Genomic DNA, 144,179 nt, shown 5'->3' with positions numbered 1-144,179 from the left:
AGGATAAACCCACTAATATCCCAACACTCGTATTAACTTACAGTAATCAATTTTCTATAATAGAAAAAGTGGTATCTAAATGTATCCCAATCCTGTATGAAGACCCACAATTATATAAAATATTAGGAGGAGGACACAGGGTGGTATCCAAGAGACCTGCGTCTTTGGCTACCGTTTTGTCTCCGTCATTTTTCAGTTCAAACCCAGTGAGAAAATCACGGACATGCTGGTTGCGGTATACAGGCTTCACACGATGTGGCAGCTCACCATGCAGAGCTTGCAATTATGTTACTCCAAAAAAACAATTCCAAGATTCAGATGGAACTAATAAATATCATATTAAAACCTATATTAATTGCAACACATCAGGAATTATATATATTATCGAATGTGAGGAATGCCGGTTAATATATGTTGGTTGTTCAACCAGAAAATTTAAAGTGAGGTTGCTTGAACATATCAACTATATATTAAATCCTGCATATGTCAACATCTCAAGTGCGGCAAAGCACTTTATCATGGCACACAACAGAAGTTTATCTTCATTTACAGCTTATGCCATTGAAAGAGTGTTTTTGCCCACAAGAGGAGGAGACTTCAAAAGGCTTGTATACCAGAGAGAAGCTTTCTGGATTCTTAAACTGAATTCCAGATCCCCTGCAGGATTAAATCAGAGAAAAGAACTCATGTATATTTACTAATAGCATTAAATCATACCATGTTGCAACTTTGAAGAAAATATAGCCTAATTGAACTGTGATGTATTGTAGCCAGCAGATATAGAGGAGTATTCAGACAGAGCGGTTTTTCATGCTGGGATCCCTCAGTGTATTTATACTGAGTCATGCATTCATTTATTCATTATCATTATTTTTTTATATCCCTGACCTGTCTTTGTCTGTATTTTTCCTCTCTATCTGCTGGACCTTACACTATGGAATGTCTGTTTATAATGGCTTATTCCGGATTTTAACTTTGAATGTGTTTTTGTGCACTTAAATTTCTGTGAACACTTCTAATTAGAACACCTGGGATGACCAGCACCGCCCTGCTAGTTTAATAGGGGAGGGATTTGTTAAGTTCAAGTCTATATATATATACTGTGTTGGAAATTTATTGTGGAGGTCATGATTAAGAACCATCTGGTTCGAAACATGTAGACCGCATTGGGGCTTGTATTTTGAAGGTTCTGTTACCGCTTACATTTTTGGATTGTGGAATAAACACCGTCAAGCAAAGATACGAGGTGCTGGATTTTCTTTTACTTCAAGTTTGTCAAAACGGGGTTTTATCCCTTCCGTGCACCTTTCAAACTGCAGATTCAGGTGAGCTGGACTTTTACCATTCTGTATAAGAAGATTGCAACCTGAAACTAAGCTGCAGCACGGTGGCTAAGACCATACAGCGGTTTAGCAAGACAGGTTTAACTCAGAATAGGCCTCACCATGGTCGAGCAAAAAAAGTTGAGTGCACGTGCTCAGCGTCATATCCAGAGGTTGTCTTTTCAAAATAAATATATGAGTGCTGCCAGCATTGCTGCAGAGGTTAAAGGAGGGGGGGGTGGGGGTGTCAGCCTGTCAGTGCTCAGACCATATACCGCACACTACATCAAATTGGTCTGCATGGCTGTCGTCCCAGAAGGAAGCCTCTTCTAAAGATGATGCACAAGAAAGCCTGCAAACAGTTTGCTGAAGACAAGCAGACTATGCACATGTATTACTGGAACCATGTCCTGTAGTCTGATGAGACCAAGATAAACTTATTTGGTTCAGAAGGTGTCACGCATGTGTGGCGGCAACCAGGTGAGGCCTCCTGCACACGACCGTTGTGTGCACCCGTGGCCGTTGTGCCGTTTTCCGTTTTTTTTTTTCGCGGACCCATTGACTTTCAATGGGTACGTGGAAAAATCGGAAAATGCACCGTTTTGCAGCCGCATCCGTGATCCGTGTTTCCTGGCCGTGAAAAAAATATGACCTGTCCTATTTTTTTCACGGCCAACGGTTCACGGACCCATTCAAGTCAATGGGTCCGTGAAAGAACACGGATGCACACAAGATTGGCATCCGTGTCCGTGATCCGTGGCCGTAGGTTAGTTTTTATACAGACGGATCCGAAGATCCGTCTGCATAAAAGCTTTTTCAAAGCTGAGTTTTCACTTCGTGAAAACTCAGAACCGACAGTATATTCTAACACAGAAGCGTTCCCATGGTGATGGGGACGCTTCTAGTTAGAATACACTACAAACTGTGTACAAGACTGCCCCCTGCTGCCTGGCAGCACCCGATCTCTTACAGGGGGCCGTGATCAGCACAATTAACCCCTTCAGGTGCGGCACCTGAAGGGGTTAATTGTGCTGATCACGGCCCCCTGTAAGAGATCAGGGCTGCCAGGCAGCAGGGGGCAGACCCTCCCCCCCCTCCCTAGTTTGAATATCATTGGTGGCCAGTGCGGCCCCCTCCCTCTATTGTAATAATAGGTTGGTGGCCAGTGCGGCCCCCCCCCTCCCTCTATTGTAATAATTCGTTGGTGGCACAGTGTGCGCCCCCCCCCTCCCTCCCTCTATTGTAATAATTTGTTGGTGGCACAGTGTACGCCCCCCATCGGCCCCCCTCCCTCTATAGCACTAACAACATTGGTGGCCAGTGTGCGGCCTCCCATCTCCCCCCCCCCCCATCATTGGTGGCAGCGGAGTTCCGATCGGAGTCCCAGTTTAATCGCTGGGGCTCCGATCGGTAACCATGGCAACCATGGCAACCAGGACGCTACTACAGTCCTGGTTGCCATGGTTACTTAGCAATAGTACAATAGTAGAAGATTCATACTTACCGGCTGCTGCGATGTTCTTGTCCAGCCGGGAGCTCCACCTACTGGTAAGTGTCATTGCTGTCACTTACCAGTAGGAGGAGCTCCCGGCCGGACACAGAGATCGCAGCTCCCAGGTAAGTATGAATCTTTTACTATTGTACTATTGCTAGTAACCCGCTGCCACCAATGATCGGGGGGGGGGGGGGGGGGGTAGATGGGAGGCCGCACACTGGCCACCAATGTTGTTAATGCTATAGAGGGAGGGGGGGCCAATGGGGGGCGCACACTGTGCCACCAACGATTACAATAGAGGGAGGAAGGGGGGGGCGCACACTGTGCCACCAACAAATTATTACAATAGAGGGAGGAAGGGGGGGGCGGGGGGGGCACACTGTGCCACCAACGAATTATTACAATAGAGGGAGGAAGGGGGGGGCCGCACTGGCCACTAATGATATTCAAACTGGGGAGGGGGGGGGTCTTCCCCCTGCTGCCTGGCAGCCCTGATCTCTTACAGGGGGATATGATAGTGCAATTAACCCCTTCAGGTGCGGCACCTGAAGGGTTAATTGTGCTGATCACAGCCCCCTGTAAGAGATCGGATGCTTCTAGGCAGCAGGGGGCAGTCATGTACACAGTTTGTAGTATATTCTAACTAGAAGCGTCCCCATCACCATGGGAACGCCTCTGTGTTAGAATATACTGTCGGAAATGAGGTTTCACGATCTAACTCATATCCGACAGTATATTCTAACATAGAGGCGTTCTCATGGTGATGGGGACGCTTCAAGTTAAAATATACCATCGGATTGGAGAAAACTCCGATCCGATGGTATAAAAGGGACTCCAGACTTTACATTGAAAGTCAATGGGGACGGATCCGTTTGAAATGGCACCATATTGTGTCAACGTCAAACGGATCCGTCCCCATTGACTTGCATTGCAATTCAGGACGGATCCGTTTGGCTCCGCACGGCCAGGCGGACGCCAAAACGACTTTTTTTTCATGTCCGTGGATCCTCCAAAATTCAAGGAAGACCCACGGACGAAAAAACGGTCACGGATCACGGAAAAACGGGACCCATTTTTGCGGACCGCAAAAAAATACGTTCGTGTGCAGGAGGCCTAAGGAGTACAAAGACAAGTGTGTCTTGCCTACAGTCAAGCATGGTGATAGGAGTGTCATGGTTTGGGACTGTATGGGTGCTGCCTGCTGTGGGGAGCTACAGTTCTTTGAGGGAACCATGAATGGTAACATGTACTGTGGCATACTGAAGCAGAGCATGATCCCCTCCCTTCAGAAACTAGGCTGCAGGGCAGTATTCCAACATGATAATGACTAGAGATGAGTGAATTTTTCAAAAATTCGGCCGGTTCACCAAATTTTTCCAAAAAATTTGCTTCGATACGAATTTATTAGTTGTGAATTACATTTAAAAAATCTGCTATTTCCAGGCTGCAGAGAGCCTTTATAGGGGTGAAGAACACTGTGCCTTGCAGTAACACGCATAGGGAGTGAAATAATACTGTGAGTCGGTATGACATGCAAATGACAGGGGTCGCTCTTAGAATCACTGCACACTTTACTTATTTGGGCAGTCTTGGGGCCAAAACTGACCAAATAACTCAAATATCAACTCAGCCTTACAGGTAGATGTTAGCGTCAAGAAGAAGCGCACTCCTTTTACACCCTCGTCAGCTGATTTCACATAGATGTCTACAGAACCTGTTCTATTAAACGCTTATACAAGTAGAGACCCCTGACAGAGTGGAGAGGGTGTCAGCAGTAAGTTTGTGTTGACGTCACTGATTAATTTGCCCTTCCTCTGATTCGTCAGAACAATAATCCAGAAAAAACGGATCCTGTCTGTGGAGCATACGCCTTCACTCGGTCAGCACTCGGTCAGCATTTGCTCAATAATCGATCAGTATTGCTAATTCCAAAAAAAACAGGAGTGTGTCTAAAACAGAGATGACACGTGAATTGAATATTTGCATGTCTTCTATGTTTTCTACCCACTCCTGCTTTTGGCTATCAAATCATAAGCAAATTCTGATAAGAAAATACAGGGCTTGAAGCTGCTACACAGACAGGATCCGTTGTGGATCAAATTTTTCCTTGCTTCTGACAGATCAAAAGAAAGGTCAAATAAATGAAGATGTCAGCTAGGCCGAAAGCCAAAAGAGTGGACAGTCATGAAGTGGGGAGGGTGGGAACAGCATGAGAAGTCCACAGAGTGGACCTATGACATAATGGTGAGGTGGAAACAGCATGAGGAGACTACAGAGCGGCCCAATGACAGGGTCTGGAGGTGGAAGCAGTATGAGGAGGCCACCGAGTGGCACAATGACAGAGTCTGTAGGTGGCAGCAGCAGCATTAATAGAAGGCCACCGAGTGGCACAATGACCGAGTCTGCAGGTGGCAGCAGCATGAGTAGGCCACAGAGTGGCACAATGACAGAGTGTCGATCGACCAAGATACTTCTGGGGGAACCTGCCTGGCATGAACAGGCCTCAAGTACCTACAGACAATGAGAAGACAAAGCGTCAAGATAGCTTTGAGCCTGGAAGAGTCGCCTGGAAGATTTTACTGCATATAACTGCAGCGCTGACCTCTGAATAAAATTAGTTTTTTGACCGAAATACGTCAATAAAGATTTTACCACATATAACTGCAGCGCTGAACGCTGAATAAAATTTGTTTTTCGACCGAAATACATCACAAAAGATTTTACTGCATATTACTGCAGCGCTGAACGCTGAATAAAATTAGTTTTTCGACCGAAATAGGTCAATAAAGATTTTACCACATATTACTACAGCGCTTAACTCTGAATAAAATTTGTTTTTCCACCGAAATACGTCACAAAAGATTTTACCACATATTACTGCAGCGCTGAACGCTGAATAAAATTTGTTTTTCCACCAAAATACGTCAGTAACGATTTTACCACATATTACTGCAGCGCTGAACGCTGAATAAAATTAGTTTTTCCACCGAAATATGTCAAAAGATTTTACCACATATAACAGAGCACGGAGATGGGGAGGGTCTTCAGATTCCCCCCGCACTATACGGATGTTTTAGTTTCAATAGTGTTGAGCGCGAATATTCGAATATCGAATTTTTTTCGCGAATATTTCGAATATAGTGATATAAATTCGATATTTCGAATATTCTTTTTTTTTTTTTTTTTTATTGTTATATTTTTTTCTTTCCCACTTCCCTAAAGTTGTTCTTACCTGTCCTTTGGATTCCTGGCTTCCTGGCTGCTCCAGTCAGTGCCCGTTGCCGCTTCTGCTGACTTCCGTGCTCATGGAGCGTCCCCATCACCATGGGAACGTTTCCATATACTAGAATGTACTGTCGGATTTGAGAATTACGCGAAAAATCGCAATTCGATTATTTCAAGTTATAATAATCGAATTTCGATTTTAACTTAGCACTGCTATATTTAATTCTAGCCTAATATGGAATATAGCAGTGCTAAGTTAAAATCGAAATTCGATTATTATAACTTGAATTTTTTTTTTTTTTTATTGTTATATTTTTTTCTTTCCCACTTCCCTAAAGTTGTTCTTACCTATCCTTTCGATTCCTGGCTTCCTGGCTGCTCCAGTCAGTGCCCGTTGCCGCTTCTGCCGACTTCCGTGCTCATGGAGCGTCCCCATCACCATGGGAACGTTTCCATATACTAGAATGTACTGTCGGATTTGAGAATTACGTGAAAAATCGCAATTCGATTATTTCAAGTTATAATAATCGAATTTCGATTTTAACTTAGCACTGCTATATTCCATATTAGGCTAGAATTAAATATAGCAGTGAAAAGTTAAAATCGAAATTCGATTATTATAACTTGAATTAATCGCATTGCTATTTCAATAGGAGAGTAGCCTTTAAGTTAAAATCGCAATACGCGATTATTTAAATCGCAAATTAATCGCGATAACAAGAATAATGACGAATATTCGATTTCAACGAATATAAAACGAATATTCTATCGAATATTCGCGAATTTCGTCGAAATCGAATATGGCACCTGCCGCTCATCACTAAGTTTCAATAGTTTTTTATTTTTATCAGCACCACAAAACAAAAGATAGAGGAGCAACTAAGCGTGGACGCAGCCACATGAGACATACGAATATATATGAATAGAATCAGCAAATTGTGGTCGCAGCCACTAATTGAGTGATAACGTAAGCCAATGGTATATCAAACAGAATGGACACAGTAATAGTACATGTCGACCATAATGCAATTGTAGCACCAAGGCGTCTGCGCAGATGCTGTCTATCCGTCGCAGTTGCGAGGCGGATTCAAACATATAAGTCGGAAAAACAAAAACACAAAGAAAATAAAAGTAAACAATGCAGTCACTAATTTGGTGACCGGTAAACGATTCAAATAGTAACCAGGATCTATGGTAGACCACAGAACAAAATAGGGTACATTGACACCTAAGAGGAAAGAGGAGAAGCAGAGAAAAGGAAAGGGGAAGAAACAGGGGAAGGGGGCAAGGGGGTATTCCAGTTGCATCTCCGTTGCTTTATAAGTCATCCAGAGATCATCCCTCAGGGGGAGTAGAAAGTGCTATGGGTCCACCCACTCCAAGCCGCCTGTCTCAATTTAGTGGGAATAATTGATGAGGGTAAGGAGTGTTCATACCTGCAAGTCTGATTGACCTCTTGTATGACTTCGGAAACCGAAGGAGGGGCCAGGTTTTTCCAGTGTCTGGTAATGACCAGTTTGGCGCTAAGCAAAATATGGCCAGTAATGTGTCTATGCGGAAGAGGGATCTCGTTGATACCAATGAACATCAAGGCTAACTCTGGGGAGGGGTCCATTCTATGATCTGTTAGAGTGGAGACAAGTTAGAAGACTTTCTTCCAGTATTCGTTAAGGATAGGACAGGACCAGAGGATATGAAGCAAGGATCCGCCACCTCCACAACTCCTCCAACAATATGGCGACGTAGAAGGGTAGATTATATGAAGCCTCTGGGGGGTAAAGTACCAGTGGAGGATAGTTTTTAGACCTGCTTCATAATGAGTGACACATTTAAAATTTGATACGATAAATCCTATGGCAGCAATCCAAGATTCATCAGTAAAGGTCTTGTTAAGTTCCCTTTCCCATCTATGAATGGGAGGGGACTTAAAGTGTTTCTGTCACCCCACTAAAGTGATTTTTTTTTTTTGGGCTAGTTAAATTAGTTATATAGCGATATATTAAAATATAATAGTGTTCCTTACTTTGATCCAGCAGTTTAGTCAAAAAACGAAGTTTTATCATATGCAAATCCGGTCTCTACCAGCAAGTAGGGCGTCTGCTTGCTGGTAGCTGCTGCAGAAATCCGCCCCCTCCTCTTGTTGATTGACAGGGCCAGCCGGGATCTCCTCCTCCGGCCAGCCCTGTCGGCATTTCAAAAATCGCGCGCCCGTGTTGAATCTGCGCAGGCGCTCTGAGATGAGGAGGCTCGTCTCCTCTGAACTCCCTCAGTGCGCCTGCGCCGATGACGTCTTCTATTTCGATGATGTCATCGGCGCAGGCGCACTGAGGGAGCTCTGAGGAGACGAGCCTCCTCATCTCAGAGCGCCTGCGCAGATTCAACACGGGCGCGCGATTTTTGAAATGCCGACAGGGCTGGCCGGAGGAGGAGATCCCTGCTGGCCCTGTCAATCAACAAGAGGAGGGGGCGGATTTCTGCAGCAGCTACCAGCAAGTAGACGCCCTACTTGCTGGTAGAGACCGAATTTGCATCTGATAAAACTTCGTTTTTTGACTAAACTGCTGGATCAAAGTAAGGAACACTATTATATTTTAATATATCGCTATATAACTAATTTAACTAGCCCAAAAAAAAAAATCACTTTAGTGGGGTGACAGAAACCCTTTAATGAAAGTAGCTTTATCCCCCAGTAAATCATACAAGTGTCTCGTGGAATGTCTCTTGAAAAGGGAGGGGAATTGAAATAGTCGCAAGACAGATGAGTTGACCTGGGGAGGAGATTGTAGGGTCTTTGAAAGGAAGTGACGGAGTCTTAAATATGTATAGAATTCAGAGTGAGGTAAAGTAAAGGTACTTTGAATAGTGGCAAAGGGGAGAAGGGAGTGGTCTGCCATCATTTGTGAAATAGTGACAATCCCTCTATCTCGCCATGACGCTAGGTTAATGTCGGGTATGGACAATTCGATAGCACGTGTGGAAGCGATTTTAACCACCTCCGGACCGCCTAACGCAGGATCGCGTTCCGGAGGTGGCAGCGCTGCGCACAGTCACGCATATACGCGTCATCTCACGAGACGCGAGACTTCCTGTGAACGCGCGCACACAGGCGCGCGCGCTCACAGGAACGGAAGGTAAGAGAGTTGATCCCCAGCCTGCCAGCGGCGATCGTTCGCTGGCAGGCTGGAGATGTGTTTTTTTTAACCCCTAACAGGTATATTAGACGCTGTTTTGATAACAGCGTCTAATATACCTGCTACCTGGTCCTCTGGTGGTCCCCTTTGTTTGGATCGACCACCAGAGGACACAGGTAGCTCAGTAAAGTAGCACCAAGCACCACTACACTACACTACACCCCCCCCCCCCGTCACTTATTAACCCCTTATTAGCCCCTGATCACCCCTAATCACCCCTGATCACCCCATATAGACTCCCTGATCACCCCCTGGCATTGATTACCCCCCCCTGTCATTGATCAACCCCCTGTAAAGCTCCATTCAGACGTCCGCATGATTTTTACGGATCCACTGATAGATGGATCGGATCCGCAAAACGCATCCGGACGTCTGAATGAAGCCTTACAGGGGCGTGATCAATGACTGTGGTGATCACCCCATATAGACTCCCTGATCACCCCCCTGTCATTGATTACCCCCCTGTCATTGATTACCCCCCTGTAAAGCTCCATTCAGATGTCCGCATGATTTTTACGGATGCACTGATACATGGATCGGATCCGCAAAACGCATCCGGTCGTCTGAATGAAGCCTTACAGGGGCATGATCAATGACTGTGGTGATCACCCCCCTGTCATTGATTACCCCCCTGTAAAGCTCCATTCAGATGTCCGCATGATTTTTACGGATGCACTGATAGATGGATCGGATCCGCAAAACGCATCCGGACGTCTGAATGAAGCCTTACAGGGGCATGATCAATGACTGTGGTGATCACCCCATATAGACTCCCTGATTACCCCCCTGTCATTGATTACCCCCCTGTAAAGCTCCATTCAGATGTCCGCATGATTTTTACGGATGCACTGATAGATGGATCGGATCCGCAAAACGCATCCGGACGTCTGAATGAAGCCTTACAGGGGCGTGATCAATGACTGTGGTGATCACCCCATATAGACTCCCTGATTACCCCCCTGTCATTGATTACCCCCCTGTAAAGCTCCATTCAGATGTCCGCATGATTTTTACGGATGCACTGATAGATGTATCGGATCCGCAAAACGCATCCGGACGTCTGAATGAAGCCTTACACGGGCGTGATCAATGACTGTGGTTATCACCCCATATAGACTCCCTGATCACCCCCCTGTCATTGATCACCCCCCTGTCATTGATCACCCCCCTGTCATTGATCACCCCCCTGTCATTGATCACCCCCCTGTTATTGATCACCCCCCTGTCATTGATCACCCCCCTGTCATTGATCACCCCTCTGTAAGGCTCCATTCAGATATTTTTTTGGCCCAAGTTAGCGGAATTTTTTTTTTTTTTTCTTACAAAGTCTCATATTCCACTAACTTGTGTCAAAATATAAAATCTCACATGAACTCACCATACCCCTCACGGAATCCAAATGCGTAAAATTTTTTAGACATTTATATTCCAGACTTCTTCTCACGCTTTAGGGCCCCTAGAATGCCAGGGCAGTATAAATACCCCACATGTGACCCCATTTCGGAAAGAAGACACCCCAGGTATTCCGTGAGGGGCATATTGAGTCCATGAAAGATTGAAATTTTTGTCCCAAGTTAGCGGAACGGGAGACTTTGTGAGAAAAAAATTAAAAATATCAATTTCCGCTAACTTGTGCCAAAAAAAAAAAAAAATTCTATGAACTCGCCATGCCCCTCATTGAATACCTTGGGGTGTCTTCTTTCCAAAATGGGGTCACATGTGGGGTATTTATACTGCCCTGGCATTCTAGGGGCCCCAAAGCGTGAGAAGAAGTCTGGTATCCAAATGTCTAAAAATGCCCTCCTAAAAGGAATTTGGGCACCTTTGCGCATCTAGGCTGCAAAAAAGTGTCACACATCTGGTATCGCCGTACTCAGGAGAAGTTGGGGAATGTGTTTTGGGGTGTCATTTTACATATACCCATGCTGGGTGAGAGAAATATCTTGGTCAAATGCCAACTTTGTATAAAAAAATGGGAAAAGTTGTCTTTTGCCAAGATATTTCTCTCACCCAGCATGGGTATATGTAAAATGACACCCCAAAACACATTCCCCAACTTCTCCTGAATACGGTGATACCACATGTGTGACACTTTTTTGCAGCCTAGGTGGGCAAAGGGGCCCATATTCCAAAGAGCACCTTTAGGATTTCACAGGTCATTTACCTACTTACCACACATTAGGGCCCCTGGAAAATGCCAGGGCAGTATAACTACCCCACAAGTGACCCCATTTTGGAAAGAAGACACCCCAAGGTATTCCGTGAGGGGCATGGCGAGTTCCTAGAATTTTTTATTTTTTGTCACAAGTTAGTGGAAAATGCTTATTTTTTTTTTTTTTTTTTTTTCATACAAAGTCTCATATTCCACTAACTTGTGACAAAAAATAAAAACTTCCATGAACTCACTATGCCCATCAGCGAATACCTTGGGGTCTCTTCTTTCCAAAATGGGGTCACTTGTGGGGTAGTTATACTGCCCTGGCATTCTAGGGGCCCAAATGTGTGGTAAGGAGTTTGAAATCAAATTCTGTAAAAAATGACCTGTGAAATCCGAAAGGTGCTCTTTTGAATATGGGCCCCTTTGCCCACCTCGGCTGCAAAAAAGTGTCACACATCTGGTATCTCCGTAATCGGGAGAAGTTGGGGAATGTGTTTTGGGGTGTCATTTTACATATACCCATGCTGGGTGAGAGAAATATCTTGGCAAAAGACAACTTTTCCCATTTTTTTATACAAAGTTGGCATTTGACCAAGATATTTATCTCACCCAGCATGGGTATATGTAAAAAGACACCCCAAAACACATTCCTCAACTTCTCCTGAATACAGAGATACCAGATGTGTGACACTTTTTTGCAGCCTAGGTGGGCAAAGGGGCCCACATTCCAAAGAGCACCTTTCGGATTTCACAGGTCATTTACCTACTTACCACACATTTGGGCCCCTAGAATGCCAGGGCAGTATAACTACCCCACAAGTGACCCCATTTTGGAAAGAAGAGACCCCAAGGTATTCGCTGATGGGCATAGTGAGTTCATGGAAGTTTTTACTTTTGTCACAAGTTTGTGGAATATGAGACTTTGTATGAAAAAAAAAAAAAAAAAAAAATCATCATTTTCCACTAACTTGTGACAAAAAATAAAAAATTCTAGGAACTCGCCATGCCCCTCACGGAATACCTTGGGGTGTCTTCTTTCCAAAATGGGGTCACTTGTGGGGTAGTTATACTGCCCTGGCATTCTAGGGGCCCAAATGTGTGGTAAGGAGTTTGAAATCAAATTCAGGAAAAAATGAGGAGTGAAATCCGAAAGGTGCTCTTTGGAATATGGGCCCCTTTGCCCACCTAGGCTGCAAAAAAGTGTCACACATCTGGTATCCCCGTACTCAGGAGAAGTTGAGGAATGTGTTTTGGGGTGTCTTTTTACATATACCCATGCTGGGTGAGATAAATATCTTGGTCAAATGACAACTTTGTATAAAAAAATGGGAAAAGTTGTCTTTTGCCAAGATATTTCTCTCACCCAGCATGGGTATATATAAAATGACACCCCAAAACACATTCCCCACCTTCTCCTGAGTACGGAGATACCAGATGTGTGACACTTTTTTGCAGCCTAGGTGGGCAAAGGGGCCCATATTCCAAAGAGCACCTTTCGGATTTCACAGGTCATTTTTTACAGAATTTGATTTCAAACTCCTTACCACACATTTGGGCCCCTAGAATGCCAGGGCAGTATAACTACCCCACAAGTGACCCCATTTTGGAAAGAAGAGACCCCAAGGTATTCGCTGATGGGCATAGTGAGTTCATAGAACTTTTTATTTTTTGTCACAAGTTAGTGGAATATGAGACTTTGTAAGAAAAAAAAAAAAAATCATCATTTTCCGCTAACTTGTGACAAAAAATAAAAAGTTCTATGAACTCACTATGCCCATCAGCGAATACCTTAGGGTGTGTACTTTCAGAAATGGGGTCATTTGTGGGGTGTTTGTACTGTCTGGGCATTGTAGAACCTCAGGAAACATGACAGGTGCTCAGAAAGTCAGAGCTGCTTCAAAAAGCGGAAATTCACATTTTTGTACCATAGTTTGTAAACGCTATAACTTTTACCCAAACCATTTTTTTTTTACCCAAACATTTTTTTTTTATCAAAGACATGTAGAACTATAAATTTAGAGCAAAATTTCTATATGGATGTCGTTTTTTTTTGCAAAATTTTACAACTGAAAGTGAAAAAATGTCATTTTTTTGCAAAAAAATCGTTAAATTTCGATTAATAACAAAAAAAGTAAAAATGTCAGCAGCAATGAAATACCACCAAATGAAAGCTCTATTAGTGAGAAGAAAAGGAGGTAAAATTCATTTGGGTGGTAAGTTTCATGACCGAGCAATAAACGGTGAAAGTAGTGTAGGTCAGAAGTGTAAAAAGTGGCCTGGTCTTTCAGGGTGTTTAAGCACTGGGGGCTGAGGTGGTTAAATAAGCGGGAAGATGTGTCTTTCGATATGCTATGAATGTTGGTCCAAAGGGCACTAGCATGTGATATTGTAAGGAAAGGATGTGTGGGGGAGGCAGGGCCCCATAACAGATGGATCAAGTAATCTCTAACCGGAACCTGTTTCAATGCATGAAATTCAATCTGCTGCCACGCCTTTTCATTATTGGATGCCCACCATTCCCTAGAAAGGAAAGGCCAATCGCTATAAAGTAATCTTTAATGTCAGGGAGACCTGCTCCACCGGAACATTTCCTTCTGGTCAGGAGTTCACGAGCTACTCTAGGCTTAGAGTTTCCCCAAATATATTTGCCCAACAGTGCTTGAGCTTTTTGAAAGAATACAGCTGGGATCGGGATTGGAAGGGCCGAAAGATGTAAATCATTTTCGGTAAGGTCATCATCTGGAAAGATGCTATCCTACCCGCCCAAGAGACCGTCTGCATTGAGAAGATTGCGAAGTCCGTAGACAGGGTGGTAAGAAGGGGAACATAGTTCCGTGCGTAAAGGAGAGAACAGGGCGAGGTGATCTGGCCTCCTAGATAGGAAACCTCTGAACACTGCCAGTCAAGGTCATGAGAGGCTTTTAAAGTGGCTAGATCAGAGGGCGGTATGTTGATAGGAAGGGCCTGTGATTTCAAACTATTAATCTTATAATATGAGAGGGATCCATAATGGGAGATTACATCAAGTGTGGCTGTAAGGGATTGTAAGGGATTTGTTAGAGTGAGTATAATGTTGTCAGCATAGAGGGTAATAGTATGGGATCTATCGCCGACCACAATCCCAGATATGGTGGGCAAGGCTCTAATATGTTGTGCTAACACAAGAATAAATAGGAGCGGGGATAGAGGACATCCCTGTCTCGATCCGTTAGTTATTATGAAGGGGTCCGATAGGATTCCATTAATCCACACTCTCGCCGAGGGATGAGAGTACAAGCTGCTAATGGCATGGATTATCTGTCCCGAAAAACCCATCCATCTGAGAGTGGAAAACGCATAATCCCAATGTAAGCGATCAAACGCTTTTTCAGCGTCCAGGGTCACTGCAAGCATAGGGAGGGTATGCACTTCTGCAAAATTGACCAGGTCTACAATGCGCCTGGTGTTGTCAGAAGCCTGTCTACCTGCCACAAAGCCGGTCTGATCTGAGTGGATCAGGGAAGGGATCAAGGGAGAGAGCCTGCTTGCAATGAGCTTGGCGAAGAGTTTTATATCAGAATTTAACAAGGAGATCGGCCTGAAATTTTGGGGTACATCAGGTGACTTACCAGGCTTGGGTATCGTGACCACTAGTGCCTCAAGCATGTCATTGCGGAAGGGATCACCTTCCATAACTCGATTAAAAAGATCTAGTAGGTGGGGAAGGAGGTCAGGCAGGAAATTACGGTAGTATTCATTCGATAGGCCGTCAGGACCTGGGGATTTTCCCAGCGGCAACGATGAAACTACTTTAGTCAGTTCCTGAGAGGAGATAGGGGCATTAAGGGACTGGAGTTGTGAATCAGTTAGAATGGGTAGAGAAGCTTTGGAGAGAAAGTCTTCTACTAGGTTCGGGTAGTCCTGTGGGAGTGAGGTATGGTCTTTTAAATTGTATAGGGTCTGATAATATAGTTTAAATTGGTCAGCGATGTCTCTCGGGTCCAGCAACTTCGCTTTAGTAACCGGGTGAAGCAAATATGGGATTCTGGATTTGGATTGTTGCTTTTTAAGCTGCTGGGCCAAAAGACGCCCCGCTTTATTTCCTTGAGCGTAAAATTTGGATTTCATTCTAAGGAGGGATTTATGGTAATTTTGTAATAGTAAAGCACTCAGTTTATTTCGCGCAACCCGGAGGGAGTTGGAGCCCTGTATTGTAGGGGAGGTCTTATTAATATTCTCCAGATCAGCTATCTCTTTCAAGGTCAGCGTTACCTCCCTCTCTGTTTGCTTCTTTAAGTTGATGTTCAATTTAATCAGGGAACCTCTCATAAAAGCCTTATGAGCCTGCCATAACACAAAGTTAATCGAGACGGAGCCAACGTTGATTTGAAAGAATTCGCGGAGGTGGGCAGATAATTCCTCTGTGTGTTTAGGATTGTTATAGAGAAAAATGTTATTTCTCCACACTGGGGCCCTGTGGGATTGATATTGCTCATCGAGCGTGATTTTGATGGGAGTATGGTCAGACCACTTTATCAGGCCTATTTCCGTGGAGAGGGTGTGGAGCAGGGAGGTATGGTCAACCAGGAATAGGTCTATTCGAGAATAGGAGAGATGTGGCACGGAGAAAAAGGTATAATCTCTTTCCAGACTATGTTGGGCTCTCCACACATCAGTTAATCCCTCTGTCTGCAAAAAAGAGGCTATTCCCTCATCTGTTCTACGGGAGGGGGAGGAAGAGTCGAGGGCAGATTGTAGGACCGAGTTAAAGTCCCCACAGAGAATCAATTTACCTTGCTTAATTGAGTTAACCTGCCGCATTACTTTATGTAAAAATGCTAATTGGTGTGAATTGGGGGCGTACAAATTGACAAGAGTGTATACTACATTATTTATGGAGCAAACTAATATGACATAGCGACCAGAAGGGGCTGTCTTGGAGGCAATTGGGGTAAATGCTACCGTGTTTTTAACTTATACGGATGTTTTATAAATGAACCACTGCTCCCGACAGCAGCTCCTGGGAAGGTCATGGAGGTTCCCGGTCATCCGGCATCTATTCGCCCCGCTGAAGGATTATTTTGAAAGTGTGTAGAAGCCACACGGGGACCCCACACTGCAGATTTATCATGCAGACATCATGGAGATTTTACCGCATATAACTGCAGCGCTGAAAGCTGATTACAACTTTTTTTTCACCGAAATACGTCACAAAAGATTTTACGGCATATAGCTACAGCACTGAACACTGAATAAAATTAGTTTTTCCACTGAAATATGTCAATAAAGATTTTACCACATAATACTGCAGCGCTGAACGCTGAATAAAATTTGTTTTTCGACCTAAATATGTCAATAAAGATTTTACGGCATATAACTACAGCGCTGAACACTGAATAAAATTTGTTTTTCCACTGAAATACGTCAATAAAGAATTTACCACATATTACTGCAGCGCTGAACGCTGAATAAAATTTTTTTTCGACCGAAATACGTCAATAAAGATTTTACCACATATACAGTCAGGTCCATAAATATTGGGACATCAACACAATTCTAACATTTTTGGCTCTATACACCACCACAATGGATTTGAAATCAAATGAACAAGATGTGCTTTAACTGCAGACTGTCAGCTTTAATTTGAGGGTATTTACATCCAAATCAGGTGAACGGTGTAGGAATGACAACAGTTTGCATATGTGCCTCCCACTTGTTAAGGAACCAAAAGTAATGGGACAGAATAATAATCATAAATCAATTTTTCACTTTTTAATAATTGGTTGCAAATCCTTTGCAGTCAATTACAGCCTGAAGTCCGGAACGCATAGACATCACCAGATGCTGGGTTTCATCCCTGGTGATGCTCTGCCAGGCCTCTCTTGCAACTGTCTTCAGTTCCTGCTTGTTCTTGGGGCATTTTCCCTTCAGTTTTGTCTTCAGCAAGTGAAATGCATGCTCAATTGGATTCAGGTCAGGTGATTGACTTGGCCATTGCATAATATTCCACTTCTTTCCCTTAAAAAACTCTTTGGTTGCTTTTGCAGTATGATTTGGGTCATTTTCCATCTGCACTGTGAAGCGCCGTCCAGTAAGTTCTGAAGCATTTGGCTGAATATGAGCAGATAATATTGCCCGAAACACTTTAGAATTCATCCTGCTGCTTTTGTCAGCAGTCACATCATCAATAAATACAAGAGAACCAGTCCCATTGGCAGCCATACATGCCCACGACACTACCACCACCATGCTTCACTGATGAGGTGGTATGCTTAGGATCATGAGCAGTTCCTTTCCTTCTCCATACTCTTCCCTTCCCATCACTCTAGTACAAGTTGATCTTGGTCTCATCTATCCATAGGATGTTGTTACAGAACTGTGAAGGCTTTTTTAGATGTCGTTTGGCAAACTCTGATCTGGCCTTCCTGTTTTTGAGGCTCACCAATGGTTTACATCTTGTGGTGAACCCTCTGTATTCACTCTGGTGAAGTCTTCTCTTCATTGTTGACTTTGAAACACATACACCTACCTCCTGGAGAGTGTTCTTGATCTGGCCAACTGTTGTGAAGGGTGTTTTCTTCACCAGGGAAAGAATTCTTCGGTCATCCACCACAGTTGTTTTCCGTGGTCTTCCGGGTCTTTTGGTGTTGCTGAGCTCACCGATGCGTTCCTTCTTTTTAAGAATGTTCCAAACAGTTGTTTTGGCCACACCTAATGTTTTTTCTATCTCTCTGATGGTTTTTTTTGTTTTTTCAGCCTAATGATGGCTTGCTTCACTGATAGTGACAGCATTTTGGATCTCATCTTGAGAGTTGACAGCAACAGATTCCAAATGAAAATAGCACACTTGAAATGAACTCTGGACCTTTTATCTGCTCATTCCAATTGGGATAATGAGAGAATAACACACCTGGCCATGGAACAGCTGAGAAGCCAATTGTCTCATTACTTTTGGTTCCTTAACAAGTGGGAGGCACATATGCAAACTGTTGTAATTCCTACACCGTTCACCTGATTTGGATGTAAATACCCTCAAATTAAGGCTGACAGTCTGCAGTTAAAGCACATCTTGTTCATTTCATTTCAAATCCATTGTGGTGGTGTATAGAGGCAAAAATGTTAGAATTGTGTCGATGTCCCAATATTTATGGACCTGACTGTAACTGCAGCGCTGAACAAAATTTGTTTTTCGACCAAAATACATCACAAAAGATTTTACTGCATATTACTGCAGCGCTGAACGCTGAATAAAATGTGTTTTTCCATCAAAATACATCACAAAAGATTTTACCACATACTACTGCAGCGCTGAACGCTGAATAAAAAAAATTTCTACCGAAATACGACACAAAAGATTTTACCACATATTACTGCAGCGCTGAACGCTGAATAAAATTAGTTTTTCGACCGAAATAGGTCAATAAAGATTTTACCACATATAACTGCAGCGCTGAACGCTGAATAAAATTAGTTTTTCGAGTAAAATACGTCACAAAAGATTTTACCACATATTACTACAACGCTGAATAAAAAATTTTTTTCCACCGAAATACATCAATAAAGATTTTACCACATATTACTGCATCGCTGAATGCTGAATAAAATTAGTTTTTCCACCGAAATATGTCACAAAAGATTTTACCACATATAACGGAGCACGGAGATGGGGAGGGTCTTCAGATTCCCCCCGCACTTTACGGACGTCTCAGAAATGAACCGCTGCTCCCGAGAGCAGCTCCTGGGAAGGAGGGTCCCAGTCATCCGGCATCTATTCGCCCCGCTGAAGGATTATTTTGAAAGTGTGTAGAAGCCACACGGGGACCCCACGCTGCAGATTTATCATGGAGACATCATGGAGATTTTACCGCATATAACTACAGCTCTGAATGCTGAATAAAATTCGTTTTTCGACTGAAATACGTCACTAAAGGTTTTGCCACATATACCTCCAAAAGTGAACGCTGAATATATTTTGTTTTTCTACCGAAATACGTCACTAAAGGTTTTACCACATATAACTGCAGCGTTGAACGCTAACTAAAATTAGTTTTTCCACCGAAATACGTCACAAAAGATTTTACCACATATAACTGCAGCGCTGAACACTGAATACTATTTGTTTTTCGACCAAAATACACCACAAATCATTTTACCGCTTATAACTACAGTGCTGAACGCTGAATAAAATTTGTTTTTCGACCGAAATACGTCACTAAAGGTTTTGTCACATATACCTGCAACAGTGAACGCTAAATATATTTTGTTTTTATACCGAAATACATCACTAAAGGATTTACTACATATAACTGCAGCGCTGAATGCTGAATAAAATTTGTTTTTCTACCAAAATAAGTCACAAATGATTTTACCGCATATACCTACAGTGCTGAATGCTGAATAAAATTTGTTTTTCGACCGAAATACGTCACTAAAGGTTTTGCCAAAGATACCTGCAAAAGTGAACGCTGAATATATTTTGTTTTTGTACTGAAAAAACTGCGGAAGTGAAATGCGTATATATTTTTCGTTTTGTACTGAAATAGGCCACTAAACTCTTTCACCACAAATAAATGTCACAGTGAAGTGCGTATATTTTTTTCCTTTTTGTACTGAAATAGGACACTGAACGCTTTCACCACATATAACTGCAGAAGTGAACTGAAAATATATTTTTCTTTTTGTACTGAATTAGGCCAGTAAATAGTGATGAGCGGCAAGGGGAATATTCGAATTTGCGATATTTTGCGAATATTTTGTAGAATATTCATCATATATTCCTGAATTCGAGATTATATTTTTAAATGCGAAAATTGGCAATGTATTATTCGCGTAATGCACGTGAAATACCGGCGTGGGTCACTTATGCTACATTTTTCAAGCTGGTATAAGTTTTCTGAGACTGGAGAAAATGGTTGACAATGCAGAACATTAGAATAGCTTTATACGCAGATAGAGTGCTCCAATATATTTATGCTTGCGAATTTTTGGCAATTAAGCTTTAATTTGAGGGTATTTACATCCAAATCAGGTGAACGGTGTAGGAATTACAACAGTTTGCATATGTGCCTACCACTTGTTGAGGGACCAAAAGTAATGGGACAATTGGCTTCTCAGCTGTTCCATGGGTGGGTGTTATTCCCTCATTATCCCAATTACAATGAGCAGATAAAAGGTCCAGAGTTCATTTCAGGTGTGCTATTTGCATTTAGAATCTGTTGTCAACTCTCAAGATGAGATCCAAAGAGCTGTCACGGTCAGTGAAGCAAGCCATCATTAGGCTGAAAAAACAAAACAAACCCATCAAAGAGATAGCAAAAACATTAGGTGTGGCCAAAACAACTGTTTGGAACATTCTTAAAAAGAAGGAACGCACCGGTGAGCTCAGCAACACCAAAAGACCCGGAAGACCATGGTAAACAACTGTGGTGTATGACCGAAGAATTCTTTCCCTGGTGAAGAAAACACCCTTCACAACAGTTGGCCAGATCAAGAACACTCTCCAGGAGGTAGGTGTATATGTGTCAAAGTCAACAATCAAGAGAAGACTTCACCAGAGTGAATACAGAGAGTTCACCACAAGATGTAAACCATTGGTGAGCCTCAAAAACAGAAAGGCCAGATTAGAGTTTGCCAAACGACATCTAAAAAAGCCTTCACAGTTCTGGAACAACATCCTATTGACAGATGAGACCAAGATCAACTTGTACCAGAGTGATGTGAAGAGAAGAGTATGGAGAAGGAAAGGAACTGCTCATGATCCTAAGCATACCACCTCATCAGTGAAGCATGGTGGTGGTAGTGTCGTGGCGTGGGCAAGTATGGCTGCCAATGGAACTGGTTCTCTTGTATTTATTGATGATGTGACTGCTGACAAAAGCAGCAGGATAAATTCTGAAGTGTTTCGGGCAATATTATCTGCTCATATTCAGCCAAATGCTTCAGAACTCATTGGACGGCGCTTCACAGTGCAGATAGACAATGACCCAAAGCATACTGCAAAAGCAACCAAAGAGTTTTTTAAGGGAAAGAAGTGGAATGTTATGCAATGGCCAAGTCAATCACCTGGCCTGAATCCAATTGAGCATGCATTTCACTTGCTGAAGACAAAACTGAAGGGAAAATGCCCCAAGAACAAGCAGGAACTGAAGATAGTTGCAGTAGAGGCCTGGCAGAGCATCACCAGGGATGAAACCCAGCATCTTGTGATGTCTATGCGTTCCAGACTTCAGGCTGCAATTGACTGCAAAGGATTTACAACCAAGTATTAAAAAGTGAAGTTTGATTTATTATTATTATTCTGTCCCATTACTTTTGGTCCCTTAACAAGTGGGAGGCACATATGCAAACTGTTGTCATTCCTACACCGTTCACCTGATTTGGATGTAAATACCCTCAAATTAAAGCTGACAGTCTGCAGTTAAAGCACATCTTGTTCGTTTTATTTCCAATCCATTGTGGTGGTGTATAGAGCCAAAAATATTAGAATTGTGTGGATGTCCCAATATTTATGGACCTGACTGTATATTTTTCTTTTTCCACAGATATAAGCCACTAAAGGCTTTTCAACATAGCACTTGCACCCCAAGAACAAATTGCTGGAATGACAGAGCTGTATAATGTCTATTTGGATCACCAAATAATCTTTCCATGCACTTCTAAATCGCTTTCCTATCATTGTCCATAGCGACTTCTGACGTCTCTCCCTGCACTAAGATGCTCTGAAATGATTCCTCCCTATCCTTTCCCTGCACTTCTAAATAGTTTTTAATTTTTTTTTGTTCACAGTGAGGTTTTTCCAATTGCTGTCTCTAGTGCCTTTTCACGTCTGTCCCTGCACTCAGAACGCTGGAAAATGGCAGAATCTAAAATGGCTGCCGTATTTATAGGGCTGTGACTTAACAGGGCTGGCTGGCTGCTGATTGGCTGCGTGCATGCATGTCAATCTGGGTGATCCAGCCTTCCCAGAGTTCCTTGCACCATGTTCTCAGTCCTCACAAGTGTAGCCACCATTTTAGTAAAAATTGCGATTCGTTACCACGAAGTGGAAGGAAATTTGCATCCGTTGCGAATCAAATTTTTCCTGAAATTCAGATCGAATTCCACTTTGTCAGCTTCGATTCGCTCATCTCTAATAATGACCCCAAACACACCTCCAAGACAACCACTGCCTTGCTAAAGAAACTAAGAGTAAAGGTGCTGGACTGGCCAAGCATGTCTCCAGACCTTAATCATGTTGAGCATCTGATTCAAACAGAAGGTGCAGGAGCGCAAGGTCTCTAAGATCCACCAGCTCCGTGATGTTGTCATTGAGGAGTATCAACCTGTGTAGCTCTAGTGCACTCCATGCCCAAGAGATGTAAGGCAATATTGAAAAATAATGGTGGCCACACAAAATATTGACACTTTGGGAACAATTTGGTCATTTTCACTTAGGGGGTGTACTCACTTTTGTTGCCAGTGGCTTAGACCTTAGTGGCTGTGTATTGAGTTATTTGGAGGGTACACCAAATTTACACTGTTATATAATCTGTCCACTGACTACTTTACATTGTGTCAAAGTGTCATATCTTCAAAGTTGTCCTATGAAAATATGAGAGGTGTATTCACAGTTGTGAGATACTGTATATTAGATAAATACACACATCATTAACAGCACTTCCCTTTACTTTCACAATCTACCGGCTATACAACCTCATCACAATATTGTATTCTATTGCCAGCTATATAGTTGATTCACATCTTTTTTTTGCTGTTGTGACGGATAGCCTGCCACAAGCTAGAGCACTCACATAGTCCTGGTTTTGATTTCTGGTGAGCCGCTAATCGTTTTACATTTTAATTCAAATAAAACTTTAATTTCAAAATAAAACAAAATCATACAATCTCCCCGTCTCCTTCCCCCGATCTCCATGTACTTTCTGATAGTAGACACATTGACAAAATGCCACTCTGCACTTAACACACAGACACCTTCATGCAACGCAACATGTGGAGTTCATACATAACACTTTAGCCTAAATTTATATGCACATATCTTCATAAAATCACCATAACTGGGAAGACCAAAAATATTTTTTCAAGCTGGAATTTCTGAAAAGTAAATGCATCCCCAAAACATATACATTTCCTGAAAAAAGACAAGCTGATGATTGCAGTTGCCTTGACAGACTGTTGATCATCATGTTCTTCTTCATGCAACTTTGTGACAAACAGTGTCAAAACGGACATTTTCACCTAAAACTCACATCCAAGCAAAGGTTTATACATAAAAGCAATGTAAAAATAATATATTAAGATGGTATATTGTTATGCAGTTGATGTGAAACCACTGTGTAAACCGAATAGATTTCACTTGGGGCTACACCTAAGGCTCCATTCACACGTCCGTAATAATGGGTCCGCATCCGTTCCGCAAATTGCAGAACGGGTGCGGACCCATTCATTCTCTATGGGGACGGAATGGATGCGGAGAGCACACTATGTGCTCTCCGCATCCGCATTTCGGGGGGGGGGGGGGGGGGGGGGCGCCGCCGATCTTCCGGTCTGCAGCTCCCCAAAAAAATAGAACATGTCCTATTCTTGTCCGCAACTGCGCACAAGAATAGGCATTTCTATGGGGGTGCCGGCCGGGTGTATTGCGGATCAGCAATGCACTACGGACGTGTGAATGGACCCTAAGGCTGTTATCCTGGCAATCACACTTTAACCCCTATACAGGCATCTGGACTTTACTCAGGGGAACTGCTAGGCCAATATCTTCTTAGATAGTCTCTGTTTGCTTGATAGCTGACCCGTAGAGGCCCTGAGACACCCATGCAGGGCACCAAGGGGAACCCTTATACAGGGATCTGGACTTCACTCAGGGGAACCACTAGGCTGCTCTGATGAAGCAGATGTAATACAGGGGCCCAAAAAAGCCCTTGTATTACACCTGTCTGAAAAGCGCCTACATACCTTTTTTTTACAGTAAAAAAAAAATACGGTAATTGAAAATGATTGTTTTGGGCGATAATCGTTAAGCAAAAATGTTTTTTCTAACTAATGAACATTTTTTCCATCAGTTAGAAATATATTACATATTTCTCTCTAGTGGTGATTCTTGTCGCTATTACTGCAGTGTGTAAAAGCTATTGCTAGAGCAGTAGTCTGCACATTTTACATAGAAAGGGTATGGACAGGTTAGGGACAGTGTAAAATGTAAAATTGACTCTGGGGCAGACTAGGAACTTACAGTGGTCCTGGAAAAATAATCTAAAAGTGGCCCCGTGTTGTAGGCAGGTCCAAATTGACAGAAGTGGGGCTAACACAATTGCAGGGCCAACAGAAGTTGGCGGAGCCAGCAAGATCATAGAGCAGCACAAAATACCGCCCCAGCAGAACCAAATACCACAGTGAAGCAAAAAATACTGCCTTAGCAGAATCAAATAACACAGTGCTGCCAGTCAGGTGCATAAGTACCCGATGCTCCTAAATTAATTAATGCTGAGAGCATCAGATATTTAAACACCTGGCCAGCAGCCATGAGGCAGGCTCAAGCAGCACTGTGGGCATCGGCACACCTGAAAATTATGGCCAATCCGCACCCGACTTTGCTGATGTTTTTTGTGTTTTATTTTTACCTTTTTTTATTGCTTAATAAAAGAAACAGGAGCATACATTCAATCCACTCCCATTATCAACATGATCACAATCTCATTACATGAAAAAAAGTACACGATAAAACATACAAAATTCATATAAATCATATTATCATCCAAGTACCGATATCATTGATATTTCCTTGACTTCTGACAAAGTATACTCCAAAACCCATATTTCAAATACTCAAGGTAAATTAATATCCATTTCCCCCAGCTACCCCCACTTATCCCCCTTCCCCTCCCCCTGTTATTATCGTAGGTCATCCACTTGAATCCAGCAATGCGCCATACAAGGGAGTTCATATCCATCCTGCCCATATCGGTTTCCATTGTCTAAGCTGTTTTTTCTCCAAAAATAACACACGTTCATAATTCTTTATCCTATTCATTAAACTCAGGGTAATTTTCTGATCCCCATTTTCTAACTATTATTACTCTCGCAATTAATAGCCTTTTCAACCACATTATATTTTTCTTCTTATACCCTTTGTCTATGGAGAAAATTCCTCAAATTGCAAGTTGTATTCCTACCGGGGATTTTAACTCCATCCTCCTTCTCCTCAAATATCTTACCCCAGTATTCCTGAATAATCGGGCAACTCCATATAAGATGAATAAAACCTGCTTGTTATTTCGACATTTTAAAGATCTACGATCCCTACCTTTATCTATTTTCGTCAGCAGTGAAGGGGTATAATATAAACAATGAATTACGATATATTGAATTGTAATAATCTATGATTACTTGATATAGAAGCCCTTTTTATATTTTATAAACATCTTCCCATTGTAGTGGACTTTTACACCTAATCTCCCGTTCCCATTTATTCTCACTTAAACTTAGTTATCTTACCTAATCTCTTCCTAATTATTTTATATATTTGTGACATCGCAATCCTTATATCTTTGCAGTTATAACAAAAATCCGTAAACTCGTGGTCCCTAATGCGTGATTTTTGTGTTTGGTTCTGTGATCTGGACACTGGTAAACATCTGGGTCATGGTATTAATAAATTGCCTAATTAGGCACAGAGGGGTTGGCTGTTACACAGCCTGAGATCCAGCCATTAGTAGCAAAGATGTATGAGGTACGTCCTTGGCTACTGAATTGCCACCCTTCAATGATGTATGAGAGACATCCTTGACAGGGAAAGGCCTCATGCACACGGCCGTTGTTTTGGTCCGCATCCGAGCCGCAGTTTTGGCGGCTTGGATGCGCACCTATTCACTTCAATAGGGCCGCAAAAGATGCGGACAGCACTCCGTGTGCTGTCCGCATCCATTGCTCCGTTCTGTGGCCCCGCCAAAAAAATATAACATGTCCTATTCTTGTCCGCGCTTTGTGGGCAAGAAAAGGCAGTTATATTAAAGGCTGTCCGTGCCGTTCCGCATCCGTGTTTTGCGGATCCGCGATTTGCAGACCGCAAAACACACCGAAGTCGTTTGCATGTAGCCAAGACATGCGTGGCCAGTACAGCACCTTTACCCTCAGTTTCTTTAGCAAGGCAGTGGTCATCTTGGAGGTGTGTTTGGGGTCGTTATCATGTTGGAATACTGCTCTGCGGCCCATTTTTCCAAATGGAGGGGATCATGCTCTGCTTCAGTATGTCACAGTACATGTTGCCATTCATGGTTCCCTGAATGAACTGTAGCTCTCCACAGCCGGCAGCACTCATGCAGCACCAAACCATGACAATTCCACCACCATGCTTGACTGTAGGCAAGACACACTTGTCTTTGTGCTCCTCACCTGGTTGACACTTTCTGAACCAAATAAGTTTATCTTGGTCTCATCAGAACACAGGAAAGGATTCCAGTAATCCATGTCCTTAATCTGCTTGTCTTCAGCAATCTTTAGAAGAGGCTTCCTTCTGGGACGACGCAGACCAATTTGATGCAGTGTGGTCTGAATACTGACAGGCTGACCTTCCACCCCTTTAACCTCTGCAGCAATGCTGGCAGCACTCATACCTCTATTTTGAAACGACAACCTCTGGATATGACACTGAGCACATGCACTCAATTATTTGGTTGACCATGGCGAGGCCTGTTCCGAGTGGAACCTGTCTTGCATGGTCTTGGCCACCGTGCTGCAGCTCAATTTAAGGATGTTGGCAATCTTATAGCCTTGGCCACTGATCAGCAACCTTTGGCACTCCAGCTGTTCAGAAACTACAACTCCCAGAATGCTCAAGTCACTTCTATGGGAGCTAGAAGAACAGTTCAGCATGTTTGCATGCTGGGAGTTGTAGTTTCACAGCAGCTGGACTGCCGAAGGTTGCCGATTCCTGGCCTAGGCCATCTTTATGGAGAGCAACAATTTTTTTTTTCAGGTCCTCAGAGACTTCTTTGCCATGAGGTGCCATATTGAATTTCCAGTGACCAGTAGGAGACAGTATTAGAGCGATAACAGCAAATTTAACATACCTACTTCCCATTCACACCTGAGAACTTGTAAAACCAACGAGTCACATGACAGTGGGGAGAGAAAATGGCTAATTGGGCACAATTTGGCCATTTTCACTTAGGGGTGTACTCACTTTTGTTACCAGTGGTTTAGATATTAATGGCTGTGTGTTGAGTATTTTGAGTGCACACCAAATGTACACTGTTATACAAGCTGTACACTGACTACTTTACATTGTTTCAAAGTGTCATATCTTTATTGTTGTCCCATGAAAAGATATAATAAAATATTAACAAAAATGTGAGGGGTGTACTCACGTTTGTGAGATATTGTGGCTACACAATTCTCCCTTTCCCTACCCCACAGTGATATCTATGATCAGTGCACAGCAACAGAAGATGAATGGGAAGTTCACATTCCACAAACATACTAATATTGTCCCTGGTGTGTGCACCTGAGGTCAGCAGATGTTTTATCACCACTGTTTCTAGTGAATACATTTTCCACCTGAAACAAGTTCTAGTCAACTTTATCATTCTGATGCATGGGTTCCATTTTCCCCTATCCAAGTATATGTAGTTAGATTATCCTGCATATAGCAGCAGAATGCCATCTCTGCTGCCCGTAAGCCCTGCTGAAGGCCGAGGTCTGGTTAGACTAGAGGTCAATAAGTTATGGGAGATCGCTGGAGACACACAGGGCACCCCCTAAAGGCTGTATTACACAGCCCGATATGTCAGATGGCAATCGCCTGCTTGCTAGCAGAGGAGACCGCTGCTATTACATGCAGCGATCTCCTCCACAGAATGGAGAGGAGAGATCGCTATATGCCATTGCAGTTTGCTCGTTCATCGGCGGCAGTATTAAACCGCCAGATAATTGCTAACAAGCATCATCTGGCACAGTGATTTGAAGAGGAAGATAAATAAATATGATTAATCTTTTATGTTATAAGTTAACACTAAGCAACCAGGAAAAAATATACAGCTGCAAGAAAAAGTATGTGAACCCTTTGGAATGATATGGATTTCTGCACAAATTGGTCATAAAATGTGATCTGATCTTCATCTAAGTCACAACAATAGACAATCACAGTCTGCCTAAACTAATAACACACAAAGAATTAAATGTTACCATGTTTTTATTGAACACACCATGTAAACATTCACAGTGCAGGTGGAAAAAGTATGTGAACCCTTGGATTTAATAACTGGTTGAAACTCCTTTGGCAGCAATAACTTCAACCAAACGTTTCCTGTAGTTGCATATCAGACGTGCACAACGGTCAGGTGTAATTCTTGACCATTCCTCTTTACAGAACTGTTCTTGGGATGTCTGGTGTGAATCGCTTTCTTGAGGTCATGCCACAGCATCTCAATTAGGTTGAGGTCAGGACTCTGACTGGGTCACTCCAGAAGGCGTATTTTCTTCTGTTTAAGCCATTCTGTTGTTGATTTATTTCTTTGGGTCGTTGTCCTGTTGCAACACCCATCTTCTGTTGAGCTTCAGCTGGTGGACAGATGGCCTTAAGTTCTCCTGCAAAATGTCTTGATAAACTTGGGAATTCATTTTTCCTTCCACGGTAGCAATCCATCCAGGCCCTGACGCAGCAAAGCAGCCCCAAACCATGATGCCCCCACCACCATACTTCACAGTTGGGATGAGGTTTTGATGTTGATGTGCTGTGCCTCAACTCAACTTTGGTTTCATCTGTCCACAGAATATTTTGCCAGTACTGCTGTGGAACATCCAGGTGCTCTTGTGCAAACTGTAAACGTGCAGCAATGTCTTTTTTGGACAGCAGTTGTTTCCTCTGTGGTAAATTCCCATGAAATCCATTCTTGTTTAGTGTTTTATGTATCGTAGATTCGCTAACAGGGATGTTAGCATATGCCAGAGACTTTTGCAAGTCTTTAGCTGACGCTCTAGGATTCTTCTTCACCTCATTGAGCAGTCTGCGCTGTGCTCTTGCAGTCATCTTTACAGGACGGCCACTCCTAGGGACAGTAGCAGCAGTGCTGAACTTTCTCCATTTATAGACAATTTGTCTTACCGTGGACTGATGAACAGCAAGGCTTTTGGAGATACTTTCATAACCCTTTCCAGCTTTATGCAAGTCAACAATTCTTCTGAGAGCTCTTTTGTGCGAGGCATCATTCACATCAGGCAATGCTTCTTGTGAAAAGCAAACCCAGAACTGGTGTGTGTTTTTTATAGGGCAGGGCAGCTGTAACCAACACCTCCAATCTTATCTCATTGATTGGACTCCAGTTGGCTGACACCTCACTCCAATTAGCTCTTGGAGATGTCATTAGTCTAGGGGTTTACATACTTTTTCCACCTGCACTGTGAATGTTTACATGGTGTGTTCAATAAAAACATGGTAACATTTAATTCTTTGTGTGTTATTAGTTTAAGCAGACTGTGATTGTCTATTGTTGTGACTTAGATGAAGATCAGATCACATTTTATGACCAAATTGTGCAGAAATCCATATCATTCCAAAGGGTTCACATACTTTTTCTTGCAACTGTATTAACTCACCTAATAAACTGTAGACCTAAAGTATAAAACCCACACATCTGTTAGTAGTATGGATTAAAATATTAACCCCTACTTCTAACCTAGAACAGTAAAGTTAGTCACACGCCTCTTTTGACCACCAGGGAGGTTTAACATTAGTATCAACTTTATTTCTGCTGTCCAAAACTTGGTTACTCTTACAGTCAAGTGCATCTGATAGCTCAAAAATACGTTACCTTTGTATTCTTTTCAACCTAATGCCTTTATCTTTTTGGCCTAACTGTTCTATAGATTAGAATGAAGAATGTAGGGAAGAACATGATTGTCTGATACCGCTTTGTCTAGGTAGGATTACTTGCTAAAGGATTACTGTAGATGGGTATACACTGTACAGTACACTAGGTCCTTTATGAAGTAAGGATTGAAGAGGTTAGAATCTTACCTATCCAATGGTCCCTTTACACGGGATGACAATCTAGCAGATTGTTGGGAAGGAAGCTTTCCTTCCCAACAATCTGCTGATCGCTAAAGGAGGCGAATTGTGAATTTACATGCACCTGACCTATCTTCTCGCTAATGCCATCGCTCTACCTCATAGTGTCTCATTGTTTCCTGGCAGCAGAATTTGTTTACACAGCACAATCTGCCACTGGGAAACAATTATTACCCCGATTAACAATTACCCCTAGTGTTTTGCTCGTTCATCGGTGGTGCATTTACTCCGCAAGATCATCGCTAAAGAGCGGTACTAGTAATGCTGGTTGGTGATGAACGTTTCAATTGTCGGCCTGTGTAAAGGGCCCATAAGGCTACTTTCACATTTGCAGCACAGCATTCTGGTAGAGCCTGCCAGAGTTCTCCGGATCCGCTATTGCTGGATGCTACTGGAATGCCCACCAGCCCCATTAGGTATAATGGGGTCCGGCAGAGATTCGGCAGCAACCCAGCAAATATGAAGAGAATTGGCTGGACAAAAACCCCCTGCTTGCACCCCATATGTGAAACTAGCCCAACCCTGACAGTAAAGAGGTTGGCCCACAAAAACAGTTCCACATTCCCGCAGGATAAATGCATGATTGCTGATCATGACAACAAAGCAGTTCCCCATTTGAAGCAGAGGTCACATGTGCACTACCATTTTATTTGAAGTCTATGAGACTGATAAAAGTAGCTGAGCACTAAACTCATTAATCTCCCTCAGTTACATAGAGATCAGTGGTCCACATTTGTGAACACTGCTCCCCAGAGTTCAGTTCCCGCCTAGACCATACATTTATTTTAATTTAATAGTTTTTTAATGGGTGAAAACTCATCAAAATTTGTAAATTTATTAATTTAAATCTCTGCTCATTCTGGGTGTGGTGTAACTAAATGATAGACTTCACTGTATGAGCAGGGATACAGTTCTAGCTGTCAATCACTCCATAAGATCATGGTGAAAGGTTCGATTTAAAGGGGTTGTCCTATGCATAATTTTTTGTTATTTTTAAGTAAAGCAACACATTCGGAGTCTATTCAAAATTTACACTTATTAGAAAATATGGCTATTGCAAGATATTCTATTTAAAAACGGTGTATTGTGCCACCTGCTGTTCTTTCTCTTTACGGTGTCCACTGTGCAGAGGTGGACAAGCATGTACAATTCTCTTGCTTTCTCTCCATATGCTGACACAGAAGGGTCTGGTGTGGCGAGAAGGCTCTCTGACACTGCAGCATCTTCTTTGCTTGTAAGGGGAGCCGCAGGGCAAGCAAAAGGGTAGTGTCCTCCTCTGACAAGCAGAGTAGAACTAGTAACCATAGGTAAGTCTTCTGTGGGAAGGGATCAAACACAGGAATGGACTGGATGCAGAGGAGAGGGAGGCAGTGTCACACGGTTGCAGCACTGCAATTTGCACAATCCAGACGCAGTCTGCAAACTACCTTGTTGATCAGGTGGGGAAACAAGAAAGCAAGCCATTTAAAGCATTTTCAACCTTCAATCTGTGTTTGCCTGAGGATGCATTCAGAAGTGTCGTAATTTGACGTAACAGACAAATTAACCACACATTCTGCACGTCATACATGTAGACAGATATTGCTGCAGGTTTGAAGCAATACACAGCAAATCTGCAACAAAATCCACATGTAAAACCGAGTTCACATCACTGAAAACGGAGTGAATAATGGATACGGACGGGGTACCTTCCATTTCTGTCATTCACTGGCTTCAATGTTTTAAAATAAAAACACAAACGTGGAAAGCTCCTTTCCATCACATTTCTGTTATATTGGGTAAAAAAAAAAAAAAAAAAAAGGCCCGACAGTACTTTTTCTCCCCGTTAAAAATAAGAAATCGGAGTCAAACAGAGTAAATATTACACCACTGAAATCAATGGTCATAATAACAGACAACTTTTTCCCATTTTTCTGTCCTCTAAAGGAACAGAACAATGGAAACCATTAGTGCTGAGAACTTAGACCCAGGCTTATTTCATTCTACCACATGTGAATCCACCCTAACACCGTTCATTTGATAACCCAAATTAAATGGAATCGGTCATCTCTGGCAAGCACAAATAAGTACAGTAACACATGTATAGAACAACTGCCGCTGGCTCTGGATCAGTAATCTGTATACTGACATGCACCCCCATTCCCATGATATACCCCTGAAAGCCAGCCATGGAATGCATTGTGAGGACTCCTGTGCATGCGCACATAATGGAGCGGACACCAGGAGAAGTCCTTCCTATGCATTCCATGACTGGTTTGTGGGTACACAGCAGAGAAATGGGGATGATGATCAAAATACAAATGAGTCTAGGGAAGAATAGCTTTGTAATATGACATCTGATGCAGCAATGCATGTATGAAATAAGAGTCAGAAGAAGGTACGGTAGGACCCCACAGAAGTAAGCCATCATGAACTGACTGCATACATGGTCCTTTGAATTCACATTTCAGATATGGTAACAGAACGAGTTTTAGAAACATACTATAATAGGTTTGCATATGAAAAAAAGGCTACAAAAACAAACTGCGTACCCAATAAGTTATAATCATTTTTATTAATGTTAGAATTTCTATCAGTGTTCGAACATTAATATTTAGAGAGTTTGTACAAGTTCCATTTTCAATGCTTGAAATGTAAACCACGCTAGATCACAAAAATGAAACACATTCTGTATGGTAAGGCTTATAATGCTCTCGCAACGCGGTTAACCCGTTCCATGCTGGAGTGGTTTAGCAATACACACTGGATAGGCGTCTTGCTGGCCAACTCGAAACCGTGAAGGGGCTAAGTGATATTCCGTCTGGCGTTTCTAAAAAGTATGTGTGCACTGTACCCAAATTTCATGTCTCACAATGGTATCAATACAAATAAACTCTTTAAAAATATACTTCTGTCAAAAAAAAAAAAAAAAAAAAAAAAAAAAACTTGATCGCTACTATGTACACTACAAAAATAAATTTTCATATAAATAAATTATATGGCATATGTTTATCTTTGTAAATGAAATGACACAAAAACCCACTGCTGCCAAACGAGGCAGACAATGAGACCCAGTTTGTATAGATTTCCTTTTAACTCCTGACGCTAAAATGCTATGAGTCTTTTATGTAAATGTTATATACTCTCTCCTATTTAACATTAGTAAGCACTCTATACAAATAAAAACTCCATTAAAAGTAGCCCATAGCTGTAATAGTGTTTTCCAATAGAAATAAAAAAATAAAAAAAAAAATATCCCTGCATTGTTTTGTTATTAACTGGCATGACAAATACTGTAAGAACACATTCTTATTATACAAAAATATAAATATTAAAAAAACATACAAAGAAAAACATTGCCAGCTACTGTTCTCCCTTTGCCAATGTGACTATAGGAGATATATATATATATTTCTTTATAAAGTCTATACTGTGCAGAAGGCAGCAGACACGCTAACAAGGGAGCGGGGAGATTTGGCCATGTAAGTGTGTGTAGTATGAGACTTGAGGAAACACAGCTATCCAATGCCAACACGTCATGATGGCACAGTGCTGCTCAAAAGTGTCACCAGCAAGTACCATAGTGATCGGCCTAAAATGTCACCTGGCAGTGGGATTAGGGAATTGCCTTGTATCAGTATTATATGCCAATGTAAAGGCTCCAATTAAAGCATTAATTACTACATTCTCCAATTATTCTTCATTGCTGCAACCAATTGAGGCAGAGCAGAAGAATAGTCACCTTTCCTGTATCAAGAGACTATGATCTAATCTAATAAAATGAAAGCTTGAAGCTTTTACGTGCTCCCAGCTAAATAACCGCCGTACTTCACTCGTATGAATAGGATATGGCCACAAAGCATACATATAGTGAAGCCTGGGTAGCATTGGAAGCTATCAGTGAGAGGGTTTTCTGAGAGTTTTCTTTTAACGATTTACCATCAGTATCTGATCAGTGGGGGGTCTGACACCTGGGACCCCCACTGATCAGCCATTTGATAACGCACCAGCGCTTGCAGTAGCACTGCGACCTTCTCCAGCTTTGCCTAGCCCATATGACGTCACGTACATCGGTCACATGGCCTAGGCGCCGCATTGAAGTGAATGGGACTGGGCTGTGATACCAAGCACTGCCACTAAACAACGTACGGTGCTGTGCTTCGTGAGCCGAGAGAAGGCCGCGGCACTACTGAGAGCACCGATGCTTTCCCAAACAACTGATCGGCGGGGGTTCTCAGGTGTCGGGCTCCCACCAATCTGATATCGATGACCTATACAGAGGATAAGTCATCAGCAAAAAAACTCTCAGAAAACCCTGTCAAGCCGGCCAGACATATTACATGTATGTCAGTTGAACTCACCAATTTCAGTTGGTTCTTCCAACCATCTAAGGTGTATAGGGACCTCCCAACTCTTCCTCAACTGCAGATGTTGGAGGAGAGAAGGGTAGGCCAAATGGATTCTAACTTGCCAAATTCTTTTAGATGTGATAAGCCGCAGGATAAAGGCCCTACTACTCTGCATGATTTCGGACACATTCTTGGGAATACGACAGCAATGTAGATCTGTCATGGATATAGAGAACTTTCACTGTTTAGCACAATAGCAAATGCCAATTCACGGAGCTGAGCAGAATAATTGAGGATCACTGTGCCATACACGACCATTTGTGAAATGAAGGTAGTTTTTCAGGTTGTGCCATGAGGGTTTAGCTTTAAAGATTACTGATCATGTGTGTGCGGCTGTTATAATGCAAGCAAACAGGGTCCAAAGCTTATTACTATTTATACTGAAGGGCAGTGATCTGGACACAGGAAAAACTGTGGTGGTCTCAGTGTGCTTATGTAACAATAGCTTATAATAAGGAAAGGCAGCTACTTATTCCTTGTTAGATTTGTTTAGGAGTTTTAACAAGTGCCTTAAAGTTTTAAGTATTTGAATGAATATTCCCACATGACAGCGCAGCATGCAATGCGATCTACACTGCAATCCACAATGGCACATGACGAATGTCTACAGTATATCAATATACAAAATAAAACAAACATATAACTCATCATCTGAATTAAATTAATAGTATAAAGGTAAACTCTGAGCAAACAACATATCTATGTATGTAAAAGAGAAAGGGAGGTAGATAGGGAAACCATTTACATTTTCAGAGGATAGTAGCACCAACAAAAGGAAAAGCCATATAAAAATGGAGCATTCAATTTTTGTTCCGCCCCCTTTATCAACTGAAGTGCTTTTTATTACAAAAAAAAAAAAAAAAATAATGTAAGCACTTAGCCAGTGAATGACAACGCCCATGGTGGCCAAGTAGCCCCTAAGCTAGAATGGCACCCAAGCCATCCTGCAAAACTACACATAAAAGGGTATAAATAAAAGACAGATCTGCAAATCACGTTTGCTAAAGACTATGCAAGTCTCCTGCAAGTAAGTGCTGAAGGTGGGCAGAAGAAACTCCCGAGGTTGCAGATTTACATAAGCACACCAAGAATACAGAACACAGTGGAACAGACTCTACAGTATCACATGAGACAGGTGCACGCATCCAGACACGGGGACAGGCAAGAAAACAACATTGGCCAAGACAAATTCTTCATATCTGCCCATTTGAAAAGGAAAGAGATATCCACGCATAGCGTGTTTGACAATTATCAGTAACATACTACCACAGGGTTGTGATATGAACATTAAACATCAAAACAGGAAACCTTTACACGTATAAAATAACACCTATCACATAAGCAATATTTGCATAGAAATTATACAAGTACATTACACAATATTTAAGCAGCAGAAAAATACACTGGATCTAGATTAAAGTGTGGCACATATCCTGTACATTAAGTAGAGAGGGCAAACAAGCTTTGCCCCATCTGTTAAAAGGAGTTCAGGAACTCCGCAGTTATACTAACTTTACATAGTTCTTTTGTATATTACATATGTATACACCTTTTAAATATTTATACCAATATTTAACACATTTGTACAATAGATTACAGTAATAATGAACTGGTTGTCTTGATGCAGCATGTCCATTATATTAAACCTCCAGCAGCTTTCATTAACCAGTCTGGAAATTCTGTCCCGTCTTTGGCCATCAATGATTCAGAATGTGTTGACTCTGTAAGAAAACGGGATACAGTTAGCTACCTCAATAGAACTGCCATGATATTTGAAATGATAAAGAGGGGCCTGTGTCTTTTTTTTAGGAACTACACTCATTAACAAAAAATAACGCACCAAGGAGGAATTGTTGGAGTGGAATGAAACTTCATGTGTGTGAATGTAAGGATGATAAATGTAAGTGATTCAATATTTGAGGGAAAGGATAAGTTTATTGGGAAAACTGTACAATTGAGGCTCTAGTACCCTGTTGACCCACCTCTAGCCTGGATACAAGATGAGATATGGTTGGGCACAGAGGCATACAGGTTCCACATGGTATCCTGGGGCACATTTGCCCACAGATGTTGCAGCTGGGCCTGTAGATCCTGCACACTTGTAGGTTGCTGAAGCTGGCATCCCTGATGGTCCCCTAAATGCTTTGTGGGACAAATCTGGTGAGCAGGTAGACCAAGAAGTGTTGGATCTGGAGAGGGGCATTATCCTGCTGAAAAATGCCAATTGGAAGCCCTGCCATGAGAGGCAAGGCAAGTGCCAGCAGGATGTCCTGCACATATCACTGAACTGTTAGTGTCCCTCATATCACTAGTAGGGTTGACCGACTGTCATGGGCGCCATGATTTTAAATTTACTTCTGCTCAGAGCCTGGAAATTGTCCAGACAGAGACATGGGTGTGTAATGAAGGCACCATCTGTGTCTGGATGGTTGACCATGAAACTAGGGGAGCTCCTCATCTTTGTTGGTGGATCAAACGATCCTCTCTAGTGGTGGTCTATCTGGGCCGTGTATGTGTGCCCTCATGTAACCAATGCTCCAAACAGCTACGTCAGAACAGCCTAGATGGTGGGCAATTCATTGAAACGACCATCCTGCTTTCCTCAGTCCAATGATGCGCCCCACTCTCAAAGTCTTTGAGATGGGCAAAATGTCTTCAACACGTCTAAGCAGTCACTGATCTCTCACCAACGGGTACACTATCCAGAAGTTGCTTCTGAGAGACTTTTTATCGGGCATTAGGGAAAGCACTTTACGCCCTCTTATGACCAGAGCCAGTGTCTAATGAGACCACACCTGTAATCGTTTACATATCTGCGTGAGCCATTACTGCATGCAGAGTTTTGGAGCAATCCGCTGGGTGAACCATTTTATTTGTCAATGAGTGCACTTGTATTTCACATGAACTAACAATTCTGCAGCATCTTTCACTAGAAGGCTTTGTTGTGCTATTCTTCTGCTATTCCTCCGGGAAATATATAAATACATTGCTTCCTGGTTGGTATCATTCCCCTATGGCGAGTTTTCAGATTATTTATACATTTCCAGGAGGTATAATAGAGGAATGAAACACACAGAGGCCCAGCTTTACAAATTCTATAAATGCCGTAAACCTATACAGGCTCTCCAGACCTGAGTCAAAACGTACCAAATTGCACAAGAGTTTGGCGCACTGTCTAGAAGCACTGACATCAGTGAATCTGGGCTAGAGTGGAGAAAAGGTGCAACAGAATTATTGCTTGAGGAATGCTAGAATTTACTACACTTGATGATTTTATATGAATTCTACAGGCTTTTCACAAGTACAGGTCTTTGTCATATAGCAGTACTCCTTGGACCTCTAGGTTGTTGAATGGAAATAGAGATGTTGATACTTGAACTGTTCCTTTTTACCCTCAAGGAATCACTTTTAACCCTTACAATTAATGACTTTATCGTACCTTATTTTGAGACATTTCTTTGTGTCCTTTCTTCACAATCAACATCTTGCAGCTCTATCACTTCTACTTTAGAGTCCCTTCTCTCATAGCGCACATTAAAAGGCACATGAGGATCCTCATAAGGTCCATGGTCATCTTCGTGATACCCACTGTAGAATGGGTAGCTACCACGATTGTTGTGGCTACATGCTGAAGGGTGAACAGCAACAGTAACTGAAGCCGAAGCAGTCACAGTAGTAATAGGCTGGCAGTATGCAGGCACTGAAGGACCTGCTGGAACAAAAGCAGTTCTCCGATTGCTTTGTACATGTGGTCTGTGTCCTGAGCGATCTCTGGTACTAGGACCAGCATGGTTCTCAGTAGAAGATTCAAAAGCATCCCTGCGAGGTCGATAAGGAGGTGGCCGCGTCTGTTCCCTTGACTCCCATCTCTGGTTCCGATTAGGTCGCGATTGGTGTTGGTGTCTTGGATCTTGTTCAGGCTGCGTCCTCTGACTTGACTGGCTGTGTGTGGCATCTGGCATCACAACCTGGAAAATAAAATACTAAATAATGGCACAATGAACTAACAATGCTGTACCAATTCACTAACCAAACAATCTGTACTTTAAAACACATAGGGAAGGAACTTATCAAGCCTTGCACTCCTGAATTTTGGCTTCAGAAACATTGTAAAGTAGGACTTTTTTTTTTTTTAAGTTTTTCCATTTTTTTCACCACTCTCTCCAGTTTAGAAAAATTGGTGGGGAAGTGGATGTGGTCAGCTGCCAATGAGTTTCACTCCAGATTTATGCAACTTTTAAAAGGGGTTGGTCATCTTTGTTTTTTTTGGCAAACCCCAGGTCTCGTCTCCTTCGCTTGGGTCCCCCGCTGTCAACATCTGCTTTGACAACGCTGCAGCCAATTGCTGGACGTAGAAGTGGCCTTCTGCCCCTTCGTCATATGACCAATTAACATGACGCAAGGGGAGCAAGTCACCACTGCAGCCAGCAATTGGCTGCAGCGGTGTCAAAGTGGAGGTTGAGAACGGGAGACCCAAATGAGGCCAATAAGTATGCTTCCCTTGCTTCCACCCTCCACCCACCTCCCCCCAAAAAAACTGGCCAAGCCTTTATAAAAAGATGTAAAAAAAAATTTGGGAAACTCACTCGAGTAAGAAAAGTGTTTAAAAAAAAAATTTAAAATTAAAATATGGAGTGGCAATTTTAGACAAAAGTGTCGGCTTTATTGATGCACCAGATTTAACAAACAACATGCGACATTTGAATAGTTTGATGCAAAATGTGGAAATGCAGACTTAACCAAAACGGACTTCAAATATTACCTTCATAATTCCCCCCCTTGGTCTAAAATATTTTCCTGGAAACTTTCTAAAGGCTAAACCCACCTTTTTCGTCAGCACAGCCAACAAACTTGCGTATATGGGGAGCTCCCGACTCTCCCCTGACAGAAAAGAATAGGGCATTCTGAATTTTAACTCCCAGTCCTTCTGTTTTCCAGGGAGATAAGCCACTGAGGTGTCGAGCAGCATTCTCCTATCTGTCCACTGAATACACATACAAGCGTGGACGAACTGAGTGTGCATGTGTATAAGGAAGGCAGGAGAATTAGCTCTCGTTCAGCCAACAGCTATTAAAGGTGTATGGGCACCTTTCGGCTTGGTTCAAGGATATGTAAGCACCACATATAGGGTAGTGGCTTAAAAGATCCTAACTGGAATTCGACTGGTTAAAACAAGAAGAGTACTTACAGAACACCTAGGAAAGACTGGATTCCTGGTGGCCTCAACAATCACTTGATGTGGGGGCACTCCAGCTCTTTGGGCTTCATACTGGTGAAATTCCTCGCTGAAGCCAGACATTGTAGTTTGTGAGCTTGATTCAGAGTCTGAAGAGTCTGACCCAGTTTGTGTTTGATGCTGTATCACTGGAAACCTCACAAAGTTCGGTGGCAGACCTAAAGATGGTGTGGGTAACCGATCTCCACCATTGGCAGGGGACACCTACAAAAACACATTTCATTTATTTTCTTCCAAACTATACGAATTGGACTACTGTATATGTAGCTTTGTTTTAAAGCAAATTTGTATTATAAAAAAAAGAAGTGCCTAAATAGCAATAAGTCTACAATGTGAATATTGGGGCAGAGAAACCAATTCAGTCTAATATTTAGTCTGAAAAATTGATCACAGTGGCTCACACTGTATGATAAGTTTGGCGCAACTTGCTAGAAGTTAGCTTTACACCACCTATCGGTTTACTTTGTGCCAAAATTCTGTTACAATGTTGCCGCACATTAGTCCCTCTCTTTTCCCTTTCCTCAAAGCCATGCGCCCTCGTCCAGTGATTTTCCAAGTGCCCTAAGGGCAATGAAACCCTGTTTGCTTTCCCCAATGAAATTAAAACTGTATTCTTAACCCCTTAAGGACACAGCCTTTTTACACCTTAGGACCAGGCCATTTTTTGAAAATCTGACCAGAGTCCCTTTAAGTGCTGATAACTTTAAAACGGTTTGACTTATCCAGGCCGTTCTGAGATTGTTTTTTCGTCACATATTGTACTTCATGACACTGGTAAAATGGAGTCAAAAAAAAAATTTTTTTTGCACCAAAAAATACCTAATTTAACAAAAATTTGAAAAAAATTAGCAAATTTCAAAGTTTCAGTTTCTCTACTTCTGTAATACATAGTAATACCCCCAAAAATTGTGATGACTTTACATTCCCCATATGTCTACTTCATGTTTGAATTGTTTTGGGAATGATATTTTATTTTTTGGGGATGTTATAAGGCTTAGAAGTTTAGAAGCAAATCTTGAAATTTTTCCGAAATTTACAAAAACTCAATTTCTAGGGACCAGTTCAGGTCTCAAGTCACTTTGCGAGGCTTACATTATAGAAACCACCCAAAAATGACCCCATCTAAGAAACTACACCCCTCAAGGTATTCAAAACTGATTTTGCATACGTTGTTAACCCTTTAGGTGTTGCACAAGAGTTATTGGCAAATAGGGAGGAAATTTGAGAATTTCATTTTTTTGTCTAATTTTTCATTTTAACCCATTTTTTCCACTAACAAACCAAGGGTTAACAGCCAAACAAGACTGTATCTTTATTGCCCTGACTCTGCCATTTACAGAAACACCCAATATGTGGCCGTAAACTACTGTACGGCCACACAGCGGGGCGTAGAGTGAAAGGTGCGCCGTTTGGTTTTTGGAAGGCTGATTTTTATGGACTGGTTTATTTACACCATGTCCCATTTGAAGCCCCCTGATGCACCCCTAGAGGAGAAACTCCCTAAAAGTGACCCCATCTAAGAAACTACACCCCTCAAGGTATTCAAAACTGATTTTACATACGTCGTTAACCCTTTAGGTGTTGCACAAGAGTTATTGGCAAATGGCGATGAAATTTGAGAATTTCATTTTTTTGCCTAATTTTCCATTTTAACCCATTTTTTCCACTAACAAAGCAAGGGTTAACAGCCAAACAAGACTGTATCTTTATTGCCCTGACTCTGCTGTTTACAGAAACACCCCATATGTGGCCGTAAACTACTGTACGGGCACACAGCGGGGCGTAGAGTGAAAGGTGCGCCGTTTGGTTTTTGGAGGGCTGATTTTGCTGGACTGTTTTTTTGGCACCATGTCCCATTTGAAGCCCCCCTGATGCACCCCTAGATTATAAACTCCATAAAAGTGACCCCATCTAAGAAACTACACCCCTCAAGGTATTCAAAACTGATTTTACAAACTTTGTTAACCCTTTAGGTGTTGCACAAGATTTAATGGAAAATAGAGATACAATTTCAAAATTTCACTTTTTTGGCAGATTTTCCATTTTAATATTTTTTTTCCAGTTACAAAGCAAGGGTTAACAGCCAAACAAAACTCATTATTTATGGCCCTAATTCTGTAGTTTACAGAAACACCCCATATGTGGTCGTAAACAGCTGTACGGGCACACGGCAGGGCGCAGAAGGAAAGGAACACCATATGGTTTTTGGAAGGCATATTTTGCTGGACTGGTTTTTTTGACACCATGTCCCATTTGAAGCCCCCCTGATGCACCCCTAGAGTAGAAACTCCAAAAAAGTGACCCCATTTTAGAAACTACGGGATAGGGTGGCAGTTTTGTTGGTACTAGTTTAGGGTACATATGATTTTTGGTTGCTCTATATTACACTTTTTGTGCGGCAAGGTAACAAGAAATAGCTTTTTTGGCACCGTTTTTTTTTTGTTATTTACAACATTCATCTGACAGGTTAGATCATGTGGTAATTTTATAGAGCAGGTTGTCACGGACGCGGAGATACCTAATATGTATACAATTTTTTTTATTTATGTACGTTTTACACAATGATTTCATTTTTAAAACCAAAAAAATGTTTTAGTGTCTCCATAGTCTAAGAGCCATAGTTTTTTCAGTTTTTGGGCGATTATCTTAAGTAGGGTCTCATTTTTTGCGGGATGAGATGACGGTTTGATTGGCATCTATTTTGGGGTGCATATGACTTTTTGATTGCTTGCTATTACACTTTTTGTGACGTAAGATGACAAAAAATGGCTTTTTTTACACCGTTTTTATTTTTATTTTTTTACGGTGGTCATCTGAGGGGTTAGATCATGTGATATTTTTATAGAGCCGGGCGATACGGACGCGGCGATACCTAATATGTATACTTTTTTTTTTATTTATGTAAGTTTTACACAATGATTTCATTTTTGAAACAAAAAAAATCATGTTTTAGTGTTTCCATAGTCTAAGAGCCATAGTTTTTTCAGTTTTTGGGCGATTATCTTGGGTAGGGTATGATTTTTGCGGGATGAGATGACGGTTTGATTGTTACAATTTTGGCGTACATGCGACTTTTTTGATCACTTTTATTACCTTTTTTGGGAAGTAAGGTGGGCAAAATTTCAATTTCATCATAGTTTTTTATTTTTTATTTTTATGGTGTTCACCGTTCGGGTAAAGTAACATGACCGTTTTATAGATCAGGTCGTTACGGACGCGGCGATACCAAACATGTGTAGGGAATTTTATTTTTTTCATTTTTTATCAGTGATAAATGTGTTTTTTGATTTTTACTTTTTTTTCACTTTTATTCACTTTTTTTTGACCCAGACCCACTTGGTTCTTGAAGATCCAGTGGGTCTGATGTCTGAATAATACAGTACAGTACAATATATATTGTTCTGTACTGTATTTTACTTACACTGAACAGATCTATGCCATTCAGCACAGATCTGTTCAGCACCATGGACAGCAGGACGCCTGAGAGGCGTCCTGTTGCCATGGGAACCTTCCCCGTCTGCTCAGTACTGCTCAGAACTTCGCAGACGGGGAAGGGTAAGGAGGGGATCTCTCGGGGGGCTCTCTGGGGGCTCTCTCCCTCCCCATCGGGGGGCTGCAAAGGCACAGCAGCCCCCCGATGGGAGAGGGAGGGAGCTCCCTGCGCTGTTAACCTTTTCCATACAGCGGTCCGTACGGACCGCTGTATGGAAAGGGTTAAACGGCTGACATCGCATCGCAGATGTCAGCCGTTTATACCAGGGTGCCAGCAATGTGCTGGCACCCTGGTATCCCCACTAGACACCAACGATTATACAAGGGGAGGCGGGCGGGGGATCGCGATCCCGCCTGCCGCACCGCCCGCCTCCCGCACCGCCCACACCGCCCGCAACCCTCCCCCTGCACCTCCCGCCACCATAAAAATCATTCGGGGGTGCAGGGGGGGGTAAATAAAACTTTTTTTTATGGCATATAAAGTTTCTGATCCCTGCGGTCAGGGACTGCGGGGACCAGAAACTTCAGAAATCGCAGCAAACCGCAGGTCTGAATTGACCTGCGGTTTGCCGCGATCGCCGACATGGGGGGGTCACGGGACCCCCCCGCGCATTTAGCCTAGGTGCCTGCTCGATGATTTGAGCAGGCACCGGGTTCCGATCACTGCCAGCCGCACGGCAGTGATCGAAAATACACAGGGCGTACATGTACGCCCTGTGTCCTTAAGTACCAGGGCACAAGGGCGTACCTGTACGCCCTATGTCCTTAAGAGGTTAATCACATTTCAAAATGTTTTAATTATTTTGGTGGGAGATTTGTGCGCTCAGGTCAGTTGGCAAATAACCTTGTTGGTAGATAATCCTTGTCTATAATAAGTGTCTAAAATACAATATAGCGGTATGCCAGTTATTTGGTGCAAACTGAGGCAGAATTCTGGCGCTTTTAATGGAGTAAATATCCTGCACAGTTCACAAGAAGAAGATGATGCCTACCTCGGGATAAGGTCCAAAAAAAGACAGGAGTACCGGAAGAAGCACCAATCCATTTAGTACCCCAAGAAGAGTTAATATTGCCAACACAGCAAAGAAGTACCTGCAAAGAGGTAAAACAGCACATGAAGGATCACTGTATATCATGAGAAAAGGCGCTGGTTATTAGAATGAAAACGGAACATGCGATACGATGAAACAAAAACGACATCACAGCACACATCAACAACAGCAGCAAGCATTAGGAACACTTGGATTATTTTACCTTGAATGTTAAATCCCACAGTTCATTCTTAGTTAGCAGAAAAGAAAATGGTTAGATTGTTACGACCACAGAAGGCTTGATAAATTGCTTCTATTCATGAAAGTCTAACACAAGTCTCCGAAATATGGAATGTGAAGTGAATAGAACACAATACCGCGCTCCACTGTTCCCCCCCCCCCCCCCCCCCCATTAACCAGAACCCAGAAAATGGTAACAGAATAGATGGAGGGAAAGAGAATAAAAAAAATAAAAAAAACCCTCAAGGGGTAAGGAGCCACTTCTCCCAAATGCTAATCCACACAGTTTCTGAAACTTACTATAGCGATTTCCAATTAAGTTATTTGTTGTTCAGGTGAAGTACTTTTTTCCCCCCTTTCCTGATCTCTAACGACTATATTCCTCCTGGAATTCAATGTGTTTCAGTTTTACCACATAGCTTAAATTGCAAACCGTTCTGAGGAGAGGAACAAGCTTTTTTGTGAAGGAAAATGCTTTCCATTCTATGGTATGCCCGAGCATTGTACGGAGTAAAAGCCTCCACAATGGCTGAGCGCCACTGCCGGCTAATCTTTTGTTGATCAATTTAGCATCTCTGAATATTCGTGTTTTGAGTCAGCCAATTCTAACATAAAGGCGAAAGTAATGGGCAAGAGGAGGGAAGCGCACAAGTGGATGCAGTTTCCCACCACTGAGGCTGATGGTCAGGGATTACTCAGACCCTTCCATAATAGTCACTGGGGGATATGTATTTTATTTGGTTTCTAAAAAGTGAATAAAATGCAGGAATATTTACTGCAGATTTATTAAAAGAGGTGTCTGGCATAGCTTCCCCTTCAAATCACTTTGGTTGTGGATCTTGGCATAGAAGAGGTTAACAGACTTGGCTGGGGACACCGCTCTTGTTTTTCCTAGGATCTTTTTTTTCCAAGCAAAATCACAACATACAAATAACCTGGTTCTGTAAACATCTTGGAAAATCTTAACTCCATTAGTACAATGAACAAGCCAATGTCCTCCTCAAATGTAAACCAAGCAAAACTTTAGACTGGGATTTGTATCAACAATAGGCCCCAGAAACATTTGCATGTCATCCATCTAGCTCTAGAATAAACAAGGAGATTAGATTTCAGTCTGCTTTGCATATACAATGTCTGTTAATTTACTCCATTTTAGTGGAGCGCATCGTTGAGCTAATCTCTGTCTTTCCAGAACTTTTGGAACATTGGTAATCCCCTGGAACAAAGGAATAACATTTGATCACTTTATATCCAACCCAGAAAAGAACCAGATTTCTGTTTAGCGCAAACACGTCTGTAGTGAAGTGGGTAAAAAGGATGGTTCCCCAGCACAGAGAACACCAATATAAATGCCATCTGGTTCAAAGGGGTTTTCCGGTAATATAGATTTTTAAGCAGGTACCTGCAGCCAGCCCCCTGAAATAGAAGATTCATACTTACCTTCTCCATACTGCTCTGGTCCTCCTTGCTGCCTCCACTTTTTCCAGCTTCTGGTCCCTGCACAGTTTATATCTAGCAGTGCATGGACATGGTCAATGATTGGCTTCAGCAGTGTCATGTTGCTTGAGGCCACATCAACGCTGAAGCCAGTCATTGGCTGGAACTGTGCAGGTTATCATGTCCATACACTGCTGGATGTAAACAATGCAGGGACAGGAAGATGGAGAAAGGGCACAACTGGACCAGGGTGAAGCGAGTAAGTGTGAATCTATAGTTTGCAGGCACTTGCTTAACACTCCATATTGCCGAAACACCCCTTTTACCATCTGTAAAATGCAGAACAGGGTAGAATCCATCTTATTAGAAGGAATATAGAAAAGATGGGAGATCCGTGACACCAACAGACTGTATATACAAATGTAGTTAGGCTTGCCAAAGAAACTGAGCTGAGGTGACTGATACCACAAGGACTGGCTGACCATCTTGTGAATAGGGGCCTGATGCCAAATTCTTATGTTCACGTGGGAGGCAAACCCCTGCCAAAGCTATATGTCAGCGGATTGTCCTCCTCTCCTCGTTTAAATAATGGCTGTGATAAGCGTGCCTGCTTGTGAAGGCGTGAGTAGAAATAGTTTGGTGGACAGGTTTATTTCCACATGACATTGGAACTGTAAACCGTTAACAGGTAAGTTACAGGGGTTTTCCAGGACTTTAATATTGTTTGCCTATCGTTAGGAAAGGCCGTCAGTATCAGTTGGGTGGGGGTCCAACTTCATGGGACTGAGCTGCAGTACCAGGCACATCTGCTACAAAATGACCAGAGGAGAAGAGGTGCTTGCTGCAGCAATGTGGCCCCTCCAGTCAGCTGATCGTCAGGGTGCTGGGCGTTCGATAGGCCATCAGTTTTGTAGTCTAGGAAAGCCCCTTTAAAATAGGTTATTAAGTAAATTAAGATGACCATCATAATAAGACTGTTCTGTCCCCCCAGGGCCCCCAAGCACATGGATGTGTATGTTTTTCTCTCATAGTGAGAAGGCAAGGTTATGTACCGGAGAAACAAAGGTGGAAACTAACACACCCATTCCTACAGTATATGTCGTGGAATCCATTGCCATTTATCTAAAAGTAGAGGCAGCTTTATCTTAAATCAGTTGGCAGAATGAAAGAGGATATACCGCCACTCCTGACTTCTATTCTCCATAAAACGACACTTCTGGAGCATAACTTTTTTTTTTAGAGCACTGCATTGTGCCATTCCTCCTAGAAATGTATGAATAAAGTGACAACTGGGTGTCAACAGTTGGGGGTCTACACAACCTGACATTGTCCAATCAGTGCTGTCAGTATGTGAATGGTAACGCCGAGTTACCATTAGTTAATGGGAAATACAAATGATTACTGACATAGACATAGACTGCCAGATCCTCGTAAAAGGACAAATCCCGCTATGATAACCATCTCTCTCCATATAGTTTATACATACACAGTAAACGTTCAGCATGCACCATATAGTTTGAAGAACAGATGCGCAGAATCTACTTTTAACTGAAAATCAGACAAAGCTTGCCTGATGTTCTTACGATTTCCTCGGCTTAGCTACACACCACCATTCTCCACTCCATGTTAGACGATTATGGCTAGTGCTAAGTAAAATGTGGCTGTCACATTTACATGGATAGGAGTACCTATTTTAAATGGAAGGAATTTCATATGCCCATCCTCCATCAGGCTTTGTTCTTGCTCCCAGGCTTTTTTGCAATAGCGGTCCACCACAATGAAGCAGTGTTACATCTAAGATTAGTCATTTTACAGAGCTCCACAGGTTGTTTGTAATAGAGAGGGATCCATTTCACTGCACTTATCAAATTCCCTTCAAAGAAAACCTCCCAGAGCTGACAAACTTACATTCTTAATTAAATCCACAAGAAAACAGCCTCCCTATTTAATTCCCTGCAGAACCCCCTAGCTCCTAAAGCCATCGAGCCAATGTGAATGATAATGTGGCTGCTTAACCAGAAGAGCATTGTTCTAGGGGTTATCTTATTTACCTGGAGGAAGAAAATGAAGATTAGGTAGGTGAATTATAGGATGGAAAGAGGCAGAAAAGATACAACTGTGTCCTTCCTTCCTGCTTTTGCTCTTGATTGGAGATATCCCTAGATGAATGGCATGAGATAACCAGCTTTGAAAAAAATAAAACCTTTGTTTTACTCAAAATGCTAACTTTTTTTTTTTTAAAAGCAGTTTTTTTTTTCGTGCCACTCATCTTGGAATATCTTGAGACATGAGAAAAGGTAAGGAAGGTCACGTGTGTAATTTAGGATATTATTAAATATATCATATTAGGAAAGAAAGAAAAATTTAAATTCATGCATTACCTGACAATAAAGTCAAATTCTGATCCAGCTAACATAAGGACTCCCAATAAGGTAGATACAGCTCCATCAAGTACCGGAGCAAACATATGTTCCAAAGCCAGGACCGCCCTACGGTTCTTGTCTCCCATGGCTGTGAGAAAAGCCTACGGATGAGGATGAAATTCCATTAGTCTTCATTGCTGGGTTTAATGAAAAGGATAGGGTCTTCAAAAACATCAGTGCCATGTACTGTCTGTATGGGTACTTGACTTGGCCCAGATTGTGAGGGCCTTCACCCAAGCCTTGCCTGCCACCAGCATTGCAATGCACATCTGTGTGGGTTGTTGCTTAAAGAGGACCTGCCACCACCCCTGACATGCCTGTTTTAATAGCTACATGCATTTCCCATGTAATAACTCTGAAGCGCAACTCTGAACTCTGTACTGTGTGTACACAAGACTATACATCATCATCATCATCAAGCATCTATTCTTATGTCTGTATGTTGTGCCATTCCTTTATTATTTCCACTAGAAGTTATGAATGAATTGCTAGCAGTCTGCAGTAAGGGTACAGAGGGGTGGTAACCAGGTGGGGGGGTGTACCTGCACAGAGTCTCTCTATCCAATACACCCCCCCCCCCCAACTTGTTACCTCCCCTCTGTACCCTTACTGAAGGCCAATAGCAATTCATTCATAACAATAAAAAGAACAGCACACCATAGAGTCATAAGAATAGATGCTCCAGAATAGTTATTACATGGGGAATGCATGAAGCTATTAAAAACAGGCACCAAGCAATTATTGGGAATAAGCATTCATAGGAATATTGACACCAGATAATCTAACCATGTAAATGGGCCATTAGAGTAGACTACATTTGAAAAATCATGTACAACCTGGTTTATATGGGAGGAGAGTTCATCACAATAGAGCTGCAGTTCTATAGTTACTGAAGCAATTATAACCTAAGCTAATGTATTGTGTATTAAAGATCTGCAGACGAGCAGGGTCTGTACATAGACAAAACACAGGGCAGATAAAATTGCTTCAAGGTTTGTTTTGTGAGCAAAAATAATTTAAATGGAATATCGCAGCAACCAGTAAGCACCATGAATACAATATCTTACTGCTAAAATAAAATATGTATAACTTAAAAATAAATTTACGTCATAAAGACATATCAAAAGTTTAGATCAGTGGGGGTCTGCCTGCTGAGACCCCCACCGATCACTAGACGAGGGGAGAGAAGTGTGTACATATCGCACTCACTTCCTTGCTACAAGAGACGGGCTACAAAGAAACGTATGGGCCTGTCTCCATTCCGTCCTCAGCAGTGAGGACAGAGCGTGATAGGCGCGCGCTTCCCTCCCTGCGTTCTAGGGATCGTGGCGTTCTCATCACCCAGACACCACCAATCTAAACCTTTGACATGCCTCTGACATATCAAGTTTTTTTGAAAAGTTAGTGACTCTTAGGAGGCAAAATCAAAATGTCATCTGAACAGTGTTCTGCACTTACCAAAGCCACATGTACAGTAAATTCTACCCCAATGCCCACAGAGGCTATCAGGATCACCACCGGCACAGCACTCAGCTTAATCCCAATGAGACCCATCATCCCAAACAGCTCCACTGTCATAAGCGCCAGGACCATCACCTACAAAAAATATACATATATATGTTTACTGTCAAGATCTGACAAACCCACGGAACATACATTAAAGGGAACCTGTCATCAGCTTTTCACTGACCTCACTGAGGGCAGTATAAAGTAGTGACAGAAATGTTGATGTCAGCGGTGTGTCACACATCAGCTAAATGTAAGTGGTTGCCGAGAACCAGCATCATAATCATTGCAGCCCAGGCCTTGAAAAGAGTCACATCTACTTGAGAAGAGTCATGGTTATTCATGATCTCCTGCTCTCTCACCCATCTGCTGATGATTGGCAGTTCTCTCCTAGAGAGAAAGGGAGAAAACTAGGTAGAAGACGGTCAGTCATCAGTAGGTGGGCAGGGAGAGCAGGACTTCATGAATAACCATGACTCTTCTCAAGTGGCCAGGACTCTTTTCCAGGCCCAGTCTGCAATGATTGTGATGTTGGTTCTCGGCAACCACTTACTTTTAACTTATAAATGACAGACCGCTGAAATCAACTCACCTGTCTATACTTTATACTGCCGTTAGTATGGACAGCATAAAGGTGATGACAGGCTCCCTTTAAAGGGGTTTTCTCATTAACATGTATCAGCTATCTACAGGATAAATGTAAAAAAACTGGGAGTGTGACCCGCTGGGACTCCCATCAGTCATGAGAATGGGGGGTCCTCAAGATGCTGATATAAATGCAGCGGCAGTACACGTGTGACCCCTGCTCCATACACTTTATGGGACTGCCAGAGACAGCCGAGCACTGTAATTAGCAGTCCCGTAGACAGTGAATGGAGCAGTGGTCAAGCATGTGCGCTTCCCCTTCATTCATACAGGGGACTTGAGGAGCGTGTTTTAGGATGTTTTTAGAAAATCTGTTTAGATATGCTGAAGGAAATGCAAAATCACATATACTAAGATGCATATGCGAAATGTAATATCCTCCTAATGCAGCAGGAGAATGCCTTGCTGGTTTTCCCCAGCACATCATAGGTCAGCTGCTTACAGTTCAGCATTTATCCACAAGAGGGACTGGAAATATAGCACATGACCTTGTTTGCCCTTGCATCCAATAACGCACAGAAAGGACATTTGGGGTAAAAAAAAACTAAAATGCTAGACTTGCATTTTCCAGGATATTTTCACATTAAATCCTTAGCTAGCTAAACAAAAAAATAAAAATTAATGGGTGTCAGATTACAGGGAGGCCTCGTGGCTTTTAAAGGAACTAGAAAAGTCTGGTATAGACAAAGCAGGCAGTGAGGCAAATTTCACTGATGAATTTTGGAGTGGGGGCTAAATAAAAGTATTCTTGTACAGTATGGTTAGTAGCGTCAAGTATTTTAAGTACAAATCTGCAGATTTCAGGTTACGAGAGAAAGCTTTATCAATGAGATTCCAAAAAAAACTAAATTGCACTTTTATACTGTTCGTTGCCCAGCTTCCCAGATTTGCTTGCAGAAATATACCAACAGGAGACTGCGTTCACTGACAACCAGAGCTGCAAATCTCCATCGTAAACCAACGGGAACGTATATCAATTAAAAAGTGTGCTTGTACTTGAGGGAATACGTGCACAAGGTTTTTCAGGTTTACCCTGGAGCCGTGAACCCTCCCTTTCTTTCCCCTTCGAAGTCGAATAAACATATCATGAATGATGTAACATACTTTATTCCACCAGAGATCCAGACATAAACAAACCTTCCTGGCTGTAGCACGAGCTATGCCAAAAGGAATTTCGCTGCAACAAAGAACCTTATTAACTTACAATGATTCCAGCAGTCCAGGGGTTCAGAAGAAAGAGGGCACACACCAGGAAAGTGCAGGCCAGAACCACGCTGATGGACAAGAGCAGCCAGTGGCGGAGCCCGATGTATTGCTCCCAGAAGAGGAACGGGTAGCCATTTGGGTAACTCGATACCCCCAGGCTGGTATAGTTATTGCAAATGGCTCTGACTTTCTCGATAGCTTCCACAAAATCGGACGTTTCTCTGAGTCCGTTGAGGTAGAAAGGAAACTGGGCATACTCTATTGGCTCAGCTGCATGGACTGAGATGGAAAGAAAGAAAGAAAGATGGAGATCAATAATGGGAAAGACGAGACACAACAATAGAAGAAGCATGTAGAATATGGCTGTAGTAAAAAAATTTAATAAAAAAGCTGTTGACAATGACTGAGCCAGAGAAACATCTACCAAGATGAAAAGGTCTTTGTTTTAAGAAATTTAGAACATATGATCATTTAATAGTCTGGGAACCTTGATTTTCCATGCTTCTTTTATCATGTAACGGTAACCCTAGATCTACCACAATAAGGGAGAATAAAAAGCCAGATCTATAAATTCCAGTCAGTCATACTGCTAGCGTTCAGTTACTGTCGTTGTGTGTTCCAGACCCTGCAGGGTCATTCAGTTGACTTGCTAAACATGATTTGCCCTATTATAATCTCAACTATAAATTTTCATTAAGACAAGGTTTGGCTGGCTGCCACAAGGCTCTAGGGTTCAGATACAGTAAAGCTATTTTTTTTCCCTTAACTTTTTTTTTTGCATTTTTTCCTTGAATACGTGAATCTCCTTCAAATGCCCCTTTCTAAACCCACAGCACCAAAAATATAAGAAAATAACCACAAAACAGAATAATTATTATGCAGTGGGATTTGGTAATATATTATCCCACAATGCAATTACAATTGGGGCAAGCATTAAATATAAAAAAAATAAAAATACTGAGAAATATTCACTTTATAGTTGATAGCCGATGACCCTTTTTCAGCTACCCGAACAAATAATAATAAAGGATAATAACACAATTAGGGGGTTGTTCAATGAGAAAACATTTATTTCTGGCTGAATGGAAAGGACAGGGTTTTTAATTTTTCTTCTTTAACAGAAAATGTAACACTAAAACGGTTGTCAAATTAAAACAGAGCAGCCTCTGAAAGTGAGGTAGATCTGCTAAATATCATCCAAAAACAGAGCCAGGAAGGAGGAAGCAGCTCATAAACAGTTTAAGGCTTGAGGCAAAGTCCTACTTACTTGTCCTGGTTTCAGGCATGTAGTCTGCTTTGTCGTGGACCCACTCCGGAGGATGCGGGCGGATATTGGCCTGAGAAGCAGCATAGGCTATAGGGTCATTACTCACCCAGGCCGTTAAATAGATGTAGAAGGCATTTGGATGAATGATCCCATCTGCATCCACAAGGCGCTGTTTAGTCAACTGTAGATCAAGCAGATATGGAAAGTTGTGACATGGCCGAATTAGATTTAGCTCATAATTTATACATACAACTACAACCTTTATGGATTAACATTTTGGGAATGCAACTGCATGGCGAAATAACTTCTCGATACAACTAAAATGTACACAAGATAGACAGACAAGTAGACAAATATGTGAAAAATCCAACAGATATATAGATAGATTAAAAGAGACAACTGCATTAGGCCTCACGTACTTGAGCATATGAAAATAAAGGTGTGACTACAGCATTCTGCATGTACAAAATACAACAGTGGAGCCCTGTATAGATGGCCATGTTGGTTCCACATTGATTCACTGTTTATGCCTTCCGATAGAAAGAAGACTTACTTATAGGTAGGCCACTGACAAGGGCTGACCTTACAGGGAACTTTCCTGTTCAGCAGATGCCCAGGGGGCCACCCAAGCCTTCCTCTCTGACATTGGCCGGGTACATAATGAACTCTCCGCTGTAATAATTGGGTATTCATGTACCCGCTCAGTGACCACAGATGCCCACCTGAATTCAAATGGCAGCTATGGCCACCAGAGGGACAGCTTTTAGGTAAGTATATTGTGCTGCATAGTAGTATTTGTTTCTGCTGGGACGGTATGTTGTGCTGTTGTATTGCTGACCCTGCCTACTTTTGTCGCCCTACTTTGTCAAAATCTGTTTTTTCCCCCCAAGGCCACCAATATCATATCAGTGGGGTCCATTTCCAAGTACCCCTGCCGGTTAGCTGTTTAAAGGGTGCAGTCTACTCAGTTGCTTGAATGGGGGGAAGCTGCAGCACCCTGCACCACTGCTACTAAGTAGATGCCATGCAGGTAGATAGCCCCATGTAAACAATGAAGACACTGCAGCACTCAGCAAGCCCCTTTGAACAGTTGACTGGTGGAGGTGCCAACAGTTGGACCCCCAACTATCCAATACTACCCTGAGGATTTGAACCCAGGATTCAATTTTCAATATCCCCCATTGAATTCAATTTTGGGCATAGAAATGGCACATGTTACAATTTTTGGCCTAAGTGCAGAAGTACCACTTGTAAAAAAATAAAAGCAGTACATACAGCACCTTAGGCTTGTGTGCCCGAACTCAATATAACCAGCAATGTTTCTGATAGGGGGGCCTCTCATTCAGAGAAGTGGAAACAAGGCTGTTACATAGCAAAATATAGTCTTAAAAGATCTTGATACATATAGACACACTGGCCCATTAAAAGTAAGGAGGGCTATGGCCATATGAGGTTGATTTGTTTTCTTAAACACACGATAAACATCTGAGTTTTTTTAATTACCCTTGAAGTGAACGGAATGGCAATGAATAAACAGTTGCTGCATTCCTAAGAAATATGACTCCCCATCTAACAAAAACATTTCTCCTTTCTTAGCCTCTTCCCCTTGTAATTACACTAGTAACTCTGTCCCATTCTTGAATCCAAGCCCCTCCTGATGGACCAATGTGCTTGACAAATGTCTACAGGGGTGAGGGTGGTTCTGGGAGGGATGGCCAAGCCAGAGAAACATTTTGCAGAAACAAATCAATGCAGAATAAAATAAAAAAAGGCCTGGCAAGCAGCCCCTCGTCTGGGTGCAGTCAACCTCCGCTGTTAACACTGAAGGAAATGCCACCCAGTAAATGAAGGAGAGCAAAAAATAAATAAAAAACATCTGTATATGTGATCTTATGACTTCTCCTCCAGTATTTACTAAATGGCCATTTATTTTAATATTAACTCATTTACTGGGGAGACCTAGCTACAAGCAATGGCAGCCCCACTGGGGCCACGGATGGTGACCTTCCAAGTCCAGGGTAATCACAGAAGGGTAGGCACATCCATTTAACCACTATTTTTAAAAGAGGCTACAGTAGAAAAAATCCTGGCAAGACTCCACACTGAGGTCTTCTGAATGAAATGAGAAACAGTGACAGCAGCACGACTCGCTTATTCGTGCCCCCAATGAGTTGAAGTATCTGGAGTTAATTAATCGTCTGGAGATGGAATAACAGCATGTTTTCAAGATGTCTGTGGCAAAGTACATCTCTACTGCAAGACCACTGCTAGGAGATATTTCATCTCAGGTCCCAGCATCTAATTCTAAGACACGTATGTAATTATTGTAGCAGAAATAATTAGGGGTTATTGTCATCTCTTCACACTTTCCATCAGTCTTCCTTCGTAGACTGTACAATAGTTAGTCAAATATCCTGCAAGTGAAGTGTCTATGCCTGATAAGTGCCTCTCAGTTTCCCATCACTCTACTCACTATTGGACCCCCACCAATTAAACTTTGATATCTAAAAGGTGGCCATACACAGTCTATAAAGTTAATCAAAACAGACAATTTCAACCAAATGAACGCGTCGGATGAAATGTAATCATGAATGATAATTGTTTTATCCGACAGATAATAGACTATCGTTTGAAAAGAAGTCTGCTGTGTTCAATATTTTCATCTGATAGTTGGAAGAAAGATACTTCCGTTCATGAACAATCTTTCTTTGAACGAAGAACTTTCATTGAAAGAACGTGCATAGAAAGATCTTTCGTCCTTCACCTGGTTTCATTGAAGGTGTATGTGGCAGTTTCAACAACTGTAACGGGAAATATGTGAATGTCTGTAAAATGAACGTTCATCAGATTGTTGTTTGTTCATCTGCTGTTTAAACATTAGCCAGCTTCTATCTAATGTGTATGGCCAGCTTACCAATCTTACCCAACTGAGGTCAACAGGTATGTATATGTAGCCGCCCTGCATTAGCAATTTGTAAACTTGCACTGCATCATCAGAACCTTTCCTGTAATTATGATATGTAATCTCCCAACATGAATGCTTTAAAGTCCAGAAAAAACACTTTAAAAGTGATTTGGGGGTGGGGGATGTGGTCTACTTATTACACAAGGCCAAAAGTTACCGAAGGTAGGGGACAATTACATTAGACAGCATCTAGTTTTTCAATATTCTTAAAGGGAATGTGTCATCAGAAAATTACCAACTGTTTAAATCAAGTTTTTATGTTAAACATATTTTTAAAGAACATTGGTAATGTTATTTTTCATTTCACACACATATATACAGTGGATATAAAAAGTCTACACACCCGCAGGTCAATTCAGTGGCTTTACCTGCGGTTTGTGGCTTTACCTGCGGTTGCGGCGGTGCCATCGGGTCCCCATGCAGCTGTGGGGGGGACCCGATGGCATGGAAGGCAGCGCGATGTCTAAGGTAGGCATCGTGCTGCCTTCCGGTGAAGAGCCTGTGAGATCCAGCCCCCTGGATCTCACAGGCCCCGGAAGCTGTATGAGTAATACACACAGTATTACTCATACAGCCAATGCATTCCAATACAGAAGTATTGGAATGCATTGTAAAGGAATATAACCCCCAAAGTTCAAGTCCCAAAGTGGGACAAAAAAAAAGTGGAAAAAATAAAGTTTTCCCCCCAAAAAATTTAACGTTTCAAGTAAATAAACAAAAACGTAATTTTCCCCAAATAAAGTAAAAAAAAAGGTAGAAAAATAGGAAAAAAATAAATAAAAATAAGTATACATATTAGGTATCGCCGCGTCCGTATCGACCGACTATATAAACATTTCACATGCCCTAACCCCTCAGATGAACACTTTAAAAAAAAAAAACTGTGCTAAATAAACCATTTTTTTGTCACCTTACATCACAAAAAGTACAACAGCAAGCGATCAAAAAGGCGTTTGCACACCAAAATAGTACCAATCTAACAGTCACCTCATCCCGCAAAAAATGAGCCCCTACCTGAGACAATCGCCCAAAAAATAAAAAAAAACTATGGCTCAGAATATGGAGACACTAAAACATCATTTTTTTGGTTTGAAAAAAGCTGTTATTGTGTAAAACTTACATAAATAAAAAAAGTACACATATTTGGTATCGCCACGTTCGTATCGACCGGCTCTATAAAAATATCACATGACCTAACCCCTGAGATGAACACCGTAAAAAATGTAAAATAAAAACTGTGCTAAATAAACCATTTTTTGTCACCTTACATCACAAAAAGTGTAACAGCAAGCGATCAAAAAGTCACACGCACCCCAAAATAGTGCCAATAAAACAGTCATCTCATCCCGCAAAAATCATACCCTACCCAAGATAATCGCCCAAAAACTGAAAAAATTATGGCTCTCAGACTATGGAAACACTAACATGATTTTTTTTTGCTTCAAAAATGAAATCATTGTGTAAAACTTACATAAATAAATAAAAAAGTATACATATTAGGTATGGTCGCATCCGTGACAACCTGGTCTATAAAAATATCACATGATCTAACCTGTCAGATGAATGTTGTAAATAACAAAAAATAAAAACGGTGCCAAAACAGCTATTTCTTGTTATCTTGCCTCACAAAAAGTGTAATATAGAGCAACCAAAAATACTGCCACCCTATCCTGTAGTTTCTAAAATGTGGCCACTTTTTTGGAGTTTCTACTTTAGGGGTGCATCAGGGGGGCTTCAAATGGGACATGGTGTAAAAAAAAAAAAAAAAAAAAACAAAAAAAAACAGTCCAGCAAAACATGCCTTCCAAAAACCGTATGGCATTCCTTTCCTTTTGCGCCCTGCCATGTGCCCGTACAGCGGTTTACGACCACATATGGAGTGTTTCTGTAAACTACAGAATCAGGGCCATAAATATTGAGTTTGGTTTGGCTGTTAACCCTTGCTTTGTAACTGGAAAAAAAATTATTAAAATGGAAAATCTGCCAAAAAAGTGAAATTTTTAAATTGTATCTCTATTTTCCATAAATTCTTGTGGAACACCTAAAGGGTTAACAAAGTTTGTAAAATCAGTTTTGAATACCATGAGGGGTGTAGTTTATAGAATGGGGTCATTTTCGGGTGGTTTCTATTATGTAAGCCTCGCAAAGTGACTTCAGACCTGAACTGGTCCCTAAAAATTGGGTTTTTGAAAATTTCGGAAAAATTTCAAGATTTGCTTCTAAACTTCTAAGCCTTGTAACATCCCCAAAAAATAAAATATCATTCCCAAAATGATCCAAACATGAAGTAGACATATGGGGAATATAAAGTAATAACAAATTTTGGAGGTATTACTATGTATTATAGAAGTAGAGAAATGGAAACTTGGAAACTTGCAATTTTTTTAAAATTTTTGGTAAATTTTTTTTATTTTTTTTTATGGCCTGGTCTTTAAGGGGTTAAAGTGCCTCTGAGTAACCCCAAATAAAATTCAGCTGCTCTAGTTGGTCTTTCCTGAAATTTTTTTAGTTGCATCCCACAGCAAAAGCCATGGTCCACAGAGAGCTTCCGCATCAGAGGGATCGCATTGTTAAAAGGTATCAGTCAGGAGAAGGGTACAAAAGAATTTCCAAGGCATTAGATATACCATGGAACACAGTGAAGACAGTCATCTTCAAGTGGAGAAAATATGGCACAACAGTGACATTACCAAGAACTGGACGTCCCTATAAAATTGATGAAAAGACAAGAAAACTGGTCTGGGAGGCTACCAAGAGGCCTTCAGCAACATTAAAGGAGCTGCAGGAATATCTGGCAAGTACTGGCTGTGTGGTACATGTGACAACAATCTCCCGTATTCTTTATATGTCTGGGCTATGGGGTAGTATGGCAAGACGAAAGCCTTTTCTTATGAAGAAAAACATCCAAGCCATGCTACATTTTGCAAAAACACATCTAAAGTCTCCCAAAAGCATGTGGGAAAAGGTGTTCTGGTCTGATGAAACCAAGGTTGAACTTTTTGTTCATAATGCCAAACGATATGTTTGGCGCAAAAACAACACTGCACATCACCAAAAGAACACCATACCCACAGTGAAGCATGGTGGTGGCAGAATCATGCTTTGGGGCTGTTTTTTTTTCAGCTGGAACTGGGGCCTTAGTTAAGCTAGAGGGAATTATAACCAGTTCCAAATACCAGTCAATATTGGCACAAAACCTTCAGGCTTCAGCTAGAAAGCTGAACATGAAGAGGAACTTCATCTTTCAGCACGACAACAACCCAAAGCATACATCCAAATCAAAGGAATGGCTTCACCAGAAAATGATTAAAGTTTTGGAATGGCCCAGCCAGAGCCCAGACCTGAATCCGATTGAAAATCTGTGGGGTGATCTGAAGAGGGCTGTGCACAGGAGATGCCCTCGCAATCTGACAGATTTGGAGTGTTTTTGCAAAGAAGAGTGGGCAAATCTTGCCAAGTCCAAATGTGCCTGCTAATAAAATCAAAAGGCTTCAACAAAGTATTAGTTTAAGGGTGTGCACACTTATGCAACCATATTTTATTTTTATATTTTTTCTTCCCTCTACCTAAAAGATTTCAGTTTGTTTTTGAATTGAGTTGTACAGTTTATAGGTCACATTAAAAGGTGGAAAAAGTTCTGAAATGATTTATCTTTGTCTCATTTTTTTTTACATCACAGAAACCTGACATTTTAACAGGGGTGTGTAGACTTTTTATATCCACTGTATAAACAATCCAGCAGTTTTTGCCTTGGTCACCAAGCTTAATAGGCTCCACTTCTTGGTCTGTACGTTCAGCAGTAATCTAATCATCATCAAGGAAGGATTACAATTAGGGTTCAGCGAATCAAGCTTTGGAATCCAAAGTCGGGTTTGGTACCGACTGGTACCATACCTGACTTCGGATTCCTAATTTTAAATGTTTTTAAAGATGCAGAAATGAACACCGAATCAATTCACCGAAGTCTCTCGCGACTTCGGCAGAAACAAATTTTGCCTCCACAGAGGCAATACCTTTTACTGCTGTACGGAGACAGATCTTAGACAGCATTATGAAAACCGAAGCGTTTGACTGAATAGACTTCGGATCTAAAGCTCAATTCGCTCAAGCCTAGTTACAATCATCCACTCCCTCCTGACCTCTGCATAGGGCACAAAGCATACCTAGAAAACCCTCCTATAGAAAATCTATGTGGTCTCCTCCTGTCCATTGTTTCTATGGCCCTTTGGGGGCTACTGTAAAGCTTATCTCTAAATGCTATTAAAAACAAATAAGGAATGATGGCTGCCCCCATAATCATGTACAGGAAACAGAATTAAAAATAAATTTGTGAAATAATTTGCTCATTTTTTACTTGATTTATTACAGTCTTACCCGACTGAGGTCAATAGGTTTATCTGCATTGCCGGTCTGTATTAATAATTTGTAGGCTAGAACTGCATCATCAGAACCATTTCTGTAATTATTATAAGTAATTTTCCCTGCTTCCCATTCAGTGTCAAATGTATCTTGTAGTCCTATAGGGGGGAAAAGGGAAATTCAACAACCCATAAGTCATGCATGCCAAAAAACTATTAAACATTAGATCATCATATCACTGAAAATAGAATCTGCAGATAAGCTACATATTTTACTCATAATTCATATGCTGTTGGTCAGCTACCCACTCATCAAAAGGTGGAATGCATTACAATAACTAACAACAGTTGTTGAATAGGTTTTAAAAATTTCTAACATGTTAAAAGAACATGAATTATTCAATACAAAAGGAAAAAAAGAACAAAAATTGATTAATGGCTATAACAGATTTTATAGAAAACAGGATGAATATATTACGGAAATACGAATGCTACCTCTTTCAATCCCCTCTAGGTCAAGATAGCTTAAAGAGGATGTGTCATGAAGACAACTGCAGGGCATATGGAATCATAAAGGGCGTTTTCCTACTAGGAACCCTTTAAAGACGTTCTCTCAAAGACACTTGGCCGATTTATCAAAACCGGTGTGAAGATAAAGTGGTTTAGTTGCCCATGGCAACCAATCAGGTTCCACCTTTCATTTTTCAGAGCACCTTTGGAAAATTAGTTGGAATCTGATTGGTTGCTATGGGCAACTAAGCCAATTTTCCTTTTGCACCGATTTTGATAAATTTCTCCCAATTGCTTTCAGATGGGAGCCACAGGCAAAATCAGCTATTTGCCCAAAAAAGCCATGTCCAGCCAGGTATTTCCCCTTAAGAATGGCTGTCCAGAATGCTCTATGTTCTGGCCTATATTGACGGTGGGGCTCTTGAGCAGGTAACCTCCTCTATGATGTCCACAGGCTCAAATAAAGTCATATGGGCAGTGGATGTTTTTATGAGAAATTACCTGAGAAGACCAATAACACCCACAACGTGAAAGCATTGGCATATATTAGTAAATCAGAAATAAAAGCTGGATTCCTGTTCAGAGCAGGAGCGCACGGAGTCATTGGTTGCTATGCCGCCGTGCGCTTCATGCCGCCGCTGCACTATAGTAATACACTCGAATGATCTATACCAGTGTATTACTGTACAGCGGCGGCGGCATGAAGCGCACGGCATCATAGCAACCAATGACGCCGTGCACTCCTGCTATGAACAGGAATCCAGCCCGGCATACCACGCACCGCTCTCGGCCGCCGAACACGGCCGTGTGCATTTGGCCTTAAAGGGGTTTTCCAGGATTTTAACATTGATAACCTATTTTTAGGATAGGCCATCATATCAGGTTCTGACAATCAGCTGTTTTGAGGTAGCTCCAGATTCAGAAGTTGGTGCCAGAACTACACAGCTCCGTCCATAGTGTAGTAAACGAAGCTGGTCACTGCTGTGCTGCTCCAACTGACTCTAATGGGAGAAGAGCTGTAGTAACCGACTCCGTCCGCTAGCTGTGTCATTCTGGGGCTGACTTCTGGAACAGCTGATCAGTGGGGTGTGGGACCTCTGCCTTTCATATATTGAGGTGTTATTCGAAGGACAGGCCATCGATAGTAAAATCCTGGAGATGCTAAAACCCTTTAAAAGGTGCCAATTAATGCTTTATGTAATTTGCCATTTTAGAGTAGGAGTGGCTGCCTACCGTAACCCCTAATTCTTTCCTAGGAAAACCTCCGTACCAATGGCCACATCTGCATGGAATTTAGGTGGGTTCCTCCCATATTCCTAAAACATACCAATAGGTCAATTGCCTTACTATGAAATCTGCCCCTGTGTGTTTGTATCTGATCTAGAGAAATAAGAACGAAAGGTCCACTGAGGACAGGGCCTAATGTGAGCAATGATGTGTGTGCAGCACTGGAATTTGGTTGTGCTACAGAAGGAATATACTAAGGAATATAAGCTCTGGAGGTGAAATCATTTAGAGAATTTCAGCCTCCCAGAATTCAATAGCTGTAAAGGTTGCAGAAGATGGTCTTTATGGTCTATTAGCACACCTCAGATGGGGCCAAGCATGACCAGGAAGGAGGGGAGGATTCAGCTCCATACTGAGCTACTGTTCAGCAGGTTAAAACGTTTTTTGGGTTTTTTTGTGATGGGAGAAGACAAGAACTAATAAAAAATACTAAAATTTTTGGGCTTCATGTAGCATCTCAGCTGCTTCTCAAGAGCAGTGTGAGTGAACACGATTTTGTCAATTTGTTCCATCTGTTCAACTTGTGCAGCTAATACAAGATGTGGGATCTGCTGCCAGCATGTGTAAAGATCACAGCCAACATCTATTCACTCTCAACTGCTCCTTTCCTCTCTGCCATCCTGTTAGGGGAGAGGGAGACACCGAATGCCTCTCGGCACACAAGCGGTGGCAGGCAGGTAATCTGAAGCACATTTCATACAGGAAGCCATAGATCAGCACATGTTGACCACTGCACAAACATACATGACAAGTCACAGCCCAGAGAGAAAGAAGAATGGCATGACGTGATAGAGGACCCCCTACACTTGCATTAGAAATGTGAAATCCAACCCATCAATCCCAAAACACATGGTGTCCTTCTCATGGAGAGGTGCTTGGACCCGCATTCTTGCTGAAAGCCACTTGATGCCTTGCAGTGTTTTTACAGGAAATAATAACGAGTAAAGGGATCTATGTAACCCGTGGCATACATAGAGAAGTAAGGGCCCCATAGCAAGGATCAAACCAGGCCGCCCAAACAGGACAGAAGGGTTTCTGCCTAAAGCCTTTTCAATAACCCTTGGGCCATTTCCCACTGCCTCATTTGCTAAAAGTTGTTCCTTTAGAGGGTAGAGTCCTGACCAAGTTTTCACCTCTGGTAGAAGATGAGATAATCTCAACTAAGACTGGGCCCTCTCTTGCCCAGGGCCCCATAGTAGTCGGCATGGTCTGCCGCTATGGTAGTTACGCCCCTGTACATTCATTATTTTCAAATATGTTCCCAAACAAGTCTGAAACACAAATCTACTATCAGACAATGTTCATAGTTAGTTATAAAGCAAGCACAAAACCCAGCAGTAAATCATTGTACATCTTATTTTCAGCACTTCCTAACAGTCATTTACCCAGAACCAAGAGACCTAACCACTTTCTAAGAAACTCCTGTCAGCTGCAGAAGAAATCAGAGTAGTGTTTCCCAGATGGAAAGCAGGGGAACTCGTGAGATGAAAAGATATCAGATTAAAAACAAATCTAAAATTACAATCAGAGCACAAAAAAGAAATCAGTTGGAAGGGAGATGTTATCATTTTTAAGGAATGCAATTACACTGCTACAGTTGCTTAAACAGAATTTGGTCTAATCTATTCTCCTTTAGCTATGCAGTGTTTTCTTTAACCGATCACTGACGCTTTCTGCGCTTTGTAAAACTCCCCATAGCAGTGAAAGGCCTAAAACAATACGACTAGTAAAAACTTGTGAAACCCTGAGAACAATGAGGCAAGTCTCAAAGAGATTACACACAGCTAGACCTACCCAACAGAGAATGTGACCAGAAATGCAATTACCACCCAGGTCTAGCAAGCCACAAAACCACAACTGACACACAAAGTTCTTTCAGTAAATACTCAACAAAGAATTCGAAGCAGATCAGAGTATGTGTCAGTCCACAGTAAGTACACCTTCCAGATGGCTCAGATTCCCTTTATCACTCCTGGCATTTTAGCCCAAGTTAATCTGGTTAAATAACAAGATTAAAGACTAAAAAGTTCATCTTTTCTATCCCATTGGTCCTATTCACTGCCAAATAATTCAGTGGGCAAAAAAAAAAAAAAAGCTCTAAACCCAGAAATTTAAGTGGACATCATTTATATATAAATAATATCAATCTTGCATTTTCGGCCTCATGCAAACAGATCATTATACTATAAGAAAAAAATAAAATTATATATTACCAGCCATGTACAACAGAAAAATAAAAGGGTCATGCTCTTTCCAAGGTGATACCTTTTTTTCTTTTTAAAGAAAGGGCTAAAAATACTGCCGCCATTCCAACACTGCTCGACTCCCCGCTCCTCTCCCCTTCCTGATCTCGGCTTGACACACATGAAATGATTGGACTGCACACTTTTGAAATGGCCGGCTGAGGCGGGTCACTGCTGTGGCTAGTAATTGGCTGAACAGGCATTCCAAGCCATTTCCTGTGTGTCGAGCCAAGACCAGGAAGTTGAGCCACTTATAAAAAATAAAAAGTTTGACGGTCATCAAAAAATTGTCTAAATCAGCCTTTTTGGTATACAAAATCTCTAGGTGTACAGCCAATATTAAATAAAAGAATCCATAAACATCATACGTCAGTCACAGAGTTTAAATGTACATCTCAGTAGTAATAGCCGACTTCCATATGATATTAATGGTATATGATATGACTTAATCTGTAGTCAATACTGCCCCTTTTTAGGGAACAGGTAGACATTGAGAGACTACATGTGGCTGAAACCCTGCCAACATGCGGTGGCCAAAGGCTCCACGATTTTGCCAGTAAAACTAAGGAATTACCTTCAAATTGTGAAGCCATCGGTCTACCTAATGTGCGGCAGCACACAAGGCCTCTGCAATGTCTGTCTATACCCTTATAAACATGTGGATGTATAGATTTAGTCTACTATATAATATTATCTTAGATCAATCTTCAAGCTACCTTACCTTGCAGCCAGTCTCTGAAGTAATGGAGCCACATTTTGGGAAGTTGTTTGTCACCCTCCAGCAAAACATGTTTAACATTGGAAAAACTCTTGTGCAGGTCATACAGCAATCGCTGTACACGGGGATAGTCTGCTTTCTGGGTCACCACATACATGTTATAGAAAGAGAAGTACTTAAATTGGGCTGCGATGAAGTCATACTCCCGGGTTTCTCGAGGTACAATATCAGTGAGATCCAATCCATCTCGAACACGAGTGGTGCCATATAGGCTGACAGCAAGCAAGGCCAAGAAAACCAATATCACCAAGATCTGTGAAAAAAAAGCAATAATGTAAGCCACCCTATACACCTAAATGCCATAAACATGTAAGCAGAGATATGCATTTCAAGCTTTATGTTTTATGCTTTTTCACTGCACATGGTCAGGTTGTTTTTACTTATTACTACACACTGTAAAATGTCACAGGTCCATGCAGGTGAATAAAATGTTTACTGAAATGCTTGTATTCCGTATTTGTAAGGTTGCATTTTGGGATTTACCATACCTTTGTTGTCGGCTTTAACAGAAAAGGGGCATAATGCTTTTCGGCAAAAGACGAAAGTGTCCACTTGGTACAGGAAGGTTCAACGCAGTTAAAGCCAGACTCTAGTAGGTCCCGTGAGGAATTTGTGTTCTCGGGGGCCAGACTGCTGGCATCATTGGATGTAGAAACTGATGGTTGCACAGAGATTTCAGACAGAGGCTCCGCTGTGGTATAATACGAGTGGGTCCGGGGGTCATACTCTGTCCGCAATTGGACGGTTGATTGCATAGTGATTTGGGTCTCATGAGCAAAGCTGTGGCTACTGTATGGTGGTGGAGGACTGTAGCTTGTATTCTCATTGTTATCCATGTATGCTTGAGGCTCAATCTGAATCACTCTACTGACACAGGGGCTAGAAGCAAAAAAGAAGAGTTGTAGATAAGAATTACAGATGAGAGCTTTCTAGTAGTTCTAGTAGCAAAATCATATCTCTTAGAGCATAAGGATATCATAGAAGGGCTCTCCTGCTGGAGATTCATCTTTATGATCCAGCAGAGACCCACTCACAAAGAGCAGCTCTTGCTTTAGCAGACCTGGAGTGTCCATGCATTACACTGTCACCATTCACATGCATAGGCTCCATGCAATACCAGAATTCTAGTGACGCAACTGTTGGTGGTTTCTGATAGTGGATCCACAATGATTAGCGAACGCCTGGTCTGGCTTCAAACAAAATGGAATAAGTCCAGCTCACCCACCAATGTCTGTGCACGGAACGAGTCAAGGTTGGCTCTTCTCACATATGAAGGAATAAATGGGGTTCCAGCACCAGATAGTATCTTTCGTAGCTTGTCTTTATTTGACGTTCATAATCATAGAAAACAAACAGTGGATATCACCTCCCACCACCTCTGGTCAGGTTTACATGTTTCGAACTTTCAAGTGGAGGTTATGATTAACAACTTAAAAGTTCGAAAGACATGTAAACCTGACCGAAGGGGGTGGGAGGTGATATCCACTGTTTGTTTTCTATGATTATGAACGTCAAATAAAAGACAAGCTACGAAAGATACTATCCGGTGCTGGAACCCCATTTATTCCTTCACTGGTCTGGCTTCAGTTGTAAAAGGAGTGGTCTTCATGAGACAACCTCTCTAACATGCCTTAGTTACAAGAATAGAGACTCACTAGAAATAAAAAATACACAATATACCCAACTAAACCAGTTTCAAGTCTTTAGAATATTAGTGTAAGAGACAGGCAATGACCACATAAATGTACACAGAACATATTAATTCATAGAGGTCCATAAAAACTAGACCTGCAGTGATAATCATACTTACTTGATCCCTGCTGCAGGGTTCTGGCTATTTCGCTGCCCTGCTGGCTCTGCAGGTCCCAGGTCTTCCCGCATTACATCTGGTTTGAGGGGGTCATGGAACTGCTGCAGCGGTGACGTGTCACCCATGCGTCATGTCAGTGGGTCACATGATGCATGGTTGACACAGATGTGGGCAGTCATTGGCTGCAGAAGTCACATGATCTGCATCAAACCAAATGTTGATGCGGGGAGATTCTGGACCTGCAAAGCAGCAATGGAGTTGGAAAACAGAGTTGGGGATCAAGTATGTATGATTACTACTGCGGGTCTGGCCAAGCTGGGGGGGTCTGTGGAAAAGGTTCTTAGGGGGTAAACAACCCATATAAATATGCTGAAATCATGTGTACCTGCTGAAGCAGCAAAAAATATCAAGTCTGCGATCCCTCCTGCGATACAGGTCCATGCTTAAAATGGCAGGGAATATGAGAAGAACCATGGCAAAGTTGAACACCACCACGACAGCCGCCTGAAGAACACAACACAGTTCACACATAGAATGCATACAAAAAGGGAAATACTGTCTCCTATACACAAAAATACACATGACGGATTAGTAAAATAAGAACATGAAATCTGTAAAGTAACTGTTTATAATAACTTAACTCCAAACATGGTGAATAATGGCCCAGAATATATTGGGTTCCTAAGTACTGTACACAGGCAGTAGAAATCATTTTCCTCCATTTCGTTTTTAAGACACTGAGTAGGCCGCATGTCCGCTGTAGAAAGTGATCACTAGTGATCTGCCAGACTACACAAGCCTTTCCTATTCGGTCCCATTGAAAGCCCTTGTAAGGTTTCACTGTTCCAGTGTTTAAAAATCTGGAGCTTTCTGCCTGTAACTGATGTCAGAGAAGAATGGGAGGTCTGTGTTAGAACTACCCAGGGAACAGCTAGTGTGCCTTCTCCGATGGGGCCCTGCCCAAGGTATGTGTGTTTTCTTTGCCATTCCTGGCAGACCACACAGGGAGAGTGGGTGGACTGCATAGCTTGAAGTGATGAGCAGATGAGGACGCCTGTCAGCTCAAGCTCCACATTACAGCTGCTCCTCACCAACTCCCGTCTTTATCCAGCTATTGTGTAAAGCCTCTTTTTGTCCGGTATATGACTCCAACGTTACCTATTATCTATTCAAGGCAGAGGTTAGGAAAGGTGACAGGCAGCACCGTGAGGCTGAGGACAGAAACGCATTTTTTTCACAGAAAGATTTTAAAAGCAAAGAATTGTTCAATCAAAGAGAAGCATGCATAACACTATATCTAATCCGTCCTATCTACAGAGGATATTCCACTTCAGCAGCAAATACTAAAATGTGGATTTCTGATCAGAAGAGCTAATCATTTATACCCCATGGTCTGCGTACTAACATGGAGCCTACACTATGGCCACATTCTGACTATGTGAAACAGCCTTAGGGTCCATTCACACGTCCGCAATTCTGTTCCGCATTTTGTGGAACCATTCATTTCTATGGGGCCGCACGATGTGCTGCCCGGATCCGGAAATGCGAACCCGCACTTCCGGGTCCACAATTCCGTTCCCCAAAAAATGCAATTGCGGACAAGATTAGGGGCCGGCGATGTGCGGTCCGCAAAATGCGGAACGCACATTGCCGGTGTCCGTGTTTTGCGGATCAGCGGACGTGTGAATGGACCCCAACAATGTCTTCACATGTGACAACAGCATTCTGGTGAAAGTACACGTTGGGAGCATCTCCAGACCTAGGCAGCGACATATTCCACCATGCTGTAGGACACTTTGTCAACAGCCTGTATGATAAGATACAATACACTTTATTGATCCCAAGGGAAATTATGATGAAATAAATTATTCTACTATTCTAATATATTATTTTACAACGCAATTCCATAGAGCAAAAATATAATGTATGGTGTATGCCAAATACATCTTTTGGCACATGTGGGTCAATGGGGGCCATAGATACATTCAGTATATGCTGGGATGTTCCCTGGCACATGTGCCAAACCTAGGGCAAAATTAAGATGTGAAAATCCTGTGACAAATTATAAAGAACAACTTTCCTTTCTGGTAATATATAGAAGAGAAAGTGTAATTAACCTCTTACAAAAGACAAAAAAACAAACAAACAGTCTCTATCACTGGATCCAATATTTTAGAAATGCCAGCTAATCTAAAGGTCCATGTATGGAATGTGGCCAGCAGGTGAAGGCCTAAAGGATACTCTTTTAGGCACAGCCTGGCTAATATAACCCTGTGTTGCCATTTTTGGTGTGTATGTCAGGAGCTTTTCCAGTGTGCACCCTGATGGGAACATAGTTCTATGCAAGGCTATTTTCCCCAACTACACCACAAGAATGTATCTGGGGACAGAGGTACAAAAAGAATCTTACTTGAAGAGAGAAAGCCCTGAGTGCAGGAATGGGTATTAAGGCAGCCATGAAGAAGGCAGTCACATTGCTGATAGAGGTTAGGGCAACGCTGGCTCCTGTTCTTTTCAAACATTCCCCAGTTCTGTCCTAAAAGTGGGAAAAAAAAAAAAAAGTTTAAAAAAGTTAAATTCAAGAACTCAATAAAAATGTATTGGTCATTGGGACGGGCAGCAAAACGGCTTTACTCTCACATTAGGATACGGAACGGCGTAATCCAATGTGATGTGGATTTATACCTCTATACCTTGGAAAGGATGGAGCATATCGGTCCAAAATCAGTACTGAGTAACGCAATGTCAAACTCCGTTTTTAAGGCACGGCACATGCCTCCTGGAAAAAATACCTCTAAACAAAGACACTTTTTCATTTTCAAGTTTCGTAATTACCTCAAATGGAATCCTATTATTTTGGCCTGTTTCACTAAACGCATGTGCCAACAGAAAGACATCGTCTACACCAACCCCGAGAGCAAGAAAAGGCAGAACCTGTGGGGAACAATGCAGGCAGTGAAGACACACACATACAATATCTGGCAGCCATACATGCACCCTAAGTAACATGTCCATTCAGCTCAGAAGCTTGCTCTAGTAGAATGCCGCCTTTCGTGCACAGACATTTCTTGCATTCAGGAACCTTGACTTGGCTCTTCAATAGTCTGCAGTGCTATTCAAATGTAGGCTCACCTTTAGTGAGCATAAACGAATACATTAGGGAATTCCATTAATAGTAGTTCCCTCAAATACACCTATATCGGAGAAATGGGAGAAGGGTAGCCACAGGGAATTCAGATTCCTCATTGCTTCCCTGTCAGAAGCCATAGACACCCCATGTCTGCTTTTCCTTGGGCAGGCTACAGTCTTCTGATAAGATTTTCATGGCAAAGGTTGAGGAATCTAAATTCCGCATAGCCACAGAGGGATCTTCTTAGAGTGCTCCAGCAAATCTTATAATAAGGGCTCTTGCACACGGCCGTTCCGTGCATTGGGGGCCAAAATTTGCGGTACCCAATGCACGGGTAACACCCGTGCGGCTGCGGATGCAGACCTAATAAACTTAAATGGGCCCGTGATCCGTCCGCACAGACAGAAACCCCATGGAAGCACTCCGGAGCGGTTCCGTGCCTCCGTTTCGCACCGACCTTCCAGATTGATGAGGGGGTTGCAAACGGCCGGTGCCCACATATTGCAGACCCGCTGTTTGCGAATATGGCCGAACAATGGGCGTGTGCATGAGCCCTAACTAAGATATACTAAGAAATAGCTACATAAGCAAACGGTATATGAAGAGATACAAATAACATTTACCAAGTGTTTAAGTCCGTGTTTGGCTGAAGAAGCAGGTCAAGAATAAGAAGATATAAAAATGGTGATTTGCAGACTGCAAGAAGCTATTGTTTATATGCAACAGAATAATTGCGGCATCTAAGATAAGGTGGGTGAACTTAAAGGAACACTAAACCTAGAAATGAATTTAAAAAAAGTGAAGGAAATACCATAGTTGTCCCCCATGTTTGTAAGCCTGCCTTTTCTACAAGTTCCTGACGCAAATCCTGCGTTAATCTCCTGCTGATCTCTTCCAGCTCCAACTGGTGGCTGGCTGAGGGCAGGGCTTAATAGGAGTGTCCTACTGCAGACAGGGAAGAGGTTCCTGCTGCAGCCAGAAGGAGGGGCCTGTTAACTGTCCTAAGAAGATTTCTTTAGATGATATTTCTCAGTGTTAATTGTAATACAGTATGCAAAAAAATAAGTAAAGAGGAGATGAATGGATTTTTTTGTATACTTTGGTGTGCATTTTCTGTGTTCAGTGTTCCTTTAAGACTTTGATGCTATGAATGAGATAACAATACGACCGGAATTCCATTTTCTTACAAATCATGCAGCTAGTTGTACTCTAGTTGAAATATTTGCGGCAAGGGAAGTTAATACCTGAGTTGTTGCGGCATTAAAGGAAATTCCAATCAATGAACACAGGCCCAATCCTGCTGCCACTGAAAGCGCAACGAGCAAAACTCCAGCCAGCCCCACGGCACCCTGAGACTTGGCGCAGTCCCACCTCAGCATGGTTAAACAGGCATAGGCAAGCTGCAAATGAAACATTTGGAGACAAAACGCAAACCACATTAATATGCGACAGGTCACTCCATCCCCTTGGCAATTCTCGCAGTAAGAAACTATTTTAAGCGTGCATTAAGTGTCAAAGCCACATGCCTACACCTCTGAGCTTAGTAACTCCGTTCCACTCACCATCAGCAGGTAGCCGCTGGCAACTCTGATGACGCTGACGTCGGAAAAGGACTTGAGGATGTCGTCCAGTGTGGTCGTCGTAAAAGGGAGGACGTTCTGAGTGGAATTTTGTGCGACACTTTGATGTACAACCTAACAGTCAGGGAGACATTGACATCACAAGAAGGAATTTCAACAACCACTTACGAATAAGTCAATTCATCTGGCGCTTGATCCCCCGTTTTATTTTATTCAGTGGAAGACAATGAAATGAATATTGTATCTTTACGGGGAAGCGGCAGAGCCATCACTCATCTCCTATGCATCACTCTGCAGTGGTCTTCTAGACATTGCCTGGGAGAGCAGTCTTGAGCTTTAATTGGTTGGCTGACTCACAGGGGTCACATGCAACTCGGCAAAGGTCAATGCTTGGGAAACAAAGGCCAAAAAAATGTGTCACATGACCTCACCAACGGGACCACAGCTGTGAACTGATTCTCTGGCTCACTAATGGGTTCCAGACACCTTTCCTTACAAGTCACACTTGCTTTTTATTTCAGTTCGCCCTCGCAAGCCATTGAAGCTCTAGGAAAAAGGAACCTTTTTTTTTTGCTATTGCAAATTGTTCTAACATTGAAGTGGCTGAAGTGTACTTTTTAATCTGTATATGTATAGATTGCCATAAACATTAGATGAATGTCGGCCCAACTAGGGCTGTGGAGTGGGTAAGCCAAAGCTGTGGCTTCGATTCCAGCATTTTATCACACTCCGACTCGATAAACCGTCAGTAATATATTTACTGCAGTAAAATGCTAACACCGGGCTTTTTCTTACCATCATGTAAGTAGTTAGGCTACTTAGACAGAACTTAAACCATATTTTCTAAATTCCGGTAAGTAAATATGCAATAAACTGAAATCTGCATTTAATAACTGGAAAACAAGGATATGCACTTAATTGAAAGAAATCTATTAATTTGCCCTCAGAAAAAAGTTAGAAAAGCTCTATATGTATGTCGTGGAAATGTAGAGAGTATCATGTGCAAGTCTAAATGGGAATAAAACATGTAAAAAGTGTAGCTGCTATATTAAGTGCTTGCCATGAAAAGGTTGTCAGGGAATAACTAACCGTTCACTGCTTCCTGCAGTCTGCTGCTACGACGGAAAGATTCATACCTGCTGCTCTCCGCAGCTCCGGTCCTGCGCACTGGCTCCTGTGTGTCTATCTTCAGGATTGTAGCTTGCTTACTTACTCTCCGGAATGATCATCTGCTCCACTGCAGCCAATGACTGGATTCAGCGGTGACAAATCCGCAAGAGACACATCACTGCTGAAGCCAGTTATTGGCTGCAGTGGAGCAGATGATCACACCCATGCCAGACACAAATTAAACAAGCCACGGGGAGGAAGATAGACACACGGGAGCCGGAATGCTGGACCAGAGCAGGAGGGAATAGAGCAAGATTCTTTCCACAGATGAGGCAGGCAGAGGGTTCCTGTGAAAAGTTACTTCTTCCCAGACAACACTTTTAATGCTGTCTCCCTGTTCTGTCCATCAGTTCTGAGATGACTACAGGCATGCCCAGTAGTGAACTTTCTCCTCTGGTCTTCACGACTGAGCATGTGCAGCACAGTTTCAAGCATAATAACTAAGGGTCTTGGAGCAGCACACAGATACCTAGTATAAGGGACAGCAGAGAACACAGGAGTGGTGAGAACTAATTATCACCATTAAAACACCCTGATTATCATGGTTTAAAGTATAAGGGACAGGGGAGAACACAGGAGAGGTGAGAACTGATTTTCTATCATCACTAAAACACCCTGCTTATCATGGTTTATAGCAGGGGTGCACAACATTTTCTGGTTGGGGGCCACATTGTCAGACTGAAGGAATCCCAAGGACCGAAAATAAAAGTTAAAGGGGTATTACCAACTTAAGTACTGTATTTATGGCATATTGTACATACAGTATATTCTATAAATGTCTGGTTACACCTACATGATTCCCATCTAATGGGAGAATACATGAAAAATGCATGTGAGTAGCCACAAGACAGACATACATGTCTGTCACCAGATGGTTGGGGGCCGCACAGAATGATATCAAGGGCCGCCTGTGGCCCCTGGGCCGCAGGTTATGCACCCCTGGTTTATAGTATAAAGGGACAGGAGAGAACACAGGAGAGATGAGAACTGATTTTCTATCATCAATAAAACACCCTGCTTATCACTGTTTATAGTATAAGGACAGGAGAGGTGAGAACTGATTATCTATCACCACTAGAACACCCTTCTTATCACTGTTTATAGTATAAGAACAGGAGAGGTGAGAAGTGATTCTCTATCACCACTAAAACAATTTCGGTGGCCTCCTGACTCTTCCCCTGATGGCAGATGTCCGGGGTGATTGATCTCAACAATCCAATTCTTTTATTTTCAGGGAGATATGTCACAGCCAGACTTCCCACTGAGAACACGCTTGCAGGTGAATGACAACTAGCTTATGTAGCCTATATCTCATGCTCAATACTTCTCAGCTACTGGCCTAACATGAGGTCATTTATAGTTACAATATAGGTTACAGAGAACATAACCTACAAACTGAACCGTGTGTAATGAGTCATTTGCACGGACATAATATGGCTCCGTGAGCGGTTATACACTAAGAGCCGAAATCAGGCTTAGAACAAAATAGTTTGGGAACCGATTTCCTAACTACACATAGCAGATACAACCCTATTTTGCCTTTAAATATATGGCTCTCTCATGAAGGTATACTTAATCACTGTGTGAATGAAGACTATGGACCCTAGGACATATCCCTAGTGCTTTTAATAGAAAAATGCATGTAAAAACTACATCCTTTTTAGGTTTCTATTCTTTTCTTAGAAAAGTCCATGAGGCAAAAATGGCACAAAAAAACCATACTCTAAAACCACAACAGGAATAAAATGCAATAAATGTGAGGCCGAGCCATCACTGAATGCCACCATACATTTGCCTTTAGGGTGAATAATTTCAACTAAAAAAGCATTACCATTAGGTTTACTGTAAATGTTGCTATAGGTGGCGATCTCTTCATACACAATACAGTCAATCATACCTGAACATAAACCCGCTGCCAGGCCTCCAGAATGGCTGCTGCTTTCTCTTCATTCCAATTGATCTTAGAAACATCATTATAGCCCTTGAAGTGCTCATACATCTGCTTAGGAGTCATTAACTGAAACATAGTCTGTAACGCTTGGGCACTGAAACACAGAAATGCATGGAAATATTTTATGAGCAAATCCAGTACATTTTGTAGAAACTGTTGCATTCCTTTTTCTAAAGTGCGTGCACTTTACAGAAATATAAAATTATACGCGATGGAGCCTCGAGTCGTTAAGTTTTCCCTTTGTTAAGCAAAAGCCAAAAGGTCAATATCACATAGCAGAAAACAACTTTTCTCGTTGCAGTGCCATGTGTAGAAACCCTGTCTGCAATCACTAAAAATTTGGCTTGACTTGAGAGCTCCCCCAGACTAAACTCTTGACACTCCGCAGGGATCTAGGAAGTACACAAATGTTGATTATTTAAGCAGACGTGTGCATGTCTTTCCCCTTTTACTATACAATCAAAGACGTCTTACACATTCACTTGGCCGTCAATGGTTATAGTCACAAATGGTGCAAAAAAATCTTTCCAAACACAGCAGCAGGAGCCGATATATATATGTACTTTAATGCAGAAAATGCCGCTTTTTGAACGAAACATTTGGGGGGCTGTTCTGCATAGCAAATCTGGTTGAAATCCGCTGCCGCAATGGGTTTTGTATCAGTATTGCTGGAGAAATCACAGCATGTCCTCAGTGCAAAGGTAGAAGACCGCAGGTAAAACTTCCAGCATAGAATGACAACCCACACACAAGCCAGTTTGCGCAGCAGTTTTTGACTCATCCATTTTGCTGCTGCTGTAAATGCGGTGGATTTTCCTCATACAATTCCACTGCAGAGAACATGGTCTAAGCATGATAATATTTCCAGGACAAGCAATTCTAGCAAAGCATGATACAATGCACTTTCCCCTGAGAAACAAAAGGACATTTTCTGATCATCATTTTCCAGAACAATTAAAGGGATATCCATGTGGGATAGGTCATCATTATAACATCAGCGGGGGTCCAAGTCCCGGTATCCACGGGGGATCAGCCGTTTCAGAGAGCCTCACCAGAGCTCTGGTGTGCAACGTAGGCTCCCAGCAGCTTTCTAAGCACAGCGCCGTACATCATATAGTGGCAGTGCTTGGTATTGCAGCTCAGCCCCATTGTACTTGAATAGGATTGAGCTGAAACTAGGCCACGTGACCGATGTACGGTGATGTCACTGGCCTAGGAAGAGGCTGCGGCGCTCAAGGCCTCTGAATGTGTTTCATCCCCACAGATCTGATACTGACGACCCGAGGATAAGTCATAAATATCTTTTCCTGGATAACTCCTTTTACAGTCATATCCAGTCTATGCCATCCACACATAAGTAGGTCTGTATACCAGGAGTACATAAATGAAGGACCGGGCTGGACAAATCTCAGCAGTCTGCGACTGTGTAGAACTTCTGGTTTGTTCTCTAGTGATAGCCATCAACATTTGCATTGCTTGCCACAAAAAATACAATTTCCAACAGAAAAGATAAACTAAGGACCCTTTAACACATGCCGGTGATCAGGAATAAGCAAAGGACCACAAAGCGTGAAAATATTCAAAAGTGCAAAAAACAACGAAGGCATGTTATTGGGGTTTAACATTTAAATTTCATGCACCAACATGGATGTATCCATGATTAAAATGAGACTCACTGGAAAGGAGGTTCAGTTATCATGTCTACTGTATATTAAGAACATTGAGCTGTAAAGAGTTTATGTACTTTGAACAATCCCCATTTGTATGAAGCACCTCTTAATAATAAAATGAGACCTCCAGGAATCATCTATAATCTGTGGGGTAGTAAGGCTACTTTCACACTTGCGGCAGAGAGATCCGGCAAGCAGTTCCGTCGCCGGAACTGCCTGCCGGATCAGGCAAAATGTATGCTAACTGATGGCATTAGTAAGACTGATCAGGATCCTGATCAGTCTTAAAAATGCCTGATCAGTCGAAAAAATGCATTGAAATGCCGGATCCGTCTTTCCGGTGTCATCCGGCAAAAACGGATCCGGCATTTATTTTTTCACCTTTTTTTCAGTCTGCGCATGCGCATACCGGAAGGACGGATCCGGCATTCTGAATGCCGGATCCGGCACTAATACATTCGTATGGGAAAAAATGCCTGATCAGGCATTCAGGCAAGTCTTCAGTTTTTTTAGCCGGAGATAAAACCGTAGCATGCTACGGTTTTCTCTTTTGCCTGATCAGTCAAAACGACTGAACTGAAGACATCCTGATGCAAACTGAACGGATTACTCTCCATTCAGAATGCATTGGGATAATCCTGATCAGGATTTTTCCGGTATAGAGCCCCTGTGACGGAACTCTATGCCGGAAAAGAACAACGCAAGTGTGAAAGTAGCCTAAGCATCCTTTTATGCCCTAAGGCTAGTTTCACATATGCAGCAAGAAGTCCAGCAGGCTGTTCTGGCAGAGGACAACCTGCCGAAGCTCTCTGGATCCGGCATTGCCAGACTGTACCGGAGTTCAGCAGAGATCCGGCTGCTACCCAGCAAATATGCTGAGAAATGGCCGCACAAAAACTGCTGTACACTGGAAAACAAGAGTTTGCTCATTTGCCGGCTGATCACAGGGCCCCTTTACAGGCCTTTAAAAAGGGATTGATGACCTATCCTCAGAACAGAGTCTGACCATCGCTGATCCTATACTGATGACCTATCCTGAAGACAGCACTGCAAAACCCCTTTAAGTGTTCCATTTTCCTGCAGCTTCACCGCGTGGGAGATTAAGTATTAGGCTACTTTCACATTTTCAATTCCGCTATTGAGATCAGTCATAGGAATGCATTCCGTTCGGCTGCGCCCCGATCGCGGACAGAATAACGATGTGGTGCGGAGCAAGACGGATCCGTCCTGACACAATAGAAAATGGATCCGTCCCCCATTGACTTTCAATGGTGATCATGACAGATCTGTCTCGGCTACAGAAAACATAATACAACCGGATCAGTTCATGACGGATGCATGCGGTTGTATTTTTGTAACGGAAGCGTTTTTTGCAGATCCACGACGGATCCGCAAAAAAAAAAAAAACGCTAGTGTGAAAGTAGCCTTACACATTGCCCATCCAAATCAAGATGGGCAATGCAGGATAGGACAGACCATATACAGCAAGAGAAGGATCATGAAGTCAAAATTCCCTGACAGGGTATATGAAAAATGGATAAACTGGTGAACCCCTTGAAGTAGAAAACAAGAAGCATGCGATTAGATCTCCCCATGAAAAAAGTGACTACCAAGTCAAACTCTCAGTAGTCCCTTTTTTGATGGGGATATGCCATAATAAAAGATGAATGTGTGGTATTACACGTAAACACTTACCTGGCCAGCTTTCCGCTAACATTTTTCACTGTTCCACCAATGATCAGTTCCTCTTGCCAGTGCATGTACTTTCTTGAAAGACCATAGCATCCTCCATTCATCACAAGAGCAATATCCAGAGGCTGAAAGTAAAATACGAGACCAAAGGTAATTCAGGTCTTTAAAACCCCAAAATCTGATGGAAATTGTTGTTTTACAAACAATAGCTTTAGAATTTGTATTCATTTTATTACAATTGTATCTTCCTTCTCTGTACTGTCTTCTGTATTAGAGGCTATTTACGGCCTGACCTGAACTCACAGCATCATATATCCCTATGATGCTGTGAGTTTGGGTCAGTTCATTAAACCCGTCAGACCGTGAGACATGCATGTAATATAGATGGACAATACGTTTGAAATGGACTCATGTGAATAGCCAACTATCACAGATGTTTTATGGCATACAAAAAAAAAAAAAAAGAGTAACAGCGATGTGTACACCATTGCCAACAATGAGAGAATTTCTTTTGTAAGACCAGCTTGAAGAACATAATCCCATGTATGAACTCACTTTGGTTGAATTTTTATTAGGTGCTGTAGGCGGACAATCCGAATCTAATGGGTCGAGGCAGGGGCGGTCCATATACGCGTGACCAACTTCAGCCTTTTTTAGCATTTCCTCCCAGATGTCTACTTGGAACTTCTCTCTCATCTCTTCCAGCAGACCCATGGGGTCAAAGTTTGTCCATTGTAGAGTGGGTTTACCTCTGGAGAGAAACTGGTGTGAGCCAAAAATGACAACATACAATCTGTGCTGCAGTGTAGCGGATCGGAAAGAATGAAAATGAAAAAGGCAGAGTGGGAGGCAAAGCATATAACTAATGATGACAAATTTATATCAGCGAGAAAGTAGTAAAAACACCAAGCAGGCAGGAACAGAAGAGATCTTCTAAGCAAGCCTGATGACTTGGCCAGGCCTCCCACTCCAGTGGCTACTGCTCCTGGCACTTTTCAAGCTTCAGCCGGGCAGATTACAAAGGCCTTCTGGCCGCCTCATTTTGTTGTCTATGCCAAACTGTATTTGCCCATCCAGGCTTAAGTCATTATTTCAAGTCTCCCAACTAGAAAAGTGAAAATGCTTCGAGCCCTACATCCAGAGCTGCACATTGTAGGTTAGAGGATGGCCATTGCAAATTGCTTATTTTCGGAGACAAGCAAACCAGGACACGAACAATTACTCAGACACGAACTCTTGCATAATTACTCAAAAATGCCAACATATGCCAAATGCACAAAACATTTAACTCTTTGTTGCCTGCAGACTATAAAATATAAAAGTGGCTCAATTGTATAAAAAAAAAAAAAAAAAAAGCGTAGATGGGAATTAAAATGGAGTTTTTTGTTTCATTAAACAAACGACATAAAGAAAGGCCTAGTTGCTTATTGCTCTGAATAGTTCCAGCTTTACAAGCACATTCCCGAGCACATGCTACACAATGTTTCCAAGGAGGGAGCAATAAAACTGCAGGCCCAAAAGATCTACACCCTAGAAACATCACATCGACCTTTTAAGAGGACCATTTGAGCCGGGCCAGGGTACAGAATAAAAAAGGTATTGCTTACGGTAGATATGCCCTTCCAGAATGAAGTTTTGCTCCTTCCCAAAAGCAGTCCAATGGTGTGATAATTAAACAAGGGTAAAGTGATTCTATGATCTAGGAAATTAAACAAAGAGGTTTTCGGTTAATAACCCTACGCTTCATGCAAAATATATCCCCAATACACCGTTGTGGACGTTACAGAATGGATGAATCCTCCCAGAATGGACTTCTACATGGATAGAAATAGCTTTATGGGCACTTAAATAAAGAATCAATTCTGAGTAAAGAATTATAGGCCACCATCATCCTTTTGAGCACACATTGGGATTTTCTCATTTAGAAATCTCATATTAAAGTAGACTTTTAGTTAATTCTGAGTAAACAAGAGGGGGGGGGATCCTCTTTTTTTTTTTTTAGGTGATACTAGGGTTGTGCCATACACTTAGGGTATCACTTAGCAGTTGTCACTTATGTAGACTTAATGGGGTTATCCTGGAAAAAGTAATGATGATCTATGCTCAAAAATAATTCATCATTATCATATCGGGTGGGGTCTAAGTCCTGGCACCCCTGCCAATCAGCTGGCTCCCAGCAGTTTTCCAAGCACAGCGCCGTAATGTATAGTGGTAGTGCATGGTATTGCGGCTCAGACCCACCGACTAGAATGGGGCTGAGCTGCAACTAGGTCATGTGACCGATGTACGGTGATGTCACATCCTCTAGGAAGAGTTCATGGAGCGCTGGCCTCTTCTAACAGCCGATCGGCAGGTGTCTTGATATTGATGACCTATCCTGAGTACAGGTCATCAGTATATTTTCCCAGATAACCCCTGTAAGGCCCCCATACACATTAGTCTATTGTTGGCCGAATCTGCCGTTCTCGGTGGGTTCGCCTGACACTAACGTGTATGTGGAGCTCCCAACATCATTTGTCGGAGGAGAGAAGCATTGTGTGAGCCAAACGATTGTACAGCCAACAGCTATTGAATGGGTATGGGGGCCTTAACCAATACTTTGTTGTTCACACTGTGCAGTATGATCTCCAAGTTTAGGTGAGCTTAGTCATTAAAGGCTAGCAGAATTCACTGGGCCAGACTTAACTTCGATTTTTTTTTTTTAGTAAGAGTACTCTTGCTAGAAAACAGAATGAGTGCAAGGAAGGTGAACAGAGATGCCAGAACGTTTCCCAGTCATTAGCAGCAGAACAATGTAACCCATTTTAGACACTTACCTGGCTCATATACCCAGCTTCAGTTATAAGTTCTCCTGATTTAAAACATAGCTCTTCTAGTTTCCATGGCCTATTGGATAAGAAAAGAGGACACTTTAGAATCTTGTCATGTGTTTTTCAATCCTTACCAATAAGGTTTTATGAGTGAGGCCAATTTTGTATGAGCGTGTTTCGCCTCTGTGACCTATCTGGATTAATATGGGATTTTTTTTATGTGGTCGTAAAAATACGCGCCATATTTGAAATATCTTTTACTGTTTTACGGTCATAAAAAGGTTTTTCCTATAGTGTGCAAGCACGGCCACCGTTGCCGGATTACAGGGTGGTCATAACCATGGAAACAAGCAGTGTATAATTTGATGGAAAAGTGAATCAAGCCAGCAAAGGAAGCAATATGGACAACAACAATACATTAGTAAGTGCCTTGAATTAAAGGGGTTTTCCGAGATTTTAATACTGATGACCTATAAAGTTATAATCAATAATGTTACAAAAATACACATCCATTTTTAATGCTAAACACAAATTCAAATACGGATGCTACAGGTTCCATATTCTACATGCGAAGGCCTCCTGCACAAATTGCGGGCCGCGATGCACGAACACCATCTGTGGGGCAGCTGCAGCGGATCGCGGACCCATTCACTTTAATGGGTCCGCCATCCGGCCGTTCCGCAAAAGGTTAGGACATGTTCTATCTTTTTGCGGAACGGAAGTACGGAACGGAACCCCGCGGAAGCACTCCGTAGTGCTTCAGTAGGGTTCCGTTCTGCACCATTTCGCATCTCCGGATTTGTGGACCCATTGAAGTGAATAGGTCCGCATCCGTGATGTGGAATGCACACGGAACAGTGCACGTGTATTGCGGATCCGCAAATGCGGTTCGCAATACGGCAACGGGACACCTACGGTGGTGTGCAGGAGGCCTAAGGCATATACAGCATCTAAATCCAAAATTTATAATAAACATGCAATGGTCAGAAGAACTAGGCAGTGACAGGGAGATTTTTACAGATGTGGCATTTACCTGTCGTACATGTAGACTTGCACCTTGGTGGCCTCAAGTGCGGAGTGGAGATGTTGCCTCAGAGCTTCTGTTGTTAGGACATTAGCACCATCCTCTAGCGGAGTCTGGATCATGAGCTGTGGATTAAACATGGCTTCCTCTCCTATCTTTTGCCGAGTATAATTTAATTCGCGACTTACTCTTCCACCAACTGCAAGAAAAATACATTTACAGATCATTCAGAAGACAAAGCAAGACTCCAAAACTAATCCAATGCCAGAGAACATGAAGCCGTCGTGCAGCTACTGAACTACCACTCTCAGAAACCTTTGCCAGGGATGAAGTACTTAAACAGCTGCAGGGTACTTTCTCCTGCGCTCTGATGTACAGAGGAGATTTGTTGACGACTACAATAAACCATAAAAGAGTAATAATTACATTACAAATAGCCTTAATTTTTCTTCCAGTCGTTTCCCCCCTCCTGAATCTAAGACTTCCATATGGAGAAGCTAAATCACTTTAAGAAGGCTCTCTCCACCGAGCAGACTGAACATTTTTTGGACAATTTCTCGCACTTGTATAAACAGTCTGGTTCTATAGTACACGCCACGATCAATGGCTTTTATGTATACATGTCCATACACAGAAAGAAAAAACCCTGGCACTGTTAAAACCCTTTTAGGCAGCTTGGTAGAGGGCAGTGAAAAATAACGGAGAACAAGTTACACATCTTGGACTGTATTCACACTGCTGTTTTTCTGTAGATCATTTTGTGTTATTTAACGGTTTATTTTTATGGCTTCAGTTAGCCACACATTTTTTGTTTGTGGGCAGCAGAACATAGAAACCAAGCCATAAGATGGCCGTACAGGTCATCAAATGAGCTATTAATCCCGTCTGCCCCAAAAATACTAATGTTTGGCTCAGGCGAGCAGGATGCAGCTTATCTTCCGAAATTGAGCATGCCCAGTCTCCCCCACCACCTTTGATTTGGGAAAGAGTGAGCTGATCTCGCCAATTCTGTTGAATTCGTCTGACATTTATAGAACACCTTTAGTCCCTTCTGTATGCCAATATTAGTTATCACACTTCAAGCAAATTTTCCAATAATTCTCCTCATGCGATCAGAAAAACTACTTCAACAGGTCCAAAAAGAGAGGTCTACACTTGCGATGGTGCTTAAAGGGTTTTTCCAGACTCCCGATACTGAAGACCTATCTAAATCAGTGGCGGTCTGACACCCCCGACCTCCACCGATCAGCTTCTGGTGCTGCAGCTCCATTCAAAGTGTAGTGGCCATGCTGCGTTATTGCAGCTTGGATTCCATTCACTTCACTGGGGAATAAGCTGCAATATCCCAGTATGGCCACTACACTTTGAACGGCGCTGTGCTCCCTACTCCATTCGACAGCTAGTGCTGATGCTGCAGAGAACAGCTGCTTGTTGGGAGGGTGTGGGGCGTCAGGCCCCCACGGATCGGATATTGATGACCTATTCTGAGGAGAGATCATCATATCACAAGCCTGAAAAACCCCTTTAAGAGAGAGTTTTTTTGTCCATTACTCCAATAGATTTTGACGGAGGGTCAGCCAGACTGGTGGAGCTCTCTCTTAAATGAAAGCAGTCAGCGCTGCTGAAATAACGCGATCAGATCACTGATGATTTTTATCTAAAGCACAAATTCAAGATTTGTTTGCGTACCTTTTTGGATTTCTGTAGATCACCCAGGGAACTGATCCCTACCATGTTCATGAAGGTGTTGCAAACAAAGACAGATCATTTCTGGCAGGAAAACGGCCGTTTGCCTTATGACATAAGGAATGGCAAGTTGCTAAATGGTAAAACCACAATGTTTCTATGCCTAGAATCTGTCGGTGCAAATTGGTACAATATAGACGCACTTTTTCCCCCTCATCTTGTTTGACAAGAGGCGTGGCTTAGTAAGAAAGGGGTGTGTCCCAATATATTGGTCACCAAAATTGCGCCACAAGTGTGGTGCAAAATCTGTATCCTCCAGGCACCAAATTTATCATCCAGCCTGAGCCCCTGTGCAGGTCTAGGACAGCCTGTCTAGGTTTACACCGTCTATAGGATTAGTAAATATTCTGCACTGATGAGGTCTAAAAAAAAACTACTAAAGTGGTCTCAAATGGGCACACCTGGACAGATCCGGACATTCAGTCTTACATTTCCGAGTACCGTATGTGATACAAATCCATGTATCTTGCTGTATCATACACAAGTGATGCTCCATGGTACAGAATCCCTCCTGTCCTTCCCACATGGACCGCACAGCTCTATTAAACTGATGGCAGGGTGTGTGACAAGCTGCTGAAGGCTTTAAGGCACACCTGTTACAACAAAAGTCTTCCCTTTACTCATTACGCTAATAATTCAGCCCATCATCTAGACTACCTGTCAAAACAGCAGCAAAAGACACGCTGTCAATGCATGAAAAGAAGGAGAAAGCAAGAATGGCTGCAGAAGCACACAGGCCGCTGGCTCCCGAGTATAAAAACCAACACCCTGCCCACATTATATACCAGGCCATGCAACCCAGAAACTTGGTGCTATAGAAGGGTGACACGACACCATTCATAACCAGAGAAGAGTGGTACTGGGAACACTCATGATTGCAGTCCTTGAACAGTTGTGTTTTTCTTCCCTTTCCATCTACCAAGGCAATTTGTCCAATTCAAATTCATCTACTAAGTACCCATGCACACGTCCCAGCACATGAATCATGCCATGGGCACAACATATGCCACTCTATGGCATAACAGAGAAGTCAATAGAGCATGCTATATATTTTTTTCTCACGGGTTCCATACACGTCAGCAAGAAATAAGCCATTTCCCCTCCCAATCCATCTTCCTTTCCTTCTCCATTGACCTCCCCACTCCCCGTTACCATACTTTTATACTGATTATTCAGTTCTACTGTTCGCACCAAACTAGCAAGCAGAATTGCAACGTAACTATCCGATTGTTATTGCTTACACCACGTCATCTGAATTTTCACACACTACAAAACAACCCATTAAGTTAGGCAAAATTTGTAGGCACACTAGCTACCGGACCCCTATATAAAATATGCTACTGGGTGCTTTTTATAGATGCAAATAAAACCATGCCAAATAGAGCAAATGTAAAATATAGGAACAATTCAATTAAATAAAAGTCATCACAACATTTAAAGCAAAAATGTAATTTAAGTATATGCACTACATGTACTATGTATCAGCCAAACCTAACTTAAAGGAATGTTCTGACACTGAAAATGGTGTCTCAGCTACAGGCAGTGTTCTGGTCGTTAAGTGTGGATCCACTGTGCCAACCAACTGGTTTGACTGTGGGCGTTATCCTGGCAGCTCTCTGGTATTCACCCTCTAACTCCTATAAAGGGACCTGGACTTTGCTGCAGGGGACCCACCAGGACCTCTTGGAATAGTCCCAGTATGGTTGGCTGCTGACACACTGTGGTCAGACACACCAATGCCAAGCACAGAGTGATCAGGCAATACACAGTCAGAAAGCAGGTAGAGGTCAAGGCATTAGTCAAGTCAGGATCCAGGAAACAGGCATAAGTCAGTACACAGGCAGGGCTCTTTTACAGGGCCTAGCAAGCAAGTGGAACCAAACGTAATCTATTGCTCAGGCAAACGGTAGAACAAACAACCCAGCATATATAGGAGGGCTAATGAGCTCATTAGTCAAACTGCTGGGATAGAGCAAAAAGGGGAATTAATCCTTGCAGTGATGCAGGGAGAGGTTCAAAGAATAGACACGAATACACACACACAAAGACAAAGCAGCCAGGTTGCAGCTTGCAACAGGAGACACAGGAGTCTGGCTCTTAGGGCCCATTTAGACTGCCGTAGTGCTGTGCGGATCCGCAAAACACTGATACCGGCCATGTGCTTTACGCAATTTGCGGGCCGCAACCATAATAGAAAATGCCTATTCTTGTCTGTGATTGCGGACAAGAATAGGACATGTTCTATCTTTTCTGCGGAGCCGCGGTACGGAATAACGGATGCGGACAGCACACAGTGTGCTGTTCGCATTTTTTGAGAGCCCATAGAAATGAATGGATCCGCAGACCTTCCGCAAAATTGCGGAACAAGTGCGGATCCGTTCATACAGCCGTGTGAATGAGCCCTCAGTCTCAGGCAGAAGCTCTAGGTGAGTGATGCAGCGCTCATGTCCACCACAGATAGCAGTATGGACGTGGGCATGGAGTGTCGCCATGACAGACAGCATGCAATGGAGCAGAAAGATTGATATATAGTTTTAGAAGAAAATATTCAGTATTATTTGTACTTTATTCACTTAAAGGGGTTGTCCAATGCACAAATAAAAAATAAAAACAAGCATTTCACACACAAAAAAAAATAAAATATATAATAATAATAATAATAATAATAATAATAATAATAATAATAATAAATAATGTTGGGGCCAGACAACCCCTCTAAATCCCTGCTCTTTCTATGCCTAGGAGTCTAGTGGGTAGTTCTAATTGAGGAGTGACCGCTGTCTCTGTATACATGCTCGTATGGGGAAGGCTGGACCACCCACTGAACTTAACAGAGATTTAAACTCATTCTACTGAATCTTTTCCTATAAAACTGTATCTCAATCTGCTCAGCTCCTCCTGCTCTATACCACGCTGCCTGCAGATTGGACTGACTGTATTTTACAGAGAACAGATTCCGTTAAAAGTAGAAGTCAGGGAACATGCGATAACGTTACACACAAAAACATCGTTTCATTAGCAATACCTAAATAAAAAAAAAGTGGACAAACAGCAGCCAGACTGTTAAAAGCGTGCCAAGCAATAATAAATACGCAAGATAATAAATAAGCGAGAAAAAAAAAAGAATCCAAAAATACTTTAAGAGCAAAAACAGGCCTCTCCATTCTTCTGAGCGCTCTAACCAGCTGCTTGCGATGCCATCTGTTGTTACCTAAAAGGTTTACTATGGAAAATCCTTGCAGCGAAGCAGAACTGCTCTCACTGTCAGAGACAATCAGGTCAGGTCAGCGCTCCCCCAGCATGAAACTGCTGCCTGTCACGGCCCTCCCGGTCTCCATATTTCTTACATGCCCACCAGTTCCAAACACAACATTGGACCTGTCATGCAGCCTATTTTTCACTGGATACGTAAATGGCTCATTCAGAAATCTGAACAGACAGCGCTGAAGACAAGGAGCTCACTTTCAACTCCGCTTAGCCACCTAACACATGCAGAAGATTTAGCCCACCTTTTACGGCACTCTGCCACATGCAAACAAACATGTCAGACAATTCATACAGGACATAGAATAGTAAAAGGAGCATAGGACCAAAGACCAAAAAAAAATAAAAATGACCAAAACAAATCTAGGCCCAAATTGCGGTCCCTTTTTTCTCTAAAGGACTGCTTCTCTTGTCTTGACTTGTGGAAGGCTGACATCACTTCATGGCTCGGAGCACTTCTCATTATGCTTCCAGCTCTCCTTTCATTGGCTTTCCACTTGAGGCCGCATGGGGCAAAACACAAAGGAATCCCCCCGCTTCACACAGGCTCCCCAGCATCCCACTGCACTGATTTATACCCAGCCCTGTTCCTTCGCTGCATCTGTGCCGAGAAACACACAGCGCTGGGGGCCACTTTCATGATTTTTGTTGCGATCAGGATTAGCTGGATTAGGGTTTGATTCATAAGGACCCCCTGCGGCCGTGAGGAAGTTTCATCACAAGGTCAGTGTGGTGTGAAGTAGATTCTGTCAACACCACCACTGCTGGCAAAAAAAGAAAGGGAAGAACCTAACAGGGGTATAACAAAGGAAATGCGACGTCCCTGGCCTTACAATGCGGGTCCTGTATAGAAAATAAAGTGAGGTTTATGTGAAATTAGCCACACAGGTACATTTTCATTTCCCAAGAATGCTGCGGTCACGGAGTCTGGTGGGGCCAGGGGGAGTCAGTATGCTAAACTGCACACAAAAACCACATAGGGACTTTTCTTGGCTCCGGTTCCAAATCAACCAGACGCCTACAGAGCCGTGGCCCTGACAAGTGACTATTACACTCACCCTGTCACTTAGGACTGGCTACATCTAGCTCCGCAGAAAGGGCTTCATACACGCACAAGCCATACGTGTAACATTAGAAACCGCAGCCCTTCAGCTGGCGCTTGAAACGCGCTGCGCACTAGGCATTTTATAGCTGGCGAGAAGAAAAACTTCCCCTGTTGCTTACCGCTCTGCTCCCCGGCCTTATCGGCTACGTTCCTGCTTTTCTATTCTGCAGTTGCATTCACCACCAAGAGAAAAGGGTGTAGGCAAAGGAGGCTTTGACCTGCAGCGGTAACACAATACTTTCGCACAACCCTGTCGACCCCTGACATAAATTTTACACCGCAGCTGGCATTTACACATTTAACATTACCATATGTATAGCCTACTCGCTGCTAATTATGCTAATCACCTGTCTAACTCTCTGCTGCGAAAAATGGTTGTATTTAGCAGTCCACTGCCTACCAATGCAGCTTACTGTGTGGCTGAAATGTACATTCAGACGGCCTTGAATGGCAAGATTTTTCCACGTTGCTGGCTTCATTCAGGCCACAGAAAAATGTATTCAAGTCAACTGGTTGCGGTCCGCAACAAAAGTTACGATAGAAAAGTGAGTGTATTCGTGCCCTAACACTCAAAGTCTGCTTGCAAGCAAAATGATAAATCAATTGGTGTGGGAAACAAAGAGAGGGGCATTTTTTTTCACCAGTCTTGTGAAACTGTTGCACATATTTTGGGTGTTGGTGTGTACAACGTAGGTACACAGGCCACGCGGCATTCCCACACCTTGGACCAAAACATTTGAACGTACCCTTTGTGAGTGGCTGGAGTCACTCCCCGTTCTGGACACAATCATAAATGGTTGAGGTTTCCATGCCATGGTCATGAGTTAGTGAGGACATCTATCAAAGGCCCATGAAACGTTTAGGACGGTAGGTTCCGAGTACTCGGCAACTTAACCGGCAGGGCTCTTTCTGAAGCGCTTCCAGCACACCACTTTTAAAGAGGACCTTTCACCAGTCCTAACATTCCTGTTTTAATAGCTAAATGCATCCACCATGTAATAAGAATAGATGCTGCAGAATTGTTATGACTGTATGTCCACTAGAAGTTATGAATGAATTGCTAGCAGTCTGCAGTAAGGGTACAGAGGGGAGGTAACAAGGTGTGTGTGTGTGTGTGTGTACCTGCACAGACTCACTCCAATCAGTGCTGCCATTTTCAGACTATGCAGGGACACCCCCCAACTAGTAACACCCCTCTGTACCCTTACTGCAGGCTGCTAGCAATTCATCCAAAACTTCTAGTAGAAATAATAAAGGAATGGCACAACATACAGACATAAGAATAGATGCTCCAGAATTGTTATTACATGGGGAATGCATGAAGTTCTTAAAACAGACAGGAGCGGTGAAAGGTCCTCTTTAAGGACTCATGTACACAACCATGTATAAGCCCGAGATCTAAGAAGGGTTGTGGAAGTGTAGTTGAGCAACAATGAACTTGATTTTAGGGATTGGAGAGATTTACATAAAAAAAGCTGGGTCTATTGTTTTAAAGGGGTCATCTTGGAAAAGATATTTATGACTTATTCAAAGGGTAGATCATTATTATAACATCAGCAGGGGTCCAAGTCCCAGCATCCCCGCTGTTCAGCTGTTTCAGGGAGCCGCTGTGCTCACTGAAGTTCTGGTGAGCGATTCAGGCTCCAGGCAGCTTTCCAAGCACAGCGCCTTACATTGTATAGTGGCAGTGCTTGGTATTGCACCTCAGCCCCATTGACTTGAATGGGGCAGAGCTGCAACTAGGCCATGTGACCGATGTCACTGGCCTAGGAAAAGGCGGCTCAAGGCTTCTTCTAAAAGCTGATCAGTGGGGGTCCTGGGTTTCACACCTCCGCAGATTTGATACTGATGACCTATCCTGAAGAGAAGTCAAATATATTTTCCTGAATAACCCCTTTAAGGCTTTAGAAGCTTTGATAGATGCCCTTCTTAGCACCTTTAAATAAAGCTGTACAAGTTATGACATACAGGTTAAAGGCCTCACGTTGAACGCCCAAAAAAGCACTCAGCATACATGTCAAAGTACCCATAGGGCTCCATTCACATGACAGAGGCCAAGAGTGGCTAGTGTAGTATCCTACACTATTTCATACAAAAGTATACTTTAAAACAGATATACTGCATAGTATATATTTTCTTTTACAATGCATATCAGGCCTAATTCAGATGCCGATTTATGTCCACAAAAAGCAAACACATGTCAATCCATGTGGATGTCCGTTTTTTTTCTCTGCACCCATACACTTGAACAAATGAGGGTGTAAAACAAAATTACAGATTCCCTGGTCCGTGAGAAAAATATGTTTTTCTTGCCTATAATGTGTCCGTGTCTAGTCTGTTACTCACAAGGATAGCACGTGGATGGAAAATACATCTGTCTGAATCAGACTTTAGTAACATATCACGCTTTATATCTACTTGGTTGGATACATTGCAGCCATATGTCAGAAATATATGTAGGGACATTCTCCTCATACATACATAACCTCCAACATAGGCTCTTGGAGCTCGTGCACACAAAGGTATTTTTTGTCCGTGTCCGTTCCTTTACGGACAAGGATAAGACTGTCCTATTAGGGGCCTGGCATTAATGTTTTGCGTATCCGCAAATTGTGGACTGCAAAACGGTTGTCTGCATGAGCCCTTAGCCCAATGTGAACAGAGCTTACCAAGTGTGATACACCTGATGTCTGACAAGACACCAGAATTTTAACAGCAGTATGCACCATATTGTTATGCTGACGGCCCATGCCCACCACTGCCTTGGCCCTCTGAGTGGGCAAGGGAATCATATCACTCACCTACCTGGCCCCTCTGCTTCCCAGCAGTAAAGACACACTTGTTCTCCTTTTGCTATTGGCAGTGGGCCCAGCCACTGGCAGGCCATGGCCTACCCTTCTCTTCCAGGTCCTATGGGTCTGTCTCTAGGATGTGTGTGAGCGCTCTCCCCGGCCCTTAAAGGGCCAGCACATGCGCACCAGTCTTCCACAGCCAATGGCTAGGTACTGCTGGGTACTTAAGGCATCTTCCCCTAGGGGAGGATGTTTGAACTATGTTATTTAGCTTATTAATCGCTAGTGAAAGTGTGCTGTTCTGCTTGTCCACCCATTTTGACCTTCCATTGCCTAATTTTAGTCTGCTTATCGTATTGACCCTTTACTGATTGACCTGACTTAGGACCAGTTTCATGGACTTGCATGAACTCTGCCTGCGCTGACCTCAGTGTGATTCCTGACTTAGTGATCCAGCTGCCAACCACACTGGGACTATCCCAAGAGGTAGCAGTCTGTTAACTAATCTGCAGCCAAGTCCAGATCCCTGTATAGGGCTTAAATGGTGAATACCAGGGGGACTTCCAGGAAGACACCCTTAGGTCTAGCTCGAAGTCAAACTTGGTTGGCGCAGCGATTCCACATCCACTGCCCATTACCCATATCTACAAATGGGTCACTATTGATGGGGACTATGGTCATAGTACATTAAAGTGACCCAAAAATTTGTCACACTAGAAATGTTTGTTGGTGTAAAAGTAGAGATCACGCCTATATAGCTTGTCTAGTGTTGGATTTAAAATACACCAGAAATAAGCCTTATATAAAGCATTAGGGAATTATTATTCCCATTCATAAACTATGGTAATGAACTGTGTGTTTTGGGTGTGGCTGGGTTTTCACCAACTATTGCACGCCATATTCTTCTGGCAAGCTTTTCCTATTTGACTTCAGTGACAAAAATCCAACCGCATTTCCAACACGATAGGGGAATTTTGAAGTCCGTTTTGATAGCACTGCCGAAATTTTTTGCCAAATTTATCAATTGTTACTCGCTGTTTGATAAATTTGGTGACTTAAAAATAAATAAATAAATACAACATTTTATTGCTGCAGTGTTGATGTCACCCCCTACTGGAGTGAGTTTGCAACTTTTAAAAAAAAACAATGCCTACTTTTCCACCCAATTTTCAAAATTTGGAATGAAAAACAAAAAGTCAAAAATGTTGGCGTAAAAAAGGCATTTGCCAAAACTTGCAACTTTTGTATGGCATTTTTCTGGTACAAAGGGAATAATAAATTCCACCCTGTGAGCTCTGGGAAAATTTTTAAATCTTAAGGTTCTTGGGAAAAAAATTAATATAATGTTTCTCTTACATCTTTCACTGCATGGCTGTCTAGTCCAGACCATGACTGGAAAAAAAAGGTTTGTGAACAAAGCCTTCTGCTCACTCCTGAGATACCTCTAGTACTGACATAGAACAAATCAGCCCTGGTACGTTATCCAACTTGCTGTCCAGATAAAGGGTCTCACCTCCCTTTTCACACTTAGCGCCGCAGTGCTCTTTACAAGCCCAAGTCTTGACTTGGCCCTATATCCCATAACTTCCTTCCCATGTGTTCTGCCATGTTCTTCCAGGGCCTGTATCTGCTTGTAATAAATAGGAGGTGTTACATTTAAACACGTTAATGCTTATTTTGCACTCCTTCCCTTGTGTACCATACCATGTGTTTGCTTTGTACATGGGCCTACGTTTCATCCTCACCAACCATACCTAGAATAACTGTTCTTACAGTTAGGGGAATGAATGTTGGTCTCACACTGTGTGTGGCACAGGATACCACAGTCCACATGCTCACAATACTATACTAAACTCTAACCTCCGCACATCCTTCCAGTTACAAAGCAATATCATGCCAAACCAAGCAGCGATATCCCAGCAGCATTTTAGAAGACAGTATCTCAGCGTTTCAGATGCTAGTTCCTGCCTGTCCAAGATATTAATTCATCTGTACTCTCATACTCTAGCTCCTAAGAAAAACCCATCTGTGCAGCCAAAATACAAATAACACTACAACTACTGTGCTGTGAGCACAGGCATTTTTCCCTCCTCTCCCCCTCCTTAAAGGAAAAAAAAAAAAAAAACGGACCACCCTGCTCTTATGGCAGAGAGCACTGTTTACATTGCAATCCCTGACTGTGTAATACTTCTGGCATTTTGGTCAGGATTCCTGAGCTGGGGGCCAGAAGCCCTTAAGCAATGATTTCAGAAAACAAAAAAAAAAAGAAAAAAGGAAGAAACAAAGAAAGCTGATATTAATATACATGGTTTCCTATTGATTTTTACTCACTGCTTCAGTTAAAACCTGGAGAAGGATGTGACTCGCTTATGTATACATAACACCAGCATATAGTAAGCCATCGTTGAAGGGGCCTATTCAGTAGAGGCTAACAAGAGTTAGAATTGATGAGTATGCATTGTGGGGAGGGGAATGGGAGCGGAGAAAAGTCAACTTGCTTAGCCTTTGGAGTGAAGGAAATTATTCCAGGAAATATCACATTGCTTACATTTGTTCTCCCATTTCACTCCAATAAATTGCTGTATCCAACTTATTATTAACCCAGTCATTAATGTGCCTCGAAATAAATCACAGTCTTGTTGCTAACTCATTGGTGCAATCGTAATCTGGGGGAAAGCCTTACAGTTTCTAAGCCATAGAGTAGCAAAGTCCAACGCTCTTTAAAGGAAACACCAGACAGAACATTTATTTTTGAGGTCATCAACTTTTAGAAGAGTCTCTCTCTTTAGTCCTCATCCAAAGAAAGAACACTACCACATACCGGCCAAACCAGAGACTCCTCCAAAAAGGAAGGGACACCCATCTGTAGACAGTGCTTTTTTAGGGGTTTTGCTCCTGGTTAATACACAGGAGGGGCATATTGGTTGGCTGGATACGATGCCTTTGACACAGGTGTAAAGGTATACTGGTTCTCTTTGAAGAGATCCAGCAGAACATGGGAGTCTTACTTCATGCAATACTCTCCTCCAAAAAGAAGATGAATACCCTATACCAACAAACCAGAGACTCCTCCAAAAGAAGAGATAACCATCAAAGGCATCTCATCAAGCCAAGTACCCTGCTCCGTACAGATGAGGGGCCAGAATTGCTGTCTACAGTCTCTTCCTTTTGGTTGGTATCAGGTAATTCTCTTCCTTCTGCAGGAGAGCTAATTTACATCCTGTTTCCCCATACACATCTTTTTAATGAGGACCAATATCCCATAGACCCTTAGATCATCATGCAGTGGTACAAATAATTATTGCAAAGCTTTCCAAAACCCTAACAGTGACCTCATGAAAACATCTGCCAAACACTTGGATGGGAATCAGGTAGAAACTAAAGTAACCAACGCTCTAGTAACATCCAGTCCTATTTGCTTGGAAATAACCAGCTTCTCCCGCTCGGTCACACAGACTAGGACAGCAGAGTAGAAATGCTCCCATAGAATGTCTCCCAAATTGTGCAGTCATCCCTTTCAGCAGAGTTCACAGGCCACAAGGTTAATAGAGAAGAGGAGGACTATTAGAGCTTCACCCAAATATGACTTTTACCATTCATTGATCGTTGGCAGAAGTGTAGCAATAACGATTGCTATTGTATTCATCAGGCATAACTTAAATGGTCTTGAATGACGGGGTTATTCCATCACAGACGACACCATTAATCTGAGAGCCATTGTAAAGATCAGCTGTAGGCTGCAAGTCCAGTTCCTGAGACCCCCCTCCGCCACTTACTGATAAATAGCCATTTTCCATGCAGGCAAGAGCCACAACTTGTTAGCAGCTCCCATTCCGACTCATACAAGGATAGGGGTCCCGAGCAGAGGATCCCCTTCTAGTAAGACAGATTTTTTTCTTCATTCTTAAACCTCTTAATGAAAAGTGATTTACGTTTCCTGGTTGAGGATGGTTCCGTGTTAACAGACAAGAGTTGATTAATTTCATCAGGACTGAAAATACCAACATGTAGTCCTTCCTCAGGCTTCAGGCCCCATTACACTAATAGATTTAGCAGATGAGAGTCAGGAAGGAAGCGTTCCTTCCTGACAATCACCTGCTCATCAGTGAAGAAGACCACCTCCACAGTCAATCATCCCCATACAGAATCATTGTTTGCCGGCAGCAGAGTGTGTTTAGACATGATCACGTTACCCAATGAAAGAGCGTTTCGCTCAATCAGGTAATTGCCGCCACCTTTACAGCAGCAGATAATCGCTAACGAGCATTTATGCTCCACAACTCTACAAGCCTGTCAGTTTCCTCTGCATTATACAACAAAAATTTGGACGGAAACCCATACCATTGTTTGCATCGAGTGACCAAAATGGTAGGTTTTATGACTGTTGGGCTTTGTTGTCCTGACAGAGCATTTCTTCATTTCTTGTCATGGAGTCCAGCTGCCTTAAACCAGAACGGAACCAGATCTCCTCTATTATACAGGGTGAACTGACGCAAAAACAGTATACAACTCTCAGTGTAGTCAACAAGTACGACTCATCAGATTGAAGTAGGTTCCAGTTCTCTCCAGACTGCGCATTTTGAGACTTTAAACATTGTAAAAGCCATACAGATCTCCTCCTGCGTCATCCAGCCAGAAGATATAAAAAAGGTATCAACCGTACCACACACTCTGAACAAATGGATCTGAAACCCTGTCCCTGAAACGTGAAGACATTTAGCTGTGGCCATCAGTAACTAGCCAACCCAATTAATATTGCCCTAATTTCACCACCCTGGAGGGTACAACTAAAAGGTTTTTTTAAAACTGTCAAACTTTTTGGGAAGAAGACCCTGCCACAACCTACTTTTTCAGCCTATCAATCATACAGCATAGCCAAGAGGGGGTTACTTTATCCCCCAGCGCCATTGGAAGCACCAATTTCTAAAGGACTAGAGACTAACCTCTTCTGGCAACCTGGGACCACTTAAAGAGGACCTTTCATGGGTCCAGACTTTATAAACTAAGTATCAGGGTATGTAGGGCATACAGCGGGGATGTAATAGCTCTTACTATTTTTCCTGGGTGCCGCTCCGTTCGTCCGCTGTGGCCCCCGTTAAATTCTCCCGCCCTGTATGCCAATTTTCGCATCGGTACCGGGAGGAGGAGACAGTCCTGTTTCTCAATGGGCGTCTCCTTCTCCCTGGCTGTAGCGCTGTCCATTCGCAGCAGAGAGGGTCACAGGTGAGTTTTTCTGACCCTCTCTACTGCGATTGGACAGCTCACAGCCAGGGAGAAGGAGGCGCCCATTGAGAAACAGGACTGTCTCCTCCTCCCAGTACCGATGCGAAAGTTAGCATACAGGGTGGGAGAATTTAACTGGGGCCACAGCGGACGAACGGAGCGGCAACCAGGAAAAATAGTAAGCGCTATTACATCCCCGCTGTATGCCCTACATACCCTGATACTTAGTTTATAAAGTCTGGACCCATGAAAGGTGCTCTTTAAGGCTCTTTTCAGATCTGCATTGGTCAACTCCATTATTCTTCTCGGTCATAGAAGCAGAATAATGAAATTGACAACAGTGCCTGATCCATTACATGACGGACACCAGTGCCTATTATGCCAGAAAAATAATAATACCACTGCATGTTTTTCTATTATTTGTTATCTTTTTGGTGGAGTCTAATGGAACCGCCAACACTAGTGTGAACACAGCCTTCTAGGAAATTTGACAAACTACATTTTCTAAACTGAAATCACTTTTATTGCTTAATTAAAACCTCCTCTCTTTGTAATAGTCATTCATAGTGAACAATATGCAGTAATTAATAAACTTAAAGTTTTTATTAGTATTTATTCAGCAGATTCCAGCAATAATATGTTGACATGACAGGTTTCCAATCACGGGCTGAAGAGTTGATCTCAGTGTGTCAACATGCCAGAAAACAGACAGGGAAGATCAGGGAAGAGCTGGCACAAGAGCAGCAGGGGATTGGTAAGCTAAGTATTAGGCCTTATGCACACAACCACAAAATACAGATGTCTTCCATGTGAATGCTGCATTTTGTTACGGACCTATTGCCTTCAATGGGTCTGAACTTTGCGGACAAGTAAAGGACATGTTCTATCTTTTGCAGAAGGGACACATGGATGTTGAAAGCACACAGATGACTTTCAATGTGCTTTACCCATCCATGTGTCTGCTCCGCAAAAGACAGAACATGTCCTCTATTTGTCAGAAAAGTGCGACAAAACGCAACATGCACACAGAACTAGGGTTGGGCGATATCAAAAATATTCAGACTATAACGGTACTAAAAAATTTATCGCGATAACGATATATATCACGATAAATACCCGTTTAAAAGAAAAAAAAACACAAGGAGAAGTTACACTGTAGGGGGGGGGGGGGCGGGGGCCACAAGGAGATGTTATAATAAAGTCTTGTGGCCACAGGCCACCATACATACAATAATACTTTACGATATACTTTTCCCGCGGCTGCCTCGCTTGTGTGCTCCGATTCTGACATCAGATGTCGGTGGGCGGAGATTTGAATATGGGAGCAAGGAGGAGGGAGAGGCGGGGGCGGCCCGCTGCGGGAAGTAATACGTTTCTAATATTGTCATCAGAGCACACGAGCGAGGCAGCCGCAGGAAAAGTCTCTCCAGAGACACCCAGTACTCACACAGAGTTCGCCACATACAACAGAACCGGTACGGGTGGGTGACGGACGGTGATGTCAGATGGTGGGTGGAGTCTGGAGACTTGACTAAGGGAGGCGGAGCAAGAAGGAGCCAAGAGCCAGTGGAAGTAATGTGTTTGTACTTAGCGCTATGCAAGGTGCAGGGGCAGGCGGACGCAGATTTAGAAGCGGTCAGCGCACATGACCGCTTTGATGGCGTCACAAAATACCGCGGTGATTAAGAAATGGCGATATCGCCGCGGTATATCGTGATACCGGTATATCGCCCAACCCTACACAGAACACATCTGTATTTTGTGGATCCACGTTTTGCAGACCACATAACGGACCTAATTGTGTGCATGAGGCCTTACTCCTTTTGTTGTTTTATAGCATTGTCAGCAAAAAATTTCACAGGGCTGGACAACCTCTTTTATAAGACAACTGTCAGCCGACAACCGTTTGGCTCCCCATAGACATGAAAACACAGCAAGGCCTAATGATGATATTTAATTAATCGAGAAGATTTCTCAAAGCAGATTATCTACCAGGTGGACATAAGGCCCCTTTCACATAAGCGAGTTTTCCGCGCGGATGCGATGTGTGACGTGAACACATAGCATCCGCATTCATTTCAATACGTCTGTACATGAGCGTTTTTTTTTCCCCCACCAGTTCTGCAGTGAAAAACGCAGCATGTTCTATATATGGCAGCACGGTGGCTCAGTGGTTAGTACTGGTGCCTTGCAGCGCTGGGGTCCTAGGTTCATATCCGACCAAGGACAACATCTGCATGGAGTTTGTATGTTCTCCCTGTGTCTGTGTGCAGACAAAATGGTGCGAGTTTCACTGAACGCATCCGGAGCCAATCCGTCACGCTCATGTGAAAGAGGCCTAAAGTGAATGGGTCCGCATCCGTGATGCGGAATTCACACGGAACTGTGGCCGTGTATTGCGGCCCGCGATTTGCGGGCCGCAATACGGCCACGGATCACACACACGTTCGTGTGAACTTAGCCTAAGGCCCCTTTCACACGGGCGAGTATTCCGCGCGGGTGCAATGCGTGAGGTGAACGCATTGCACCCGCACTGAATACCGACCCATTCATTTCTATGGGGCTGTTCACATGAGCGGTGATTTTCACGCATCACTTATGCGTTGCGTGAAAATCGCAGCATGCTCTATAGTCTGCGTTTTTCACGCAACGCAGGCCCCATAGAAGTGAATGGGGTTGCGTGAAAATCGCAAGCATCCGCAAGCAAGTGCGGATGCGGTGCGATTTTCACGCACGGTTGCTAGGAGACGATCGGGATGGAGACCCGATCATTATTATTTTCCCTGATGGTTATAAGGGAAAATAATAGCATTCTGAATACAGAATGGAAAGTAAAATAGAGCTGGAGGGGTTAAAAAAAAATAATAATTTTTAAAATATATATATTTTTATTCACCTTAATCCACTTGATCACGTAGCCGGCATCTCCTTCTGTCTCCTTTGTTGAATAGGACCTGTGGTGAGCATTAAATACAGTTACAGGACCTTTGATGACATCACTCCGGTCATCACATGGTACGTCACATGATCTTTTACCATGGTGATGGATCATGTGATGACCGGAGTGACGTCATCAAAGGTCCTGTAACTGTACTTAATGCTCACCACAGGTCCTATTCAACAAAGGAGACAGAAGGAGAAACCAGCCTAAGGGTCGAACGTCTTAAAATCCAGTGTAGTTGTGTAGACCTAGCCGAAATTGTTGATGGATCCCACTAAAATTGTTAGGTTCTATCAATATAAATCTAATCTGATGGCAGCAGAAAACATTGCCTAAGATATACCAAAGAACATAGTCTAAAGCTTAATATGGAATAATGCCATGCATCTTGAAAGCATCTTATAGTTCTGCAATTTTGCATTTGTCACAGCGATGCCAGCTTGTATGAATATGCTCTATCAATTCCTGGCATTTACAACTGGCAATATTTACTTTCCTGTTCCGGACTCATGCACACGAAAGTATATTCTTTCCGTGTCCGTTCCGTTTTTTTTTTTTTGCGGACCTTATACGGAACCATTCAAAGGGTCCGCAATTTTTTTTATAAATAAATATAAAACACGGAAGCTACTCCGTGTGCATTCCGTTTCCGTATTTCCGTTCAGCAAAAAAATAGAACATGTCCTATTATTGTCCGCATTACGGACAAGGATAGGACTGTTCTATTAGTGGCCAGCTGTTCCGTTCCGCAAAATACGGAATGCACACGGACATCATCCGTATTTTTTGCGGACTGCAAAATACATACGGTCGTGTGCATGAGGCCTCCATCAGTAAAGCGTCTTTCTCAAAAGTTAATGTATTATAAAATATCCAAGCAGAATCCAATGGCCATTTCTAATGGGGCAAAATAATTAACCAAATAACAGATAATCAGATAATTGTTTTGCTTAAAGAACCATCTTCTTCAATTGTGTAGTCCACTAGGTGACAAGCCAAGTATGCAGTGTTGAAGCATCATGACAATATGATGGGCATCAGCCATCAGCGGAGCCAAATGTACATGTGTCAGACAACATAGAACGCTTAAACCGTCCAGGATACTTCCTTATGCTTTGACTGCAATGCCAAAGTGAACCCAATAAATGTGTGAGAGTGGTAACAATTATTTACAGAGAGTGGACATGGACTGCCTAGCAATATGGGTACTGAACCAGTCTTCTGTCCCAGATATTTCATGATCAGGTCCATTACACAGGGTATAGCATCATAAAACACCTAAGGCTTAGTTCACATCACCGCAAGGCTTTCCGTTATATTTGTAATCCGTTCAAAATAACGGAAAGTAAATAAATAACGAAAAGCCAACAGAAAGCATATCTTTTTGACGGACTGACGAAACTGATCCATTTAAAAAAACAGACAATGCATCTGTTCGCTTTTCCGTTATTCATCATTTTAAAAAAAAAAAAAAATTTTTTTTATTTCATTTGAGCAGAAAAAAAAACGCAATAGAAAAACGGATTGCATAACGGATCACATACAAAGCAATCCGTTACAATCAGTCACTCATTGACTGTAATGCAAAACAAAACGTCACAAATCTGTTATTTTAGAGGAGAGCAAAAATCCTGCATGTAGGATTCCCCCCCCCAGCCCGTCTAAAATAACGTGAAGCTGACGGAAAGGAGCCAAACGGAGCGTAACTGACACTTTACCTCCTCCATAGAAGTGAATGGGATTTACAACGGATCCGTTTATTTGCGTTTTATTCAGCCTCTGAACGGATGAATAGAGCGGAAATCCAGACGGTGATGTGAACGAGCCCTTAGACTTCTCACAAAGATCATCTATGCACTTAGTGAAAAGTTGTTCTACTTCCATTATCTACAGCAGTGCTCCCCAACCAGTGGGTCTGGAGCTACATGTGGCTTCCAAGGCAATTGGCAACTCTAAATACGGTACTATTGCGTCCTTCTGGACCTGCATCTATATAGAACTGAAACTTGCCAGTTAGATTTTAAAAAAATGTGCTAAATAACACTCAACCAAGGAACACTTTAAGGCCTCAACCAAATTGCTGGATGAATGTGTGTGTACAAGAGCCATCACTAGCACCATGGCTTTCTGCAATCACAGCTGGACGTGCTTAGTGTTAGAGGTGTTGAGTTCGCTTCCCTTTTGATGAATCAGCAGCACCTGGGGTAACTAAAACAAAAGATTTTACCAAATGGCCCTCACAGCTTGTGAAAATACTATTTAAACGCCCTCATTTATATAAGAGAAAAAAAATAAAAAAAATCCGAACATTAGAGATGACCTCGAATAGGATACAATATTGGTTCCATTTGAAGATACGCATTGGAACTCAGTTATCAACCTTGGGATAAGGATTGTTGATTTCATTTCCGGTATGGTAACAATTTCAATTAGAAAACAGACACAAAGGCCTGTTTCACACAGTCAATATTTGGTCAGTATTTGTAAGCCAAAACTGGAAGTGGAACAGAAATGTGTGCCTCTTCGGTATTTTGGACCCAGTCCTGGTTTTGGCTTTCAAATACGGATGCAAAAATACTGGCCGCGTGAAAGAGGCCAAACAGACTAGCAATTGTGATTACCATCTTGTTGGGATCAAAAGGTTGGGACTAACAAACAAGACCCTATGTGTATGTATGTTCTCAGCATGATGCCCCAATACAAGCAAAATACTTGTGTATGGCCGCTGCAGCATCCTCTGCTGAGGGTTACCAGACTGGCCAATCTATTCTCAATCTCAATTTTCCCCTGCCTTACTTTATTGGAAATCACAAAGCTAACCCCCGGCCTACATCATTTTTTTTTCTCCAAAAACCAGCTCAACTCTGTCCACAACCGTCTTCTCTCATCTCCACAATCTAAAAAGTCCACCTTTTCAGACTAGTACCTCCTTTCAATATGACCATCCGTTGCTCCGTTCCATGGCCCCGCAAAAAAAAAAAAAAAAAATTGCGGAAGGCACACGGGCGGCTTCCGTGTTTTGCGGATCGCAAAAAAATGCAACGGTCGTGTGCATGAGGCCTAAGGGTACTTTCACACTAGCGTTATTCTTTTCCGGAGTTCTGTCCTAGGGGCTCAATACCGGAAAAAACGGATCATTTTTATCCTAATGCATTCTAAATGGAGAGCAATCCATTCAGTATGCATCAGGATGTCTTCAGTTCAGTCACTGTACGGTTTTTGGACGGAGAAAATACCGCAGCATGCTGCGGTATTTTCTCTGTTTAAAATTCCAGGAACACTTGCCTGAATGCCGGATCAGGCATTATCTTCCATTGAAATGCATTTATGCCGGGTCCAGCCCCAGGTGTTCCGGAAAAACCGACACGGTTTTTCGGTCTGTGCATGCGCAGACCTTTAAAATGTAAAAAAGATAAATACTGGATCCGTTTTTCCAAGTGACAACTGGAGAGACGGATCCGGTATTGCAATGCATTTGTGAGACGGATCCGAAACAGTCTTCAAAATGGTATCCGTTTGCATGCAGATTGCCGGATCCGGCGACGGAACTGCCTGCCGGAATCAATCAAACAATGCAAGTGTGAAAGTACCCTAACAACCCTTTAACTCATAAGTGCCAACCTAGTGCTGCCAACTAACTCCAGCATCTTCTTTTATAAGAACCCTCTGAAATGTCCACAAAAAAGACCTTCAAGTGTCTTCCCCATCTAGGTAAGCTATGCCGTTATCTAGGTAGGATATGCCATAGTTACTGAGCTGTGGTGCTCTGACCTCTGGGACCTCCATCAATCACTGGAACCAAGAGGGTCATACTGCTAGTTAAGCACAGTGGACCCTTAGCATTTTTTCTTTGCACTGCAATGCTTCCTGGCACTTTTAATTCTAAGGAACCATGGAGATCTCAAAAGAGCAAAATCACCAATTAGTGAAACCATTAACTTATGCTTTGATCACACCTAGCCACTTCGGAGTGGTTTTAGCTGTAGCTTTTGGAAATCATGGCAGAACTGCAGAGTTTTTGCAGCACTTTCAAAAAAACAAAAACTGTGGCCAGAATCCTGACTTTGTAGAGGAATCTCATTTTTCAAATGCTAGGGATTTAGCTGCAAATTTATGTCTCAATGTGCAGTGATTTTCTGGTTTAACGCCTATAATTACAAACTTTTTTTGTGACAGTTCACGTTTACAGCAAAAATATCAGATGTCCTTCAACAATCCGAGTGGTCCGTGTGTTTTTTGTATTCCACGTCCACGGACACTGCTCAGTTGAAAATTAGTTTCCAGAGCATCTCCTACCAATGGTCAGTGAAAACCACTCACGGTACTGTCGTGTCCGTGGTTTTCTTGGACTATAATGTGCGTGAGGGATCCGTAATTGTGGACAAAAATAGGGCATGCTTCCGTGGTGTCATAACAGAACCCCGATCAGTGGAAAACCACCGATGTGTGAGTACAGACAAAGTCAATGCAAACGTGAGCAGTCCATAGAGACCACACGTTCGCGATTCACTGTGTGAAAGAGGCCTTAAAGGGAGTCTGTCACCACATTTCAGCATATTAGACTGATCAAATAGGGTTATATGATCCACCCAGAACTTAAAAACGGTACCTTTGTTGTAGAAAACTGACTTTTGCGCAATGCGATGCCCGCTCCTGGCAGGGCATCGCGATACCTACTGCGCATGCGCCCGCTACGATTTGGACCGCACAGCCGCAGTGGAAAAGGACAGGGGAGGGGAGTAAACGGGCGGGCAGAGGCGCACGGAGGGCGGGGTTATGAGCCGTTTAGGAGGTGCTGCCTGGGGCTCCGAGGATTGAGAGACCGTCCTGGGCACTTGAGAGTGCTCATTAACATAACCTTATAAGTTCATTTTCGACTAAAAGAAAAGTCAGTTTTCTACAACAAAGGTACTGTTTTTAAGTTCTGGGTGGAACATATAACCCTATTTGATCAGTTTAATATGCTGAAATGTGGTGACAGACTCCCTTTAAGGCTGCTCATAGACAATATATTAATGTCTACAATTTAATGCATATGGAAGCCTCCCAATCATCCACCTCTGTCTGTTTATAGGGATGGTCCAACGACCAGCTATAGACATAAAAGGTAACTTTGAGAATTAAAATTAGAAAGCAATTAGAGATTATTGCCTAAAATGCCCAGATGTGCAGTTCGAAATAGACTTCACTTGTGTGAGCTGTGCTCTCTATGAAGCATCAAGAACAGTTTCCAACCCAAATATACGGCTATGAACCTCCTTAGATGTTGCTAATACCATTTTAGCACATAGTCTGCTCTGGAAAATATATTGCCCAGTATTCTATGTTCCAAAGGCTACTCGCACAGCTGCGACACCACTAGGCTAAACCTCGCAGTAAAACATCCACATAGTATTGGCATGCCTCCACTTCTAAATACAGTATAGCACATTCAGCTCTGACCAATGGAATAAAAACCTTATATGGAAGAAAAGTATGGATAAGAGAAATATCCAGCAAGTGAAACATGTACATGATCACCTGGCTGTTGTGCAGACGAGAAATCAGGGAACTGGCAGTTTTTCAGGGACTACTGCACAACATACCCATTGATCTTCAGCCCCATCCATTGCCAATTACATCAGTGAAGGTGGCATCCATACAGTACTTCAATGTTGCTCCTACTTGAGGAACACCAAACCTTAATTTTTATAGGACCATGAACACATCCATTTTTCTTTTTTGCGAACAAGTGCAGGCATTCCGCAAATGACAGAACAGGTCCTTTCCTGGTCCGCATTGCAAAAAAGAATAGTCGTGGGAGTTCACACGGAAGGCAGCCATATTTTGCGGATCGAAATACGGACACAGCAGGGTGCATGAATCCTTAGGGTGCCTCCACACAGGGCAAGTTTTGTTGCAGAAATTTCTGCGACTGAAAATCCGTTCCATTCATTTGAACAGGTTTGTTTTGGCGGCAAGCACGTGAATTCCTGCGACAAAATCTGCCATGTGTGAAGGCACCTTAAGAGGGTTTTTCATTCTGATTTTCTTTATGGCTCAAAATACTTTTGGCCATGGGATGTGAACCATGTCAAGAATGGCATGGGGAATACAGAGTCTACTGGCATACGGTGTGGCAAAATTATTAAGAGGTGCACATCATGGTCCATGAGCTAGGAACGGAAATCTACGTCAGCTCACATGTACCTTAAATGGCTTGTATGAATGTTTAATACTGATGGCCTTTCCTCAAGATAGTTCAGTATCTCATCATTGAGGGTCCAACTCTCAGAACCCTCGCCAATCAGATGACTTCATGTTCATTGGTCATATGGACTAGGCGCAGCTCAATCGGATTCAAGTTAAGGCTGTGCTGCAATACCAAGCACAGCGCTCTTCTTGGTAAGCTCTGAGGAGGCCACGGATCTTACCAGAGAGCCACAGCCTCTTCAAAGAGCTCATTGGTAGTGGGTTCCGGAACCCCAACGATCATATACTGATCAACAGTATTAAACATTCAGACAACCCTTTTAAGACAGTTTTGTAGTGCAAGTCATTTTAATCCATTGGCTTGAATAGGCCCTGTCTGCTCCCACTTTTCATTTTTACGACAGAATAGAGGCCTTCATAGATACCCCCCATTGCCTTGCAGGGCCTAAGTGGATAATATAAACTAAAATCTGGCCATTTTTCTGCATGAATATTAATGTGGTTTTGCCACAATTAACATTGCTCACCACCCTACAGGATAAGCACTAAACATTAGAATGATGGCGACCCTACCACTAGGACCTTCACGGTCACTAGTATTGAATGCTTCTTCATAATTATGACCATGGAAACATCAGACATATAAAAATCGGATTAAAATTAGGAATTGCTCAGGACACTGGAGAAGGTAGACTAGAAGGTAAAAAATGGTACCAACACAATATAAAACCAAAATTCTGTCAGCAAATACAAATAATGAACACAGTTAAGCACTGGAACCTATCCAATCACATGCAACATCAATATGATGTATATGTGAATCTCCCTTTGCCGTGAGGTCACCATGTATCTGAAGGATTACACTCTTTATTTTACCTTGAGACATATGTTGCACAACCCCACCCTCTTTAAGCAAAACTTTAAAGCTTTCCAACACAGGACCACACACAAGACTCTACAGGTTGCATTGTGTATGCCTTCTTGCTAGAGGCCTTACCAGCAAACACAACTAGTTAAATTTCATTTTAAATACCAACTTTCACATGTTAAAACAAATACTAATTAGGAGGTTCATGAAAGCAGAAAAATGTACAGGATAAAAAAAAAAACACCGCCATAGATGCGCACCATATGTACTCTTCTGGAAGACATGGAGCCACACATGACAAAAGGCCATCAAGTGAGATGTAAACATGTTCTCTTACCTTCAACCCAAAGCTCCTCCATATTAGTCTCTAGATTCGCTGCTCGTAATCCTACAGCAAAAGCACCAAATATCAAGAGGCCCACAACCAAAAATTTTCCGCAGTTTTTTTGTATGTAGCAACCAAGTTTAAATAACAGTCTTTGAAACATTGCTCTGAGCCACAGAGGCGCTCTCCTGCCCGTAGCTTTCCCCTAAAACAAAACAAAAATTTCAGAAAATGTAAAACATAGCACACTTTCCAGGTTGACATATTACTCAAACATCCAAAATGTAGATAGAATTTCTTCCCCGATTTTCCTAGTAAGGGTATTTACTGACTGTAGACCCACAACTAGGACAGCCTTGGTATAGCTGGGTACTGATTGGCTGTTACGTGTTACCACAGTTTCATACCATGTTAGCGTAAGTCACTTCCTCTGACATAGTCCTCAGCAGGTCACCTATTCCTCTTCAATAGAAAGGTCTTAGATGGTCTAGGAGAGGCCTGCTGGTCAAAATAACAGTTGCTGTGTTGTCACCTACACTGTGTATACCTGAAGATGTGATCTTCATCTCGGAGTGGACAAGTCTTACCACACACCTGGAGGCTAGCGCAATGAAAGACTTATTTTAACAGTCTTTGGGAGCTTTCGCACACAGTTGTTTTCTGCACTTTTGTTGCACCAGCTCCAGATGTTAGCTGAAGGTCTATGGGAAATATGAGACCCAGGACACACAAGTGTTTTTTGTCTCCTGACATTTTTGTTCATTTGGTGGCTTTTTTTGTCTTTCTGCCTACTTTTTAAAAACTTTGCATGCTGTAGCGCTTTGTGTTTTTTCAGGTGTTTTGACAACACCTTCTCTATAAAAGGAAAAAACGTCATGAAAACAGCACTGAAAAGAACACCGATGCCAAAAGAAAAATCCACAAGAGCTAATTTTGGCCTTTTTTTGTCCACCTGACGTTTTTGTGGCTTCTTTGCACACTGTGCGTTCTACCAATAGCGTTTTCCTTCTCTAGAGATGTCTAAAAACCTGAAATAACGCCAAGAGCAACAGCATGATACGTTTTTGAAAAGAAGCCAGGAGGACAAAAAAATGCCACCTAATGAACAAAAATTCTAGTGTATCTTGTGTTTCATATTTTTCATAAACCTTCAATTAACATCTGGAGCTGGCACTTTTATCACAAAAAAAGAGCCAGAAACGCCACCAAAACGCAAAAGTGCAGAAAACTCTACTGAAACCTTAGGCTACATTTACAAACAGATTTTGGCCTCATGCACACGACTGTGCCGTTTTTTGCGGTCCGCAAACCGCGGATCCACAAAAAAACAGAAGGCGCCCGTGTTGCCTTCCGCAGTTTGCGGAACGGAAGCCGGCAATATAAATGACTATTCTTGTCCGCAAAGCGCGGACAAGAATGGGACATGTTATATTTTTTTAGCGGGGCCACGGAACGGAGCCGCGGATGCGGACAGCACACGGAGTGCTGTCCCCATCTTTTGCGGCCCCATTGAAATGAATGAGTCCGCATCCGAGCCGCCAAAACGGCGGCTCGGATGCGGACCCAAACAACGGTCGTGTGCATGAGACCTTTCTGCGTGGATTTCTCTGCGTTTTCACAGCTTAATAGGCTAGTGTGTTACTTGCGGATTTGCACCAATCTCACCACATGCATTGCAAGGGGTGAAATCTGCAGAAACAAATGACAGACTGCGGATTTCCAAATCTACACGGCAGGTCAATTTCTGCACAGGAAAAATACACAAAATGTACGTGAGATTTGTCACTCATTTTGCTGGTACTGTATTACGCTGAAAACCCGCAGCCATGCTGAATGCGATGACCTCCAGCCGGGTGTTCTCTGCCGGAACAGCCTGCTGCATTTCATAACACTGTGAACGTTGCCTTAGGCTAAGGCTCCATTCAGACGTCCGCACTTTGGGTGCGGAACGGATGCGGACCCATTCATTTTCAATGGGGACGGAAAAGATGCGGACAGCACACAGTGTGCTGTCCGCATCCGCATTTCCGGTCCGCGGCTCCGCAGAAAAATAGAACATGTCCTATTCTTGTCCGCAGCTGCGGACAAGAATAGGCATTTCTATTGGGGTGCCGGCCGGGTGAATTGCGGATGTGCAAAACAAAGCGGACGTGTGAATGGACCCTAAGGCTACACAGCAACATGTCGCAGATATGTTATAATGCTAGTCTATGGTGTTGCACTGAGACATGCGACATGCTGCGACTGCGACGTGACAGTCACACAAAAATCTATTACGTCATTCACTGTGCGGTCAGGGCAGGGGCACAGATGGCAGCATTTAGTAACCAGATATAAAATTGTGGTGGTAACAACACCCAACAGATCTAAAGCCAGGAGCCATTAGATAGTGGATAACAAAGGTTCACTTCTTGCTATTGGGCTGTGGAAACCCGGCTCCCAGGTAGGTGGGCTTCTAGCAAGGTGTGGAAACCCAGGTAGGTGGGCTTCTAGCAAGGTGTGGAAACCCAGGTAGGTGGGCTTCTAGCAAGGTGTGGAAACCCAGCACCCAGGTAGGTGGGCTTCTAGCCCGTCTCCCAGGTAGGTGGGCTTCTAGCAAGGTGTGAAAACCAGTCTCCCAGGTAGGTGGGCTTCTAGCAAGGTGTAGAAACCCGTCTCCCAGGTAGGTGGGCTTCTAGCAAGGTGTAGAAACCCAGGTCCCAGGTAGGTGGGCTTCTAGCAAGGTGTGGAAACCCAGGTCCCAGGTAGGTGGGCTTCTAGCAGGCTGTGGAAACCCGGCTCCCAGGTAGGTGGGCTTCTAGCAAGGTGTGGAAACCTAGGTCAGTGGGCTTCTAGCAAGCTGTGGAAACCCGGCTCCCAGGTGGGTGGCCTTCTAGAAGGCTGTGGAAACCCGGCTCCCAGGTGGGTGGGCTTCTAGCAAGGTGTGGAAACCTAGGTCAGTGGGCTTCTAGCAAGCTGTGGAAACCCGGCTCCCAGGTGGGTGGCCTTCTAGAAGGCTGTGGAAACCCGGCTCCCAGGTAGGTGGGCTTCTAGCAAGGTGTGGAAACCTAGGTCAGTGGGCTTCTAGAAGGCTGTGGAAACCCGGCTCCCAGGTGGGTGGCCTTCTAGAAGGCTGTGGAAACCCGGCTCCCAGGTGGGTGGCCTTCTAGAAGGCTGTGGAAACCCGGCTCCCAGGTGGGTGGCCTTCTAGAAGGCTGTGGAAACCCGGCTCCCAGGTGGGTGGCCTTCTAGAAGGCTGTGGAAACCCGGCTCCCAGGTGGGTGGCCTTCTAGAAGGCTGTGGAAACCCGGCTCCCAGGTGGGTGGCCTTCTAGAAGGCTGTGGAAACCCGGCTCCCAGGTGGGTGGCCTTCTAGCAAGCTGTGGAACCCCGGCTCCCAGGTGGGTGGGCTTCTAGCAGGCTGTGTACCCTGATACTACCTACACACGTGGTTACCCAGCATAGTAATGTCCACAGGGACCCAGGGAATGGAGATCAGCCCTCACAACAACACCAGTGAACGGAAGAGGGCAGCCACATGGTCTACGAGGAGCAAGAAGGGGGGACTGTTCCCTGTGGCCGCCACACTGGGAACATAAACAGGATGCCTGCAGGCGGCTGTATACAACCTGTGTGCAGGGGAGAGGGGGGGGGGGGATTTAACCCCTTCTGACGGGCTCCGCCACACACACGGGATTTATGAATGGGCAGCACCCACACCGTGACCTTCCGTAACACCGCTATTTACTACGCGCATTAACCCCCTCACCTCGGAGATCTGCTGGAGGGCGAACGTCGCATCACAGTAGCTCGGCCGCTGCAGATAGTCCGGGTCAGGCGGCCCCGCGGTGCCGGGGTGCCCCCTCCTCCTCCTGGCTACCCTCGGCCGGGCGGCTGGCTCCCCGCTGCCCTGCGGCTCGGTGGCATAGGCAGCCAGGGCCATGTTGTGGCCGGGTTGTGGCGACTCTTGTACTCCGCTTTGCCCCTACGGTTTAGCAGGGTCGGGGTGGGGGAGGAAAGGCTTCTTGTTCCTTGGCTGGCACGGCTCCTGTCTTCATGCTTCTCCGGGCGAGGTGGCGGAGGGCGGCGAGTCGCACTTTGCGCCTTCCATCCCCACATTTCGCGATCCGGAGGTCTGAGCCGCTTCCCGCATTCAGAGAGGGGTTGTTTGTGTGGGAGAGGCGGCGAGGGGGAGCGGAGAAGCCCGTGTGCCCGGTCCCAGCATCCGAGGAGCAGCTAATCCCACGGAGCCTTCTTCTCTGCAGGCACCGTGCACCCGATCTGTAGCTGGGGCCCGGGGAGATCGCTCCGCTGCCTGTGCGCTCCGCTCTTTCTCCCTGGCTCGCTCCTTGCTTCAATAGATGAGATGTAGAAGAAGGGGGGAGGGAGGGAGAAACTCGCTCTCTCCATTTGGAGAAAGAGAAAAGGAGGAGAGAAGCCAGAGAGAGCCGCCCCCGGGGCTGTCAGATGGCTGCCACTCCGCTCCTGCCATTGGCTGAAGGGGAGCAAAAAAATACTCAACAAACATGACTATTATTAGCTGCTTAGCAACAGCTCACCAAAGTAGAGGGACCACCCAGGACGCCAGGGCTTGTGTGTGGATCTCCCGGCTTCAGGGGGAGTCTTAAAGAGAACCGAGCCTTGCTTGCCCTCTTCTCCGTCCGGGCTCTGCACTCTTCAGTCTCCTGTTCCCCTCTTCTCCAGTTTATTCTGTTTGCTGCTTCCCCCTCTTCCCCAGGAACTGCACGTCTAGGAATTTACTCTATTCTTGTCTTCACTTCAGAACCTCTCCGCTTCCTCCTTCTTCTCCAGGCTCCTCTGCCTTCTTTTCTCTCCAGTGTTACCCCTATCTTCTCTACCAGTTCTGTGCTCACCCTTTTCCATCCTGTCTTACCCCCTTCCCTTCACTTTTACCTGCTTTCTCCCTGCTCTAGTCTCTTCACTTGTCTTTGCTTTCCTCTTCTCTAGTCTCTTCCATTTTCTCTGATTTCCCTGTGTACAGTCTCTTCACTTGTCTCTGCTTTCCCTGTGTACAGTGTCTTCACTTGTCTCTGCTTTCCCTGTGTACAGTCTCTTCACGTGTCTCTGATTTCCCTGTGTACAGTCTCTTCACGTGTCTCTGATTTCCCTGTGTACAGTCTCTTCACTTGTCTCTGCTTTCCTCTTCTCTAGTCTCTTCCATTTTCTCTGATTTCCCTGTGTACAGTCTCTTCACTTGTCTCTGATTTCCCTGTGTACAGTCTCTTCACTTGTCTCTGATTTCCCTATGTACAGTCTCTTCATTTGTCTCTGCTTTCCTCTTTTCTAGTCTCTTCCCTTTTCTCTGATTTCCCTGTGTACAGTCTCTTCACTTGTCTCTGTTTTCCTCTTCTCTAGTCTCTTCCCTTTTCTCTGCTTTCCCTCTGTGTACAGTCTCTGTTTTCCTCTTCTCTAATCTCGTCACTTTTTTCTCTGCTTTCCCTCTGTATACAGGCTCTTCACTTTTCTCTGTTTTCCTCTTCTATTGTCTCTATAATAGTCTATGCTTCCCGTTTGTCTCCAGTCTGTACTTCACTTCTTTCCCTTTTCTCTGCAGTAGTCTCTGCTTTCCCACTGTTTTTCCTCTTCCCTGGTCTCCATAGTTGTCTGTTTTTCCTGTCTCCAGCCTCTGTACCTTTCTCTGCTTGCCTTGTTCTTTAGCCTCTGCTGTGCCTTTGCTTCCAGTCTTCACTTTTCTGTGCTTTCTATTCTGTGGTCTACAGAGTTGTCTCTGTTTTTCTTGTCTTCAGTCTCTTCACTTTTTTCTGCCTTCTTCTTTCTCTGCCCCCCCCCCCCCCCTTCACTACACTTATCCCTGTGTTCACTCCTTTCCAGAATCTATGCTTTTCTTTCCCTCTTTATCCACCTCTGCACATATACTTCTCTTTTCCTGTCTCTGCACCTCTCTGCTTTCCCCTCTTCTTCTCCAATCTTTGCACTGTCTCTCCATTCTCTCTTCATCTCCAGTCTCTGCATTTTCCTCTGCTTTCCCTCTCCTCACAGCAGACTCATAGGTCATAGTTAAAAAAAAAACAGACCCCAGCAAATAAACACTGTTGTGTGGACATTACATGTCCTGTGCCCAACTAGTGGGAACTCTTCAGAGATCCTTTAAAGAGGCGCCTTGGCCCCAAGCTGAAACACATACTGGGAGGTCCAGCCCGAATTCCCAGGCTTGCACAAATAATGACAGAGTGCTTGTGGGAGAAGTACTGGGAAGTGCCAGATTTCTTCTTTCTTTTCTTCTAACATTCCATTAGCAAGAAAATAAAAAAGGCACCCATTCCGAACTAGCCTACAATGATAGCTATCATCACACCAGCTTGGTATCCTATTGTATGAGCAAATATGTAGGAAATGTAACCTCTTATTACCCTGACATAATTCACGGCTGTGGCTTTCGTCCCACAGCATGGTATGGGTTAACGACCCACCACATGCTATGCTCTAGAATTCCAATGAAACACATGATAGAGATTTGTGGCCGGGATGTATGCTACAGCAACCATATCCTCCTGTAATATATAATGTATGAATGGTGTTTAACTGTTGCCGTTCTGATGATTATTTTATACACCACCAGGTATAGATCTCTCAATAGAAATCCGATAATATCACAGAAGCTTATAAACTTTACCCCGTAAAGTAACGGTATTTTTCCTTGTGGGCCATCATCTATCATTCTTCGTTATCCTACATGAGTTTAAAACTACGGATTAGTGCATGCATTATGCGCATGCGTGGGGTTGAAGCGCGTCTTGTGGATCGCGATGCCTCTGTATTGTATGCACGGAGATTTTGCTAGCAAAATGGTAGTCACAAGCTCTCGTCAGCCTCTAGTAGGCACAGCTGGCCGCTCGGAGAAGAATTATTACCTGTCTCTTTTGACACTTTGCAGTAAAATGAGGTCACCTGAAATTTGAGTAAATGGGAATAAAGTATAAAAATGTATTACATGCGGACATCTCCAGAACGAAGGTGAACAATGCCTTAGCCGCCTTTTAAATTCTAGTACAGTGCTTCCTCTTAGGGGCTGTGCAAGAATAGGGGGGGGGCAAAGACCTCCACTTGGCCAGACCTGTAAAGTGAAGCTTACTTACCTGCTTCCTGGCGCCGACTCCCACTCCTTCTCCAGGCCTGTAATGCTCCACTGGACTCCCTTGCTGAAAACATCTGGTTTGACATCGCTGCAGCCATTCACTGGCTGTGGTCGTGACCGGCTCCCATATGACGCATGGGGATCTGTCACTTCCACGGCCAGTGATTGGCTGCAGCAATGTCAAAGTGGATGTCTTTTTAGTGAGGGAGCCCAGCGGACAGGGCCGGCGTCACCTGTAAGGCGACCTAGGCAGCCGCCTAGGGCACAATTTAGCAGGGGGCGCCGGAACCATGCGGTTTAAAAAAAAAACTTTGGTTAAGTGGCCGGCGGCGCCCCTCATGCTGTGCCGCCGCTCTAGTAAGCAGGGCCGGCGCTTCCATAGAGTCCCTAGGGGCCCCCCCGCGCCGGCCCGCAACTAACTATAGGAAGGACAGGTGTCACACGGAGATGAGAGCTTCCATTGTGGAAGCGCTCATCTCCAGTCATCTGTATCGCCGTCCTCAGGACAGCGATACAGATGGCTGTGCAGCAGGGCAGGGGAGGGAGAGGTATGTCCCTTCCCCTTCCTCTGATAGGCTGCAGGCACTAGGCCGGCGCAGGCAGCGCGATGACATCATTGCACCACCTGAGCCGTACAGCGCGGGACACAGGCCGGAAGAGGCCTACATCGCATCACTGACATGGAGGTAAGTATAAGTGTTTTTTTTTGTTGTTGTCAATACTTGTGGCTACTGGGCTGGCACATGATGGGGGCATCTGGCTACTGGCACATGATCAGGGGGGCCTATGGCTACTGGGACATGATAGGGATGGGGGGCCCTATGGCTACTGGGACATGATAGGGGGGTTCTATGGCTACTGGCACATGATAGGGGGGTCCTATGGCTACTGGCAAATGTTGATGGGGGGCTCAGGCTACTGGCACATGTTGATGGGGGGGGCTCAGGCTACTGGCACATGATATAGGGGGGGCTCTGGCTACTGGCACATTATATAGGGGGGGCTCTGGCTACTGGCACATGATATGGGGGGGCTCTTGTTACTGACATGATGGTGGGGGGGCTCTTATTACTGGCACATGATTGGCGGCATCTATGAGGGCACATTATTGGGGGACATCTATGGGGGCACTTATTACTAGCACATTGGGGGCACTTATTACTGGCACATTATTGGTGGGCACTATAGGGGCATCTACTGAGGCCACAAAGAACGGCTATTTTATATGGGGCCTCTGTATAGGGGCATTTTATACTGGGACACATTATAGGTACTATGGGGAAGGTGGGAGAGGAGTACTATGGGGTCATCTACGGGGGCACTGAGAAGGGGTATTTTATACTTACAAAATTATGGGGGACACTGAGGGCATCTACTGGGGCACTATATATGGGGCATTTAAACTTGTATATTATGGGGGGCACTAGGAGGAAGGGGGGAGAGGATCACTATGGGGGCATTTACTGGGGGCACTATATAGGGGTATTTTATACTGGCACATTATGGGGGCACTATGGGGACATTAGCTCAATTGGGGGCATTACAAGGGGGTAAGGCGACCGTCCTCCACGCATTATGGTGGGCTTTATTACTCCCCCATGGTATGACCCCCTAGTAGCAGCACCAGCCTCTCCCTGCTCTGCTATCCCTCTGCCCCTTCTCCAAATCCTTATTATGAAATCTTTCTCATTAGGATAAAACACAACATCAGCTCCACCGAGCCCCCGGCCAAAGTGTTGAAGTGGCGTCCGAGATCCCCAAGGGCCAAGCCAAGTAATTGTAAGTTTACATGTGAAATATGTTTGTTATACACATATAGCATACACCGTGCCCCACAATATACAGTTTCTTCTGTAAAAGTCATCAAGTGTCATGAGAAGGGGGGGGGCCTTATTGTTTTTCGCCCCAGGCTTGTTTCTTTAGCTATGGCTTAAAGGGCTTCTGTCACTCCACTAAACTCATTATTTTTTTTGTCTCCTTAAAATCCTTATGCTGCGATTTCTCAATATATAATGCTATTACTCAGTTTGGTTCAGTAGTTATATAAAAAAACTGACTTTTATAATATGCAAATTACCTCTCTAGCAGCAAGTAGGGCGGCTACCTGCTGCTAGCAGCCACATCCTCCTTTCTTAATGACGCCCCCTCCTCATGTTGATTGACAGGACCAGCCAATGCGCTCGTCCTCTGGCTGGCCCTGTCTGCGTTTTAAATCTCGCGCCGGTCTTCAGTCGGCGCAGGCGCACTGAGAGGACGACGCTCGCTCGGCCGCTCCATCCTCAGTGCGCCTGCGCCGATGACGTCACATGTACACCCGGCGCAGCAGCACTGAGGATGGAGCGGCCGAGCGACCGTCCTCCACTCAGTGCGCCTGCGCCGACTGAAGACCGGCGCGAGATTTAAACCGCAGACAGGGCCAGCCAGAGGACGAGCGCATTGGCTGGTCCTGTCAATCAACATGAGGAGGGGGCGTCATTAAGAAAGGAGGATGCGGCTGCTAGCAGCAGGTAGCCGCCCTACCTGCTGCTAGAGAGGTAATTTGCATATTATAAAAGTCCGTTTTTTTATATAACTACTGAACGAAAATGAGTAAGAGCCCTATATATTGAGAAATCGCAGCATAAGGATTTTAAGGAGACAAAAAAAAAATATGAGTTTAGTGGAGTGACAGAAGCCCTTTAAGTTATGGTAGTTATTCTCCACCATTCTTAATAGGGGGCTTTATTGCAACATATAACTCTCTTTTAATTTAAATGCTGAGAAAGGGGTGGAACATATGTGATGTCATGATATGGGCAGATCATCTGATAAAGGGGGGGGGGGGGGCGGCAATTTTTATCTTGCCTAGGGCGCCAAAAATCCTTGCCAGCGGAACATCGCAGGCTGGAAGAAGAAGGAGCGGGGAGCCAGCATCACGAAGCAGGTAAGTAAGCTTCACTTTACAGGTCCAGCCAAGTAGAGGGAACCCAAATTCCCACCACTCATTCTTGCACAACGCTTTTAAGGCCCATGGATTACAGACTACAGATTGCGGCCTGCTATGGAGCCATACTATACCTTCATGCTTTCAATTTATATGGATGCACACACAGGGTTTCCTTTTAACATGAATCTACGGTGGCACACTCCAACATACCATAGATATTGTTCCCAAAAAACACTACTTCTTGGGTAAAAGCACTACTGGTGCTCATCATAAGGATCATATGGGACTCTGCCTGCCACTGTATAGGGTCTCTCCTTGCAAGCCCAGACCCCCTACGACCCCAATGGAATGGCGAGTTCGGCCAACAGTATAGGCTGTTGGGGGAGAGAAGGATTGGGCAAAGTGAATATTTTCGCACCATCCTTTTGTTCTCCTGGGAGATAAGCTACCGCCAGTGGGAGTGACTACTAATTATTTCTTTTTGACAGAGCTGGGATTTATTTTAGTGTAGAATTATGTTAAAAATTGGTTTTAGTAATTAAACCTCATAAAATAAATCTCCTTAAGGCCTCTTTCACACTGGCGTGTGCGCCCTGTTGCCGTGTTGCGGCCCGCAAAATGCGCGCCGCAATACACGAGCACAGTCCGTGGGGCAGCCGCAGCGGATTGCGGACCCATTCACTTGAATGGGTCCGCAATCCGGCCGTTCTGCAAAAAGATAGGACGTGTTCTATCTTTTTGTGGAACGGAAGTACGGGACGAAACCCCGCGGAAACACTCCGTAGTGCTTCCGTATGGTTCCCTTCCGCACCATTCCGCATTTGCGGACCCATTCAAGTGAATGGGTCCGCATCCGTGATGGGGAATGCCCACGGAACGGCACCCGTGCGGTCTGCAATACGGCAACGGGGCGCACACGCCAGTGTGAAAGAGGCCTAAAGAATACTTACATTATCTTCTGAGCTTTGTGTGACCAGAAGAATACATTGTAGGAGAGCTTCAAGAAAGTTCAGTAGTCTGAACCTCCTCTTAATGTGCGCTCCGTAGCCGTATTGCGGACCGCATTTGCGGATCTGCAATACACGGGCACTGTTCCGTGTGCATTCCACATCAGGGATGCGGACCCATAGAACATGTCCTATCTTTTTACGGAACGGCCGGATCGTGGACCCATTAAAGTGAATGGGTCCGCGATCCGCTGCCCCACGGTCGGTGTTCGTGCAAGCACGGCCACGGGGCGTTCGTGTGCAAGAGGCCTAAGGCTTTATGCACAAGACCGTTGCCCTTTTTGCGGTCTGCAAATTGCAGATCCACAAAATACGGATACCGGCCGTGTGTTCCGCATTTTGGGGAACAGAACGTCCTGCCCTCTATAGAACTGTTTATTTTTTTCCGCAAACCGGACAAGAATAGGATATATTCTATTTTATTTGCAAGGCCACGGAACGGATAGACGGATGCGGACAGTACAGGCGGAGCTGCCCGCACCTTTTGCAGCCCCGTTGAAATGTCGCCATGACTTTTTATTGACTCACTGTCAGTAAAATAAAATGTGAACAGACATTAAAATCAATGGGTAAGTGTGCTATATGTGGAAAACGTGAAAAGCACACGTCAGTGAAAAACGGAAATGTGAACGAGGCCTTATACTACAACTCAGACACGTCCAAGAAGGCCCCGGTTACATGGTGGCCTGCGGTCAAGAACGAGTTGTGGTAACATTATGTCAGTATGGCAAAAGCACCAAGCTAATGATTTTCTTATGAACATTGAATGGGACTGAGGTAAGGGTCGGACCCCCAGCATGGCCTGCACTAAGAAAAAGTCCTAAAAACTCCAATACTCTTGTATGCTGAACAATGATGAATTTACACCAAAAATTGTAACTCATTCTTCCTAAAAAAAAGCCATGTAACATGAGCGCAGCTTTTCCCTCAGAGAGCCCTATATACAGAGCTGAACTAGCAGCTTTTCCGGCAGTGAGGGAGTTAACAGCAGCACTGTGTGTGTCCATTGAAGAAAAAAAAACAAAAAAACGAGGAGGGAGCGGAGGGGACAAGCCTGTGGGAGAGAACAGCCGCCCGACTTGGGCGGGAACTGCGCGTGCGTCACGTGACGGACGGGCCCCCTGAAGGAGGCGCGCTCCCGTCAGTCAGCTCTGGCGTGCACGCGCCGCCGGCTCGTAGAGGTCTGCACAGTACAGGCAGAGCCTCGCCGCCTTCTACAGCCCGACACTTCCACTGGAGGGCTCCCCATAGAGTGTCTGCGCGGAGAAGAAATACCTCACAGGCTCTAGTACATTCCTGAGAGAGGACGCCGTCCACCTTTACGTCACCCGCTCAGGGCTGACAGTCCTCCCCGGCTATGACGGATATTACACACCGTCCACAGAAGCTCATTCATGTAGCCCAGTGTCCAGACATGTGCTGCACCCTCCTGGCGCATGCTGCGAATTATCCTTCCACATCCCACACTGGGGGCTGCAGGAGACTTTCTCCTAAGCTATCATGTCACACGTTACACATGTAATGTGTATGAGGGTGAGCACACTCTGGCCTGACTGCAGGTGTTTGGGAGGGAAGGATTGGGCATGTTGGATTTTCCATCCCGGCAGAGGCGCTGGCACAGCCAAGGAGGCATGCATGTATGTGCGCGAGTTGAGAAGAATAAGGCCTTGTCCACACTTCCATGTCAGTGTCGTGTCCGTGAAAAAAAAAAAACGGCTGCGTATCATCTGTGAAGGGTCCGTTTTTTTCCCTCTGTGTCATTCATAGACGTTGCTCAGCTGAAAATTAATTTCAAAAGAACATTTTCTATGTCTTCCGTGAAAAACGCACACACCACGGATTCCATCCATGTCGTGTCCGTGACTTTCACAGACCCGTAGACTTCAATGGGCGCGCTTGGTCAACATCACGGATAAAACTAGTGCATGTCTCCGTGATTTTTTTTCTTTTACTGACCCACGGTCAATAAAAAAAATACTGATGTGCGAACAGGCACATTTAAAGCAATGGGTACGTGCGCTGTCCATGGAGAATGCGGACAGCACATGTCCGTGAAAAACAGAAGTGTGGACGAGGCCTGTCAGCCGAGCGTTCGGAAGGTTTATGGGAATCTCGCGGTGCAGAGATTGACCAGCGGTGTGGATTTTGAAACCCGCACTATATCAATTGTACAGATTTTACTCTTGGCAATGCAAGGATGAGATCTGGGGCGAATCCGTGACAAAATCCAATCAGATTTGGTATGGAAACAGTGAAAAGTGCATGAAAATGGGCATAAACTACACTGCTGTGTGCATGTACCCTGAGGTTAAGGGCCTCCTACACAAGCCGACAACGTAATGTACAGTGTATAGAGGGGGGACAAACAATGGTAGCAACGATTGTTCATCCCCCATAAGTTTCCATTGCTATATTGTAAATCAGCTCTCATTTTGGCTGTGTAAAAGGGTCTGTGTGGCGTGTCTGAACGCACGTGGCCAAGTTACAGCCACTGGCCTGCCGGATTTTGTTGTAAATTCATGTGGCCATTAAAGAGTTATTCCCATCTTGGACACTGGGGGCATATTGCTACAGGGAACACAAAGCATGCGCAGCCGCCCTCCATTCATTCCTATGGGAGCGCCGAAAATAGCCAAGCCCCATTGAAATGGATGGCAAGTGCATCGTGCAACACGGCCGCCGCTCGATCCACTGGCTATTTTTGCCAAACATAGGAATGAGTGGAGGACGGGATACATTCTAAGTAAGGCCTCTTTCACACGACCGTATGGCTTTTTCAGTGTTTCGCAGTCCGTTTTTCACAGAGCCGTTGTTCCATTTTTTGTTTCAGTAGTGTTTCCGGTTCTGTTCCGTTTTTCCGTAAGGCATATACAGTAATTACATAGAAAAAATTGGGCTGGGCATTAAACTTTCAATAGATGGTTCCGCAAAAACGGAACAGATACGGAAGACATACGGATGCATTTCCGTATGTGTTCCATTTTATTTTTTTTTAAAACCCATTGAGTTGAATGGAGCCACGGAACATGACTTGCAGGCAATAATAGGACATTTTCTATCATTTTCAACGGAACGGAAATACGGAAACGAAATTCATACGGAGTACATTCAGATTTTTTTTTTTTGCAGAACCATTGAAATGAATGGTTCCGTATACGGAACGCAAAAAACAAAAAAATAAACGGTCGTGTGAAAGAGGCCTAAAGGTGTGGGTCCCAGAGGTTGGACCTGCACCTATCAGACACTGTGGCTATCCTAGAGATATGCTTTCAATGTCCAAGATGGGTGGGCAGGGATTGGCCCCCCGGAAATTGACCTGCGGTGTGGATTTTGAAATTCGCAGTATGTCAATTGTTTATTCGGATTTTCAGTGCAGATTTCACCCTTTGCAATGAAACATGGGGGCAAATCGGCGTCAACACCGGCACGTAAGGGCTCATGCTCGCAACCATATCCTGCATCTGCGTCTTTGCGGATTGCATATGGACCTATTCATTTCTATGGATTTGGAAAATAAAAATGAACACAGATGCCACCCGTGTGCTGTCTGCATCCGTATGTCTGTTCCGCAGATTATAGAAAATGTCCTATTTGTGTCCGTATTGGAAACAAGAATAGTCATTTCTAGTGATGGGAGTGAGAAAAATGCAGGGTGTCCACAGAAGGTGTCCATATTTTGCAGAGCCATGGTTTGCGGACCACAATTCGGCCATGGTCGTGTTCATGAGGCCTAACTTGGCGATTTTGACATGGATTCGTCTAAAATCCGCATGAAAACCTGTGTAAAAAAATCTACATAAAATACACTGCCGTGCCTTAGACCTACATGTATATTTTGGGATCTGTGGGTGCACACCAGATAAGAATGTGACCACTAAAAAGAGACCTGACCAAAAATCCAAAAGAAGCCGGTGGCCCTGATATAAGTTGGTGAGGGGGGGCTCTGTATAGGGGTATTTTATACTTGCAAATTATGGGGGGCACTGAGGGCATCTACTGGGGCACTATATATGGGACATTTTATACTGGTACATTATGGAGGGCACTAGGAAGAAGGGGGAGAGGAGCACTATGGGGGCATTTACTGGGGGCACTATATAGTGGTATTTTATACTGGCACATTATGGGGGCACTATGGGGACATTAGCTCAACTGGGGGGCATTAAAAGGGGTATTTTTTGCACTGGCACATTATAAGGAGAATGGTTACTACTGGGGGGCATTATGATTTGCTTTATTACTACTGGGGGTCTATGTGGAACATGATTACTAGTATGGGCATTATGGGAGCATTATTACTTCTGGGGCACAGTGGGGACATGTTGGGGGCACTGTAGGAGTACTATTACTACCATGTGTGCTCTAGCAGAGAATTATTCCTAATGGTGGGACTTTTGGGAGCACCATTACTGTGGGGGGAACCTTGGCACAGTATCAGCTTACCATAATTATTTTTTGGGGACGTTATGTTTACACTATTAGGCCTCATGCACACGACCGTATTTTTTTGCGGTCCACAAAACGGGGTTCCGTTTTTTCCGTGATCCGTGACCGTTATTTCGTCCGTGGGTCTTCCTTGATTTTTGGAGGATCCACGGACATGGAAAAAAAAAGTCGTTTTGGTGTCCACCTGGCCGTGCGGAGCCAAACGGATCCGTCCTGAATTACAATGCAAGTCAATGGGGACGGATCCGTTTGACGTTGACACAATATGGTGCCATTTCAAACGGATCCGTCCCCATTGACTTTCAATGTAAAGTCTGGAGTCCCTTTTATACCATCGGATCGGAGTTTTCTCCAATCCGATGGTATATTTTAACTTGAAGCGTCCCCATCACCATGGGAACGCCTCTATGTTAGAATATACTGTCGGATATGAGTTAGATCGTGAAACCTCATTTCCGACAGTATATTCTAACACAGAGGCGTTCCCATGGTGATGGGGACGCTTCTAGTTAGAATATACTACAAACTGTGTACATGACTGCCCCCTGCTGACTAGCAGCATCCGCTCTCTTACAGGGGGCCGTGATCAGCACAATTAACCCCTTAGGTGCCGCACCTGAAGGGGTTAATTGTACTATCATATCCCCCTGTAAGAGATCAGGGCTGCCAGGCAGCAGGGGGCAGACCCCCCCCCCCCCTCCCCAGTTTGAATATCATTGGTGGCCAGTGCGGTCCCCCCCCCCCCCCTTCCTCCCTCTATTGTAATAATTCGTTGGTGGCACAGTGTGCCCCCCCCCCGTCCCCCCCCCTTCCTCCCTCTATTGTAATAATTCGTTGGTGGCACAGTGTGCGCCCCCCCCCCCTTCCTCCCTCTATTGTAATAAATCGTTGGTGGCACAGTGTGCGCCCCCCATTGGCCCCCCCTCCCTCTATAGCATTAACAACATTGGTGGCCAGTGTGCGGCCTCCCATCTCCCCCCCCCGATCATTGGTGGCAGCGGGTTACTAGCAATAGTACAATAGTAAAAGATTCATACTTACCTGGGAGCTGCGATGTTCGTGTCCGGCCGGGAGCTCCTCCTACTGGTAAGTGACGGTTCATTTAGCAATGCGCCGCACAGACCTGTCACTTACCAGTAGGTGGAGCTCCCGGCCGGACACGAACATCGCAGCAGCAGGTAAGTATGAATCTTCTACTATTGTACTATTGCTAAGTAACCATGGCAACCAGGACTGTAGTAGCGTCCTGGTTGCCATGGTTACCGATCGGAGCCCCAGCGATTAAACTGGGACTCCGATCGGAACTCCGCTGCCACCAATGATGGGGGGGAGATGGGAGGCCGCACACTGGCCACCAATGTTGTTAATGCTATAGAGGGAGGGGGGGCCGATGGGGGGCGCACACTGTGCTACCAACGAATTATTACAATAGAGGGAGGGGGGGGGCGCACACTGTGCTACCAACGAATTATTACAATAGAGGGAGGGGGGGGGGGCCGCACTGGCCACCAACCTATTATTACAATAGTGGGGGGGGGGCCGCACTGGCCACCAATGATATTCAAACTGGGGAGGGGGGGGAGGGTCTGCTGCCTGGCAGCCCCGATCTCTTACAGGGGGCCGTGATCAGCACAATTAACCCCTTCAGGTGCCGCACCTGAAGGGGTTAATTGTGCTGATCACGGCCCCCTGTAAGAGATCGGGTGCTGCCAGGCAGCAGGGGGCAGTCTTGTACACAGTTTGTAGTGTATTCTAACTAGAAGCGTCCCCATCACCATGGGAACGCTTCTGTGTTAGAATATACTGTCGGTTCTGAAAAAGCTTTTATGCAGACGGATCTTCGGATCCTTCTGTATAAAAACTAACCTACGGCCACAGATCACGGACACGGATGCCAATCTTGTGTGCATCCGTGTTCTTTCACGGACCCATTGACTTGAATGGGTCCGTGAACCGTTGGCCGTGAAGAAAATAGGACAGGTCATATTTTTTTCACGGCCAGGAAACACGGATCACGGATGCGGCTGCAAAACGGTGCATTTTCCGATTTTTCCACGGACCTATTGAAAGTCAATGGGTCCGCGAAAAAAAACGGCACAACGGTCGTGTGCATGAGGCCTTAGTGTCAGGGGCACTATTTGCTGGCGCATGGTGATAGACCATGTGATGAGCGCAGTGACGTCATCAAAGGTCCTGAAGAAAGTAGAAAGAAGAGGAGATCCGATACGCGATCAAGTGGATGGGGTGAGTTAAATTTGTTTTTTATTTTTAACCCCTTAATGGACATTTTACTAAGCATTTTGTATTAAGAATGCTATTATTTTTCCTTTTAACCATGTTATAAGGGAAAATAATAAAATCTACACAACACCGATCCCAAACCCAAACTTCTGTGAAGAAGTTCGGGTCTGGGTACCAAACATGCTGATTTTTCCCACGCGCGTACAAAAAGCTTTGCACTCGCGCAGAAAAATCGTGCATTTTCCAGCAACGCACACGCATCTTGTCCGGCCCTCACACGCAACGCCCGTGTGAAAGAGGCCTAATGGAAATCACTGACCGAACACTGACGTGTGACTGATGAATAAGTCAGTCCTCCAGCCTCACCTGCCGGTCATGATTTCAGAATATACCTGTAGTAAGTCCTGATGCACTGACATTAATAATATCACCTGCTCAATACTAAGGAAATCCCGAAAACATGACTGGCAGGTGGGCCCGGAGGACTGGAGTTGAGAAACGTTCCTGTAAGGGCTTATGCACATGACCATTGGGTGTTTTACAGTCTGCAAATCATGGATACCGGCCATGTACATTCTGCATTTTGCGCAAGTGTCGACCCCTAATAAAACAGTCCCATCCTTGTCCATAATGCACACAATAATCGGACTTATTCCGTTTTTTTGCAGAACGGCCATGCAGACATGGAATGCATTTCCATTAAAGTGAATGGTTTCGTATATGGGCTGGGAAAAAAAACAAAAACTGAACGGACAAGGAAAAAAAAGGCTGCGTTCACACTTCAGTAATTTGGTCAGTTAGTTCCATCAGTTAGGGTCCATTCACACGTCCAAAGAATGGGTCCACATCTGTTCCGCAATTCCGCTATTCATTCTCAATGGGGACGGAAAGGATGCGGACAGCACGCATTTCTGGTCCGCAGCTCCCCAAAAAAATAGAACATGTCCTATCGCGGACAAGAATAGCCATTTCTATAGGGGTGCCGGCCCGGTGTATTGCGGATCTGCAATACACTACGGACGTGTGAATGGAGCCTTATTGTGAGCCAAGTGAAGCTACTCAGAGATCAAGTGTAATGGAAGCACCTGTTCTGTGCTCTTGATTCACACCTGGTTTTGGCTCACAATAAGTGACTTAGATTATGAACCTCATCGGGAACAGTGAGTGATGTCTGTAAAGCGATGTGGAATATGTCAGCACTACATAAGTGCGTATAATAAATTAATAATAAGTGCGAACTTGGCCTAAATGATATAATTCTGTCTGCCTTTAGCCACCGCTTGGTGAGACTAGGAGCAAATTTTTATAATAGAGTTCAACATACAAACCATATGCAGAAAGCTCCCTCTAGTGGAGACTGCCAAGAGCCTGAATTGTTCTGGTTTAAAGAACCCGACCTCTGCTCTGCATTCTACTCCTGGACCCCTAGATGCTTCATTAGCATACAGAGCACATGCTATTTGCAGGCTTACTGCAGGGGAGTGACATCAAAATCCGCAACACAGTCTGCAAGAAATGCAGAGAAATCCACACGAAAATCCGTGTGACATTTCTGTTTTTGAAAGCAGCACCCGTGTGCAGGTAGCCTACATCTACATCCTATTAAGAAATGAATCAGCCCCTATAGGTAATAATGGTAATAATAGCAGTAATACCATTTTGTGATAAGAAATAATATGTATTCCTATGGGGCCTTATGAAATGCTGTGTGTCCAGATCATTTTATGTGACGGCCAATGCCAAAAAACACAACAGTGTTGCATCTTTTGTGACAGCCTCACAGTTGTGTGCATTCAAATCACTTTAGGATTCAAAGTGATTATGGGATATCGCAATAAGGATTCCATTTTATTACCTTCAGAAATAAGGCTCCAATCCGAAAAAGTATCACAAGGCATTGCATGCGATATCTCACCATGGAGGACCACTGATGGGATGAACCTATACAATTAAAGCCTCATTCACACGTCAGTGTTTTGGTCAGTGATTTCCATCATGATTGTAAGTCAAAACCAGGATTGCTATAAGGGAAAGATCTGATCCTGTTCTGAGTATAGAGCCGCACCTGGTTTTGGCTCACAATCACTGATGGAAGTCACTGACCAAAGGCATAATTGTGATACACGAATCATACAGAACAGTGTGTTCCCAGCTTGGTAAGCTGCAGCTCCTATAGAACTAAGCATCTCAGCGTCTCAACATTTGGCTGCCGCTTCATAACCCTATGGGAAGAGTAATTAATATGGATGAAGCAATGACTGGAACTGTAATCTACTGCCAGCCCTGTGTATGAGCTAACACTGTACACTTGCTGCACTCATGGGCTTGGCCAACACGGTTTGGATGCAGGACAGCACAGTGGGCACAGGATGAATTATAACCACTGCAACTAGTCATCACTCAGACACAGGAGAGCACGCTGGCAAGAAACACGCTCCACTGACGATACTAGGTCTTGGGAGTGGTGGTTAGTGGAAGGCACCCTGCACCTCTATGTGGTTAGCTTTCCCAAACTGGTCTAAAATAGTGCTGCCAGCAAATTCCTTTCTAGGCTACAACTAAACAAGCACTATCGGAAAGGCTCTCTCCCTGTGGTCTAGTCTCCTTCATATACAACTGATGAATTACTGTTGGGATATAATTGGCCTTGTTTCAGTAATGTTCTAAAAAGAGGAAGAGGTGTCATTGTAATAGTCTGACTCAACTTGGGTGGTCAGAGGCCTTCCTGCCCCCAATTTGTTTCCTTGGGTGCTGGAGAAGCTTTAAAGCTTTACTGGCTTTAATTTGCATGTCCTGGACATGTACATCAGGTTTTGTTAATGTCCACAAACCTTTAGGACATATAGCAAGGAAAGACATGACCATGGTGTCCTCTTCATGTGAGGTGTGAAAGATTAGATGGTAGAGGTGATCAGTCAACACTTATCTACGCTGGAAGTAATGATTCATCAGGATTTATGCATCATGGCTAATGACCGACAGCATGGGTCACCATCATCATCACTGCTACATATGGCTACAACATGGTGAAAGCACTAACATGGAGTCTTCTACAAGCAGTGCTGCATTCATCTTTTATAATGGCGTCAGTAATACTACAGGATTATTGCTTCATGTATGCTAGTTCTACAGCAGTGTTCCCCGACCTGAGGCTATCAGGGCATGATCGGAGTTGTAGTTTTGCAACAGATGGAGCACCACAGGTTGAAGATTGTGTTTTACAGGTTAGTCTGCGTCTGTTCCTTGCAAGCTGAAGTCACTAGTACCAGAAACACCTCTAGTTGTAGAAGATGACATTTGTCAGGTAATTAGTTGTTAGATTATTTGTCACCATTTTTACAGTTGTCTATAGGAGACTACCATCAAATCGACAACTAGGAGACCAATGGAAGTCACTGACTTCACCAGGAATGAGGCAGACAAGTCTGTTGTCATTTAGCATTATCAATAGACACCAGCCATTAGTAAGTCAATGGAAACCATGGTCCAGCAATTACTTAGAGGTTATGAGCACTGAAGAACTTTATAGCAGATATATTTACAAGCCATGGTTTCCTGCAACTCCAGCTTTTTAACAGCACCTGTCCTTTTCTTGGAGGTATGCAATTTTCCAAACTGTTAAATAACTTCCACAGACTACAAGTTACTACAGAACATGTGGCTCTTCATAGACAACTACTATGGATTTTCACAGTTGCAATGCATTTACACATAGATGCATTACACTGACAATTCTTATTTGTCAATAACCACCACCGATAGTGGTGTAACACCTAAAACCACCACAGATAATGGTGTAACACCTGAAACCACCGTCAATAACGCTGTAACACCTGAAACCACCGCCGATAATGGTGTAACACCTTAAACCACAGCCGATAATGGTGTAACACCTAAAACCACCACTGATATGGTGTAACACCTAAAACAAGTGCCGATAATGGTGTAACACCTGAAACCACCGCCGATAACTGTGTAATACTTGAGATGATCCCCCATAATGGTGTAACACCTGAAACCACCCCCGATAATGGTGTAACACCTTAAACCATAGCCGATAATGGTGTAACACCTAAAACCACCGCTGATAATGGTGTAACACCTAAAGCCAGTGCCGATAATGGTGTAACACCTGAAACCACCGCCGATCACGGTGTAATACTTGAGATGACCCCCCATAATGGTGTAACACCGGAAACCACAGCCGATAATGGTGTAACACCTGAAACCACCCCCGATAATAGTGTAACACCTGAAACCACCGCCAAAAATGGTGTAACCCTGAAACCACCGCCAATAATGGTGTAACACCTGAAACCACGGCTGATAACGGTGTAACACTTATAACCAGTGTCGATATTGGTGTGACACTGTAAACCACCACTGATAACGGTGTAACACCTGAAACCACCACCTATAATGGTGTAACACCTGAAACAACTGCTTGCATTTGCCTGTTTTGAAATCATAATATACAGCTTGGGAGCCTGTTATCAAGATACTGCATTTAGTGGCCCAGAGGTCTAAGTGAACCAGTGATGGCCCATAGCAGAAGAAGACCTTTCATGAGACAGATCACTGACACAGTGCAATGCTGAGAGACACGATCCCTTTGACTCTCTGCTGGAGTAACACGTTTATTAGAGATATAAGCGTGAGAAGTGAATGGCAAGTAAAACAATTCCGCTTCATTGTATGTCTCTTTCATACAGCTAATCCGGTTTACACATCACGCCTACATAATTCAACAGGACTTTCCACACTGAGAGTATAAAAGGTGTAATGTGTGTGTGGGTGATCTAAAGATGAAAAAAACTAGGAAGAGGACATTTCCAGCTCTCCGTGGTCTGCCTGTCACTCTTCTATCTGGGAGTCTTGCAAGGGGATTTGATTTCCAGCCTGTGCCCTACAACAAATTCCCAGATCATAGACATCCGCACAATTACTATATCAGCCTGTGACAGCAATTCCATACACCTTTCCTAAAGCAGGGTCATCAAGAAGTGCTCACGCAAGAGTCCCTATAAAAAATAAAAAAAAACTCAAAATCCATGATCAGGAATTCTAGCACAGCAATCACGGAAAAAGGACACACTCCTCACTATGGAAACTGGGTACAGTCAGGGAGGTTTATATTACACCATGCCCTTTCCAAAACTCTCCTTATTACACCACATAATCCCTATTCCCAGATCTTGTATCCACACACACAAACACTCACCCTGCCAACCCTTCCCTGCCCTCCCTCTGCTCCTCAGCAGTAGCAGGATGACAACACAGCCAGTGACATTTGCCAGCAGCATCCCACTCCAAAGAGTCATTTCTGTGATTATCCCCCATGCAGGACAACTTACCATCAAGCCCCTTCTCTCATGTGCTAAGTCCCAGTGAAATGGAAGATGATATTATCCCTGTATCCTTGAGATCACATCAGTTCCCTGCCATCAGGAACTGAGAGTGTAATAATCCTTCTGGTGTGCAGGCATTCTGCAGAGTGCTGGAAGCTCTCACAATTACATGACTGTTTCTATTAAGCAGCTCCATCGTCTTCCATGTGGGTGGTCTGCCTCTCAATAGGCAGGACCTGTCAGCGTCACGTGACTCCCAGAAACAAGAAAGAAGAAGAAGAAGAAGAAACAGGGTGACCTTTTTAATACAATAAACTTCTACAAGAGAAGGCAAAGTAAAGCCCTGGAACATGTTCTGTGCACCAGCCTGGCCTTGCAGGCAAACATCCTGCTCTCCCTCCTTTCATCTGCTCCAAACTGATAAAGCAAATAAAAATGCTCATGAATACGTTCATAAAGCAGCAGAAATGAGGACTGAAGATGCAGACACCATAAACCTGGCCATTTCGGGAGCACCCTTCACTCTGTAGGCTTAGGATACTTTACTATTACATTGGTTTTGCTTTTCTTCCCCTACGCTAGACATTTCCAGTGTTACCTGGCAGGCATGATATATTCTGTAGGGCTATGCCAATAATAATGTGAAAAATTAAAATCAGACATCATATAGTACACGAAAACCTCTTTCTAACAAAGCTAGAACCCGTCCTGTACCTCACATGGATTCAAAGATCTCTCCATTTATTGCTCGATTTTTTTTTTTAGGCTGCTGGCAGCATCCCCTTGTGTCCTTTCTCAGGGTTCATGTCTTTTCTGCTGCAGCTCTCTCCCTATCACAGCTCATGGGGTGTGTCCTTTCTTAGGAGACATGTCCCTTCTGCTGCAGCTTTCTCCTTATTACAGAGGACATGTCTTTCTACTGCAGCTCTCTCCCTATCACAGCTCATGGGGTGTGTCCTTTCTTAGGAGACATGTCCCTTCTGCTGCAGCTTTCTCCTTATTACAGAGGACATGTCTTTCTACTGCAGCTCTCTTCTTATCACAGCTCATGGGGTGTGTCCTTTCTTAGGAGACATGTCCCTTCTGCTGCAGCTTTCTCCTTATTACAGAGGACATGTCTTTCTACTGCAGCTCTCTCCCTATCACAGCTCATGGGGTGTGTCCTTTCTTAGGAGACATGTCCCTTCTGCTGCAGCTTTCTCCTTATTACAGAGGACATGTCTTTCTACTGCAGCTCTCTTCCTATCACAGCTCATGGGGTGTGTCCTTTCTTAGGAGACATGTCCCTTCTGCTGCAGCTTTCTCCTTATTACAGAGGACATGTCTTTCTACTGCAGCTCTCTTCTTATCACAGCTCATGGGGTGTGTCCTTTCTGATGTAGCAGCTTCTGACACTAGACATGACTGGTGGCAGTTGAACTGTGCATCCAGCTCAGTAGGTGAACATACACATTACTATACAGATTAAATACCGGGGGTGCAATTAAAATGACGTAAAAAGAATATCTTACAAACAGCAGGGGCATTTTTGTAACACAAAGTAAACTTCTAAAGTAACTAGTTTTTCATGCGGAATTATATTAACCCCTATATGTACGGCATATGTGTGCAGGGAATGTATGGAGTGGGCGAACGAGCTGAGCCTGCTCTATATGCAGTGGGTTCTGGCTGCATAATACAGCTGACACCTGGCCGTAATGACCGGGTTCAAAGGTATCTCTGATTCCGTCGTTTAACCCTTCAGATGCTGCTGTCAATAGCGACCACAGCATCTGAGCTGTTAGACAGAGGGAATTGACTCCCTCTGTCATCCGATCGGAGCTCTCACAGCAAAATCACGGGGCTCCAATTGGTTGTTATGCCGAAAACAATTGAATAAAAAGTGATCAAAAAGTCATATGTACCCCAAAATGGAACCAATAAATACTAAAGCTTCTATAAAGGGAAATATAAACAAGCTATGCGTGTCAGAATATGGCGATGCAAACAAAACTTGCATTCTTCTTTAAAGGTTTCTATTTTTTAAATACACAGTCCAGTCACAATATTATGACCACCAGCTAATGTGACTCATCGGAGAAGGCAACCCTTTGCCAATCAGCAGAGGTCCAATTCCTATATTGCCATGAAAATGTAATCCTTTTCTGCCGATGCAACTTAGGCTACTTTCACACCAGCGTTTTTACTGGATTCGCCAGGGATCAGCTAAAACGCTTCCATTCTGATAATACAACCGTCTGCATCCCTCATGAACTCCATTGAAAGTCAGAGAAAACGGATCCGTCCCCATTGACTTACACTGTGTTGCAGCGCTATTCTGTCCGCGATGGGGACTCAGCCAAACAAAACGGAATGCATTCTGGTGCAATCTGTTTCATTCAGTTCAGTTTTGTCCTCATTGACAATGAATGGGGACAAAACAGAAGCGTTTTCCCCCGCTATTGAGATCCTATGACAGATCTCAATAGCAGAAAGGGAAAGCGCAAGTGTAAAAACTGTGACTTTTTCCCCATTTATGCCATGCTCTCCACTTTTCTAAAATGTAGGTGGGGCATGGGCAGGAGTGGGCAGGACCTATACATCCCAACAAATGTAACATTAGTTATGCAAGAAATCTGGTGTACAGTTCAAATCTACGCCATCTCCCAGCTGGCATAGATTTCAGTTTCTGGCGCTTGGGCCTACTGAGATGTGGAAAATATATTGACCCATTAACACTCTATTACATCACTAAGCAATCGTACGTAACGCTCAATGTCATTAAGCACGTCACAGCGATGATGCAGGCTCAGGAGATGGGCCCCTGCCATCCCTTTGCGATTTTAATATACAGCAGGCACCTCAGTGGCTATTACTGATCTCGGCAGTTTAACCCCTCAGATGCCACTGTCAATAATGACCGCAGCATCTGACGATTATACAGAGGGAGAGATCTCTGTCTTGGTATGGCAGGCTAGGGATCTTCTGGAGTGCCCCAGGCCTGCCATTTCCTGGCCAGTAATACATTCTGCCTCCTTTTTTGGTCATGTTGTCTCCCAGAAAAAAAAAAATAATAATAATCAAGAGGTGTATACCATGTATCCCAAAATGGTAGCTTGCCTAAGCAGAGAAATGAGCCCTCACACAGCTCCATTGTTATAAAAATAAAAAAAGTTCTGGGTGTCAGAAAACGGCAACACAGAGCAATCCTTTTTGTGTGAGTGTGTTTTTTTTTATTTTATTTTTTAATTAATTTGGTATTTCCATAATTGTACTGACCTGCAGAACAAAGTTAAAATGTCATTATTACAGTGCAGTAAACACTGTATAAATGAAACATTAACTCCTTCCCAACAGCCACTGTACATGTACGGCGGATATCGGGTCTGTAAAGATGCACCCGCTTCAGAGCAGAGCAAGCGACATAGCTGCTTGGTGCTTGCTGTTTCACACAGCAGATACCCGGGCTAAAGTCTGCAATTGACAGCAATGCTAATTGTGGACTTTTAACCCCTCAGATGCTGTGGTCAATTGAGACCATGGCATCTGAAAGGCAAAACACCTGGCTGAGATCAGGGAAGGTGTTCCATTGAAGTAATGGGTCAGAGCCTGTAATAGGGTTATTGGTTTATTGCTGGTATATTTCAATTCAGGCCTGCAGGTGGCAGCACTGCATTGGAATATACCGATCTTTGTATTCTGTAATGGATAAAATTCCGTTGCTTGTTAGGGCACCTAAAAAAAATTAAGAAAAGTAAGCAAAAGTTTTCAAAAATATTACAAAAATTATCGGTATTGTCACATCCAAAAGCACCATACTTTTAGAGTATAATTCTTTTTATCCCATACGATAACGAAGTAAAAGATAAAAAAGAACACAATATGGCCGATTTGCAGTTTTTTCATTTTTTCACCAACCCCAAAAATTGAATAAAAAGAATGTACCCCCAAATCATATCAGTAAAAACTACAGATGGTTCTGCATAAATCGAGCCCTCACACAGCTCCTTAAACGTAACTATAAAAAAGTTATGGGGGTAAGAATACGGTGATGAAAAGGAAAAATTAATTAATTTTTCCAAAGTTTTTATTATTTCAGTATTAAAAAACTATATAAATGTAGTGTTGTTATAATTGTACTGATCCAGAGAATGAAGGGAACAAGTTAGTGAACTCTGTAAAAACAAAGAGGGCCTGCATAACGGAAACCGGACACATACATTATGCTGGCCATAGACTTCTATTATGACAGCATGCATAACAGAATGCCTCTAAGGACATTCCGTTATATATTCCGTCATGGAATTGCGTTATGGTCCGGGGTATTGAAATCTATAACGCAATTCAGCATATACCTGAATTTCGAACTTCAAAACTTGAAGTTCGCTCATCCCTAGTGAAAATGATAATTGCTCCTGAAAAGTTACCTGTACAGAACAGGAACTCATGACCTATTATTAGACCTAGTGGCCATTGTGAAAATTGCAGGATTGTATACAGTTTTTAAACTATATATAGTGATTAGGGATGAGCGAATCGACTTCAGATGGTACATTCCCGAAGTTATTACATGAAGTCTTGCGCGACTTCGCTAAGTTATAACTTCGGCTCATCGGAGCCAATACATTCTAATACTGCACGGAGCGGGAACTCCATACAGTAATACAGTGAAGTTTTGTACCATCCGAAGTCGATTCGCTCATCCCTAATAGTGATAAAAAAAACGCAAAAAAATACGTTTAACATAAAAATGTGATTTAAACAGTAGGTTATTTTCTGATGACACATTCCCTTTAAGTACCAAACTAGGCTGCGTCTTCAAGGGGTTAAAAGGAATAGGCATGTGCATCTTAAGAAATCTGAAGCCTCTTATGCCAGAGCACTTTGTACCAAGATAGACTCATTAAACATCAGCCTCAGTAAATATAACCTCAGTGTTTCTGTTCGGTACATGCCTGTGAGTGTCATTCAGGTTTTTTTTGTCAGGTAAGCTGCAATGATATCACTAGTGAGTTTTAATCTTGTATATTGCTGTGACATCACAAATGAATTTCATTCATTGAAGCTCCTATGACATCACTAGTCAAACTGCTGTGACCTCACCAATGTGTTTCTGTTAGGTGAGAAGTGGGGTTTGTCAGGCAAACTGCAATCAGGCCCGGTGCTATAATAAGGCCGCCTTAGGGCGCTAAGAAGGGGGGGGGCGGAAAAATGAAACTTTTTTATTTTTATTAATCACTTGCATGCCGCCGGCCTCGTGCGGCTGTTCTCCTCTGTGTGGTGGTCCTCATATCTTCTCTCTGGGCTCCTGAGTCCTGACAAGTTGTTTGAGGACCTTTCCCCGCTGAGCCAATCACTGGTCTGACACATGACACAGCTGCAGCCACTGATTGGCTGAGTGGGAAAGGTCCTCAAAGTCTTGTCGGGAGCACAGAGAGAAGATACCAGGACCACACAGAGGAGAAGGGGAGCTGCTGCAGATGGGAATAGGCCCAGGTGAGGAGCATAATGTTTATTTTTACACAACATTAATAGAGGGAAGAAATGTGACATGGAGGGGGTTGAAATGTGACATGGGGGGAGATGTAAAAAGCAGGGGGTGATGTGACATGGAGGGGGAGAAATGTCACATCACCCCCCTATGTCACATTTCTCTCCCTCCATGTCACATCACCCCCCTATGTCACATTTCTCCCCCCTCCATGTCACATTTCTCCCCCCTCCATGTCACATTTCAACCCCCTCCATGTCACATTTCTCATCCCCCTCCATGTCACATTTCTCCCCCCTCCATGTCACATTTCTCCCAACCCAATGTCACATTTCTCCCCCCTCCATGTCACATTTCAACCCCCTCCATGTCACATTTCTCATCCCCCTCCATGTCACATTTCTCATCTCCCTCCATGTCACATTTCTCATCTCCCTCCATGTCACATTTCTCATCCCCCTCCATGTCACATTTCTCCCCCCTCCATGTCACATTTCTCATCGCCCTCCTTTTTACATCACGCCCTCCTTTTTACATCACCCCCACCGAGTTGGGGGGGGGCGCCAAAATGTAGCTTCGCTTGTGTGTGCAAAAATCCTTGCACCGCCCCTGACTGCTATGACCTCTCAGGTGGTTTCAGTCAGGAGAGCTACTGCAACATAACAATTATGTTTATTTCAGGTAAGTTGTATTAATATTACAAGTGGGATTTTGTCAGAAAAACTGCTGAGATATCACAACTGTTTTGCTATGAGGTAAGCGGTTGCGATATCAAAATTGAGTTTCAGTCAGGTGAGCAGCTAGATAGAAATCCATTACAAAATGGTTGGTTTCTATAGGCAACAAAGACAGATTATTCTTTGTCACTGGCAGACAGGAGACAGTGTCTGATCCGCATTTTCTGAAGATTGCACATGGAACCATTCATTTCTATGGGTGCACAAAAGAAAACTTGTACTGTCCGTATCAGTGTATATTTTATTACAGTGGTACGCCCAGAAATTGCGTGATGCACACAGATCTCATCTGTATTTTGTGGATTCGCGATTTGCGGACAGTAAAATGTATATGGTTGTGTGCAGGAGGACTAAATGTGAGTAATTTATTAGGTAGCTTTCTAAATTTTCTACATTAAAAATATCCTACTATTTTGCTACTGTAGAGTATGTGCAACACCTTCACATAGCTATTGTATTGCTGCTTCTGAGATAAAATCTACAGCACACTGCTCCTGGTTTCTGTTGGTTAATGGCTTTTATTTGTGACCTTATATGTGTGCATTACTGAAAGTCCAAATGCTTCCAAATTCAAGGTCAGCATGTTATGACAAAGCCATTGGACTGGTATACCAAATACCACAAAAATATTGTGTAGTTTTTAATTTTATAATAGCTATTTGTAGTACAGAGTCCACTGTAGTAATGAGCCTAGTGCTCTCCCGGCCTTCATTTGCCTTCCTCACCAATAATTGACAGCTACTGTGTATACAGGAAGATACATCTGGTGAGGAGGCAGGTTATGCTTTGCTCCAGGCTATCATACAAATGGCACAATATTTTCTTGTACTTTTTAGAATAATAACCTAGTGGACCTGTCACTATAATACGCTGCACAATGGTGGCATATACCTGTGACAGATTAGCTTTAAAAGGGTTTTCTGAGATTCTTTTTTTTTTTTTACTAATGACTCATTTCGTTTTATCTGGTTGTGAAATATTTTAGGTATTTTTGAGCAGAGAATTCAAATAGCAAAGGAACAACTCATAATGCAACTTAAAGGGGTTTTCCTTAAGTTTTTTTTTTACTGATGACCTATCCTCTGAATAGGTTATATCAGGATCTGATTAGCGGAGGTCCGATACCCAGGAACCCCTCCGATTAGCTGTTTGAGAGGGCACTGGCAGTAGCACTGCTGCCTTCTGCTCTGCTCTCTGCCGTACATTGTATAGCGACTGTGCTTGATATCGCAGCTCAGCCCCATTCACTTTAATGGGGCTGATCTGTGCCTAGGCCATGTGACTGATAAACGTAATGTCCCATGGCTTAAGAAAAGCTGAAGAAGGCCGTGGAGTTACTGCAAGTCCTGCTGCTATCTCAAACTATCCTGCTGCTATCTCAAACTCTGATAACTGAGGGTTCTGAATGTTGGACCCCCACTGATAATCGTTAATTTCTAACGATAATTTGTTTTCCCTTAGTCCCAACAGCAGCACAGATGGGGTTAACTGCCCCCCGTTGACTGCTAGGACCGGCGGAATTTTTAATGAGCCCAAAGAATAACCAATAGAAGAACTCCAGCTCCCTTAAAGGGAGGGGTTCGCCCCCCAGCCCAGCGTGTTTATACCAAGAAAAGGTACTTAGGGCGGGAAAATTTGTGTGCTGCTGTTGGGACTAAGGGAAAACAAATTATCGTTAGAAATTAACGATTCCCTTACGTCCCACCAGCAGCACAGATGGGGAGATAGCAAGAAGAATCCCCTAGTAAGGGTCCTCATGCCCGGCAGAAGTAAGAGCTGTCTGCCCAAAAGCCGAAAACTCTGCTACCTTAGCATCTATTCTATAATGAGAGATGAAGGTTGATTCAGCGCTCCAGGAAGCCGCCTTACAGATCAACTCTAGGGGGAGAAGACTTCTCTCCGCGACAGAGGTATCTACGGCCCTAGTAGAATGGGCCCTCACAAACTCCGGAGGATCTAAGGATTGGGAGGTGAAAGCTTCCCTAATGGCTTCCTTGATCCAGCGACTAATAGTAGTTTTAGACGCCTTGCGGCCTTTAGACTTACCGGCAAACAGGATGAAGAGGTTCTCATCTATCCTGAATTCTCTGGATCTATCCACATAGATCTGGAGGCATCTCGATATGTCCAGTGGATGTCGGACTGGAACATCAGAGGAGGAGGCGGAGAATAATACAGGTAGAGAAATTACCTGATTGATATTTTGAAAAGTTGAAACCTTAGGTCTAAAATAAGGTAGAAATTTTAAAAGGACTCTGTCCTGTAAGAAAATGATGTATGGGTGTAAAGCGGAGAAAGCTTGTAGCTCCGAAATTCTTTTGGCTGAGGTAATAGCCAGAAGAAAGACCACCTTGAGTGTTAGAAATTTAAAGCTTGCCTCCTCCAAAGGTTCAAAGGGGGGAGATGCTAACCCCTTGAGAACTACTGATAAGTCCCATTGGGGAACGGGTTTCAGTATCGTAGGCTTCAATCTTTCTGCTCCCTTAAGGAAGCGTTTGATGAGCGGGTCCCGAGAATATGGTCTGTTGAGACAGGCCGAGATGGCAAAAACTTGGACCTTCAGGGTAGAAGGGGAGAGACCTCTTTCCAACCCATCCTGGAGGAATTGTAAGATCGCAGAGAGGGGCGGATCTGCAGACGCCACCTGGTTGGAACTACACCATGAGGTGAAGATCCTCATGATCCGGGAGTTGGCCTTTTTGGTAGACTCTGCTCTAGAATGCGACAAAGTTCTCAGGACCGACTCAGAGAGCCCATCCACTCTGGGAAGAGACTGATCAACCTCCAGGCTGTCAGGTTGGATCTGGGCAGAGATGCATGTCCCACGACACCAGGGTTTGCTCCGGGGGGAGTTTCCAATATTGTCCCCGACTCATCTCAATGAGCTGGGTAAACCAGGATCTCCTGGGTCAAAATGGTTTGATGGCTATTACCGAGGCCTGATCCTGACGGATTTTCATCAATACCCTCGGAATCATGGAAAAGGGAGGGAAGATGTAAGCCAGCCTGAACCTCCACGGTATTGTCAGAGCATCTATCGCCAGGGGGTTGTCCTCCCTGTATAGGGAACAGAACCTCTGTACCTTGGCATTGAACCTGGTTGCCATAAGATCCACTTCTGGCATACCCCATTTGAGGACTAGCTGCTTGAAGATCTCCGGGTGCAGTGACCACTCCATGGTCGGTAAGCCGCGACTTAGGCGATCCGCAATGAAGTTGAGGGAGCCTCGAATATGAGTGGCAGATAGATGGGATAGGTTCAGCTCTGCCCACCGTAGAATTACCCCAATTTCTGAAAGAAGGGGTAAGGATCTTGTGCCTCCCTGCTTGTTTATGTAAAGCACGGCAGTCATGTTGTCTGACTGGACTTTCACAGCTTTGCCCCGAATCTGAGGGGCGAAGTGAAGGAGGGCTAGCCGGATAGCACGCATCTCGCGGAGATTTGAGGAAAGATGCCGCTCCTGAGGAGACCAAGATCCCCGAACTGGGGATCCGTCTAAATGGGAGCCCCAGCCTACAAGGGACGTGTCCGTAGTCAATATGAGCCAAACTGGTTGGGTCATAGACTTCCCTGCTGGTAGATGGAACCACCATCTGAGGGAATTCCGGGTTTGGTTGGATAGGGAGCACAGGGAATCTAGCCCCGCCGGGCTGCCGTTCCATTTGTTTAAGACCTCCGACTGAAGAGGTCGGAGGTGCCATAAAGCCCAAGGGACTGCATCCGCAGCCGCTGACATGAGCCCCAACATCTTCATGAGGGTCCATATGGAGACTCGTCGTGGTACGTAAAGGAACCTTGCCAGGTCCTGAATCCGCGCTCCTCTTTCTGGCGTCAACTGGAGGGACATCTCCAGAGAGTCGACTACAAATCCTAGATAATGGATAGAAGTTGAAGGGCTCACATTCGACTTCTGCCAGTTGATAATCCAGCCTAAGCGGAGCAGAAATGAAATTGCGACACGAAGATGATGGGAAAGTAAAGGGACTGAAGAGGCTAGAAGGAGCCAATCGTCCAGGTAAGGGACAATGGTCAGTCCCTGGAGTCTCACAGCTGCTACCACCGATACTACCACCTTGGTGAAGACAAGGGGGGCAGATGAGATTCCGAAGGGGAGGGCGGCAAATTGATAGTGCCTGCGCACTCCTGAAATCTGGACCGCGATCCTGAGAAATTTCCGTGAGGAGGGATGGATCGGGATGTGGAGGTAAACATCCTTGAGGTCCAGAGTAGCCATCACGTCCCCAGGACTGAGGAGGTGGCTGACTGACCTTATGGTTTCCATACGGAACCTGGTTCTCCTTACGAAACGATTGAGGAATCTCAAATCTATGATCATCCGGAGATCTCCTGTCTTTTTGGGTACCAGGAATACTGGAGACTAAATCCCTAGACCCCTCTCCCCTGCCGGTACCTCCTCCAGGGCTCCCTTGGAAATGTAGTCCTGGATATAGGACTCTAGGATCCTTTGTCTGGCCGGCAAAAAACTGTGCGTGGCGATGAATTTTTCTCGGGGGAGAGAAACGAGGTCTATGGAATAGCCCGTAGCTACTATGCTTTGGACCCAGGGATCTGAAAAAGGAAAGACGCCCCCCTACAGGGAGGTGAGGGAGGGGTACTGGAAAATCTAGAGGCGTAACAACAGGGGTAGCAGGGTTTATCCAAGAGCCTCTGAGAGGCCCATAGTCAGGAGGGCTTTGCCTCCCTGGTGGGTTTACGGAAGCGTCTAGAGAACTTTCTAGATGGCCCCCCCCAGTCTCTACGTCCAGCCTGCTGTCCTGGTCGGCCCCCGCGAGCTTGTCTACCCCTGCCCCAAAAGGGCTGTTGGGGGAGACTTTTTCCCTTTTTATCCGAGAGACCCTCCATAATGGAGTCTAATTCTGAACCGAATAAGCGGTTTGGTTCGAAAGGAAGCCCACAGAGGTTATATTTGGAAGCATTGTCGGCATTCCAGGGCTTTAGCCACAGAGGTCTCCTAGCAGCTGACACCAGAGCCATTGTTTTGGTTGCCAATTTCAGCTGTAGCTGGGACGTGTCGCACAGGAAATCCATGGCCAGATTGACGGATTTGAAAGCGGCCAGGATGTCGTCTCGGGAGACACTCTGGTCGACATCCGTTTGGATTTGGTTCAGCCTGGCTCTAAGGAAAGAAGAGACCTCTGTGGCCGCAATGGAGGTTGAGGCCGAAGCTGCGGCCGCCGAGTAACCCCTTCTTAGGGTGCACTCTGCCCTCCTATCTAGAGGGTCCTGCAGACTAGACCCATCGTCTGCAGGAACCAAAGTGCGCCTGGACAGTTTGGCTATCGCCATGTCCACCTTAGGTATGGAACCCCATGATTCCACTAAGGGTTTAGCCATCGGAAACATTAACTTAAATTTCCGGGTGAGGACTGGGCCTTTTTCTGGCTTTTTCCATTCTGTGCGCATCACAGAAAGAAGGGTCTCATCTGCCTTAAAGACCCGCTGAGTCCGGCAGGCGGGATCGGAAGACTCCCCTATGTCGACATCATGGTCCCCCGACCTGATGGACTTTAGTAGCTTCTGTGTCTTTTCGGGTGGAAAGAAACATGAAGTTGATTCCTCCTCATCCGAGGAAGATGACCCCACAGAAAGGGGCATAGGTCTGTCAGTGGGGGTGACAACTTCCATTGGAGTCTGAGAGGGAACCGGTAACCTCTCATTTAGAAAGCGTACGACACCCTTGATGGAGTCGTCCACGTACGTCTTAGCCCACTGGTACATATCCTGCATAGACGGTTGTGTAGCGGTGCCAGAACGGCAGCTGTCGCACCTGGAATAGGGGCAACTCTCGTCAAGAGGCGTGTTGCAATCATAACAGGCCAGGTGTTTCCTCTTGGCCGCAGACTTCCGTTGCTAGTCTGACTCTCTAGGAGAAGCCATAGCTGAAAGAGCGCTAGATGTAATGGACAAAAAAAAAAAAAAAGGAGTCTAATCTGGAACATTGGAATAATGGTCTTCAAACTCCCAGAGAGGGAGAGCTTCGCCAGTCCACCTGTCCAAAGGACAGAAAAAAACACGCTGGGCTGGGGGGCGAACCCCTCCCTTTAAGGGAGCTGGAGTTCTTCCATTGGTTATTCTTTGGGCTCATTAAAAATTCTGCCTGTCCTACCAGTCCACGGGGGGCAGTTAACCCCATCTGTGCTGCTGGTGAGACGTAAGGGAAGATATCTCAAACTATCCTGCTGCTATCTCAAACTCTGATAACTGAGGGTTCTGAATGTTGGACCCCCACTGATAAGATACTGATGACCTATCCAGAGGATAGGTCACCAGTAAAAAACTGAAGGAAAACCCCTTTAAGTTGCATTATGAATTGCAATAGTAAATCCCTTTGCTAGTTGAATTCTCTGCTGAAAAATGCCTAAAATATTTCACAACCAGATAAAACGAAATGAGTAGGTTGTTTAAATCATCAGCAATTTGAACACTTTTTTTTTCCATTATGACAGGCATTTGATGATTAAAAGACATTGAAATTCAGTCTTACATACAGTAATAAACATTTACCATGTATGAGCTGTGTATAGAGTTCTCTCAGAAATATGTATATACTGTATATGGAAAATGGACCTGTTCTGTTTATTACAGCGTAATTATATTTTTACATTCACGTTCATGGCATTTTAATCTTCTCAGAATATGTCTAGTGATTCCACTTTGCTTACAAACCCTGATTTTTATTATACTTCAAAAGAATTTGATGAGGAAATGAAGAAAATAAAGTGGACACACACATCCATGTCTGGAACTTACAGCTTAGGAAAATGTACATTGCATTTCACTCATTTCCTCAACATTTTGGTTTTAATCTACATACAGTGGATATAAAAAGTCTGTTAAAATGTCAGGTTTCTGTGATGTAAAAAAATGAGACAAAGATAAATCATTTCAGAACGTTTTCCACCTTTAATGTGACCTATAAACTGTACAACTCAATTGAAAAACAAACTAATATCTTTTAGGTAGAGGGAAGAAAAATATAAAAATAAAATAATATGGTTGCATAAGTGTGCACACCCTTAAACTAATACTTTGTTGAAGCACCTTTTGATTTTATTACAGCACTCAGTCTTTTTAGGTATGAGTCTATCAGCATGGCACATTTTGACTTGACAAGATTTGCCCACTCTTCTTTGCAAAAACACTCCAAATCTGTCAGATTGCGAGGGCATCTCCTGTGCACAGTCCTCTTCAGATCACCCCACAGATTTTCAATCGGATTCAGGTCTGGGCTCTGGCTGGGCCATTCCAAAACTTTAATCTTCTTCTAGTGAAGCAATTCCTTTGATTTGGATGTGTGCTTTGGGTCGTTGTCATGCTGAAAGATGAAGTTCCTCTTCATGTTCAGCTTTCTAGCAGAAGCCTAAACGTTTTGTGCCAATATTGACTGGTATTTGGAACTGTTCATAATTCCCTCTAGCTTAACTAAGGCCCCAGTTCCAGCTGAAGAAAAACAGCCCCAAAGCATGATGCTGCCACCACCATGCTTCACTGTGGGTATGGTGTTCTTTTGGTGATGTGCAGTGTTATTTTTTGCGCAAAACATATCTTTTGGAATTATGGCCAAAAAGGTCAACCTTGGTTTCATCAGACCATAACACCTTTTCCCACATGCTTTTGGGAGATTTTAGATGTGTTTTTGCAAAATGTAGCCTGGCCTGGATGATTTTCTTCGTAAGAAAAGGCTTTCGTCTTGCCACTCTACCCCATAGCCCAGACATATGAAGAATACGGGAGATTGTTGTCACATGTACCACACAGCCAGTAATTGCCAGATATTCCTGCAGCTCCTTTAATGTTGCTGTAGGCCTCTTGGTAGCCTCCCAGACCAGTTTTCTTCTCGTCTTTTCATCAATTTTGGAGGGACGTCCAGTTCTTGGTAATGTCACTGTTGTGCCATATTTTCTCCACTTGATGATGTTGATCACTGTGTTCCATGGTATATCTAATGCCTTGGAAATTCTTTTGTACCCTTCTCCTGACTGATACCTTTTAACAATGAGATCCCTCTGATGCTTTGGAAGCTCTCTGTGGACCATGGCTTTTGCTGTGGGATGCGACTAAGAAAATTTCAGGAAAGACCAACTAGAGCAGCTGAACTTTATTTGGGGTTAATCAGAGGTACCTTAAATTATGGCAGGTGTATGCTGAC

General features: G+C 43.6%; 1 protein-coding gene across 3 annotated transcripts; it reads right to left on the bottom strand.

Moving 5' to 3' along the window:
* Positions 1-34,580: 34,580 nt before the first annotated feature.
* Positions 34,581-129,924, bottom strand: PTCH1 (patched 1). Of its 3 annotated transcripts, none has more exons than XM_040416991.1 (24): positions 129,808-129,924; positions 106,751-106,943; positions 82,292-82,481; positions 81,265-81,334; positions 80,056-80,147; positions 79,004-79,199; positions 78,452-78,573; positions 75,033-75,180; positions 71,948-72,079; positions 71,630-71,785; positions 70,091-70,189; positions 69,666-69,791; positions 67,641-67,759; positions 65,934-66,324; positions 65,389-65,698; positions 60,644-60,786; positions 53,305-53,485; positions 52,036-52,316; positions 50,139-50,276; positions 48,639-48,781; positions 44,542-44,641; positions 40,010-40,261; positions 38,261-38,789; positions 34,581-36,542 (listed from the first exon to the last, which is right to left on the bottom strand). In XM_040416991.1, exons 1-23 carry the CDS (start codon positions 129,808-129,810, stop codon positions 38,262-38,264), a joined length of 4,113 nt encoding a protein of 1,370 aa, XP_040272925.1. In that variant the 5' UTR covers positions 129,811-129,924; the 3' UTR covers positions 34,581-36,542; position 38,261. The 3 variants fall into 3 exon arrangements, with proteins under 3 accessions (XP_040272925.1, XP_040272923.1, XP_040272924.1); XM_040416989.1 differs by lacking the exon at positions 129,808-129,924 and adding an exon at positions 110,486-110,956; XM_040416990.1 differs by lacking the exons at positions 71,630-71,785; positions 129,808-129,924 and adding an exon at positions 110,486-110,956.
* Positions 129,925-144,179: the final 14,255 nt, after the last annotated feature.

This window comes from Bufo bufo, chromosome 2 (genome assembly GCF_905171765.1).
Source record: "Bufo bufo chromosome 2, aBufBuf1.1, whole genome shotgun sequence".
In the NCBI taxonomy this organism is placed as follows: domain Eukaryota; kingdom Metazoa; phylum Chordata; class Amphibia; order Anura; family Bufonidae; genus Bufo; species Bufo bufo.
Note: the sequence above shows the minus strand (reverse complement) of the source record. Positions and strands in the feature narration are given on the sequence as shown.

What these genes read in the sequence shown, in the direction of transcription:
- PTCH1 (XM_040416989.1), bottom strand. Translation starts at nt 110,659, where the DNA reads ATGGCCCTGGCTGCCTATGCCACCGAGCCGCAGGGCAGCGGGGAGCCA. An exon ending in ATAATAGGATTCCATTTGAG is followed by an intron (nt 69,792 to 70,090) that starts GTAATTACGAAA and finishes TCCCACTTTTAG; the next exon opens with GACAGAACTGGGGAATGTTT. An exon ending in ATTTTTTGCTGCTTCAGCAG is followed by an intron (nt 66,325 to 67,640) that starts GTACACATGATT and finishes TTTTGCTTCTAG; the next exon opens with CCCCTGTGTCAGTAGAGTGA.